The sequence below is a fragment of the Sciurus carolinensis genome, chromosome 1 (genome assembly GCF_902686445.1).
Source record: "Sciurus carolinensis chromosome 1, mSciCar1.2, whole genome shotgun sequence".
Classification (NCBI taxonomy): Eukaryota; Metazoa; Chordata; class Mammalia; order Rodentia; family Sciuridae; genus Sciurus; species Sciurus carolinensis.
This window is the reverse complement of record NC_062213.1, coordinates 137,547,172-137,691,350: the sequence shown is the minus strand read 5'-3', so window position 1 is coordinate 137,691,350 and position 144,179 is coordinate 137,547,172. Positions and strand designations below refer to the sequence as shown.

General features: G+C 36.6%; 3 protein-coding genes across 12 annotated transcripts in view; 1 reads left to right on the top strand and 2 right to left on the bottom strand.

Annotated features, from left to right (window-relative positions):
- The window catches only part of Dnai3 (dynein axonemal intermediate chain 3), a 61,894-nt gene extending 13,016 nt beyond the window's left edge, over positions 1-48,878 (top strand). For 2 of the 3 annotated variants that reach the window (XM_047532262.1, XM_047532189.1), the window contains exons 4-23: positions 1,589-1,770; positions 2,376-2,480; positions 4,310-4,462; positions 5,549-5,748; positions 9,636-9,752; positions 15,805-15,995; positions 16,959-17,083; positions 19,280-19,369; positions 21,150-21,233; positions 22,100-22,228; positions 24,910-24,983; positions 25,986-26,130; positions 28,679-28,766; positions 33,646-33,776; positions 35,965-36,028; positions 41,667-41,797; positions 43,441-43,645; positions 45,083-45,174; positions 46,373-46,495; positions 48,568-48,878. In XM_047532262.1, the coding sequence (XP_047388218.1) occupies positions 1,589-1,770; positions 2,376-2,480; positions 4,310-4,462; positions 5,549-5,748; positions 9,636-9,752; positions 15,805-15,995; positions 16,959-17,083; positions 19,280-19,369; positions 21,150-21,233; positions 22,100-22,228; positions 24,910-24,983; positions 25,986-26,130; positions 28,679-28,766; positions 33,646-33,776; positions 35,965-36,028; positions 41,667-41,797; positions 43,441-43,645; positions 45,083-45,174; positions 46,373-46,495; positions 48,568-48,711 (2,573 nt within the window). In that variant the 3' untranslated portion in view covers positions 48,712-48,878. The remainder of the gene's footprint in view (positions 1-1,588; positions 1,771-2,375; positions 2,481-4,309; positions 4,463-5,548; positions 5,749-9,635; positions 9,753-15,804; positions 15,996-16,958; positions 17,084-19,279; positions 19,370-21,149; positions 21,234-22,099; positions 22,229-24,909; positions 24,984-25,985; positions 26,131-28,678; positions 28,767-33,645; positions 33,777-35,964; positions 36,029-41,666; positions 41,798-43,440; positions 43,646-45,082; positions 45,175-46,372; positions 46,496-48,567) is intronic. The other variant, XM_047532329.1, reaches the window with a different exon arrangement.
- A 23,272-nt stretch (positions 48,879-72,150) lies between these two features.
- Syde2 (synapse defective Rho GTPase homolog 2) lies at positions 72,151-115,307 on the bottom strand. 3 transcript variants are annotated; one of them, XM_047527326.1, is made up of 8 exons: positions 113,843-115,307; positions 105,500-106,192; positions 98,979-100,081; positions 95,273-95,399; positions 81,740-81,921; positions 79,791-80,022; positions 75,641-75,688; positions 74,941-75,078 (listed from the first exon to the last, which is right to left on the bottom strand). In XM_047527326.1, exons 1-7 carry the CDS (start codon positions 115,161-115,163, stop codon positions 75,651-75,653), a joined length of 3,696 nt encoding a protein of 1,231 aa, XP_047383282.1. In that variant the 5' UTR covers positions 115,164-115,307; the 3' UTR covers positions 74,941-75,078; positions 75,641-75,650. The 3 variants fall into 3 exon arrangements, with proteins under 3 accessions (XP_047383267.1, XP_047383275.1, XP_047383282.1); XM_047527311.1 differs by lacking the exon at positions 75,641-75,688 and having other exon boundaries at positions 72,151-75,078; XM_047527319.1 differs by lacking the exon at positions 75,641-75,688 and having other exon boundaries at positions 72,152-75,078; positions 105,506-106,192.
- Positions 115,308-120,682: 5,375 nt separating this feature from the next.
- LOC124972265 (gamma-aminobutyric acid receptor-associated protein-like) lies at positions 120,683-143,891 on the bottom strand. 6 transcript variants are annotated; one of them, XM_047536643.1, is made up of 3 exons: positions 143,536-143,891; positions 130,978-131,097; positions 120,683-122,703 (listed from the first exon to the last, which is right to left on the bottom strand). In XM_047536643.1, exons 1-2 carry the CDS (start codon positions 143,870-143,872, stop codon positions 131,003-131,005), a joined length of 432 nt encoding a protein of 143 aa, XP_047392599.1. In that variant the 5' UTR covers positions 143,873-143,891; the 3' UTR covers positions 120,683-122,703; positions 130,978-131,002. The 6 variants fall into 6 exon arrangements, 5 of the variants coding, with proteins under 5 accessions (XP_047392599.1, XP_047392868.1, XP_047392684.1 ...); XR_007106458.1 differs by lacking the exon at positions 120,683-122,703 and adding an exon at positions 133,604-133,697 and having other exon boundaries at positions 131,072-131,097; positions 143,472-143,891; XM_047536912.1 differs by lacking the exon at positions 130,978-131,097 and having other exon boundaries at positions 143,503-143,891.
- Between the last annotated feature and the right edge of the window lie 288 nt (positions 143,892-144,179).

Below are 144,179 nucleotides of genomic sequence, written 5' to 3'. Positions count from 1 at the left end.
GATTGCAATTAGAATATATTCCCATATAGAATCAGGGTTATGTGTACATTTATTCAAAACCCCATATTTACCTGAAAAATCGTATCCTAGAACCACTGGGGTTGAGGGAAATGTTTCTACAGGAAAACAAGCTCAGAATTCCAAGGTGAGGACACATACGCTCTTCCCCTTATGAGTGCCTTTGTTGAGCAGCTAGAAGGAGGATGGCGAGATATCCAGGTGTGTGGGAGTTGGAGAAGATGGAAGTGGGCCCTGGGACCTCAGGAGTGCAGATACGGAAGAGAAAGTTCTGGGGGCAGATGCAGAGGTGAGACTGGCTTGGCAGAAGCTGACAGTGAGATGAAGGATAAGAAAATGAGAAGAAAGTTTAAGTGAGCAGATGGCAGCAGGCAAAATTCTCCCTTGTCCTCTTACATCCTCTGTCCCAGGGCACACTGCTGCTGAGGACAGGTCTGGGGTGGGAGGGAGGCACCAGAAGCCCAAGAATGGAAGCTTCTTCGTCCTCCTTCCTCCTCTTCTGAGGGCAATCCTGGGACTGGTGAACCAGAGGGGAGGCAGGGATTCCCTATCCAATACAACCTGAGAAGTCAGCAATTGGAAAACATGAAAAGGTCTGACTGCAAAGGAGGAGCCCTAAAGAGCAGAGTACTATATTGGGGCAAAGGAAGGGATATTTTGTTTTGTTTTTTTGTTTTTTGTTTTTGTTGTTGTTTTGGTTTTGTTTTTAAAGGAGACTGTCATTGAGCAAATAAGTGAATAAGTGTGCTGGGGGGAAACAGCATAGATGTGGAGAAGTTGAAGGGAGAGGAACAGTTGATGGGGCCATGGCTGAGGATGGAGGGAGCGGGCAGGTCCTCTGCATTGGGGAAAGGGTGGGATGGGGCACCTGTGCTGATTAGCGGGTGAGCACGATTCTGTGCTATACAGACCCTGTCTTCTGGGTGAAAGGGAAAGCCATCACCTAGTGAGAGAGCTGCAGCCAAGGCGAGTGCCTGGGGGTATTTTAGGAAGGAAATAGAGGCTTGGAAGAGCCTGAAAAAGTGATCAGATCTGTCGACCAATACTTTCACTTTCAAAACCTATCCCAAGAAAATATTTGAAAACGCAATAAAATTTATAAACTAGATGTTTATTTATAGGATTATTTATAATATTTGGAAACAAATGAGAAAATTTTAGAATGTTTACCAATGAAAGAAGGGTTTAAAATTATACTACAGAATTAAATTAATTTAAAATTATGTTATTTGAAGGATTATTTAATGCCAGTAAAATACTTGTGATATAATAGTATTAAAAGCAGAATTTAGGATTTCATATAAGGTATATGTGGGGTGACTAAAAGAAGTATTAATAGAAGTTCTTTCTTGAAAGGTATAATTATGGGCCATTGCTGTTTCTTCATTTTCGTTTTGCTCAACATCTTTTTTTAAAATGAATGAATTTATTTTAAATATAATATCAATAACTTTGAAGTTATTAAATTTTTAACCAAGAGAATTATTAAAAGCAAACAATTGCATATTTCCCATTGCTAATATTTGAAGTGGTTATAGGTAATATCCAAATTCCACTCTATTTTTCCTAGGTCATCCTGAAATTTATCCTTTAGTATTAACTACCAAGACTCAGGAAATATTCAACTGCCGAATAGATGAAGATGTCACAGATGAAGTACCTTATAAGCTTATCAAAAAAGAAGATATTTTTGAAGACTTGCAAAACAGAGCTGCAGTATCCGATTTCCACCCAGTCAAAAAAATTGTCCAGGTAAGTACAATATCCTTCTTTGTTTTCCATCCTACCTCATTATGTACTTGGTGCATAATGTGTTATGTACCAGGAACATAACAACATAAGTTGGAGAGGTTGCTAATTTCAAATCTGGCATCCCCCTTACTCTGAACAAATACTAGCCTGCCCACATCTCCTTGGAAATCCTGCTTGATTGTCCTCTGTGAAAAGTAAAACTCCAGCAGTGCGGGTTAGTTGGTTTATCCTGCACCCAGAAAAACTCATCCTTGCCCAGTTTTACCTTGAATACGAATTGACCCCTTATTTTCTCATCTTGCTTTAATTGTCTAATTCATAATTCGCTCATGATTTGTCTCCACTTATGCTACAGAGCACACCAAATAAAAGTAATGCTCCTCTCTTCCTGTTAGGAATAAAATTATATTGGTAAGTATGCCTGGATCTTTTGTGTTTCTGAGAGCTTTAAGTTAAGCAAATAATTTTGTAGTTTGGGGTTATCAATCACAGACTAGTACTATGGTTCTCTTTTATGACTGGTTGATTAAAGAAAAATCAATATTGTGTCAGCAACTGAATAAACCATTGAACATTAATCTTCTCTTTTGATTCTATTCTTACAGGAATATCCTGGAGATGAGCTTCTGCTTGTTTATGACAAAGATTTCAAATATGGACTCAACTTTTATCTTATTGCCACTGAAGAGGGCAAGGAAAACTATTTAAATGTAAGCAGATCCCAAGCCCATGTGATTTGTTGGTTGTTGGAAGGAAGCTGTACCTCTGGGCAGTCCCAATACATGGTCTGATTATTCCTATTCAGCTCAATTTCCCTGGGGCCCAGATCAGATTCAGGTGCCTAGAACAGGTAAGCAGTAAATGTGGGGTGAACAGAATCAGATATCTCTGGGTGGCAGTCACTAATCTCATTTGCCTTTTATTAACCCAGTGAGAGAGAAAACAGAGTATCTGGAGCACCCCGGGTCCCCTGGGAGTACTGCTCCCTGCTCCACAATCCTTTTTTCCAGTCACACCCATCTTTATGACCTTAGGTAAGTTACTAACCTCTTGTCTATAACAGTGGCACCAATAGTACCCATTTGGATCAAACGGGTTAATACAAGTAAAACCCTTTTCTCAAGGTAGGCAAGAAAGGTAACAGATTTTTGAGATTCATAAATTGAGTGGAATGATTTGGAAAGTTTGGTCAAATTGTTTGAGGGAGACAGATAGGTTTGCATGGTTGTCCAATAAGAAGGAAAAATAAAGGAAAGTCACAGAATTTTAAAATACCTAAGAGTTTCTAATTTAAAACTAATTTTTCATTTTGCCTTAATACTTTAAATCTTATTTTTATCATTGCTTTTCTCTTCTTTTATATTATTATTGTGAAATATTTGAAATGTATAGAAAAGTAAAGAGAGTGGTATAACAAATATCTGCAAAATCACCACCCCAAGTGAATATTTTATCATATTCACTTCAAAAAAGTTTTTTTAAATGAAATAAAATAATGTCCCACTCCCTTTGGTATCCTCCCAATTTCATTTTCCTCACTCCTCCCTCTAAGGAACCATTGTTCTAAGGTTGTATAACCTTCCTGCCCACGATTTTATACCTTTATCATATATGTATGCTCTGCAAATAATGTGTTTTGTTGTTTAATTAATTTAAAATTTATCATGGAAATTATGTCATTTTATATAAAGCATTCTGCAGCTTTTTTCACTGAATAGGAAAATTCTAGAATATATAAATATTGATACATTTTTGGATGTTCTATATATGTTGATTGAGTTTGTTCATTATAATTGCTTTATGGGATTTTATTTTATGATGATACCACACTGTATCCATCCATTTCCCTAGTGATATTTGTTTGATTGCTAGTTTCTCCAATTTACAAATAAAACAGCAGTGAATGTCTTGGTTTTTAAAAACATTCATTGCTAATATTCAAGGAATATCATCTTTATTCATACTTACATTCCTCTTAATCAAAGAGGAACCTTTCATTAAATCAGATAAAATTAGTTTTGTATTTTATCACCAAATTAGCATTATGCAGTCATACAGATGTACAATAAATGACTTTTTCTTACCATGCTTCCTTTTTTTCTTATCTTATCTCTTCCCCTTCTTTCTACCTTTTTTGGGGGTACCAGCGATTAAAACCAGGGACGCTTAACCACTGAGCTACATCCCCAGCCCTTTTCATATTTTATTTAGAGACAGGGTCTCCCTGAGTTTGCTTAGGGTCTTGCTAAGTTGCTGAGGCTGGCTTTGAACTTGTGATCTTCGTGCCTCAGCCTCCTGAGCCACTGGGATTACAGGTGTACACCACCGTACATTCTTAATGTGTCTTTTTCATTCTTTTATTCTCCCCTTTTTTGACTTAATTTACTTCTCATCATTCAAAAGCATGAGCCTACAAAGAAAACAAGCAGGAAGTACTTAATGAATTTATATAAAAGTAAATTTTATAGCAAAATATATACATGTGGTTGTAAACCTAAATTTGGCCATGTATTTTAAAATGCTATTTATTTTACTCCAGCCCCCAGAATTACCACCAGAAGAACAGGAAGAAAATAAAGAACTTATTCCTGAAGACATATATGTTTACCACCCACCTCTCTCTAAACCATGGGTTTCTTTAGGCAGTGAAAAAGAAATTGAGGAAGAATCAGTGAAGGAATCTACAAAGCAGGTCAGAGGCTTAAATATGATTTCCAGTCCTTACCTCCCTATAGCTGAACAACATTTATTCCTGAGGGATCTATTAAATTTTTAATATGTACTATGGGGATATGTCTTTTTTCAATATTTTATAGATGAATGACCTTTTTCTTAGGTGTGTTACGGGTTGAATCTGTCCCCCAAAAAGGATACAATTGAAGTTGTAACCCCAGTTATCTCAGAATTTGACCCTATTTGGAAATAGGGTCATTGTAGATATAATTAGTTAAGTTGAGGTCACATTGGAGTAGGCTAGACCCCTAATCCAAGTTGATTGGCACCCTTATAAGAAGATTTCTACATGTAGAAACAGACACACAAGAAGAACACCATGTGGAAAAGGTGATAGAGATTAGAAGAATCTTAACTACTATCCAAGAAACACCAAGGATTGCTGGCCAACACCAGAAGTTAGGTCACATTCTCCATCAGCTCTCACAAAGAACCAGCCCTCCCAACACCCTGATTTCACACTTCCAGCTTCTACAACTTGAGAAAACAAAACCTGTGTTTTAAGCCACCTGGTTTGTGATACTTGCTTATAAACCCTGGGGAATGCATATGATGGTATTCCTTCCCAGAATAACTCCTGAGAGGAGAATTTGTGTGTAAGTGACTTGATATGAAAGTGCCCCCTAAGATAAGATGAAAAGCAGCAGGACAGGGGCATGGAGGAAGCTCTGTAAGGTAGCAATCTCAGGCAAAAGTCCCCCAGAGGAAAGACTTCATCCTGAACCTGTCAAGGAGCTCTGCAGTCTAAACTATACCTCAGAGTTGTCCCAAACAGAAACCAAGAGACTGGGCTTCCATATACCCTCTACCAGTCCACCATTGGTCAAGATGCAAACTGCCAGTCATTTCCTGTTCCTGTGGTCTCAATGGTGCTAGAGTAGTTCTACAAAGTGGGTGCAGCCTGTGAGGATGGAAAACTGAAGGGACACACAGAAATTGTACAAAGGGAGCTGAGAGAATCTAGGAAGAATGCCAACACTGTCTACCGGTCCATGTTTCTCCTAGGACTTCATTATGTTACCTTTGCTGCTTACATGTGTTGCAGATTACATATATGATTTCTCGAAAACGAAATCAATTTGGTGCACCAGTTACATTCAGTGACCAGAATGCTTCCAGTGCAAAAGATGCCTATATTGAATGTACAGCCTACCCAGATAAAAACTTCACCCTTAAAAAACTCGAGAAAGATATCGGCATGCAAGTAATCCCCCATATCAAGAACATAAGCACTCAGACAAGATGGTAGGTATGAAATAGGCTTATGTATTTTTATAGACAATTACCATAAAATTTAGCAACTTCCATGATATTTTGAGAGATCTTTTTAATTAACAGAAATGGACTGACAATGATCACATAGAGTAATTCAATTCAAGATCTAATTATGCTCAAAAATGCCTTTAAAAATCTTAAGAAAGTGAGATACAACTGTAAAAGACTGTAAAGAATATGAAGTGGGAAAATGAGCAATGTTAATAATTGCAATGCTGGTCATCCCTCAGCTGGAATATTACTGTTTTCCCTTAACAGCTTCATGATACCACCAAAGTGATCATTTTTACACCTTGAGTCAAATTATCTTGCTTCATTAGCTAGATTTCTTATTTGGTTCACCATTACTTATAGAAATACATTCATTCAGAGCCCTTGGGATGGCATCAAAGGTTCTGTTTTCCTCCATGATGAGGTAGACAGAATGACAGTAGGAAAGTTTGGCAAGTTCTGAAGCAAAGGAGAGACAGAATGTAAAGCTATTAAGATAAGACATCCAGGCACTATGGATTGGAGGGCAGAGAAGAAAAAGGCTGGAGTTGAGGAGATTGACCAACTAGGAGCCAGTTGTAATTAAACCAGGAAAAATGTGACCAGTGTTTAAATTTAGGTGGTAGCTGTAAACAGGAAGGGCTGGAAAGGAGTCACGTACATACAAAATGCTATGAGCCCATCATCAGAGCAAACAGCTTGCCTCCTGCAGCTATTACCTAATGCCTCTGCTTTTCTTTGCAATAAAACTCTTCATGGCAGTTGTCCATATTCTGTAGTTCCACTTTCTCTTCCAGTTTTCTGTCTAGAGCCCACTCTAAAGCAGTCTTTAACAAGATCTCTTGACAGTTTCATCCGTCGATCCATTTTCAGACCTTAGTTCACTCAGCAGTATTTAACAGGATTGACTCTTTGTCCTTCTTGAAACACTTTTTCTGTTGGACTCGTGGACAACTCCTATTATTCTAACTTCCTAACTCACTGGCAGCTCTTCTTCTCTTTTACTGGATCTTCCTCTGCCAACTTTCTAAACATTTGAGGGCCCTGAGGCTATCTCCTTTTGATCTTCTTTCTAAGGAGACTTAATCCTGCGATTGCTTCATTCTGCTCCTGTGGTGTTTTCCAATCATCTCTTTGCTGATGTCTCCCAAATCTATACATCCAACCTCCATCTCTCTCCTGAACCCTACGCTCATTTACTCATCTGCCATCTGCCTACTTGAATGTCTAATAGGTATCTCAAATTTAAATGCCCCAAAACAAAGTTTTGATTTTGTATCCCCAGTCCTGAAACATCCTGAATCCTTCTCCTCTCCATAAATGGCAATAATACACTCCTAATTACTCAGACCAAAATCCTTAGATATTCTTGGGTCTATTTTCCAAATATATCTCCTGCTATCACCTTGGACAAAGTCATCATCATTTCTTGCCTGGATTATTGTAGCTCCTCCTTACTAGGCTTCTGCTATCTATCCTCTTCCTCCTACATTCTGTTCTCCATAGAAGAGTCAGATAAATCCCGTTAAAATGTAAGTTAGATCATGTCACTGATCAAAGCCCTCCACTGGTTTCCATCCTAAGGGGACTATAAGGCTTCACCTGATCTGGATCCCCTTTTCCCCTCTGCCCTCATTTCTCATAATTCTCCTTTCTCATCTATCCAGCCACATTGGTTTTCTTGTTCCTTGGCTTCTCCAAGTGCTCGCATGCCTGGTATGCTTATGCAGTTCCTTTACTTGGAATGCTCTTCCCCCCAGGTATCTTTTTTTGCTCCTTCCCTCCTCTGCTCAAATGAGGCATTTCCTGACATTCCTACATAAAAGCTGCCACTCCCATTACTACCTAACTCCTTACTCTGTTTTTCTTCATGGTGCTGGCATTGCTTAATAAATATTTTTCATTATCTCTTTTCCCCTCCCTATTTAGAATTTAAGCTCCACAAGAGAAGAGCTTTGTCTCTTTCTCTTTCTCTCTCCCTCTCACTCTCTCTCTCTCTCACTCTCCCTCTCTCTCTTCCTCTCTGTCTCTCTGCTCTATCTCTAGCTCCTAGAACAGTTCTGAACATGTACTCACTAAATGGGGAGGAAAAAAGGAATAGAACAAGAGGGAGGAGAGAGGATGGAGTTAAGGAAAAATATGCAGCTTGATCATGCAGTTGTATTCAATGTTGAGGGAAAAACTAAGAAACACAGTGAGAGTTCAAGACCAGAAGAACCAGGGGTCCAAAACATGAAGCACAACACACAGGTGCTTTTCAGATCTATTTAAACCAAAAATCAGAAGAAAGTGCAATGTTCAATCAGGGCACATAAACATAAACACCAAATACTGGGCCAAGAAATGAATCAGAAACCAGGGAAGCAGATAAATTGACAGGCTAGAACCAGAGAAAGTGGTCAGAAAGACAAGGTTTGGTAGTAAAGTCCCTGCAGGGAATGGCATCAGAGATCCATAAACTTCAAGAAGTGAGAGTGAGACAAAAAGGAGAGAGGTGATACATAAGTACCAAAGGACCTTGGATTTTGAGATAACTTTCTAGCCAAGCCAGTCAGAATTCCTCTGGGTCCCTATCTAGGTGCAGACAAGTCCCAAGACTGAGCCAGCCAGGGTAGGCTCAGTAGGTAGACTCAGAAGGGACAGTAAACCCCCAACAACAGAGCCCCCAACCACACAACTCTGGATGTGGTTTGCTCTCAATGAATGTTGTCTGGGAGTAATAGTAACAGCTTTAGAGGAAGGAAGTAGATGAGAAGTAAGGTCAGGAGATCTAAATTAAGGAGCGAGTGGTAGAACAGGCTTCAAAGCCAGGAAGCTCTCCTCAGAGCCCACACTCCTGACCACGTGCATCTTCTGCTTCTCAGCGCCACCTGCTAAGACCAAGATCAGCCAGTCTAGTGAGTGGGGTTGTCAATGAAGCCCAGAGGTAAAAGGCCATGTGACATGTTCGTGGTGGAGGAGAGCTGGGGAGCAGACTGGATGAAGCAGATTCCTTTCAGAGATCATCCTGCCATCGCTGCCTACATATAACTTCTTCCTAGTTTTGCAGACTTAGAGCAGAGTTTCTCACTTCAACACAAGTGACGAGTTGGCCCGAATGATCCTCTGTGGTGGGGGATCTTGCCTGTGTTTTGTAGGATGTGCAACCGCATCTCTGGGGTCTATCTGCTAGACACCAGCAGTGCTTCCCAGCGAGACAACCAAAACTGTTTCCAGACATTGCCAAATGTTCCCCAGGCACACAGATGTATTTACATTAGTCAGGAAACATTAATTAATGACATGAAGAGAGCCAAAGACAAAGTAAATCTGGAAAATGTTAATGATTGAATCTGGGCAAAAGGTGTATGAGAATTCTTTATATCCTTATAACTTTTCTATAAATTAAAAATGATTTCTAAATTCAAAATTATACAAAATAAACCTTTTAATTATGTCAGAGATAAGTTCATTTAGACTTTGAATGGTAGTCAATATCAACTGCTAAGACAAAGAAAAAATTCAAACTTTAGAATTTAAATGTAAATTAATAGCCTAATATCACTGTTACAGAGACAAATATTTTTGTTTCTTTGTTTTTTGTTTTGTTTTGTTTTGTTTTGGTACTGGGGATTTAACCCAGAATACTTCACCACTGAGTTTTCATTTTAAGACAGGATCTCACTGAGTTGTCTAGCTGAGGGTCTTGCTAAGTTGCTGAGGCTGGCCTTGAACTTGCAATCCTCCTGTCTCAGCCTCCTGAGTCACTGGGATTACAGGTTCCACTACCTCACCCAGCTACAGAGACAAACTTTTGACTATCATGACCTATATTTGCTTTTCTTTTACCTAATTTTTTTTAATTCTACTTTCTTTGAATATATTAGGACATATCCCAAAAATGCTACTACACAATATCATGCAAGAGAATTCTCCGAAGAGGAAAGAGAAAAACTTGGAAAATCAAAGTCTTTGACTGATTTTCTTAAGAAGGTGTCCACAAGGTAAAAAATAAAAAAAACAACAACTTTTATGTTAAAATTTAGAAATAAAACATAAAATGTGCATGTTTACTTATAATAGTTCTAATAATTCTATATATGGTATCTAGATTGAAAGTACAAAAATATCAGATGTGCATGAGAACATGACACATTCTACAGATTCCCAACATTTCTTGCCCTTCTATTGCTAAGCAATATCTTATGCCAGAACCATACCAAACACACTGAGCAACTGAATGTGTGAGAATGTTTTCCTAATTGCAAATTAACAACAGCAGGCTGAGAATCCCACATCCAAATTGCTTGGGACCAGAAGTGTCTCCAATTTCAGTTTTTCTGATTTTGGAATAAATAATAGTAATGAGATGTCTTGGAAGGGACCCATAACTAAACATTAAGTTAATTTGTTTCACCATTACCTTACACACATAGCCTGAAGGTGATTTTAATTTTGTGCATGAAACAAAGTTTCATGGTATGGAATTTTCCACTTGTGATGTCATGTCGTTGTTCAAACCATTTCAGATTTTCAACAATGTCAGGTTTCAAATTTTTGGACTAAGGATGTTCAACCTTAGTCAAAGTATATTTGTATATACTATGGTTTCTTTTCTTTACCCCCTACTCCCCTTCTTAGTTTCATTGACTTTTATAGGATAATGAGGTTGAAGATGCTATGGATGTTGATGATCATTATTATGATGAAAGTATTTGCAAAAATATCTTTGTAAATGAGAAACCAAATTCAATTCAAATATGCTTTTTGGACATCTCACTGTTATCACAAATTTCTGTGTCGCTGCTACCCTAACTGGTTCTGAAAGAAAGATGTCTTCAAAACAACCCCTATGCTCATGCTTGGCCTCAGGGCAGAGCTCTGGGGGTTCTAAACTAGAGAAAGAGCTTGGCTAAATCTCATCAAGCTGTCATCAGAGTTTGAAGTGACCAATTGTGAACAAGTCTTGCAGTTATACCGAATGGGCTGGTTCCCATTTCTTTCCAAAATTAAAAAAATATGATGGACAAATTCATACATAGGCCAAGTTAAGCTTTTTTATTTTTATTTTTAAGAAAACATTCATTAATTCTTTCAGGTTGAATTAAATTTCCTGAAAATTCCAGCAATTCTCAGAAGTTATTACCTATGTCTAGAGAGAATCTGATGCAAAAATTCCTTTAATGATTCAGATTACATTAACTCTTTGCCACTCTCTCACAGGAAGCATGATGCAATGAAAAAAACAAAAAGAAGAAGAAGAAAAATTTAAGATTTCTTTCCACTTGTTGCACTGGACCAAGAAGGATAGTCAGGTTTCTCAATACCTGGTGACAATTTTAATCTCAAGGGTTGTAATTCTTCCAAGAGAGCAGGTTCCTTTTTCTTTTTCCCCTAATCAAATGACAAGTAAAGATAGCTCCCAAATTAATCAGTCCATTATATATGCACAAAAAAGCAAAATAAACAAAGGGAATATATGAACATATAGGCAGAAATGGGTAAAAAAAAAAATTACTCTGGTGCAAAGTGTTAGTTACAAACTAAACACTGTGCATCCATGGAGAAAAGTGTCCTAATGGACTGGGAGACCAGTCCCCTCAAAATGATACTTTGAACAAGTGTGAAAAGCCAAGTCATCCAACCATGAAACAAAGGACTACTCACCTCTGGTGTCCAGTGCCACCTCAGAATGAATGTTCAGAGTGCAGTCACAGCAAGATGAGTCTCAAATGGCAGCTTAAGGCACTGTTACTTATGAACTCCGAAGATATGTGAAGTTTCCAACTAAGTAACTTTGGAGGGAAAAGTCCTGATACTATGGAATCTCAGTTGTCAATGTGTCAGTCAGCAACTCAGCTCAGTTAAGGTCTGTGTTACAAGAAAAAGCTCAAAATGGATCTAGTGCTGCAGAGCATAACCACACGGATCATAACTAAAATACCAATTTACTTAGGTTCACAAGAATCAAAACATGGCAAAACATGTAACACCTCACTGCAACAGTCATTAGCATTTTTCTTGATAAGAAGATTAAAAATGAAAGGTCTACTTGCAAATGATCATATCTAGGGAGAGCTAGACCTTGGGGAAGTAAAAATGTTCAAAATAAAGGACCTCTCATCAATTCATAATTATTCTAAAGATAATCTGGTCATTATTTTTCAACTTGGGATTTTGTATTTTCCTTTCAATTGCCATACTTATAAAGAAAGGAATGATGATCAGCTTTTTAATTTGCTCCCTGAGTTGTAAAAAGCAGAAGCAAGAACTGTGAAAAAGGAAAACTGGCACAGGAATTACAATAGCAGTGGCCAAAATAAATAAGAAACCCATGTTTCTATCACTGCTGTACTTCCAACTTTAAATCAATTTAAGATTTATCTAATTTTTTTAAAATTAATATAAGCCTGATTTTGTTCTGGAAGAATGTCCTTTTAGAAATGAGTTCTTTCTTTCTCATACAGTTTCATTCAAAACAAACCTAAGAGAAGCATTATTTGCAAAAGTAGGAAATGATAGGAGAGAAACCTCAAAGGGATTCACAGAGCAGCCAACGTGGGGTTAAAAAAACAGTGATCCTCATGGGCTTTACCTGGGTCAACAGTTTTGCCAGCCTCTAGTTCATTCCTCTCAGGAACCACAAGGTTCCTAGAAATGGAGCGACTAGAAACCAGAGGAAAGTGCTGTCTTCACTTCCCCTTTGTGAATCACTTCCCCACTGGGGCCATGAGAACAGACCACAAGCCCTGTCTCTGAGACTGCCTTTCTCATTCAGACTGAAACAGACATACCCTTTCAAAAATGCTAATGCTGCTTCTTGAAACAGTGAATACTCCGAAGCCCCAGGGTGTGAACATCCTCTACCCAGGGTCGTTCAAAGCTTAATGTGGAGTGAACCACCTGGGAACCTTGTTAAACTTCAGGGACTGACTCCCGGGATGAAGCTGGTAGATGGGGACTGAGGCCTGTGACTGTGCGGCTAACAAGCTCCTGGCCCCCTGTTGCTGCTGGCCCATGGTCCACACTTGAAGCACAAGGACTTAGAAAATGCCTCTGTTCAAAAAGATGAAGCACGAGAACTTAACCAAGAGAGAATTCAATTAAGCAGTGACCACTAGTGCTAAGGATCAGTACGGAGGTATCAAATGGGACCCTGATTTACATTTTAGGAATGTCTATTATGAAATTTAGTGTTTACATTTAATTGTCTAAATACAGGGCTTCATAATTGGAAATGACTCAGTTTACCACACCTATTTAAACACACACACACACACACAAAAAAAAAAAAAAATTTGGATTTTCAATCATTGAAGCGGCATTCTAATTGTAGGAAAGCTCCAAGAAGCCAGGTGAGCTATTTTCACACTTAAGTCTATAAAGGAATAATAAACATCATAGTAACTATTTAAAGACAGGAACCTGTCAAACCAGAATCCCTAACCTCCTAAGAAATTGTACAAGCACTCAGACTATTCCTTAAAGAAGCAATGTTATCATTTTTACTGGCATAATTCTTCATTTTAGGGACTGTTTCACATATTGCAAGGTGGTTGGTAATGGAATTGAAGATAGTAACACCTCCCAGGCTTTGTGGCATTGTAACAACTAAAACCACCAGTACACACATACAAACTTCTAAACTCCAAATCTCCCCTTGTTGAGAATCAATTATTTTTTGTTTTGAATTTATACATACATATATGTATATGTATCTATGTAATACACATATACATATATTACATGCACATATTTGAGCTGTCTTCATTTGGTATAAGTGATCATTTAATACTGAAAATGCCTTAGAAATTTCCTTTTGTGAAAGAAATTGAAGAAAACCTTAGAAGATGGAAAGATATCCCATGTTCTTGGATAGGCAGAATTAACATTGTCAAAATGGCCATTCTACCAAAGGCGCTATACAGATTCAATGCAATTCCAATTAAAATCCCAATGACATTCCTCATAGAAATAGAGAAATCAATCATGAACTTCATCTGGAAGAACATGAGACCTTGAATAGCCAAAACAATCCTGAGTAGAAAAAGTGAAATAGGAAGTTTCACAATACCAGACATTAAACTATACTACAGAGCAATAGTAACAAAAATGGCATGGTATTGGTACCAAAATAGACAGGTAGACCAATGATACACAATAGAAGACACAGAGACAAAACCACATAAATATAGTCACCTCATACCAGACAAAGGAGCCAAAAACATACAATGGAGAAAAGATAGCCTGTTCAACAAATGGTGCTGGCAAAACTGGAAATACATATACAGTAAAATGAAATTAAACCCCTATCTCTCACCCTGCACAAAACTCAACTCAAAATGGATCAAGGACAAAGGAATTGCACCAGAGACCCTGCACCTAATAGAAGACAAAGTAGGCCCAAATCTTCATCATGTTAGGATCAGACTTCCTTAACAAGACTCCCAAAGCACAAGAAATCAAAGCAAGAATCAATAAATGGGATGGACTCAAACTAAAAAGCTTTTTATCAGTAAAGGATACAATCAAGAATGTGAAGAGAAAGACTACAGAGTGGGAGAAAATCTTTTCCACATGCACTTCAGATAGAGCACTTATCTCCAAAATTTATAAAGAACTTACAAAACTTTACACCAAAAATACAAAGAACCCAATCAATAAATGGGCCAAGGAACTGGACAGACACTTTACAGAAGAAGACATACAGTTGGTTAAAAAATATATGAAAAAGTGTTCAACATCTCTAGAGAAATGCAAATTAAAACGACTCTAAGATTTCATCTTAACTCCAATTAGAATGGCTATTTTCAAGAACACAAACAATAATAGATGTTGGCGTGGATGTGGGGGAAAAGGCACACTTTTACATTGCTGGTGGAGTTGCAAATTGGTGAAATCACTCTGGAAAGTAGTGTGGAGAATCCTCAGAACACTTGGAATGGACCCACCTTTTGACCCAGTTATCCTACTCCTTGGTTTATACCCAAAGGACTTAAAATCAGCATACTACAGTAACACAGTCACATCATGTTTATAGAAGCTCAGTTCACAATAGCTAGATTGTGGAATCAGCCTAGATGCCCTTCAACAGATGAATGGATAAAGAAACTGTGGTATATATACACAATGGAATATTATTCAGCCATAAAAAAGAATAATATTATGGCATTTGCAAATAAATGAATGGAATTGGAGAATATCATGCTAAGTGAAACAAGCCAATCCCAAAAAACCAAAGGCCAAACCAAATGTTCTCCCTGATAAGTGGAGAATGATATATAATGCGGGTGGGGGTGTGGGGAGTGAAAGAAGAATGGAGGAACTTTAGATTATGTATAATGAAATGAGAGGGAGGGGAGGTATGAAAAATGGTGGAATTAGACAGACATCATTACCCTATGTACAAATATGATTACATGAATGGTATGAATCTACATCATGCACAACCATAGAAACTAAATGATGTACCCCATATGTGTACAATGAATCAAAATGCAGTCTGTAAAAAATTTAAAAATAAATAAATAATTAAAAAAAAAAAAAGAAATTTCCTTTTGTGTCAATTTTGCTTTCCAGGAAGCAACTGAGGCCAAATTAGCAGTAGAGGTTTCCTGAGTATATACTGTGAAATATAGGGGGAAAAGCAGGATTGTGCAGGTGGAGTTTCAGACTAATTCTCAGCCAACCCAGCAGTCTTCAGAGCAGAACTGGCCAGGCCCTGGCAGCCTGCAGCAGACATGCTCAGTTGCTGACCTGAACAGAGGGCAGCCTTGCCTTGGAACAACAGACCTGCAGTTGCTAAAGGCTGTCAGCTAATGGCCCTCCTGGCTGCTGAACAGCAAATTCATGAAAGAAGCTCTAAGTAGCAAATTCCAATGAAGGTTTTTTCTCTTAAGTTATTTATTTCATGTGGGGTTAATCAGTATTACCAAATATAATTGAGAATCTAATAATTCTCAAGTTTTTGTTCAATATGAATGAAGAACCTACTAAAATAGCCAAATCTTTGAATACTAAAATCCAACATCTTAATTGCTTTCTTAAATAAAATAGTGTTGAAATAGCCCTGCAGCAAAATGAAATCATGAACACGTTCATCGAGGACTGGAGGTGCCTGGCGGAAGAAGAAGGCGCCTTTGGGGATAAAACTGACACTCACCTGAAAGAGTACCAGTCCTTTACTGACCTTCATAACACCACAGAAAAAAAGATTACCTGCATCTCATGGCACCCTGCTATCTATGGTGAGATGGAAATGACGGATGCCCTTTTGTGCTGATATCAAATAGTTTTGCTTTTATATGTAAAATTTCAAACTAGATCAATTTCAAAACCACTTCCATTTGCTGAGTGCCAAGTACCTGCCACGCACTTTCCACACCTTTCCTGCCACAATGCTGTGGGACACACACATATTACTACCTCTGTTTTACAAGAGGACCAAATCTCAACTCTGGGAAGTGACTTGCTTAGGTCACCCAGCTGGTACAGTGCAGGGGGACTCCCAGACTGAAGTCATTCCTCCTGACACTCTCCCTCCAGGATTGCTGGACAAAACAGGACACTTACCTGTTTAGAGAGCTTGGCAGCTGAGGGGCGGAGGAACATGCGAAGGCAGAACCATGAAGGGAGAGAGGTCCCGCCTCTCTCTTTCTCCCCACACTCCCCATGGGCCCTTTTTCCACACACACATACAAAAAGAAACATTTTCTTTTTTTTCTGGGATTGAACCCAGGGTAGCTTAACCAATGAGCCACACTCCCAGCTCTTTTATTTTATTTATTTATTTATTTATTTATTTATTTATTTATTTGGACAGGGTCTCAGTTACTTAGGACCTCAGTAAGTTGCTGAGGCTGGCTTTGAACTTGCAATCCTCCTGCCTCAGCCTCCTGAATCACAGGGATTACAGGCATGCACCACTGTGCCTGGCAACATTTTCTTTTCTTACCAAATCTTCAAAGTTCACTGCTTATTTTATTCTCACAGTACATCTCAATTTGAAATAGTTAACAAGTGGCATGTGGCTAGTGGCTACCATGTTAAACAACAGAGCTCTAAGAAAACTCTCACTCTCCTGTGGAAGATTTCTACTTAAATTTCATCAGAATGTAAATGAATAGTTGCTACACAGAAGAATACAAGCTGGAAGCTCTTCTCCATGCACCGCTGCCGCCAATCCTCATGTCTCCTTATGTTTCACTCAGGGCTAATAGCTGTGTCAGTGGCTGTGCGTCTCTCCTTTGAAGAGAGAGTCCACTTATCTGGTAAATTATTGCTGCAACCATCCTTGATTTTATTCTGGAGTTTCTCTGATCCCATACATCCTCAGGTAATTAACAAGTTACCCACATAAATGAAAAATTTCAAGTACTAATTTGTCATATAAATTTAGCAGTTTTTTTTTTTATTGCAAAGTACTTTGTTACTATTTAATTAATGTCGTAAAGCCTTATCAAATTAAGATTTCCTCAATGCATAGCATGTCATCATCCAATTTGAGTAAAATTAAAGTTTATGGTGAGTTTATTGAAATAGTGTGTTGAGCAATGTATTTTTTAAATTGTTATAAGAGGTATTTTAAACCTATTTTTACAAACAACCTCTTCTGTATTTATTTAAATATTGATTGTTTAAATACAAATTGATTTTCGATTGTATTTCATTTTCAATTGTTTCACAAGAATTTCCTCAATTCCAAGGAACACCAATAGGTGGCGAAAATGAATAAAGATGATTGTGTGGGTGAGCGAGGGGTAGGGATAGGACTGTGGCCTCGGAGTGCAGGGCCCATCTACCCGGAGAGCTACCTGGAGCTGAATACTCTTCAGCTCTCTTGTTGCCAGGGTGTCCCTTTGTCAAGAGAACCAGTAATTTGAGATTTTGTGTGAAATTTCCCAATTTTTAATAGCCTACCTAAAACTGAACCAACCAACCAACACACACACACACACACACACACACACACACACACACACACATCATTCAAATCAAACCAAAACACAAAGCAATCTGCCTAATATGAGACTGAAGTCTGGGTTTGTTTCATGTGGTTCTAGTTTCCAGTATCTGCTCAATAAGAGTTTTGTTAAGTGGGAGGTGCTTTTTTTGTGTTAGCTTAAGTTTTTGTAATGTTCTTAAATATAATAATGTGTTGTTAAAAAGTTTTTCCCTAATAAACCCTAGCCCCCCCTTGTGGCTTCTTCCCAAATTCATCTGAATTATGACAATTTTACTGTCAGAGATTCTAGAAATTTTATTATGGACCCAGAGATCAGAGTGACAGATCTCTAATTCTTCTTTGTCAACCTAATTATCACAAAAATAGTGCCGTTCTCCCACTGAGGATTTCTAACATAGCTGCTTTGTAGAGCTACTCTCCACTCCTTGCCATCAAAGTGTGGCAATAAGAAAGAAGAAAGAAAGACTCTCCTTTCCTGTTTGGAAGAATAGCTTTAAAAAGACAAGCACATAATCTTTTAAGAAAGAATGCAAATTGTTTACTTTGCCTTTGTTTTAATCAAAACTATAAGACAGTATTTAACAATTTTATTTTCAAAAGTAGAAGTTTAATCCAGGCATTGGTGGCACATGCCTATAATCCCATCTGCTTGGGAGACTGAATCAGGAGGATTCCAAGTTCAAGGTTAGCCTGAGCAACTTAGCAAGACCCTGTCTCAAAATAAAATTTAAAAGGCTGGGGATGTAGCTGAGTGCTTGTTTAGCATATCCCGTACCCTGGGTTCAATCCCCAGTACTGGAAGGAAAAAAAAAAAAAAGGAAAGAAAGGAAGAAAAAAGAAAAGTAAAGATTTCTCTAGAATCCACAAAATACAGAATAAATCAAAATAATTCACTCCAATCCCAACTGGCCTATGGGACTTTATTTATTTATTTATTTATTTATTTATTTATTTATTTTTGCTATTATGATTAAAGAAGAGTAACCATATAAGTATTTTGCTTACAGTAAGCATTCTGCAACACAGTAGTAGCACTGGTGCTAAATATTGTTAACATAACTATTCCTTCCACTTACTTTTCACCTTCTGGGTTTTGTGTTATTATAAAAGTTAAAATATCACTGGCAATAGGTCCATATTCTGTTTTTCAGTGAATTTTATTTTTGAGTGTCCACTCTGTGCCAGGCTAGGTATACTTCAGGGAACAAAAGATAACATCCTGCCGTCATAAAACTTACTTCCACACTTCACAAAAACACTAATTTCATAGTCCTTTTGTTTAGAAAAACTCTAACATGCCCCAACTGTTACATGCCCTTCAAGTAGGCAAGGGGGACACCTGGGTCCCCTTGAGCACATTGCCAATCTCATAGGTATGGCCAGTGTCCATGATAACATTCAACAAAATCTCCTTCCAATCAGAGATAGACTTCTGAGAATGAACTCTAATGCACATTGCTTATAGACAGCTATAAAATTGGACTTTGAGCTGCCTGAATGTTATTTACTAGTCATGCTCTTAATAAGTTTTCTCACTCTTTCTTGAATTTGTGGGGTTTGCCTTAGCTAATGCTGGAGAGCCCCGAAGATATCTTCTGCTTCCAATTCTGTCCGACTGACCCTAACATCATTGCTGGAGGCTGTATAAATGGACAGGTATTTATGGATTATTTTAGTAATTTGTTAATGTAGATAACATTCTGTAGGTTTTGATTTGGTAGTTTTTTGAACTTGAGTATTAAGTTCAGCAAAGGAAAGCATCATTGCCAGTAGTGTGTCAGTCACCATGCCAGGAACCAGGGGATGAAAGATGTGAGAGACATGGTAACAATACATGAGGTGCTCACAGGGTAACCCAATTACAATGACTGACAAAAATTGGGTTAACTGTATTGGAGTTGCTGGGATATAGCCACACATTCTCTAAGAATCCATGGAAGAACAATAGCTACAAGCATTACCACCTCACAAAAAAGAGGCCTCTTCTGAAATTTTCCTGTGGGTAGTTACTAGGGGATGATACAGAATTTAAATAGAAATTCACCAGAAAAAAATGTATATGTAATTGAATTTATGTACATATGACATCATATGTATTTTTAAGTTATCTCATTTATATTAAATTTTAATCCCATTTTCCAATTTCCTATTTTACTACTAACACAAAATAAAAATCTTAAGCACATTTTATAATTTAAGTTTAAAGTCATTCTTATCCAGCGGGTTTGATGATTAGAAGGGCATATGATTTTTGGGGGGGGGTCTGATTAGGAAAACTTCCTGTGTTTAAATATCAGCAGTTTCCATGCCCATTTACCCAAATCTCTCCCCCCGCACCCCCATACACCAAAACAAAACAAACAAACAAACAGGAAAACATATCCCTTCCTAGAGTTTTGTTCAACATTAACTGAGGGTCATAATGATGACACAGAGTTCATCTTCCAAGTCTTGCAAATCCTGAAATGCCTTTTATATTCATGACAAAAAATAATGACTTTGTTTTAGAATATTTTAGAAAAGCATATGAGGAAAATAAATTCACTTATAATTCTCTAATAGTGACATTCTGTAATATTTTTTGTGCTCTGAAATGCACAAAAAAGTTGAAACTTTTAGTCATTGAAACTAATTTAATATTGTATATTCTATTTTATTCTGGTTTTTCAAGAAAATTACTATCCAGGTATATGCAAAATTGGAGTTGACTATAATATTCAATTAAGTAAAAATCACAAAGTTGGGTGAAGTAGCACATGCCTATAATCCCAGTGACTCCAGTAGGTTTGTAAGTTTCAGGCCAGCCTCAGCAACTTAGTGAGACCCTGTCTCAAAATAAAAAATAAAAAATAAAAAGGGCTGGGGATGTAGCTCAGTGGTAAAGTACGCCTGTACTTCCTCTCCCACCAAAAAAAAAAAAAAAAAAAAAAAAAACAGAATTCATCAACTACCAACTGTGTACTTAATTCTGGAGAATTTAATCCTGGAGAATTTTGGAAAATTCTCTTTTCCCCTGGGTCTATAGCAGTTGTACATTCACAAGGACAGAGGAAGAATTCTTCCCAAAGATAGCTCAGTTGGTAAAGTACCTTGCACAGGGCCCTGGGTCGGATCCCCAGCACTGCAAAAAAAGAAAAAAAAAAAAAAAAAGAGCAAAGCAAAGTACATGATACTCATCTGGATTTTTAAAAATATTGTCATTTGTTATCACAAGCAGAAAAAACTCCAAGGGCTGAAGAACTTTTAGAAAGAAGAAAATATTCCTTTTTATATTCACTTAAAAAGTTGCTTATTTACTTAAGATATAAGCTAACTTTGATTATCACCTAAGGAGATTGATTTATCAGGCTGCATACCAAGAGTTTTCTAAAGAAATCTTTAAGATCCAATTAGCTGTTCTCTGAAAGTGCTAAAATAACATTTATTTCTGTTTTAGATTGTCTTGTGGGACATCACCGCACACGCGGATCGCATAGAAAACATTAAGGCGAGTGGCAGAAGTAAAAAGGTGGCACTCAAGGTTGGCTTTCTAAAACTTTTTACTTGCAAAGTTTGTTTATTTGTTTGTTTTTCATTCAGGAATTCATGGAAAAGTTGCCAAGTTTAACAGACTCAGCAGAGAAAAGAAAAACAGATGTTATTTCCTAAGCCTTTGCATCTTCTCGTGAATGGGTTCTGAATTGCTTTCGTGTGGACCCTTCATTAAAAATACAACAAAACAAGTTGCATCGTCTATCCCACCGATGTTAGGCAGTTTTGTTGTTGTTATTGTTAAGTAAAACAAAGGGACCAAGTGATCTATATTATGTGATGTGGTTGAGAGAGCCCTGGTCAGAGGGCCAGGTATCCAGGCTCTGCCTCACAGTGGATGAGTTTAGACATGTCACCTCACTTCATCAAGAATTAGTCTTCACATACAAACAAAAGGATTTCAAATCCTTTTCTAGTCAAAATATGTTGTAATAATCTTTCGAGGCTGTGGATTCTTTTAAGAGCACTGGAAAAGCATTTCTTGCTCCCAGTTCCGTACTGTCCCACTATGCTGCCCATCCCCACAAGTCCCATTTCTTCAGTCTTAATATCAACATGCCTCTTACCAAGGAATGGTAGATGTGCACTTCTGTGCACACATGGAAGTTCTCCTTCAGTTCTGGGATACACAATAATGCTTTCAGGAGTGTGCCAACAATACTTAAGTTTAAGTATTAAACTAAACTAAACTTAAGGGGAAGGTCAGGAATTCTGTTACATGAATACTTGGTATAGAGAACACTATGTTTTCCCTTGAACTGGCATATCTTCAAGCTATTAATTTTAATTGAAACATTGAGTAGAGTCTCAGTTCACTCATCAGCTCTCTGAAATGTGATTTTAACATTTCTTCAGCCTATGTTTCTCCTTGAACCGGAAAGTAATAAAGAATCCATCTTTATCAGACACTGTGCTGTCTCTTCAATAGAAAGTGGACATAAGAAAATAATTACAGACATACAATGGCTGCCTGACACATTCGAGGTGAGTCTTGATGGCTTTATACTTTTCTCCTTGCTGGAATGTAAATTTTCAGGTTTTGTCCCAAGTAGGTGTTTCAAGTCAATAATTTATTTATATTTAAATTGTAAAAAAGAAACAGGAGCCAAGCATTAAAAAATGGGTCAGCATTTCCAGATAAATATCACAACTTGGAGATGAGAATAAGGCAATCTTCCAGTTAGGGGTAGTTTATAACCACCAAAAATGTAGGTAGTGTCAACATTGATACAAGTACAATAGTGGAGATGATCTGGGATTGATATACAAAACTCACGTGCAAATATTATACTCCCTTACCATTTGTGGACTCAGAATTTATGATCTCAGGTCTTTATGGGCAGTCAACCCTTACCATTTGTGACACACTGTAAGGGGCTTTGCCAAGACGTTTCGAGTTGAGTGTGTCAAAGGGCCCCTAGTGAAGACTAGCCACACAGCAGCATGCCTGGCTGACGACCCCAACTGAGGTTCTACACTTGACTCCAGCCTCACAAAGTGTGGTTTTATGAATTTGGAAACAGGTAAGCTCCCCGAATGTTTTCCCTCGAGGACACTAGCGTTTGCTGTGTACTTTAAAGAATTAACAAGTGCAAACATCAAAGAACATTCTGAGAAATTAAGTTTTGAGAGTTACTAGCTCAACCAGGATTGAGTGGATTATGTAAAGCAAAACTACTGTTAAAAGTCATAATAGACCAAAATAAACAACTCAGATACAGTTTCTATTACTTTGAAAAATTTTACATGCGATAATGGAAGTTAAGACACAGAAAAAACAACTCCCTTTTAACTCACATCACACACACACAAATTAATTCCAATGATACATTTAAATAGAAATAGATTATATAAAAAAAACAGAATAGAATGTCAGATTTCTGGAATGGGAATAGCTTTTTAAGCTTTTTAATAATGAAAGAAATGATAAAGGAAAAAATTGACAGATTCAAAGCATACACTTTTAAATTTCTAAATTAAAAATAAAAGGCAAGGTTGGAGGTATATAGCTCAGTGGTTAAGTGCATTGGCCAGCATGCATGAGGTCCTGAGTTCAATTTCTGGCACCACAAAATACATTAAAAAAACAAGCAAATAATGAAATGGAGGAAAATATTTGTACTAAATGTTATTGTTATCATAAAATTTTCCCATAAATAAGCAAAAAACATACACTAAACAAATCAGTGAGTCAACATGAAAATCTTCCAGCCTTTCTAATATCAAATTAATAAAGCAATGATAGCTTACTATTTCACATCTATTTCATTTTTAAATAAAAATTTAAAGAATGAAATCTTTTTAATACAGAGTATGATTTGAAAGGTTAAACTGTTGTACATTCCCAGTGCTGACTGTAATATGAAAATTTCTAGAATGCAATTAGTCGATGTAGTTCTTAAGTCACCCAAATTTTCAAACTTTTTGATCAGTAATTCCAATTTGGGGAATTCAACTTAAGAAATGATCCAGTTTGTGTCTCAAGATACAAAAGTACATGCACACCTTAGAAGATCATGTCAAAGTGTATCCATGAAAGAAGACGAAAAGAAGATAAAGTAGCATTCTGTTTGATTTAAAGGCTTTCTGTTGTCCAAGCTTCTATAATATTACGGTTTAGGGATTTTTAGTTATTAAAATATAAAACCCCAGAACAATCACATTTTGAGGGCCCTGATTTCATGCAACAGGGAGCCTCAGCAGAGGGAGAGGTCACATGATGTGGGTGCATAGACTATCAGATTCAAGGGAAAGTTGGCCGCAGCTCCACAAGCTGCAGGCATTCAGACCACAGTGGTATCAGCCCAGTTTGTGGTTGCCCAGGTCCGTGCTGCCCGACCAGAGTCCCCTCCTGACCCTTCCTCCCCTGCTCTCAGCGCTGATTTGCTGCTGGAAATCCCACCTTTGTTCACTATTTTGCTCATCAGGAGGGACGGGAATTGGGGAAATCATGTCTCCCTATTAATTCAAGAGTGGCATCTTCACAAGCTGCCTCCAATGCCTTTTGCCTTGACGGCTAGTTAATTGAGAATTAGGAGTTTCTAGGACCAGGAGGGGTCATCAACTCACCTGCAGGTTCCTCTGTGTTGTGCCAGTAATTACGGACGCTGGACACCGTTGGTCTCTTAATTAACGCTCAGCCTTCGTTTGTTTGTTTGTGTGTTTGTTTGTGACAGGGGCTCACTAACTCACTGAGGCTGGTCCGGAAGTGGCGATCCTCCTGTCCTAGCAACCCCTCCTTCCTTCCCACCCCTGTGACTGGATTAGCCTCTTTTCTTGATCTTGCCTGCTCTACAATTAATAATAAAAAAAAACTAAAAGGGCCTACTTTCCAATAATAATGAATAATGAAGTTATAATACATCATCCACACGTTATGAAACTATTAATCTACTACATACCTAGGTAAATGTTCAAATTATGTGCAGTGAAAATTCTGAGGATAAAAATTTACGTGTTTCTAATTAAAACTATGTTAAAAATGTTTCTGTGACTGGGGCAAGAATATATGGCAAAATCGTATTTGATTTTAAGACTGTTTTCCAAAGCTTTTGTAGTAGTGTTATGCTCTTTTATTAAAATCTAAAATAAAATAGGAGAATTAAAAACGTAAATAACAATGAAAACAAATCAGAATTAACTTTTCTTGCATTTAAAAAAAATAGATTAACAGAATGGGCTTTGTCTACGAGAATCGAAATGGAATATGCTGTCAGCTTGCCACATGCTCAGCAGATTGGTATGTCTCATTTTAAATGTTACCTAAAATCTTTTCATCCAATGTATTGTTTTTTCTTAGATGTTCCTAAAATCATTGTCATCTGTTCCTCAAATTAGTTATTAAATCATAAAACCCTAGGTTTATTATAGCAATTAACCCTAATATAACTCAAGGGCAGACTGGTATAGATTATTGGTAGTGTAAAAAATATATTTTTATAGTAATGAATATGTTGTTTAAAAAAAGGGAATTAACAAATCTTCGTGGTTGATAATGGTGTATAGCATTATCCATAGTTATTGTGCTTCTTCACATTTTCATATTTATAAATTTGCAGTATGTGATATTTACATTCAATTTTATCCCACAATTAGGAAGATTGTAACATTTTATTGGGAAAGCTTTTAAAAAGTAGAAGTTTTTACATTTTCATTGTATATTTGTAAAAAGTGTTTTTATAAGCAACTTGGTAGCTATGAAGAATAATCATTTAAATTAAATTATGTTCCCTTATTTATAGGACCAAGAATTCATAACCATGTAGGAAATATGTACAGTAATATTATTTATCTAGCCCTCATATACTAGAAAAACTGTACTATGAAAAACAGCAGAAGCATCTGCAAACTGGCAGGAGAATTAAGTGTCCTGAGCAGCAGCCATGGGCAGGGGAGACCTGAAGAATCTATTAAATCATATGCTTTAAATGGGGTGGATTTTTAAGCATATGAGACATATCTTAATTTCATATTTAAAAGACTGCATCAGTTTCTAAACTCTCTTCTCAAGATATGGCAATACTAATCTCTAGACAAGGGAGGTCATTAAGAAACCCTACATGTGGTATAATCCTCTAAACTATTAAATAAAAACCCGTCCCATTCTTTTATAAAATTTTAGTTTCAAAGACCTTAGAACACAGTCACAGTCACATTGCTAGTGTGTATCAGCACTGATGGTGGTGCTGAGACTAACCCTCTTACTTGTATTTAATAAAAATGCCTGTGAACTTTCTTTTAGCACAATTTGTTTCTGGGATATTAGACCACAGAAACCTTTAACTCCTCAGCCAACAGAAAAAAAGAAAGAAGAAAGTATTGAAATTCCTTTTGATGTACCATCTACTTTTTTGCATCTAGATCTCTCCTGGAAACCTCTCGCTAAGGTGAGAACCATGAGGTTAGAACCATCCTGCTCACTTACATACACTATATATTTTGCATAAATACACATACATATGCACACCCTCTAAAACAGCTCAAATTAACACAGGACTTTACAATTCATGTACTCATTCAACCAATGAATTCCTTGATTGAGGGTTATTTTGATGCCTACCTAGAGCAAACCAGAAAATCAAAATCATTGTGAACTTGAGATTGATATTTCATGTATAAGCAAGCCACAAACCACGGCTTACAAATGGTTTGTGTAAGAATTATTCAATTGCATATCCATTATTCAAAAATGGGTAATTGCTCAGGTTAGCCCAGAAAAGCTAATTTTTCCCCAACACTGTCAAAATTCTGCTTCATTTGCATATCACTAGTAAGAAATAATATTGTTGTACTGTCTTTGCCCAAACAGAACTGGAAAGATATTTGTATACATCTTGAATCGTAGAGTTTGAAGAAAAGCAATTTACCTTGAGAACAATATGGCCAAGGATGTATATGGAAAGTGTGGATAGGCTTTTTCTTTGGAATGTCTAATTTTAATTCCAAACTTAATACTTTTCTTTTCTTTTGATTTATACGTATCACAAGAACTATATTATTAAGTATTTACCTCTAGTGGATGAGAAAGCATGAAGGGATTCCGGAAGTAACTAGGAAAGAATTGGAAAGAGAGTATTAGAAATTTTCAGGGGTAGAATTTACTGAGTGGTAAATGATTAAAACAAACAAACAACAACGCTTAAGAATAAAAGTCGAAATGGAGAAAAGATAGCCTCTTCAACAAATGGTGCTGGGAGAATTGAAAATCCGTATGCAACAGAATGAAACTAAACCCATATCTCTCACCATGCACGAAACTAAACTCAAAATGGATTAAGGACCTCGGAATCAGACCAGAGACCTTGCATCTTACAGAAGAAAAAGTAGGTCCAGAGCTTCAACATGTCGGCTTAGGACCAGACTTCCTCAACAGGACTCTCATAGCACAAGAAATAAAAGCAAGAATTAATAACTGGGATAGATTCAAACTAAAAAGTTTTCTCTCAGCAAAGGAAACTATCAACAATGCGAAGAAAGAGCCTACAGAGTGGGAGAAAATCTTTGCCAATCATACTTCAGATAGAGCACTAATCTCCAGAATCTATAAAGAACTCAAAAAACTCTACCCCAAGAATGCAAATAATCCAATCGACAAATGGGCTAAGGAAATGAATAGACACTTCACAGAAGAAGATCTACAAGCAATCAACAAACATATGGAAAAATGTTCAACATCTCTAGTAATAAGAGAAATGCAAATCAAAACCACCCTAAGATTCCATCTCACCCCAATTAAAATGGCAATTATCAAGAATACAAGCAACAACAGGTATTGGCGAAGATGTGGGGAGAAAGGTACACTCATACATTGCTGGTGGGGCTGCAAATTAGTGCAGCCACTCTGGAAAGCAGTATGGAGACTCCTTAGAAAACTTGGAATGGAACCACCATTTGACTCAGCTATCCCACTCCTTGGCCTATACCCAAAGGACTTAAAATCAGCATATTACAGAGATACAGCCACATCAATGTTCATAGCTGCTCAGTTCACAATAGCCAGATTGTGGAACCAACCTAGATGTCCTTCAATTGATGAATGGATAAAGAAAATGTGGTATATATATACAATGGAATATTACTCAGCCATAAAGAATGATAAAATTATGGCATTTGCAGGCAAATGGATGAAACTGGAGAATATCATGCTAAGTGAGATAAGCCAATCTCAAAAAACCAAAGGAAGAATGATATCGCTAATAAGTGGATGATGACACATAATGGGGGGTGGGAGGGGTTAGTGTTGGGGTTGGAGTTGGGTTTAGGGAGGGGGGCAGGAATGGAGGAAGGAAGGACTGTATAGAGGGAGGGGAGGGGTGGAAGGGGTGGGGGAGAAGGGAAAAAAATGGCAGAATGAATCAAATGACATTACCCTATGTAAATTTATGATTACACAAATGGTATGCCTTTACGCCATGTACAAACAGAGAAACAACATGTATCCCATTTGTTTACAATTAAAAAAAAAAAGAATAAAAGTTGAAAAATAGGGAGGAAGCCAGGAAGGAAAAATCTAAAGTTAGACAATTTACCATTCTGGCCACATGTGTCCCTGAGAGGACCTGGAGGAGGTCAGATAGATACAAGGCCCTTTTTCAACTTCCTGGAGTCTCATTTAATTGAACAATTTAGGGAACAGGAGTATGAATCATCATTTTATAGTAAAACTAACAAGGATTCTTATGGAGTAGGATATAAGACATTTTCAAAAAGGAAACAACACATGAAACTTTGGGATTTGGAAATGTGCCTCCAGACAAGCTCCCCTTTGCAGCAAGTTTTTTAGAAATGTAATTTAGGTTTTTTCCATGGTAAATAGCAACTGGGAGGAAGGAGAGTAGGTGGGTTTTCCACAATCTGAGGTCAGAAGGAACAGGCAAAATTAAATCTTCCAAGGATAACTTAAGTATATATCTTTCCTTCATGTTCTCCCAAAAGATAAAGCTGTCTAAGGGCGAAACAAGTTTAGACCACTGCCCAACCAAGATAAGCCTGATTGAAGACCATCTTCTTTACAAAACACAAGGTAACTGCCTTTTGCCTATTAAAAAGGCATTTAACAGTTTGGGCATCTGTATCTGATTATATCTAAGGTGAGTTACTTGCTGAAACAGTCTATTGTGAAAATAATTCAGAAAATCAAATGCTTCAAGATGGAACTATATACTAGAATCAAAGTTTACATAAGCTCCTGAAATATCTTACTGTGTTTTTCACATTTTCACTAAAAAGAAGCACTTCTTGGCTTCTCTTTGGAATACTTGAACTGCCAGCATCACTCCTCTCACACTTTGCAGCCATTAGTAAGTAAAATAAGGGTTACCTGAACACAGCACTGCAGTACCACCACAGTGCCTGGTAATCAAGATGGCTACCAAGCAACTAATGGGCAGGTACCCACCGGCAGGTGGAAGATCCACATCCTAGGCAGGATGGAGTGGGATGGTGTGAAATTTCATGATGCTACTCAGAATGACATGCAGTTTAAAACTTAGGAATTGTTTATTTCTGGAAATTTTCATTTGATATATTCTGACCACAGTTAGCCACAGATAATAGAAACGACAGAAAGCAAAACCACAGATAAAGGGAGGCTACTGTACTATTTAAGTATTCTATCCTTTCCGATTTTCAGTCTCCTTGTTCTCTCAGGGAGAGAGAACAGCACTGAAACTTTCCACTGTAAGTGTGGATTTTTCTACTTCTCACAGTTCTATCAGTTTTATTTTAATTGTTTTGAAGCTGTTATTAGATACATAAATCCTAAGATTAATGTCTTCTGGATTAATTGGTAATAGTTTTTACTTCAAAATCTACTTTGTCTACTATTGCTAGGGTCATTCCAGTTTTCTTTTAGCAAAAAATATGCTATACCTTTTTTAGCCTTTTACATTTAGCCTATTTGTGTCTTTGTCTTTAACATTTCTTTTGGGTCATGCTTTTTTTTTTTTGTCTAACCTGATCATCTCTGTATATTAATTATGTTAATTGGGATATTTAGAGCATTTATATTTAATGTGAACGTTGATATGATTAGATTCAAAATTATCATTTTTTTAACCTTAATTTTCGGGGACCACTGTCCTTTGTTGTCTGAGGTCAAGTGTCTTAAACATTATTGTTTCATATATTTGTCTGTGTTTTGTGGTTTTTTTTTTAAGTGAGATAGTTCAGTCCCAGTTGCTCCATCCTTAAAGCAGATATCTCTCAATAGTGTGTTTTTTTAAATGCACTGAGAAATGATAACATGGTTTTTAAACAAATTAATCTAAATTTTAACATTCATTAAATGAGGATAATTTCTCTTTCCATCTTATCTTTATAAATATTAGACCTCTAGGCTATCTCTTTCTGAAGGCTGCCTAAATATGGTACCACTCAGGTTATAGAAGCCTTTTTTATTCCTAGAAGAAAGCTTATACTTCATTTTACTGTTAGCACAGCCAACACTCAGGAATAAGTGCATAAAACTAAATGTGGGGCTGTGGCTGTAGCTCAGAGACAGAGCACTTGCCTAGCCTGTATGAAGCACTGGGTCTTATCCTTAGCACCACATAAAAATAACAGTTACCAAAAAAATGTTTTAAGCCTAAATGTGGCCAGAAGTATTATATAAAAATATTGTGCTCTTTACTTTTTTTTTTTTTGGGGGGGGGTGCTGGGGATCGAACCCAGGGCCTTGTGCTTACAAGGCAAGCACTCTACCGACTGAGCTATCTCCCCAGCCCCCTCTTTACATTTCTAAAGAATAATTTTTAATTATCTCCAATTTGATGTCTGAGTTCATTCAACAAATATTCATCAAACTCCGGGAAAGTCTCAGACTCTAAGGGTACAACTGTGAAACAGATAAATCCCTGTTTTTTATGGAGCTAATATTCTGGTGGGATAGACACTAAAATAAGTAACATACATATTGACATCCAATTAAGAAAGGGCCTATTTAAAATAAGAAGCTTGCTATAATGCACCAATAAAAAAAAATCAAAATACATAAAATAAGAAGCTTACAGCATGCCCCATATGCCATCAAACAGAAGTATATGCCATCGAATGAATGTTCTCTTTCCATACAACATGATTTTATAGATGTTTCTTAGAGGAAGGCATTTTGGCTAAATCAGTTCATAACAGTAATGGACACATGTTTTTAGATTCCCCGCTGAGTTTCTAGTTGGTTATGTCCCGTATGCATGCCCAGCGTCATGTTTCAGGCAATTCTATAGTGCCTAAAAGAAGTAAATTTCACTTGGTAATCCCAGGACTATTGCTAACACATTTTTTTTTTTAATTTTTAAAGGCAATCAGTCATTATATGTTCATTTCCTGCCTCCTGTGTAAGCAGTCAGCTTTAAGGACTTTAATTATTAGAGATCAATTATGGTATTTTGGATCTTCTTTGGACAGACTGCCAGTTATCCAACTCTTCTATTCAGACTTGGACCCTTTAACTCGAATAGACTTATCAACCGTTGATCACATTTTGCTATTGACCCAGTACTGGTCCTCATTTCCACTGTGGATCACCAGTCCTGGATATTCCTTTTTCTTTGAGACCTACTTGGTCTCAGAGTCAGTGTCTCGTACTCTGTCGCCATCTAGGGGCCAGAGACCACTCACCTTTTGCCTGCCATTTTAGGTCCATAACAAAGCCCTTTGAAGAACTGTAATGATTTTAAGAAATCCTACATTTCATTTTAATGAGGAAGTCTTTGCTCTAAATGACTATGGAATTCTTCTTTTGCAATAACCTTCAGGGCCTGCCATGTATTCTTCTAAGCAATGTGCCATAGTGGTAAGAGTGTGGACTGTGAAGTTGGTGGTCTAGGTTTGAATCTCAAAGTCACTGTTCATTATTTGACCAGATCATATTACTTTACCTCTCTGTGTCTTACTCTTTTAACCTGCTTGAAAACAGAGTGAGAAGATAAAGGGAATAAATAATAAAGGAACTATCTCATAGGATCTTGTGAAGAAAACATGAGTGAATACATATGAAGCTCTAAGCACAGCACAAGAAATGTTAATCACCATCTTTGAGACCTTGGGCAAATACTCAATCTCTCTAAACCTCGGTTTACTTATCCTTGAAGGAGACACACATTCATGCCTTGGAAGCTATTGCAAGGATTGAATGAAATGGTTTATATAACAGCTCAGATCCTGACTTATAGTAAGCATTTGATAAATGTGAGCTACTAGTATTACTAACCCCAAGGATGGAAAATCCATGACCTCTTAGAATGACTTTGAATTTACTAAATATCCAAAGATGTCCCACTCAGATCTGAGTGTTATTGATGGTAACATTTTTCTCTGGCTTTATCCTCTGACTCTTCCACAATAAACACTATTTTCCTGGAGCTCGCACATTCCTTAGCACTGGTGATTTTCCTATCCTGCTCCTTCTTTAGTTCCTTCTCCATTTCCTGGCTTCATTTTGCCTTGCTGCTCTCTAGTCATGAATGTACCTCAAACTTTAACTTCAGTTATACTCTTGTTGGTATCATAGTCTACCCACATGGTTCCCACTTTCTGGCAGAGAATTCTCCACTAGACCTCTCACAGGTTTGAACCCAATCCACCCACTCAAAGTCAATGTGTCCAGAACAGAATTCATGACTCCAGCCACCTGGTTTCTGTTCTCTTATACAATATCACCTCACATTTGCTTCTTGTTTTTCATTACCCTTGTTAGACCAGAGGCCTCCAAACTTTTTGATCTTGTACCGTCTCAGTAAACATTTTTGAGTACAGATCTCAAATGTACATATAATTACTTATATACATGCACTGTTCTACTAATATATTTATGTACATTATTTAAAAAGAAAGCAGACATTAAAATGAGAGTGAAGAATCTGAAATACTTTAATGATTTTAATTTTATATATTAAACAAATAGAAAATTCCTCTTTGCTTTCCCTAAATGTGTTATAAATAGTCTCTTTTCAGGAGAATAATGTCACTGAATGTGCCTAGTTATTTATTGAAACATTGATTTGCACTTTGTAAACAACTCGTAAATGTCTAGTTTCTTTAATCCCTATTTTTGGCTTATTTCAATACTTGCTTTTAATGTCTTACCCAATAGGAAAAGGGACCTCTCAAAACACGTAGGTCCCAAAACAAAAAAAGTGTTGGCTGATGATGTCATTTTTTACTTTTGTCCAGAATTATGCTAAAGATTCTTTAATGCGACACAATTTTTTAGTATAGCTGAAGTGTTGTTGTCCTACTTTAGCTTTTGTCTGTTTGTTGGCTGGTTTTTGTTTGCTGGTGTTTTCCTGGAGAACATAACCAGAGAACATACTGAGGAGGTGTGATGAGAAGTTTTATGAACATATAGTTTTGTACCATCTTTCCCGGAAATTCACTGCCACATTTTTAAAAACTAACAAGTGATCTGCAAAGACACTTAAGACATATCTTTAAGACAGAAAAGTAGAATAAAAAGGTAAAATAAAAATAGTCCAATGTTTTAAAGAATCTGTTCATATATACTCACAGAAAAGTCACTAGAAGGAAAAATACCAGTATTTTGATAGTGATTATCTCTGGGAGACCTGATAATGGATGACTTTTGTTCTTTGACCCATACTTGTTTTCCAAAGATCCAGTAAGCATTTGATAAATGTGATATTTATTAATTTTAGATCATAAACTTTGTTTTAAGACAAGGTGGCATCAAATATTTTTTTAAAGAAGCATATTCCCAATGGCGTCTGCATTTCAGCCCCTGGACTGTTTATGCTATTATGCAGCTTGCATGTTTATTTATAATACATTATACACTACAGAACAGAATGGGACAGATATGTGTGGCAAGGGACAGAGAACATAAACTATATTTTTAAAGATCTTTCATGTAAATATGTGTTCTTCCATTTATTTTCCTCTGAAAGACAAAATATTAGCCCAGACCAAATCATTGAAGGCAGGAGAAACTAGCCCGTACCACAATCTGGAAGGTGGGATGACAGATCATCTCAAGCCGCTGGAAGACTTCTGCACAAAGTTCTTCGTGGGGACAGAGGTAAATAAGAATCCCCTGCTTTTAAAATTGATACCTAATTACACCAAAATATGTGATTATAGCCCCTGCTTTGCATGTTTCCTGTACTAAGACTTATGGTATTCAGATATTTTCCATGTTTAATGTGCTTATTTGCATTTGAGATTTTTAACCTTGTGGCCTCATACATTCATATTTGAAAGTTCCTTCACAAATCTGAAAAAAAAATCTATAAAATTAGGGACACTTTTTACTACTAATTTATTGATCAGCCTGCAAATATTCACTGAATACTTCACTGTATGGAAAAATAAACATGCTAAATATTAGAGATTTACTAAGAAAACGCACTGCTTTCTTACTCTAACACAAGCTAGTGGGAAAGACAGTGAAAAATCCAATTCAGAAGATAAATAACAATTGGGTATAATAATCATGACTACCATTTTCGGCACCTACTATAATAACCAAAGCAAGCCCACATTTATTGAACATTGCTATGTATCAGGATGTGTGCCAGGTGATCTTCCAAAGTATGACTCATTTAATCCCAAAAATAAAGGCCAATATTGTTAGTCCCATTTTACAGATGAAGAAGTGAGGCTCGGAACTTTGTCTATAGTCAGGTGGCAATGCTCCTTTCACTCACAACTCTCTTCCCAGATCAACCCACCAGGGGAAGAAGCCATAGCTCAGTCTTACCAGTGCATTCACACTCTGGTGTTCCAAGATTAATCCCCAGTCACAAGCTCTGGGGAGCATGGTACCTGCCAAGCAGTGCTAAACACTGGCCAGAGATGAAGTGTACAATCTCTGTCCTCAAGGCACTTTCTGCCTAGGGACGGAGCAGACACATTGACAGTGCAACGCCAGTCCAGAAACTGCGAAGACAGGGAGCAGGAGGGTGGGTGAGACACAAGCAGTTGAGAAGAAACCAGAAGGCCTAGGGTGAAAATACAGTTTTAAGAAGAAGTAATAGTCTGAGCAATATATTGGAGTCATAAAAGTGCAGGATTTGTCAGCAGATGGTGGAAGAGTACGGTACAGGAGGGAAAGTTGTGCCTGGAATGGGGGATTGGAGTCCAATACCTAAGATGGCCTTTTTTCGCCACCTTAGGTAATTTGAATTTCATTTAGTAAGCAATGGGACACTACCAATAGATGTATGATTTATGACTTGGGTATCACAGCAAGGTTTTTAAAAAAATTTATTTCTAATTATGGCAAAATATACATAACAAAATTGTCCATCTTGACCATTGTAAGTGTACAATTCAGTGGTATTAAGTCCATTTCTATTGTCACCATCCATCTCCTGAATTTTTCATCATCCCAAACTTGAACTCTATACCCACTAAACAATAACTCCTCATTTTCTCCTTTCTTCAGCTCCTGGCAACCACCTCTGAACTCATCCTTGCTTTGCATGACTCCCCTCCCTGGACTACACATCCTAATCTATCCCCTCCAGGTCCTTCCAACTCCTCTTTTTAAATACCCTTCTCCATATTTTCCTCCTCTCAGCCAGCAGGGTCAGGGATGGTGATTAGAATTAGAAGTCTACATCTGGATGACCTTGACTAAGTCATTTAACCTCTCCGTCTCCATTTTCCCATCCATAAGATGACAGTGGGCGCTACTGCCTCTCCACCTCTGTCATTCATTGGTTCTGTGTGTTTCCCCCTCATGTGGCTGTTTCTTCCTTTTCTTTACACTGGGACCTTCTGCCTTCCCTTCTTAAAATGGTAACAAGGTAGTAGTAGAATATGAATTACTTGTTATTTTATTTGGATTGAACTTTACGTTTCCTGTTCTCAACTTTAAAAGGTAATTGAAGGTAATTTTTCTCTCATTCCATAAGTCTTTGTTACATGCTAGGAACAGATTACTGAATGAGTTGAACCTGATCCCTCACCCCATGGATCAGCAAAAACTCTGGCACTCCAGAGGTCGGGACTCTTGTGCACAGCATATCTCCATAGCCACCCATGTTCTGTATGTCATCGCATATAGATAAAAAACCAACTCACTTTTTGTAAAATCAAGTACAGTAATGATTTTGATAACCCCCTCCCACATCACATCTAATTATCATCTGATTAAATTGTGGACTCATATTTGTCTTGGTTGCAGTTAGTCTGAACGCACGAACTTAGGGTTTGTCCCTGAAATTGACATGGTATTCATCAGGAACCTGTGCTATTTTTAGGAAGGTGAAGTGATATACACAGATTGGAAGCTTGAAAGAGATCCCGACACTGGACGATTTATGAGTAAGTTTTGTGGATTACTCTGTTATTAATAAGATCCTCCTTCTAAATTAAACCAACCAAAGAAATATTGTGAAGTCCTGAGAGGTCTGGACCTGGTCCAGCTGGTGGAAGGGAGAGCAACTGCTCTAACCCGCATGTTACTCAAAATGAGGGCCTCGACTAAGGGACATAGTTGTCACCAGGGAGCTCACAAGAAGAACAAAAAATCTTGGATCCTACCCTGGGGTCTATTGAACCTAAATCTGGATTTTAATAAGATTTTCTTGGTGATTTGCTCCCCAAATTTAAGGAGCACTAACTTATGCTTACATCACTGAGACACTTGAACAACTTAAACAGTAACCCCCGGCTCCTGCACCCATGATTTGGGCAACTGAGCAGAGCTGTGTGGATCACACCCAGGAGAACAGGCACCCCAAGAAGCAAAGCTACCTGTCTTTGTTAGGCTCAGAGCCTTGGGATTCACTGCAATTGCAGCTGCTTACTTTAAAGCTTTAATTTTCATCCCGCCATGAAAATGTATTTGAATTACATTTTCTTCTTTTTTTTTTTCTTTAATATATTTTAGTTGTAGATGGCTACGATATCTTTTCATCTTATTTATTTTTAATGTGTGTGCTGAGGCTCAAACCCAGTGCCTCGCACATGGGAGGCAAGCACTCTACCGCTGAGCTACAGCCCCAGCCCTTGAACTACATTTTCAAGTTTGAAATAAGCATAAGCAAAGGAAGAGGTGGCTCCTGGAACTGCTAGGCAGACAAGGCAGTGAGAAGGCTCTAGAATACCACGTGGGGGCAGCCTGGTGGAACAGCTGGCTCAGTTTGCAGAGGAGATCTGGCCAGTTCTGTGGGTGTCTGGAAAAGTAGCAAGTGAGTGAACCACAGAGGTCAGGGGTCAAAGCCACAGCCTGCATGGGACAACTGTTTGGCTGGCATCTTTAACCTCAAACCTTGCCCCCAGTCAGTACTACTGTTTCCAGAGACCAGAGTCTGCCATCGACCTGAGAAAGCAAAAGCACTTACTTTATTCTTCTATAGTATCCCCTGTCCAAAAACTCAAATGTGTGTTGTTGACAAGAGTCGGGCATCAAGAGAGGATCAGAGGTGACCCATAGGAGGGTCAAGTGCATACAGAACTGAGACTGATTTTTTGCTTTCCATTCATTCCCAATTCTATGACTTAAAATTTAACTCAAAATTAGATATTGAATATAATTAATTACTTTCAACTTCTTTTATGCTTCTTCATATAATTCATTTATTCAATAATTCATGTCTATTAATTGTGTATGTATTACATGCTAGACACTGTATAACACGGCAATGGGTGTCACCACACTATTGGGACACTGTCCGAGGACCAAATGCCATGACTTGGTTGGGTACAGGTAGGCACCAATTTCTCCTGATGTCAGAGATCCTCTTGGGGCTCCGTCTCCTCCTACGCCAGCGTCCTAAACTGCTTTCTAGAAGACCTATGACAAACAGGTTTATTCATGTATTTTAAAAGGATTTTATTTCATTTTTAAGATAACAAACATCAGCAAACTTAAAAAACAAGAAACTTTAGGTTTGAAACTTACTATTATTGGTCTGTTCTTTCCTTCTTACTTTTATCCACTTACCAAATCATTATTGAGAGCCTACTATGTGCCAGGCACTGGAGATATCAAGATGACCAGGATATTATTCTACATCAATAGATTTTCATAATCTATTGGAAATATCAGACAAACAAATCAGACATCACAGTCATTAGATCTATGGTTATAAGAAAACGCAAAGTGATGTGGGAGCCCAAGGAAGAACTGACTCTATGGGGCTATTAAGAAAAGGTCCCTTGGGGCTGAGGAGATAGCTCAGCTGGTAGAGTGCTTGCCTCGCAAGCACAAGGCCCTGAGTTTGATCCCCGATACCGCAAAAAAAAAAAAAAAAAAAAAGAAAGAAAAGGTCCCACTGAAGAGAGACATGGGTTGAGCTAGGTCTTGGAGGATAGATTAGAAGTTTCCATTTGGATAAGATAGGGAAAGACTCCAGGCACAAAAAGTAACGAGGGCAAAAACACAGAAGCCTGAAGAGCAGTGGATAGTTAGGAAAAAGGGAAAGTTCATGGCCAAAGCATAGCCATAGAGACAGCAACAGGGGAGGTGACAGGAAGGACACTTGGTCCAGGTGGCAAAGACCCTTGAGTGCCCCTGTAAGAGCTTTGAGCTTTATCCCAGTGTCATGCAAATAATCAGAAAAAATCTCCTGGAAGGAGAGCAGAGAGAGTTTGGTTTGTTAGTAGCCCTCATAATGGAAACAAGATGCTCAGTTGCAACAGACCAGATGAGAAATGGTGAGTACTGAAATCCAAGCATGGTAACAGGGAAGGGTAGTGGGGAAATGTGGGACAGAGAGACTAAGGGGTCAACATGCCAGGACTCTGTGGCCAAGGGGATGTGGGTAGTCAGGACAAGAGGAGCTGCTTTTAATTTCTTGCATTTAGTTGATTTTAAAAATGGGAATAGCTTTAACTGCTGATTCTAAAAGATTACAGTTAATATTTTAAATCATAAGTCAAGTATTCTATAACATGAAAAACTGAACAACCCCATTATTCTCACTGAATAATGTCTGAAGTTCAGGGAAAGTCAATGTGTAGAAGCCCTGCACTGTAAATTATGTCCCCTATTTGCCTTCTGTGAACTGGAGGGATTTTCCCTGGGACCTCCCATTCCAGTGTCTTTCTGAAACAGCATGGAGTTTCCTGAGTAAAGATGAGGCACCTACTGTGGCCCAACCCCTCTGGGTCTGCTTATCTCAAATACACAGGCAGGAAGGAAAATTTCTTCTTCTTAGGAGACATTTCTGGAAGACAGAGTATGCCCAATGAGATGTGTGTGATAAAGAGGACGGAGTCAAATGTTTCCAAATGATCTAAGCGACAAGCCAAGAAATGCAGATTCAGAATGGTGGCAGTTGACATGTTGTTTCCTTGAGTCTACTCTCAGATGGTCAGATGGGCATATGCTGTGTGCCAGGCACTCTTCCAAGCATTTTCTGTGAGTCAGCCCAAGTGATCCTCATAGCAGCCCCATGGGGTAGCTGCCATAGGTGGCAATGCTGGCACCTGAAGCCAGCATTTGGTCACAGCCTGCCACCAGTCCATGTTCCTAACCACATTACCCTACTGAATACCACAAGAGATAATGACTTAGGAAAACTGCTTTTTTGCACCTGCCACCCTACTTAAAAATTTAAGGACAGCTTCATTCATTGCTGAATGGCCCATGGGTCTTTCCAAGAACAAAAGGAAAAAAAGTTATTATGGGCTGTTATTGGTCTGGTTTTTCCTTCTTACTTTTAAAGAACAAACCTGGGCTTGGGGTTTAACTCCTTGGTAGAACCCTTGTCTGGTGCACAGGGGGCCCTGGATTTGGCCCCCAGCACTGAAAAAAAAATTCCAAAAACCCTTATTATTATGGATATTGCTATCCCTGGCAACAATGTAATTTGAAGAGGGGTTCAGACTACAGAAGGGCCTGCTTACCAGGGTGAGGTGGGCTCTAGGGAGGCCTAACTAGCCCTGAGGGCAACACAAGACCCTGAGACACAGGGGCAGTAGCAAGAAGGCAGCCACTGGTTTCTGGGGTCTCCTGTCTTACCAGGAATCTACTAGGTCACTTCAAGGTGGCCTTTCAAAGCATGTCTTCTGTCTTCAAGGTGGGGCTCCAGATAGAGGAAAATTGGCTTTTTTAAAATCCAGAAGTGCTATGTTTACGTTTTTACTTATTTATTTTTACCTAGTAAGTTTTTTTTTTTCAAAAAAATAATTTTTAAATTGTGGCAAAATACACAGAAACTTACCATCTTAATCATTTTTAAGTGTACATTTCAGTAGTGTTAAGGACATGCATATTGTTCTGTAACCAATCTCAAGAATTCTTTTCTTCTTGCAAAATTAAAACTCCATACCAATTAAACACTAACTCCTTATCCCTCTTTTCTCTGGTTCCTGGTGACCACCATTCTGCTTTCTGTCTCTAGGAACTTGTCTACTCTAGGTACTTCATATAAGTGGAACCATAAAGTATTTACTCTTCTGTTATTTCATTTAGCATAATATCCTTAAGATCTATCCACATTGTAGCATGTATCAGAATTTCCTTTTTTTTTTTTTTTTAGGACTGAATAATATTCCACTGTCTGTCTACACCACACTTTGTTTATTCATTTGGCCATCAATGAACACTTGGGTTGCTTCTACCTTTTGACTATTGTAAATAATGCTGCTATTAATGCTGATAGAAAACCCTTCTTCATAGGTCTTATAAGATGTAGTTTGTCTTTTTCTACTTCATGTTCCAACAATGTTCTGGAGACTGGAAAAGAACAACCCAGCATCTACATTACAATTACTACAATGAGATTCAGAACAAGTGTGTGATTTTAGTATAAGGCAACTAGACATATTGGTTTGGACTTATCAGGCAGATCCTTTTAGGCCATCCCTGGGGCTTGTGGGTGTGCAAAATGAGGAATGAGGAGCATCTAGCTCTGCAGACAGGCCTGGCAGAGAATAAACCCAAGCAGAACCTTCCTGTGCACGGGGTGAAGATTCCAGAAGAGCAGGAAGACCCTGTGGCCTGGGGCAAAGACTAACATTAACTCTGATCTTACATCCAAAGTGTTCCTGCTTTAGTGCACCCTTTTGCCACCAGTGCTCTCATCAGAAATCTGGCTTTCGTCCTCAGCACTTCATCTCTTCACTCTCCTTAGTCAAGTTGTCTCCACATCCCAGTTCACAAATGTTTCTTGATTACCCTCTCTTCTCCACTGCACCTTCATCCAAGCCACCTCTCTCTCTCTCACTAGAACAACTGCAACAGCCTCCCATGGTGTTCCCTTTTCTCCTCTACCTGCCTCTAATCCATTCCCCCACAACAATCAGAGGCCCTTTAGAACTACCAATCAGATTGTCTCACTTCTAGGCCTCAAGAACTCATTAAAGCATACTTCACTTAGACTATAATCTAAAAGTCCTGCAAGGCCCTGCAGGGTCCGGACCTTCCTAGACCCCATTTATTTCATGGTTCACGTTATGATCACTAGACTCTGGTGCTGGTTTCCTCAGGTGTACAAAGTCACCAAACACTTTCCTCCTTGGGACATTGGTGTGTGCTGTTCCCTCTTTCTGGAATCCTCCTCCATACCAAAGTCTTCCTGTGCCCACGACTCATCGCCAGAGAAGGCTTTCTGATCATCAGTCTAAATTATTAATGTCCCTCTTTACTCTTTCTTGTAATATTTTTTCTTTTGTAACTCCTTTGACCATATTTTAATTCTGTACTTTAGGGTTTGTTTATTGAGTATTTGTCTTTCCTGCTAGATTTTAAGCTCTGTGGGGGCAGGATCACATTGTTTACTAGCCATTGTTTATGCATTCAACTACTGACTTGGCACATGTAGGCCATCTACAGATATTTATTGATTCACTGAATGAATTAATGAATGAGTAAATGAATAAGAATACCAAGTAGTCCTCTGAGCCTGAAAAGTGGCCCTGGTGGGAAATTCCCCAGACTTTCCATAAAAAGATGAGGTGCTATCCCTTGATAGATTCATTCACCCCAAAATGATCTTTTCTACTCCAACAGCAAAAAAGCCAGTGAACCTCTACACTGTCCACGATGGATTTGTCCACACCGTCCAACGATCACCTTTTTACAATGACATTGTCCTCACCATTGGTGGGTGGAACATGGCCATCTGGAAAGAAGGTGTTATGGTAAGTTGCCTGTGAAATGGAGGAGTGGGGTTGTGGTCCTTTGTTCTTGAGAAAGACAATAGGAACAATGGCCTGTTCTGACACAACTGCCTTTGGGTACTTTTTTAGAAAAATTAGAACAGATGGCCTGCGCTCCAGCTCCTCAGCAGAACCACTCACTATAACCTTTTGAAAACAACCATTTGCTTTTCTTTCCTGCGGGCAGTAAATAGCAAAGCAAGTTCCTTGTTCTCTGAAACCTAACAGGCTTTTCTTGGAAATACATACTGTGGGCGGTTGACTTGACTTGGGTTTTTGTCTCCCTTTAAAATACAACATGGGATAATGATTCCTGGATGGAGTCCAAGGAGAAACACTGGGTCTGTCATCTTCTGCTCCAACTTTTCTTCTGGAAGCTTCAGAAAGTGGAAATAAGTAGGCTCAGTAGTCCGTCACCAGGCAGATGATAGCCTGCCAGAGACACGCATGGGTCACAGTGAAGCAGGAGGTAGAGTCTGGTCAGGATTAGGAAAGGGGCTGGATCCAGGTAGAATATATATATATTTCTTGACCTAATCGTTCTCCCTTTTGGAACTCTAACTTACATAAATAACAGAGAAATGTATGTGAACATTTGTACAAGTTTGTCACTGAAAAAAATTGGAAACTACCTAAATATGCATCAACAAATGTCTTCTACTTTATACCAATGTACTTCTGTATTTTACATTTCTTTTTACAATGAACTAGCTTTATAGGTAAAGAAATAAAAAAGAAAATTCAGGCAGTATTGTCCAAAGACCACACAGAGGCCTAGTTACTCATAGCAACTAAAGGAGCTGGGAGACGTGGGCAGGAAGAGGTTTGAAGTTTCACCTTTAGAAGTCCAGGAATTCACGACACCTTCTTTTTTCATGGGAAAGTTTCCTACACATGTATTGGAGGGTGGGAGGCAGATGGTTTAGCTTAGTCGCTGTGCCCATGGACAACCTGGTTGGCTGATGGACCCTGGAGGTGGGTAAAAGATGTATTCCAATCATCTCTGTGAAAAGTTCCCCAACAGAAAATTATTCCATGGTAGAGAAAAGAGATGATCTCAAGATGCACTGGTAATCTAAAATCTCTTCCAAATACTTTTGTAAACCATCAGATGCTCTCATCTGAAGTTAATTAATTAGAATTTGCCAGCTCAGCTCTTTATTTTCAACATGCATCTCACAGTTGGAATTGACAGGCTGTTCACTTGCCTTTTCTGACTGCCAGCACTGTTCTCATGGGAAGCAGATATCTGACAGCAAAATAAAGGTATAAACAAAGTGTCCTTATAAACTTCTTTTATCTGGAGTCCACCAATCTTACGAGGTATCAATGGATTTAGAAGCCTTTGGGTTATTAGGACCATCCACAGCTCAATTAGAAGGTTTGATCTCATCTAAGAGCAACTAAAACAAGAAAGAAAAATGACCTATGAAAACAAATAAGAAAGAAAAGTAGCTTGCTTTGTGTAAAACCCTTACAACAAAAAGAAGTAAGACTTTCTAGTGGGATAATTTTGCTGTTAAATGATCATGGCCAGCTGAGTTATACTTTAAGAAAATCATTGTTAGTTTCTCTCAGGTAATAACAAATGATTTTAATTTGTCTTTCTAAAATTTTGTTTGAAGACCGGACCCCTCGTTCAATCATGCTGTGCACCAAAAATGTACACCTCAGGACACTGGTCCCTGACAAGACCCGGAGTTTTCTATATTGGCCGAGAAGACGGATACATTGATATCTGGGACCTGCTGGAGAAAACCCATGAACCAGCTCTGTCACAAAATATTTGCATAACTATGATCACCTATATCAAGCCCTGGACCTTTTCTCGTAGGTTAATTCTAATCAAATGAGCTAAGTCCTTTTGGGTAATGGGGAAGCATTTTGACATTCACTTGGAAAGTATTCAGTGTTTTTTCTCAGGTTTTTGTTTTTCTTTCCACCCCATTCTGTCTCATCTTGTCCTTTCTCATCCTTCCCTTCTTTCCTGCCATCTTCCCTTCCTTTCCCCCTCCTTCCTCTTCCTTCCTGTTCTCTCCTGCTCTCAAACCTTGGAGACACCAAGAGCTTCCTGTACTATTTGGCCTCATTGACAATGATTTCTGATACACGTTTACCATGTCAAGCATGGTGGGAAGCATTCCTCTTGTCCTCTCAGGGTCAGACAGGACGATCCCTGAAGTTTTGCCACTTTGTGCTGTTTCTTTTTCTTATAAAATAATTCCTATTTTTCAAACATTATATTACTTTTGTGGTTCTCCCGTGGGTCATGGCAAGCAGTTCCCTTCATGAGATCAAATGATTTTCTAGGGTTATATACCTATTTAAACTTTAATCTTTGGATTAAGGATGAGGAATATGCAACAAAACAAGCATACATTCAGACCTGTGTCTACGAACAAAACAATTTATTTCCTTTGTCCCAATTTTTCTATTTCACTTAAATAGTACTTTCTGTGTAAATCTGGCATATTTGCCTTTCCTAAAAGAAATTCCCTTTTGTTTCTGAAAGTGTACAGGCAAGAAGTTGACCATCCATTTCTCTCTCAGAAACATTAGATTCGGAAACGCTAGCTTCAGAAACTGCCGAGTATCAGTCTGGGTGCTGCATAGCCCTGTGTCACCAATGTATGTTTCCCCATCTTTGGTACAAAACATTGTCTTTGTACCTGCAGGGATCATGAGTCTAGGATTCAACCATGTGAACCAGAAAATGAGAAGAAAAAAGCATACCCACATATCTAATGAGAAAGAAAATTTAAATTCTCAAACAGTGTATTTTGCCCACTTTAAGTGCTTCAAGTAAGCAATTTGCTTTTATAATGAAGACTGTGGTTCTGGCTATGTCTTTGAAATTCATCCGGATGGCAGTATTCTTTTAGCTCTCACTGTATTTGGTGAAAATGTGTCTCATGACTTTTCTCTGAAAATCTTTCCATGCGCCCTCCTTGCTTTCTTCTCAACTCTGACAACAGGCCCTGCCACAGAGAGGCCAGCTATTGACCACGCTCCTCACATGGACGCCAGGAATGCAAGGTTTGAGGTGACAGGGAGGCTGAGGAAGACTCAAAGTCTTAACTTTCATTTCATCAACTGGAAAAAATGACTTTTATATGTTTATATGTTCCAGTCATAAGCATCTGATGAAGCTGCCAAGATCACTATAACCACAGCACGTCCCTTGGGAAACCACAAAACAAAACACATTGCATGTTCAGCCTCTGAAGCTGAATTTGCTAAATTTTCTCTCTCTTTTAAATCTTTCAGCTAAGCAACAATTTATAGCCATAGCTGATTATTATGGAACACTGCATATATTAGAAATTCCGTGGACATTAAGTCACCCTTCCGTCAATGAGGTTAGTGACATTTAGCTTTGAGGATTTATGTGACTAGACATTGCTGAGGCATATCTTAAAGTTGTGTTAAAAGTGGCAGCATGTTTGTTTTATGAGAGAACAAAAGACGAATGCCGTTAAAAAAAAAAAAGCAGATATATTTCTGTTAATATGTGTTAGGTAGTTTGAAGCTAGTAAAAAGACCTAACCTGAGATGTGGGAGAGAAGGCAATTAGATGAAGCCCAGACTCGTAAAAGAATCAGTTTGGGAATTCATAATCATAAATTGTTATTTTTCAGGTTGTAACTAAATTTTAGCCTCCCAATTTCAGTGAAGTTCTTCCCTTAGGGCCCAGTTAACATTTTCAATCACCTTTCCATCCCCCTCCTCCCATCTCAGAATATTGCAGGCAGCATATCTGAACTGACAATATTATGCACCTCTCCCCTACAACTCAGGCCTAAATACCCAAGTATTTCAAGCAATGCTAATAATGAGGTTATCAATGCTAATAATGAGGTTATTAAAAGAAAAATCAATGAATAGAGAGACGTAAGTATATATATATATAAAACCAACTAAACACACAGATTGTAACGTACTGCATAGCCCAAGCAGTAACCTGCTTACTGGCAGGTGACAAACTTTTCTGCCCCATACTCAGGTTGCCTTCCCCAAGATCTCTGCTGACTTTTTAGCTTCTGTTCTTATGCTCACATTAAGCCCTCCAGGGAACCTGGGGTTCAGCTTTTCTTCCAGTCCCTTCAGGGTCTCCACTGATATCCTCCTCTGGGTTTTCTAAGTTCAGCTGATAACATGAAACATCCCTCAGATCAAGGAAGAAAAAGGGGGAAATATTCCTACTGTGCAATGGTAGTTATTTGCAGCCTTCTCCTTCCAACCCTACCTCTTTCCTAGAAACCTCCAAGTCACAGAGACCTAAATCTAAGCACAGTTACTCCCAAATTGAGCTAGCTTCTCTAGTAGTTGGCCTGTGGGTATAATTTTCAAATTACATTCACGTTAAGGGTTAGAAGTATCCCAAAGTAGATATCTCCCTCATGATTAGGTAGATGGTCATTAGGTAATGACAGGATGGATAGGTAGGTCTGTCAGTAGGTAATCTGCCTCATTATAAGCAGCAGGAATTCTAAGATCCTGGGACAGACCAGGGAGCTTCTCTGTGGGTTACTGTCTCACAAGCTTTGTCTCTAATAGATAGCAAGCGTTAACTACTACTTCGAAAGAGAGGTCAAGCATCTGGAATATGTAGAACAGCGCAAAATTATTCGTGACCAAGAAAAGAAGGAAATGGACATGGAAATGGAGAAGAAAAAAGTTGTAAGTTAAATTGCAGAAATGAAAGTGGTTTTCCCCTCACACCCGCAGAAATATGTGCATCTGGCTTCTTCCACCATTTCCACAGGAATGGTATGCCTTCTCACAGCCTTCTCTTGCTATGAGAGTCAAGAGGGCATTATTTTGATTTGCTGAGCTTCAGTTGACTTGTGTAGAAAATAGAAATATTAGTAACTACCTTTGATGATTACTATAGGGCTTTCAGTTAAATAATCTGACAAATAGTAAACTGTCTTCAAATGAGAGCTATTGTAACTATAACAGCAGATGAAAGAGAAATGAATTTTCCTATAATATACTGGAGCTGTATATGACACTTAAAATAGAGAAGAATTTGGTATGGGGCACATCCATATTTAACTCCACCAAAAAGGAACCTAGAGCTCTAACTAGAGCTCCCACTCTCCTCTTTCTCAGTCTTTCTTTGTTTTACATGAATTCTGTAATTCTGCTGATCTTCCCCTACCACTGGAATTTGGGGCTTTCCAGTGGTCTGTGAATTAAGTTATTCTCTCCTTTTCACTGGAGGTCATTTCAGTACATATTTCTACTTCTCTTTTGTTCATTCCCTCCCTTGCCCTTGGTCACCAATAATTTTATCTTTGGTCCCAGCTGTAGTCTCCTCATAGCCAAATGCATCACATCCTCCAACTTAATTATTCAGTTGAGACCCGAGTTCTCTGTTAAAAGCACAACTGTGGAAATATTGTAACATACTGCACTAGCCAGTAGACTAATAATATCACTTATCAATAGATAACTATTTAGTTCAATAGAAGAAGGACTCACCTCAAAAACATTGCTTACTTTTACAACGTATGAAATAATGCCAGTTAATTTATTTTTCATTGCATTCCACTGCTACAAAAAAAAAATGCTTTTGGGTTTGTTCTTTTCTATACTTATATTCAATAAAATTCTGTGGTGGGATATAATCTGCCACCCTTGCCCTACCCCAGCAATTATCCAAAATTTTTATGAGTGTTTATATATCATAGCAACAACTTCAAATTACCTACATCAGTGAAAACAAGAATGATCCTGGAAATTCCAAAAAATAACTTGAATGTGGAATTCTTTTTAAATGAGTGAATATCTTAAAATTGTGTAGCTTTATAGTTTCCAGAACCTTCCCAACTACTTCTTGTAGCATCACTTCCATTTGACACAATATCTTCTTTTCAGTAGAGCTGCCACTTCTCAGATTTTCCCTGGAACTAGATCATGGATGAGTGAATGAATTTCAAAAGGTTCTTATGTTACATTCGGAAGATGAAAAAAGTCACTAAGGAAAAACGATGTTAGTCAGAAATGTCCCCTTAGAAAGGGGAAAATGAGAACAATAGCAATTTGAACCTCAGAGGGTTGCAGTGGGGATTAAATGAATTAAAATATTTCGGGCACTTAGGCAGTGATTGGCATCTAGAAAGTGCCTAGTCGGTGTTCACTATAAGTTAGTACAGAGGTCAGGGGAGGATCCCACTTCCCCAGCTGGACTTGACCAGTGCCCTCCGTGCCGGGGATGAGGCTTCAACCCACAGACCCCAGGGTAATAATACAGCGATCTCTTTGCCACCACCAAGTCTGGACACAGCTCACTTCTCAAAGGATAATAATGATGACAGCTCTAACAGCATATGAAACGGGAATCTTTCTAATTGAAATTGCAGCTGGAGAACCAAAGCTGGGGAAAGTAGTAGTTGCCATGTGATCCACAAGCTGTGCCTTTTGTATGGGATTTAGAAGAGGGAGGACTTTAATTCTGCGGTCTCTAGTCAGTTACTCTCCCTCCAAGCCACATGAGCAAGGAGAGTCATGGGGAAGACCACTAACCGAGGGCTCTCTTTTACTTTCGGAGCGAGGCACTAGAGAAGCAGGCCTTCACGCCTCCCGCTTCCCCAGCGCATCCGACAGCCCTCGTGTGCTCCCGCCCTACCCCCCTCCCCTTCCGGAGAGCCCAGTAGCGCCAGCTATTCAAAAACAGCCTCTTCTCATTCTTTGACATTTTTATCTATCAGCAATTTCTAGAGATGTCTTGCTTTTTACCCCCCTAGAAAACATATCAGAAGTCAAAAGAACAAGCAGAAGCTGAATTGAAAATGGAATACGAGAGCTATTTGGAGCTAGAAAAGGCCACGCTCATCAATCTTGGCCTCATCAAAGAGACCGAGAAGGTGTCATACATGGACTTGATATAGGAGAGCACCTCAAGGGGTACTTGGAGGACTCTGTGGGTCTTCCTTTTATTTGTTATTTTGTGTAAGATGAACTTGCAAACTGAACATATGTAGGTTTACTTATATAGACGTTTGTTTCATTTCTATTAAAATACTTGGATTATAACAATAAAATGTATTTGACTTTTGTACTGAGTATGCACTGAATTTTGTAACAATATAAAAGTTTTCAACAACAACAACAAAAATTGTCATTTTCCTGCCAGGAGACCCTCCCCACTATAATCCATTCTTTATTTTCCTAAAAATAAAGTTGACTGGCACCTTCCTGCTTAGCCCTTTTATTAATTCCCCACAAACTATAATCCACTTCCCTGGCCTGTTTGTGGGCACCTTCACAGTCCAGCTTCACACTCTGTGGCAGCTCAGTTTCACATGCTGTCATTTCCTCCCTGTGCCTACTCTGGCTAAACCCCCAGCACCACACTAATGGGGCCACCCTATGGGTAGGCACTGGCTCTTGATTACGACTCAGAGGAAAGCTTTTAACTTTTCAGAAGTGTGATGCTGGGTGTAGGATTATTTTAGATGCCCTTGGTTGGATAAAAGAAATTATCTTCTTTCTCTGCCCCCTAAGTTCTTTTTGTTTATCATGAATGGATATCAAATCAAAGTTTTTTTTTAATATTTTCTTGGCATCATACTTTCTTTGCATCAACCATCGATCTAATATGGTTAAATTAACCTTATATTTCTTGGATAAACCCAACTCAGCCTCCATGTATTATTCTTTTTAAAATATGTTTATTTCTAGATTTTTATTTGCTAGAACTTTGTTTAGCACCTGGTCCTATAATTTGTGCTGTGATACAGGGGAAGCTCTTTTTGGAGAGATGAACAAAAGCAATGTGATCAGTAAGAACTAAGTTTGATTTCCACTTCTATTAGAATAGATTCTATTAGGATTGTCTTACTTTTTTCTGCACTCGTGTCTAAGGTGAATTCACCAAGTCTCATGGCTTTAAATACTAGCTACATCCCTACATCTCAAACTTAAACATGCTCAAAACTGAGTGCCTGATCTTCCCTCCAAAACCCATTCCTGACAATCCCCTCAGCTACCATGCTTCTGGCTGCTAAAAGCAAAAATCTTGGAGTCATCCTTCACCCTCTTTCTCTAACAGTCCACATCCAATCTGTCCACAAATCCTATTAAGTACACCTTCAAATACAGTCAGGACCTGATCATGTTCCTCCCCCATCAATGCTTCACCATGGTCCAAGCAACCATAATCACGTGATTAGAGTTTGCAGTCACCCTGGGTTCTCTCTGCTTCTGTGTCCTCCACCTCTCTTCTCTACGACAGCTGAGCTACTAGTTTTAAATGAAGGTCAGATGCAGTCATTCTTCCCACAACTCTTCCTTAGTTCCCTAGCTCACTCAGAATATGAGCCGAAGTTTTTTACTGAGTCCTGCAAGCCCCATGTGCTCAAGTTCTTCATTTGTTACCTGGTCTCATCACTCATTCTCTCCATGACACCCACCCCAGTCATGCCGACCTTCTATTCACTAAATGTGCGAGGCATGTTCCAACCTCAGGGCATTTGTACTGCACCTTCTCCAGAGGTTGTCCTTGTTTTATTTTCATGCATCACTCAAAAAAAATGTAGTAAGTTTTAATTGGGGTGACCAGGGAAGCTGACATTTGAGCAAAGACCTGAAGGGAGTGAGGAATTTCACCTATAGTTTTCTGGAATGTGTTCCATAATCCAAACCTCCATCCCTCAGTGAAAAAAAAATGCTTAGACTACAGAGAACAGGAGTGTCATGAGTGTGTGACATAAACCATTATCAAACAAAAGCAGGGTTTCATTAGCATAGAAGATGGGGTAAATAATGGATATTGAATAAGTGTCTGCCTTGGGTTATCAAAAAAAGAACTTTGTATAGTGACTGCAAATAGTACGCTGCAAAAACATCTTGCTATTATTTTCCCTAATTTACAAATACAAAATGATTATAGCATTCTTGCTATAGACACTAAACATGGGTTCATCATGTTTATGATTGCAACTACTATTAGTTTAATATATTTTCATTCTGTGTTTGGAAACTCAGTTTTTCCAGGTCCCATCACGACCTTATCCTGTTGCCATCAATGGGTTCTCATTAGTCGCCAGAACCCAAGATTTGTGAGATCTTGTCCCAACTGCTTATCAGATATTTCAACCTTCTGTAAAGAGCCCCTAGGTGTGTCCAGTACCACTTGGGATAAAGGTAGAGTCACATGATATTCAAAAACAAGCTGAAGACCACCAGGCACTCAAAGCTCCCCTCTCCCAAAATGCTAGAGTGCCTAGTGACCCATGACATGGCAAGGAGCTGGGTCAATGCTCCTGTGAGTTGAAGTCTAACAAGAGGAAAAAACCAAGCAGAACTAGATGCACAAGGAATATGCTGGGGGGGAAAGCAGGAGAAACAAGGGAGAGACTTCAACACTCAGGGCAGATCTCTATTTACAGAAGGAGAGAGGAAAGGACAGAGGATGAGTAGGATGTGTCTCAGAGAGCCACCAGATGTGGTTTAATGATTCTTTGTTCTTCCCTTTGACTCCAAGGCTTTGGAACTTGAACAAACTCACAGAGCTGCCTCTTTCTCCCATGGGATTAGTTCTTTGTAAGGTTTTTCTGTCCCTCAAATTGATGTCCTTTTCTCTGGCCCATGCCTTCTATCTGGCAGACATGCTGCATCCCAGCAAAGAGCATGGTTGAGGCTCAAGCTAAGAAGCAAATCACCGAAAATGCAAGACGCAGGAATACCGGGTGTGAATGAAAAGAGTTAACTGGTGTACTTCCTTCCTATCCCCATGGCTCTGCCCTGTCCCCTGTTGCCCATTCCAATATGTAGTTTGGGACAATCTGATCTTCTTTTTCTGCCCATAGGTCCTTTGTTCTGGCCTAGAGGGTAGTAAAAAGAAGGGGAGCTTTAGATCCTAGCAGGCTAAAGATCACAGCCTGGCTTCACATCCTAGGCAAGCTGCACTATCTCCTAAGTCTTGGCTACCTCATCTGGAAAATGGGAGTGGTGATTATACCTACCCCACCTCACAAAAACAATGTGAAGTACTTGAGCATCGTTGGCACTTCATGAATGTTGCCTCCTTTGCTTGGTCTCCGGCACAAGCACCCATCCACCAGAGAAACCAGTGTTTCCTCTGCCCTGTGTAATAGCATCTGATTTTAACATTATTGTTACTATTAATGATAATGGAAATATCTCCCCCTCTTAAATGTGGCTTAAGCAGCAACTGTGCACATCTGGCTTAATACTAGCCTCCAATCATCCTGAGACCACAAATGTTGGACACAGTATTTAAAATCTGAAGAGTAGCTTTCTGTTTTGCAGAAATTAAGATGATATTTAAAAAATGAATCATTCTAATAATACTTGACTTATTTAGATCAAATTGGATTATTCCTCCTTAAAAATCCTTCTTATTCACCAAGAAATGTGTAATTAAACCAGCCTATTTCAGGTCCTCAGCACACACCCATCATCTGTGTGTACTTCAGATGGAAAAGCAATTAACTCCAGTAGACAGTGGCCCATGAGCTCCTCTGCAGCTTTGCTAATCCACCACTGTAAATAATTAACATCACTCTGTACCCTAGTGCCCCAGAGCTCTGCCCAGGGTAGGCGGCATTCTACCCCGTTGCTAGGCTGCCATTGCCAGGACAGATACTATTTAACCAAGCTAGGTCCCCACTATAGAAATTAAATATCTCAGTGAAGGACAGATTAAATCCAGTGTGATGAATCCACTCCTTTCGTGGCCAGTGGCTGTTTGAGGATCACAGGTTCATGTAAAACAAATACACACCATCAGGGCAAAATCCCACACACCCACAAAACCAACTTGGAAGTTTATTGAGGAAATGGTTAAAAAGAAAACGTGTAATTACTTTCCTGTTAACAAATATGACTCAAACTATATACATGGTGAATATGGCAAATAATTTAGGTTGTATTTCCTTGCAACAACGCCAGTGCTCAGACAGAAAGGAAAGTTTCTCTAACTAACCTATACCTGTGACATTCTGGTATGTTTTTATTCTCTTTTCTTACAGAGGAGAATTAGAAAGATGTAAAATAGAAGATGTTACATTCTTCCCTGTCAACTAGAGACACATATTTTCCAGCACTTTTTAGGGGCCATATTTTTTAATAATAATAATTCTCTTTGGAAAAAAAATAAGTTAAAACGATACAGAATCAAATCTAAAATGCTGATTGTCAGCTTTATTTCAGCCTTAGTACACAAGCTAAATTATAAACTGAAATTGATACCAGCTTGTCATTTTTAAAGAAGTTTCTAGGTTGTATGACTCTTGCTGCAATAATAAAAAAATGAATGAATGCCCAATTATCCAGAATAATAACCAGTAACTAGAACCTGATTATTTTCTAGTTTCTGCAATGAGCAACAAAACACAAAGAGGCAACTATTTAAGAATTTATTATTTTTATAACCCAAATTCAAGGTTCATCCAAGTGTTAGCACGATTCAGCCAAGAGTCATGTCTGCAGGACTGGGGAATAGGTATTGTATGTCGTCAGAACAGAGAGAGCTCAGTGCAGCACAGTCACTCTCAAGCTTTGCAAAATGCTGGGCAAATCACCTTCATTTTCTTCATCCAAAAAATGGAATGATAATTCCCATGGCACAGAATTATAAAGATTAAATAAATCATATGAAAGTAATTTATAAAGTCTAAGTGCTATACAATATATATCAAATAATAATAATAATGCTGAACTACTTTGGGATTCTGAGGTGACTTGAAGTATCAAAGGGAGTTTACTTACCTTTTTTGTAGTATACTTTTATTACAATGTAATTCCCAAGAGTCAATGTTTAATTAACATTCAATTTACCAATATGTTTCACAGTTTTACCCCATTGGATAAATAATTTACATGTATTAGTAGCCAATTAATTTAGTTTAACAATTATATAGGACCTAAAGTCTTAAGTCTTATACTTAGAAAAAGGAAAAAAGGAAACATTATTGTATAAAGAAGAGAGCCACTTGTTTAAAAAGTAGAAAGGCATTTTATGTGTCTCTCTCAACCCAATCCATGTCAACCAGAGATCCATGTAACCACCACTAGATTGCATTTTATTTTTCAAGAAAATGGAATTTTCTTTCTTTGAATTTCTCCAACAGGTCATCCGCATAGCACTAGGAAAGCAAACTCCCCACTTGGGCTCTACCAGGGTGAGGAGTTTAGTCCTCAGAGATGATATGCTGTAAATACAGCTGGAAACAAAAAGACTTGGTATCCATTTATTCTGAGAATCTTACTTTTAGTTGATTGAGAGTAGAAAATCTGGGCGGAGGGTGGTGTCAGAAACCACTGTTCTTGTCAAATACCCTTCTGTGCCTCCGCAATTGCCAGCCCCCTCTGCAGTTAGATTAGAACCTCGTGATTGACTTCTAGCCAACAGGATGTGGGTGGAAGTGACAGAAGCCACTCCAGCCCTGACTTCAAATCATTTCATGAAATTCTCCAATTTTAACTTCTCCTACTTCCAGATGCCAATAATTTATAAAACAGAAAAGTTTCTCAATACATATCAGACTTTTTGCAAGTGGAAAATTACCCATGTTCAACTATGAAGACTTCTGGGTTTATTTATTTCATGGCCTATCCTATCCTAATATACTCAAGTAGATTAGAGAAATTCCATCTCATTAGAACAGATGTGCTGAACTGTCAGCTAAAAATCAGGTATCAGACTTAAACCTATACACAATTAATAAAACACTAGGGGAAAGGGGCATAGCCAAAGATGTTCAGCCGGGGGATGGGGAGACCAACCCTTTCCTAAATTGAAAATTTTTTGTATCTACAGATTGAAAAAGTATGCAATATTCTAAGCAAACTACAAATTATGCAATAAGTGAGAAATTACCACCCCAAATCTCCTGTTTTTAACACTGAAACTGAAGTGGTCATTTAAAATTCAAATCTGAACTTCATCACTCCCCTACTTAAAATTTTCCAGTGGTCCTTCCTTGCCTAGGGCATTGGGTCTCAGCTCTTTTCCTGCTATGACACAGACCTTCTAACTTGTTAAGCTCATCTCCTACTGGTTCTTTCTCCACTACTTCTGCTCGAGCCATTGTACTCCATGCAATTCTCCACACAAGCTCTGCTCTCTGTCCTCGCTGCTTCTGCAAAAATGCTATTCCCTTTCCATGGATAAAAAACAGCCAAGAATTAAACAATGCTCTAACACAAATTAGTACCTTATGCAGCACAAAAGTATCTATATACATTTGGAAAATAATATTTCATAGGTAATCCTATGGAAAATGAATAGTCCATAAAAATTTGTTTATAAAATATAAAAGGAATTGAAAATATTATGTCAATGACCTTTAAAGTCAGAGTTAGAGAAATATCTAGATCATAGGCATGGCTTTAGAGTCAGAATTCCATACACTAAGTTACTTATAAGCTTTAGTAAATTAATCATGATGAGTTTCTGCTGTGGTCAAAGGAACTCTCAGTGATGGCCAGAGCAGCATTTCTCATCCCATGTGCTCCTGCCACACCCCAAACTCCATTTCCCCTTCCCTGGAAATTAATCAGGGTGTTGTGCTTTCCTTCAAGAATAGAATGTAGTGTGAATGACACTGTGTCACCTTTGAGGTCAGCTAATAAAGGGCAACACAGTTTCCTCCTGGCTCTCTCACTGGGCACTTGCCCTTGGAACCCAGTCACTGTTGTGAGGTAGTCCAAGCTACGTACATGCAGGTGTTCCAATCAACAGCCCAGCTAAGACTTCAGCCAAAAGACTGCATCGACCCCAGTCATTTACATGCATGTGGCATCAGATGATGCCAACCCTGAACCTTCAAACTACTTAGCAGATGCTGAGAACAGAAACTTTCTGCCTCTGCCTAAGTATGCCCACATTTGAATTTGTTAGCAAAGTGAATGCATTGTTTTAAGCCTCTAACTTTGGGGATGGTTTGCTGTTAAGCAATAGACCACTTTGTATGGCTCTTGTGAAGAACAAATATAATTCCTAGTACAGTGTCTGAAACATAGATTCTCAATTAATGGCAGTTACCTATAACAAAATAACTGGAAATTACCCCCAAATAGTGTATTATTTATTTCTCTTTCATTTGTTCCTGGAATGGTTATAAAGAAGTATACTCTGTAATAAATCCCTGAATTTTAATACACATTATCCAGTAGAGATGATAAGCCATGTACTCAAATAACTGTATTAGAAAACAGAATGAAGTAAATACCATGTCTTAAAAATGGATAAAGGTATTATAAACAGTACAAATCTCTGGCAAGTGAAATGCAATATAAACTTTTCTATTTTGTTGGAATTACTATGAAAAATATAAATTTCTTTATTTTTTACTTAAGTATTACTTGTCCACAGTAAAATGTACAAACCCTAGTTGACTTAATTTTTACTTATGTACACACCCTTGTAACCAGGTAATCTTCACTCAGGCATTTACTAATTCAATAAAAATTATTTAATTTGGAAAAATTACTTGCAATATAAAACAGACAGTGGATCAATGCCTCTAAATACAAAGAACTCAAATTAACAAGAAAGCAATTATTTCAGTAGAAATTAGGTGTTATAGTTTAGATGTGGTGCCCCCCAAAATTCAAGTGAGACAATGCAAAAATGTTTGAAGGAGAAATGATTGGGTTGTGAGAGTCTTAACCCAATCAGTGAGTTAATCCCCTGATAAGGATTAACTGAGTGGTAACTGAAGTGGTAGGGTGTGGCCGGAGGAGGTACAAAACAGGGTGACTTTGGGGTGTATATTTTGTATCTGGAGAGTGGAGTCACTCTCTCTTCTTCCTAGTGATGCAAGCTGCTTCCCTCTGCCACACTCTTCCACCATGATATTCTGCCTGACCTCAAGCCCTGAGGAATGGGAACCGGCTTTCTATGGACTAAGACCTCTGAAACCATGAGCTCTCAAATAAACATTTCCTCCTCTATAGTGTGCTGGTCAGATCATTTAGTCACAGCAGTGAAAAAACTGACTAAAACATTAGGCAATTAATGAATGTAAACATACAAATGGTCAAAAAACGAATAGATGTTCAACTTTGCTGGGATATCAAAGAAAAATACTATTATTCTTTGCCTGTATGTCAATAAAGAAGATGAATAATTCCAAATATTGATGAAGTCTTAAAAGAGCAAAAATGAAATTTATAAATTTAAAACATACAGATCTTAATACTGAAAATTACAAAGTACTGATGAAAGAAAACAAATAAGTACAGACTCCATTTTTGGATTGGAAGACTCAGCATGGTAAAGATGCTAATTCTCCCCCAAATGGTATTTTAACACAACTTCATATTCCTCTCTCCCACAAACCCCTGGCAACTGCCACTCTACTCTCTGTTTCTATGAAATTGACTGTTCTAAGTACTTTCATATGAATGGAATCATAATGGGCAGGTGCCCTTTGTGCCTGAATTACTTGATCTAGCAGAATGTCTTCATTTGCATTGTCACATGTATCAATTTCCTTTCCTTTGTTAAGGCTAAATAATGCCTCACTGAATGTTTATATCACATTTTGTTTATTCCTTCATCCATTATCTGTTAATGGATGCTCAGGTTGCCTCTATGGTTTAGTTATTGTGAAAAATGCTGCTATGAATATGAGTGTGACAGCTTTATATGTCTTAACACAAAATGGATTATGGACTTAAATGAAAAACTATAAAACTTTTAGAAACATCAGAGAAAATCTTTAGCACCCAGGACTAGGGGAAAAGTTCTTAAACTTGACATTGAAAGTACAATCCATGAAACTGGATCTCAATACCTTTATGTGCAAAAGTCCCTGTTAAGAAGATGAACAGCTACAGATAAGGAGAAAAATACTTGCAAATCACATATCTGACAAATGAAAAGACATTAGAATAATATATAACTTTTATGAGATTCTATGTGCTAATATATGTCGTAAATACTATTACATATATTAACCTGCCTAATCCTCACAGTTGTCTTATCAAATATTAGGTATCATAATATTTCCATTTTATTAATGGAAAAACTGAGGAACAAATTTAGTAACTCATCTGAAGTTACATAGCAGAGTCAAGAGTTGTACGGTATCACAAACCTGCCTTCAGGTCATGCTATTGCACAAGCTTGTTCATATCAGCACTGTGTATGATAGTGAATAATTAGAAACCATTTAAATGTCCATCACTGGTAACTGATTATGTTAATCATTGAAGAGCTACAAAGGGTAGTACTAGAAATTCATTAAAATTATGATGTAGATATATATGTATTGGCCAGGAAAAATACCCAGGACACAGTTTGTTACAAAAAAAAAAAAAGTAAATTTTAGACCAGTACATATATGACCCCATTTTTGTAACATGTCATACACACAAACATATACACATTTTATGGACTATGAAATGTCTGAAAGGATATTCAACAATATGTAACCTAACCATTTATCTGCATGTTCAGTGATCTGATGGTTTTACTTTTGTCTTTGTACTGTTCCAAAGGAAGTCATTTTTATAAAAAGAAATACAGCCAGATTTTTTATGTTTAAGTTTTGGTACCAGGGATTAACCCTGTGCATGCTTGGCAAGCATTCTACCACTGAGTTACCTCCCTGGCCCCTTTTATTTTTTATTTTAATACAGGGGTTTGCTGAATTGTCCAGATTGGGCCTTGAATTTACAATCCTCTTGCCTCCATCTCCCAAGTAGGGGGAACTACAGGTATGTACCACTGTACCCACTATGAGATTTTTTCTTAAAGCCATTAGCAACAGCTAAACGAAAGTCAGGCAAGTGAAAAATAAAGGTTATTAGAGAATTGTTTCTGATGGATTTGAATATTTCTAACATTAAAACTCTTTTTAAAGCATGTCCATTGGCAAGGAATGAAAAGCTGCAAGAATTTGCAAAATGGTATTCTGAACTTGAAAATACTTAAGTTGCTTTATCTAAGCCACTAACTACCCCAAAGAATGCACATGTGGGGAAGGGATTCTTTCTGATCTTCACTACATGTGAAAGTGACCTGTAGTGACTGGAAACAGACAGACACAGTACAGATTAGAAATCATTAGTCATAAGAGGGAGACAAGGAGAACAAGCAATTCCAAGAAAGCTGTCTAACTGAATTGCTTCTGAGTAAGAGCCTTCTGAATGCAGGCAAGTGGAGCTGGGGTGCAGGGACTAAATGGGGTTTCTCAACCTTGGCACAGGTGATCTCTGAGCTGCAAAATTCTTCATTGTGGGACTATCCTCCCTATTGTAGGATGTTTAACTACATCCTGATCTCTACCTACTACATGCCAGGAGTAGCCTTTCCTCAGTTATGACAACAAAAAATGTCTTCAGACATTTCCAAATGTTCCCAGAGCAGGGAAGTATTCATTCTTTTCTCCCCAAGAACTACTGGGATAGGGGGAAAGTGGGGAGTTCCATGGAGGGGAAGACACACTGTGAAGACATAGGACCAAATCCAAGCAAGGCAGAGGAGTTGGTTACAGCTAGAGTGGGATGGGGAAGGCAAGAAACAGATAAGTTTAGGAGGTAGCAAGCCCCTCTTTACAATACAAAAGGCCCTGATGAACTCATTAACTACTAATTGTAAATACACTACTTTGTTCCGTTGTGTACCAAACACTCATAGAGAGAGATTCAAGCCAGCAGGTTAGAGGAAGGTTGTATCTCCAGTTGCTCCACAGTTCAGGATTCAAGCAGCAGAAGTACTGCTTCTCAGTGAGGAAGGTGAAAGAGGGAATTCACTAAAATTCAACATTGGACAGTGTCTTAGAGACTCAGAAATTCAGGTACACTGAACAATGAACAAGAAAGAGTACAGAGGAGCCAAATCAGTTGTGGCAGCAGTTCTGGTTCACCACAGAGGAGAGGGTTGAGAGAAACACAAAGGACAGATTTTGCACAGAAAAACCTATAGACCAGTAAAGCAGCCTAAACTTAGTTGATCCAGAGACTGCACAACAAACTGGTATTTGAAAAGTGTTCTGTATTTCTCAACTAGGAAGTAGAGAGCTAAGGTGTTTACAAGTCAGAAAAACAAAGAGGAGTGAAATTCACTTTCCTTTGAGTCTGATAGCTCAGAAGACCAGTTGAAAAGGTTTGGGAAACTGAATAGGCAATGTGAATACATCCAGGAACTAAGGCCATATTCATGGGAGCAGTGTGTAGAGGATAGGCTCCCCTGCTCTGTAAGTAAAATTCTTGGGAAGCTCCTAAGATCCAGACTCCAAGTAGTGATCAGTATCTGCCAGGTCATAGGGGTGTGATAATCTAATCTTCCCAGAGCAGATACCACCCAATAAAGGCCCCAAGGCTAGATTAGACCCAAGCCCTCGCCACTGGAACTCCCCTCACAGAACTCTGCAGCAGTCCCACCCTGGGAGTGCACTGATCCAGGTCTGTGTGGACAAAACTTCAATCAACAGTACCTCTCATTCCATCCTACTTTATACTGGTGAGAAGGGAAGCTGAGAGCTATTTCAGTCAGTTTCAGATTTTGTCTACTCCAGTTGGCAGCTCAGTGAGCAACACAAAAAGAGGAAAGGGCTTAAACTCCTAAAACTTTGTGCATGCTATTTCTCTCTCTCTCTCTCTCTCTCTCTCTCTCTCTCTCTCTCTCTCTCTCTCTGTCTCTGAACATAGCCCAAGAAGAAATGGAAAGAAAAACAGCTGGGCACAGGCAGTGACCATCCATTCTCAATAACTGCTTTGAACACCTCAGTGGAGACAATTATTTCATTTTCCATTAACTTGTTCTTTTTTTTTTTTTTTTTTTTTTTTGCATTTGTTTTATGTTCTTGTGCTGATTGGTTCATGGGTATATATATTTCCTTTTTTTTTTTTTTTTTTAAGTTTCAGCATTTTCTTACAATAGTTATTTTTAAAGTTAGCCACACTCAAACTTTAGCTGCACTTCAATACAAAGAAGAGAAGAGGCAAAAACCCAAACTAATGATGAGGACCCAAATGAGAATGACTAGGGATGGGCCCTTGGATCCCACTCACAGACATCTTCTCCTGCAGCAACAACAGAATTAACACAAAGTCTGTGGATCTCACACCTATAAATGTGGCAGTGGGGAGCCTCAATCTAGATCATCCTAGGATAATTTGAGAAGGTCATGCCATAAAAAGGCCCACACATAAGAGTGGAAGAAATCTCCACCCCAAAAGATGCATAAAAAATCAACAGAGGAATACAAGAAATATGAAAAAAAAAAACAAGGTAACACAATGCTTCCAAAAGTTCATAATTCTCCAACTCACTGCAAAGATATTGAAGTGGATAAAATATCAGATTAAGAATTCAAAAGTGATTATTAAAATGGTCAATGAATTCCAAGAGAACACAGAAAAACTGAATGAATTAAGGAAGTCAGTACAGATGTGGATGAAGAATTTGATAATGAGATAGAGATACTGAAAAAAGAAACAAACAGAAATCTTGGAAATACAAGACAATAAAGAGAGACAATAAAATCTCTCTAATAGAATAGACCCTCCTGAAGACAGAATCTCAGAACTGGATGCAAAAATCCTTAATATCAGTAAATCATATTCAACAACATATGAGAAGAAGATTGCACATCATGACCGTTGGTTTTATCCCAGGGATGCAAGGATAGCTTAACATACACAAATCAATAAATATAATTCATCACATAAATAAAATTAAGGACAAAAATCACTTAGTCATCTCAATAGATAAAGAGAAAGCCTTCAGTGAAATTCAGCACCCATTCATAAGAACACTGAAGAAACAAGGGACAGAAAAAACCCACCTCAACATCATATAGGTTAAATATGACAAAATATGACAAAACTAAAGCCAACATCATAGTTTGGGGGAAAACTGAAAGCATTTCCTCTAAAATCTGGTACAAGACAAGGATATCCACTCTCACCCTCCTATTCCATACAGTACTAGAAATTCTAGCAATTAGGCAAGAGAAGGAAATAAGAGAGAGAGATAAAAATAGGAAAGAAGAATAATTATTAGTTTGCAGATGATATGAGTCTATACTTACAAGATCCAAAATAACTCCACCAAAAAACTGTTGGCAATAAGAAACAAATTCAGCAATGTAGCAGTTACAAAACCAATGTACAAAAATCAATAGATTCCCTATACACAAATGATGAATCTGCTGAGAAATAAATCAGGAAAATATCTTGTTCACAATAGCCTTTAAAAAAAATCCAGGAATAAATCTAACCAAGAAGGTGAAAGATCTCTACAATGAAAACTACAGAACATTGAAGAAAAAAAATTAAAGAAGACACAAGAAGATGGAAAGACCTTCCATGTTCATAGATAGGCAGAATTAATATTGTTAAATGGCCATACTAACAAAAGCAATATACAGATTCAATGCAATTCCCATTAAAATGTCCAATGACATTCTTCACAGAACTAGAAGAAACAGTCCTAAAATTCATTTGGAAGAATTAAATACCTAGAATAATCAAAGCATTTCAAAGCCAAAAGAGTAATGCTGGGGGCATTATAATACTTGACTTCAAATTATACTACAGAGCCATAGTACCAAAAACCCTACTGGCATAAAAACAGACAAACAGACCAATGGTAGAGAATAGAAGACACAGAGACAGACACACACAGATACAATCATCTGATTCTTGACAAATGCCAAAAACATTCACTATAAAAAAGACAGCCTTTAAAACAAATGGTGCTCTGTAGAAGGAGGAAACTAAACCCTTATATCTCACCCTACACAAAAGTCAACTTGAAATAGATCATAGACCTAGGAATTAGGTCAGAAACTATGCAACTCCTAGTAGAAAACATAGGGTCAAACTCCAACAGATAAGCCCAGGACAGGCAGTGCCTTTCTCAACAGCTCAAAAGCTCAGGAAATAATGCCAAGAATTAATAAATGGGATGGCATCAAATTGAAAAGCTTTGCGCACCATAAAGGAACAAGTATGTGAAGAGAGAACCTAGAGAATGGGAGAAAACCTTTGTTAGGTACTCTTCTGACAGAGGATTAATATCCAGAATATATAAAGAATTCAAAAAAACTTCATACACACACACACACACACACACACACACACACCTCAGTTAATAAATGGGCAAATGAACTAAACAGACACTTCTCAAAAAAAATACAAATAGCCAAATATATGAAAGAATTTTCAACATCATTAGCAATTAGAGAAATGCAAATAGAAACTACACTGAGATTTCATCTCACTTTAGTCAGAATGGCAGTCAGCAAAAATATACACAAAAATAAATGCTAGAGAGGATGTGGAGAAAAAAACAACACTTTTACAATATTGGTGGAATTGTAAATTAGTACAACCACTATGGAAATCAGTATGAAGTTTCCTCATAGCCACCATATGAATCCAGTTGTACCACTCTTTGATATTCATCCTAAAGAATTAAAGTCTTCATACTATGGTGACACATGTATACCCACGTTTTTAGCAGCACAATTCACAATTGGACACCAGTCTAGGTGTCCATCAACAGATGAATAAATAAAGAAAATGTGGTATACATACAATGAAGTTTATTCAGCCATAAGGAAAAATGCAATCATGTCATTTACAGAAAAATGGGTGAGACTTGTGAACATCATGTTAAGTGAAGGAAGCCAAACTCAGGTCAAGGGTCAAATGTTCTCTCTCATATGTGGAAGCTAGAGAGAAAAAAGGAAAAGAAAGGTGGTGGTGGGGTCTCATGAAAATCGAGGAGAAAGCAGTAGAGGAAAGGAACCAGCAGGAGGGAGGAGAGGAAGGAAAGGGGAAATATCCGGTAATAATACTGACCAAATATATTGTTATATTGTATGCATGTATGAATATGTAACAACAAATTCCACCATTATGTACAATTATAACACACCAATAAAAAATATGGGAAAAAGTACTCATTGAAAGAAAGCAACTAACAAGATTAATAAGTAACAAATTGAAAAAAATAGGAAAAATTAATTACACAACATTGTAAACAGAGCTCAGTATTAGTTCCTTTTATTTTATTTTATTTTTTATTTTGAGACAGGGTCTTAAGTTGCTTAGGGCCTAAGTTGTTGAGGCTGATCTTGAACTTGCCATCCTCCTGCCTCAGCCTCCCGAGTTGCTAGGATTAGAGGCATACACCTGGGTACCTCAGTATTAGTTTCTTAATAAATTATTATGAACTCAGCTTAAAACAATGGGAAATTTGTTCTCTTTCTGTCCAGAAGACTGAACTGAGTCTTGCAGGGCTAAAGTCAAGGTGACAGCAGGGCTAGCTCCTTATGGAGGCTCTGGTGAGAATCCATTCTGTGCCTCTGCCACCTTCCAGTGGTAACTGGTATTCCTTGGCTCCCAGCTGCACCACTAGAATCTGTCCATCTTCACATTATCTTCTCCCTTCTATAGTCAAATCTCTCTCTGCCTCCCTTTAATAAGGACACTTGTTATTACCATTAGGGCCCATCTGGGAGAATCTTTCCATCTTTAAGTCCTTAATAATATCTGTTAAATAATTTTTGCTACATAAAGTAACATTCAGAGGCTCCAGGGATTAGGGCATGGATATCTTTAGGGTCATTATTCAGCCTACCATAAACTCATAAAGATTCCAAAGTTGGAATGAAATTCCAATGAAAGATTTTACTTATTTGTTGACTACTTTCTCTATATGGAAAGAAAGGATAAAACACAAAGGGTCACATAGGAGTTTGTACCTCCAAAGAAAGAATAAAAAAATGTTATACTATGTAACTCAGTGGTACAGCACTTGCCTGGTATGTGTAAAGCCCTGGGTTTGATCCTCAGCATCACATAAAAAATAAATAAATAAAGCTATTGTGTCCATCTATAACTAAAAATATTTTTAAATGTGACTTAGAAATTAGAAAATAAAAATAAATTCTTCACTTTGTAGACTAAAGAGTCAACTTGAAAATGAATTTTTTAAACATACTTTCTCAGAAAAGCAAAAGAATTTGCATAGTGACTTAAACATAGCACTAGTAGAAAGCTATTTTTTATTTCTGTCTCTATTTTTCCCTCCCTGTACTTGTGAAGGTCAGGCTCCTCACAAATTTAAGGAATGCATAGGACTTCAGAGGATTCAAGGAAACTGTGGGTGGAGAGTGTTACTGGAAAGGCTGACAGAGTCAAAGTGTAGACTTTTGTTACTGAAGAGAGGATATATTAGCCAGGACAAAACTAATGTGTAGAAGGAAGTTACATAACCATCGATAGAAAATAGCAAAATACATTATGTTCATCCAAAAAAAGGATTACTCTTCAGTGTGATGAGCAGTGATTACAGGTTTGTTCATTCTTACAAGGAAGGAAGTCCACAAATTAGCAAGAGGAAGGTCAAGTTGTACAAGTAAAATATGACCCCAGTTGTGTAAAAAAAAATCTGTGTATTTACACCAAGGTGTAGTCATGTTTCTCTGTATATGAAAATCTGAAAGTAAGTCATCAAAATGGTAGTTACTCTATTTCTAAGAAATGGAAAAGAAGAAGGGAAGAGTGGAAATTTAAGCAAAGATGAGAACTTTGCCATTCTCAATTTAACAAAGAAAGTAGGTAGCTAATTGTTAATCTGTATCTCTCACTCCAGATTATTTTGAAGCAAAGGTAATACTTGTAATAGGTCTGTAGTACTTGAATTTTTTATAACAGGCCTTTACAATTTGACAGTGGTTATTTACTGCTGAAATTTGTTAACAGATACCACATTACTGATTACAGTGCAATAAAGTGACAGAGCAAGATGCAAGTTCTATCTCTGGAGTCCATGCTCTCACCTGCAATATTGTGTTCCTACACAAATCTCATATTTACAATACATACATTTTTCATAGTATTACTATAAATATTCTCTGTGTAAAGTACAAAACTAGATATGTTTGGACATAAGTGTACTAACAGAACCAAGAGAAACTAAGGGGTTCCTCTGATGCTTTCTTAGGGTTAGTCTTGAAAATGGGTTTAATAAGCCCCCATTTAAAAATAAAGTACAAATAACACCTATCCATCATTAACATCTTAGTATTTTAATCAGATAATAAGATTCCAGATGAGACTGCAGAAGGCAAATTTTCCCTAGAGGTAGAGGAGGAGGAGGAGGAAGTGAATTCTATTGGGAATGGGGAGGAAAGGCCAGTTGGGATGTCTTAGGCTCAAGGCAGCTAGAGTTGACAAATTGCCATGGACCTGAGAAGGAAAGAATTTATCAATAAAGGTGAATATGCCCAATTTTTTATCATTTGGCAAATAACTGGGGTGTGCCATAGAAGTAACTGTCTAGCAATTACCCAGAGGATCTTTATGTATTGTTTTTGGCTACCAATACACAGTGCATCACTTCCATTTCCTGCTCCAGTTGAAGGGTCCTGAAGTTTATATTGTGACCTTGTTCACTATAAGAGGAAGCAATAGGAGGCAATTATTAGGGGATAACATCCTGAACTTTTCCCGTTTCCAAAAAAAGGAAGAAATTATTCTCCAACTCTCAAGAGATAAAAGGAATGAGAGGGTCAACTACAACTTCACTCTGGTGCCCTCATTTACTGCTGAGTCACAAAAAAAAATGGCTCATCTGAGTGAACTGAGGATTTGAGCATGCTTGGCTGAGCACCTTCTGAGTTCTAACCACTGCCTATCTCCTGATATCCCTCTCCTCCCCGCCCCACACCCAACGCAGATTCTTAAAAAAATAGTGTTGACAGGTTCCACCCCCTGCCAGGAGAGGCCTATTTTCCAGTAACTCTGCCAATGGCCAGGTGACGTAGCTCATTTGGCTATAGATTCAAGTCATATTCTACAGCTTACCTTTATCAGTAGTAAATATGGCATTTTGATTTCCACATGTCCAGCTTCTATGTCTTGGTTCTAATTTTAGGAGGGAAAAATAGGTCTGTTATTGGTCTAAGTTAAGAGTTAGTTCAGGGAAAGATATGCCGATAGGAGAGGGTTACACGTGTGAGGACAAAAACAAATGAAAAAGAAAACGTGGTCAGGGCCACAGTGGAGAAGTCCCTAAGGCAGAAATTCAGGCTGCAAGGACTTGGTTTTAGCTCTGTTCCTACCAGTGTGGGGGTCTAGAAAGCTCATGAAAAACAAGTCTTACTAGGTGTACAATCTCAGAGTTCTGACTAGAGAGGTGGCAGCCAGACCTTCCCTAGCTCTGTTGCAGATTTCCAATCCAGCTGTGACTTTTTTTGTTTTCATATTTGTGTAAGGAAAAGGGAGGATGGAGACTATAACTCAGTATTTTCTGGAGTATTGTATGCATTCTAAGTTGTACAGAACACATACTTTAATTATCTTAATAACTATGGATTTATTTTGGTATATAAGGAAAGAATATGCTGGTTTATGACAAGTGATACTGAATTTCTGCTTATGGGGCAATATGGAAATTTACCCTAAAAATAAATTAAATTTTAAAAATATTTTTTAGAGAGCCAAGCATGGTTGCACATGCCTATAATCCCAGCAACTTGAGAGACTAAGGCAGAAGGACTCCAAGTTTGGCAAGAGGACTGAAAGTTCCAGGTCAGCTGGGCAACTTTAGAGAGACCCTGTCTCAAAATAAAAAATAAAAAAGGGTTGGGGATGAAGTTCAGTGGTAGAGCACCCATAGATCCAATTCCCAGTACTGGGGGAAAAAAATTGAGCTATAAAACAATAGTATTTCTGGTGGTTCTTGAATATGGTAGAAATTGCAAAGATTGCAAATGGTGGAGGTCTAGGATGGCTAACAGTAATGTGGAAAAAACCACAAGACACCCAAAATACTTAATACTTTTTAGACTATAACACAATTGGATCTTTCAAATAGTGATAAATTCTAACACTGTGGTGAATTAACATTATGTGACACTTTTAGAGGTTAGTGATAGTTTACCACTAATTCAATTTTGAAATGCACCAAAAGTTAAGATAATGGATAGATAAGTGATTAAGCAAATAAATGCTTACACTTACGTAAACAATATTCAACTTTTCTTTATATCTGAAATTTTTCATAATAAAATGAAGGAAAAAAACACTACTGCAGTTGCTTGTATGTACAGTTTGCTTGGTTTTACAGGTGTTTTGATACAAAACAGATCAAACACAGATTCATAATCTTGGACAGACAGCACTTTATACACTGACATTTCTTATCTACCAGTTCAGACAAGCAGTTTTCACTTACCTAATGATTCAAGTTTCCTCTTAGGTTCAAGACTGAGTTTTATAGTGGCTACTGAGAAAAGAATGTTAGGCAAGAACAGACACAAACATGCTGGCAACTTGCATCTTATTTCTTGAGCAAAGGTCAAGAACAAGGGGTCACTGTTCAATACCTACAGTGTGAAAAAAATGTGAGCTGCAGGCACGCTGTTCCATAACTTTCACAACACATCTTGAATGCAAAGGACTTTCCCCTCTTTTGATTTAACATTCACTGTACTTTCCTAAAGTTAGAATTTTAAACTCCCTAGGGAGGAGTTTATTTTGAAGAATGGAATTTCCAAAGTAATATGTAGAATACTGAAGGAAATACCAAACTTTCACTACATCTGTATTTCCTTTAAGCAAAAAAGATTAATCAAAAAGACTTAAAAGCATGCAAATGGCCTTATCAAAAAAAAATAAGGATAAACTCAACCCAACCCAAGGACAATATTGAGGGATTTTTCTAACTTGCTTAAAATAAACATTTGACATTGAGAAAAAAGAAAAACATTCAATATAATACTGGTTCCCAAAAGTGGTTTTTCTGCTATTCTAATAAAGAATTCTATGTATAGGGTTCATTCAAGCTTATAAAAAGGTCTTAATAAAATGAAAAACAGGTTTTTCCACTTTTAGAAAAAGTGTGTACTCAAGTAAATGAGACCAAAATTAATTAAGAGGACATATTTTGCTAACAAATTTCTTTAAAGAAACAAATGATGAATTTTAATAAGCTATTTCTTAGAAATTTTCCTTTCTTATGAAAAGATGTACCTTTTCATATACATATCACTTAAAAACTGCTTCTACTCAAGGGCATGGTGGACCATGCCCATAATCCCAGTGGCTCAGGAGGCTGAGGTAGGAGGATCGAGAGTTCAAAGCCAGCCTCAGAAAAAACGAGGCACTAAGAAACTTAGTGAGACCTGACTCTAAATAAAATACAAAATAGGGCTGGGGATGTGGCTCAGTGGTCGAGTGCTCCTGAGTTCAATCACTGGTAGCTCCCCTCCAAATAAAAACTGCTTCTACTCTACTCTGTACCAAAAATTTACAAAATTATCCCAAATTTACCAACCAACTTTTAAAATCACTAATTTTCCTTAGACCACTCTAATTCCAAAAATAAATAAATAAATAAAGTCACTAAGGGGGAAACAGAAAGAGAAAACACATTACTTTCTAACCACAAATAATTATTCAAGAGTGATTTTTTTTAATTATATGAACATTGCATCTTATAGTTCCTTATAGTTGCATCCTTAGCCTTTCCCTAATAAAATTATTCTCCAAGTGTCCCTTTGTAGTCATTCATTTATTAATAATTAATTTAACATCTTCTGTGCTATAGTCCCTAGTCATATAGCAATAAACTACAAGTCCTTGCTGCTGTGAGGTTTACATTCCAAAACAGGGGATATAAATGAAGAAAAACAAGGTAACTTCAGAAGTAAACATTTTGATAAAAATAAGCCAAGGTGATATGACAAACAGTGAGAAAAGGTGTGTATGATTTTTGTCTTTTTAAATTTGGTTTAAATGTAAATATTTGTGAAGTATATAAATGCCTGCAATTTAATCAAATAGTATGGTTAGTACTTGTTATAACAAACAGAAATCTCTATCTACTTCTTTCCCCCAAATCTCAGTACCAATAAGCTTTTCAAAGGCAGCCTCTTTGAGATGACATGTAAGCAGAGAAGTAAATGATGAAAAGGAACTATCTAAGATGTGGATAAAGAGCCTTCCAGACAGAAGGAATGGCAAAGATTCTCAAAGATGACGTCCTCAGGGTTGCTAGAGCAGAGGGAGCAAAGTAGAAGGTCTAAGGAATGATGTGATCCATTTTTTTAGATCACCTTAGCTTCTATGAATAGGATGGATTGTGGACATGGAGAAGGGAGATATCTCTGATTGCAAAGACGAAATAGAAGAAATTGGCATAATGGCAGTTTGAAGTAACATAGCAAACTGAAGTGTAGCGTCAGGACATATAGTACTCAGACCTTTGATGGGTTAGGGTTCAATATAGGCTACAGGCAAAGATGAAGATCAGGAAAGTATTGTGGGCATTTGGCACTTCTGTCTCTCAGAAAATTCCTTTCTTCTAGTCATAGAATTTATCACTAACTATAAATTTTAGGAAAAGGATGAAAGCCAATTACTAACTACTAGAAGTTGGTACCATCTACAGCTTTCTGTCAAGGACCCGATTATGCTGAGAACAAGATATTTTATAATTTATTCCAATGGTGATCAAGAGGCTGTGTGGGGGTGACAAAAATGGCAGTACCACAACCAGGCATGGCCTCAATTGCTATTATTTTGACCACTTAACTTCTTTTAGTTGCCTATCTTCCAAGTTCATTTCTTTGGCTTACCAATTTTTTAAAAATGTACTTTAAAAAAAATGATATCACTTATAAAAGTCACAAATCTTAAGTATGCAACCTGATACATAGTCACCTGTGATTAAGATATAATCACCTAGATCAAGATATAAAATATTATGGCCAGTTGTGGTGGCACATGCCTGTAATTCCTGCAGCTCAGGAGACTGAGGCAGGAGGATCCAGAGTTCAAAGCCAGCCTCAGTAAAAGCGAGGGTCTAGACAACTCAAATGAGACCCTGTCTCTAAATAAAAAACAAAATAGGGCTGGAAATGTGGCTCAGTGGTTGAGTGCCCCTGAGTTCAATCCCCAGTACCCCCCCTAAAAAAAGATAAAATATTGTCAGATAGTTAATATGTGGTTTATGGTATTACTTAGATATGCAAGGAAGTCTTTCTCCTTTCTGGTGTAGCCATGACTTTACAAGCATCATCACCAGAAACAGAAGCACTAGTATTATTAGTTAACAGAACATCATGAGGCATTTTGATAACTACTGTATAAAACATCTAATACAAGGAACTCATTTTAAAAATATGAGTTAGTCATTTCAATCTCATTTGATGGCAACTTCTTCAGCTGCTTAGGAATTACTCCTTACATGATTCACTGGCAGATTCTTTTGACTCCTCTATGTCAAAATATATCCATTATCCAACTATTCCTCACTACCTCTATTGATGCTTCTTTGATCTGAATGACCATCTTTCTATCCTAGATTACTGCAAAACCAGATGCTTGAAGATAATAGTGAAATGCCTTCAGAGTTCTAAACAACAATGAATTTCAACATAGGATTACCAATCCAATCAAAATGAAACATGTAAAACAAAGGCCTCGTCGGACATAAAATGACTCAAAGTTTATCTTCTTTGTAGTCTTATTTGGGGGGATAAAAAAGGGCACCTGCAAATATACTTCAGGAAACAGACACAACAAACATCAACAGCAAAACAAATTCAAGAAGAAGTGGGATTCAAGAAAATACATTCCAAAATGGTAGTTAAAAGTAACTTTGTCCAAATTTGATAAAGTTGATTAAGAAGCATAAAATTATCTGTTATAAAAAATATACTGAGTTAAATGATAAACCAAGGAATAGGCATTTTTATTCTGTCAAAGAAAAATATAGACAAGACTATACTTCAGGAATCCCAGGATGAAAACTAAAAACACTGAACAAACTTGGTAATTCATAGTACAATTAATATAGTTAGAGTAAAATTTTTTTTATTCTGTTGAAAATTAAATAAATATTCCAGGAAAAATGAAAATCTGCAAAAGTCATGGACTAATTAATTATGAAGAGAATAACATATGGCATGATTTGGAGTATTAGGGCTACAAGAGAAAAGAATCCATCCCTTTATGCTTGGAGTATTTTACTTAAATCAACACAGACTTAAACATATGAAATTAGATAGGAGGTAAATCACCTGGTTTGCCTGAGAATACCTTTACATACTCTGACACAACTACTCGTTATTGATTTGTAGTTTTTAGAGTCAATATATAAAGGAAAGCTGTGCTTGCTTAGCATGTGTAATGCACTGGGTTCAATCCTCAGCATCACATAAAACTTACTCAATAAATAAAGGTATTATGTCCATCTACAACTAAAACTATTTTAAATATATATATATATATATATAAAATATATGTATGTATTTAAGGGAAATATATATATATATAAATATACATATAAAGGAAAAACACAGGTCAAATGTAGATCTCCAAAATAATAAACATCTATTAATATTGATTATATCAACTAACAGTAATAATGAGTTAGAAAGAACGCCACAGTTGACCATTTCCTCAATCGGTAGGGAGTCATAAGACCGTATAAAATTGATGGATGGAGAAATAAAGATTACTAAAGTTATAAAGGAAACGAAAAAAGAACCAAAAACATAACTAATAATAAGAAGGAATAAAGATAAACTGCTTATCATCACAGCAGACAATCAACAGACAACTGTTAAATGATAAATCAAGGAACAGTGGCAACAAACATGCTGTTAGCTCTGAGAAAGGGACTGGTGAGAATAGTAGGGAGGAACACTTCTATACTTTTTATTTTCTATCTGTCTGAATTGTTTAAAATTTTTACTCAGGTACATGCACTAAAGTTAAAATTGTTTTTAATCCTCAAAAATATTGGAGCCAGTAGGCTCAGAAAGGAATGATGGTCAACAGTATGTATAGGCAGATTCCAGGAAATTACAAAAAGCAAATATAAACACATAAAAAAGATTTAAAGTAAAGGCATGTAAGCTTATTTGGCACTTCTACAAGCAAAAGAGACAACAAAATAAGTTTATAGTCATGACTCAGAGACTTAGACAACAAAAAAAGTTGAGAATTCTCCATTTAAGGTGACAGATTAACTTTAAAACTATTCTCATCCAAAATGAAATAATACCTTAAAGTATTTCAGGTTCTAGAAAATTCAATTTTAGACAAATAAATGTCATTATATATACTTATGGATAATGCCTTTAAGAATAATATTAAAATAGGTCATCATTAAAATCATTATGATAATTAAAAGAATGACACTAGGGTTATAATATTTTAATAAAATTTTTACATTTCTAAAACTTATTCAGTTCATACAATAGACCAATTTATAAATATACATGATATAGCAAACAAAAGGAAGAAAACAGAGCCTCCCTGCAAAACATTTCGAAGTATTTTCTTCTGTTTATTCATGACATATACCTGTCGCATATTCTTTTGGTATTTAAAACTGCTATACAAAGCTTTAAAAAAATGAAAATTTCATAAAAAAATAGTTATCTTTTTTAGTGGAATTTCAAAGTAAACAACAAAGTGTTCACTTACCAATGTACATTGCATAGGGATAGTTAAATACTTTAATATTTAAAAAAACATTAGGAAGCCAGTTTTTAATGGCTATTAAATCTTAAAGCTGAAAATTAAAATTTTATTTATAAATCTAAAATTATACATTCTGTAGGTATAAAAGTTTAAAAAATACATTCCAATTTAATTTTTAAAAGCCTTCTAAATCAGCATTTCAAACACTACTATGATTACTATAAAACTGGTTTATAGACACACTTAACTAAAATAAGTTAACTTCTAAAAATCAATAACATAGTATGGTAGCAAGATAGTTTCATTAGAAACAAATGGGGATAATTAGAAAGTCAACATTATAAGAGTATTATTACAAATAAATACTTAAAACATTATAGAATACAAAAATGCACAGAATAAGTGAAGATTTTTCTTAATTTGTCACTAATGCAGAAATCTGAGCACTTAATCCCTCAAGAAGCTGAAGGATTTCAATTTAAAACATGACTTTTCACAAAGGATATTGTGACTGTCTATGAATCAAAAAAGGAAAGTCTATTATTCCTATTTCAGGTGCTTCTAGAGTGTTTTAATTCAAGTGTTTTTATGTAACACCTCCTTTAAGAACTTAAATGTCCTTTCCCTGAAAGACATTTTTTAGCTAATAATTTTGGCCTCACAACATATGTATCTTAAAAAATATATGTGATTCTACAGTCAACCACTTCTCCCAATCTAATACCTACACATATAAGTTCTTATAGATATATACATATTTTCAGGATTATAAAAATATTTTTATAAACTTAAATAATTACTGAATGTTAATACAGATACATTAATATTTGTATAATTTTACTTTTATTTATAAAGGTTTTCTTATAGCAGCATTTGCATTGCAAATGAAATGTGAATAGATGATGTTGCAGTGTACAAGGATTCTTACTGCAAATCAGACTGAGCAGCTGCAATGTTCCTCTAAAAGGAACATCTGCCAACTACAGAGGAGTAATTCCTATACAATACAAAAACCTTGAAGAGCTAATAACCTACGTGAATTTTATAAGTGCATTTGAAAGTTACCTCTGTATAACTGACAAGGTTTATTAAAAATCCAAAAAAATCCAAATTATCTTTATCTCCAGAAAAATGTTCTAAAGAGATAAGCAAAAATTATATTAATTGTATTTAATTGACTCACATGAACTTATTAGATATTATTCAAAGGTTTTAGGAGTAAAAAAAAATTTAAAAACAACACTGTGAGGTATAAGAACATGAAAAGAACTGATCTGAAACTTTAAGATATTATTAAAAACTGAACCAAACCTTTTAATCTTAAACACTCATATTAAGCTTGTTTTTGTTGAGCTCACGTTCCAGATTGCCAATCAGAGTATCAATGCTTTCTTGTAGATCTTTGAGATTAACTTTTCGATCCACTGTAGACTCAATTGTCTGCATTGTCAAGTATGTCTGGAATGTGCACTCTTTGGACATAGGAATTGGTTGTTCAATCATTATTTCTGGTCCATCCATTTTGCTATAATCTTCTCCATTTTCTCTATCTTCTGAAGGTACATCATCATAATCCACATCATTTAAATTTTCTTTTATATTTAAAAAGTAGTTTTCTCCACAACTGCTCCAGTCTCCTGCATAACGATTGCTAAGTGGACTGTCTAATCTGGTCTGCCTTGGTCTAAGTACTCCTGATGAATCAATACTATTCAAATTTAACATGTGAGGTCGTTCTTTCTTCCGCCTCAAATAATTCAGAGAAGAGAACTGCTCTGGGAACAAATTGTCTGTTGATTCTTTGACAGCTAAACGTTGCACTAGAAATGAACAATAAATTTGTTTTAGTGACAGTAATCCAACTGGTCTTAAAAAAAAACAGTTAAAGATAAGCCACTTAATTAATCAACTAAAAACATGCATTTAAACAAAAACATGCACACTATCAAAAGTAAGCATTCCATAATTATTTTTTCTATCATCTGACATCATCAAGATTAGGAATAGAAGCTAACAGAATGTTCAGTGGTTCTAATTCATGCTACATCATTATGTCCCCAAATAAATTAAATTTCCAATGTTGATTAACTTTTGGTGTAAGTTAATTATTATCTAGCTCTAACTCAAACAGTTGCTAAGCTTGTAGCTTCTAAATTAAAGGCTACAGCAACAAGCAGGCAAGGCATGTGGGTGTTCAAACAAAAACAAAACAAAGAAGTTCTTTGCAAACATCTAAATGAGGCAAGGCATCTAAAGTGATTACTCTAAAAGTTCTGACTTTAGTGGGCTGTTCTGCAATTAGCAACAGTGTCATAATTTACTAAGCAGTTCAAACTTCGATTTGATAAAATGCAAGAATACTAGGCTTGGCCATTTTGTTACCTGAGTTCGATTATACAGCATTATCTACTAACAGTCTTCCTTTATTGCCTGGAAATAGTACAAATATTTTACTTTTCCCATTCTGGTTAGATATTTCGCAATCCCAAATAACATTCCTCTTGTTAGGATTATTTTCTTTTGAGATAGCCATATCATATCTTCTGGCATTGCATTGGCCATACAGAAGATTACTATAGAGACACACATTATTTCATAACAAATCAGGGTTTTACTGCTTACTCAATTATATTAAACCATATATTTGTCTAAAGCTCTTCTGTATAAAATTGACAATTTAAAACTGAGACAGAGCTACTGAAGAATAACCATACTCTCCTCTTTCTTCTTGTTTATTCTATAACTATCTGCCTCTCCTTTTATACTTCCTTAAGATAAAGAAAATATAAATCAGGAATAACATACTAATCTTACAACACATAAAGAATGTTTTTTGCTATTGTATAAAATAAGAAAAACCATACAAACATACATGGTTCTACTTTTCCAGACTTACAGTGATGTAACATTTTTCAGACACCACGTAATATTTTACTTTAATCTATTAGAATACTTAATTGTGCATCACATATTTTTAACATTACTATCTATTGTACTTTTTTTTTTTGGCAGTACTGGGCACTGAACCCAGGGACTTGCACATGCTAAACAAGTACTTTACCACTGAGCTATAACCCCAGTCCTATCACACTTTTATGAAAATTATTATTACATATCATTTAAAGATAACTAAGTTCTTGATAAAAATTTTCTAGAAAATAAAGGTCAGATATTTACTTTAAGTGCCTTTTTGTGTCAGTAGCAATATAAAATGTTCCATGCCATTAACTGATGCAAATGCAGAATGGATATCTAAAAAATTTTTCCACTGTTTAATTATTCATATTCCTTTCTCTCCTCTAGCTGCTTATCTCCACTGTCTCCTTGCTTTTTTCCCTTTGTTCTCTGTGCTATTCCTGTTCTTAAAGTTGAACTGCCATGTCTGTTGTTTTTGCCAACCAATTAACAGAACACTGCTAACCCTGGGGTCATTTGGTCTGATCTCACCAAACATCTTTTGACTCTGATGTCTTAAGCTTTTATTAGGCCTGCATTTTCTGACATTCACCTGCAAAATCCAAATTTCTTTTGTTGCCAGTTTCTTGAAGCTATTTTTAGCCAAAACTCTATTCCAACATTATTTTTGTATACTAAATAGTATTTAGGAAACCAATTAAATCAATACTTTATATCTTTGAGACAAAAAATTCAATTCTGAAAAATCAATGGCACTACCTTTTAAAATGGTAATGCTAGAATGTTTTCTTTGGTGATACAAAGAAAATGGCTAATTTTAACCCCAAAAGAAAAGTTCTTATTTTCCTATTACTGTTGACTACTCACTCATTTTTAATGGAATGAAATAAGAAATGCAGTCCAATAAGGTTGCTGAAAAAACTTCCACACATAATAACTAAGTACTTAAGAAACAATTTTTCCTTATCTTATTTTCTACCAGGTTTGTTTTTTTCACCATGTTATTAGCTTTTTATCTATAGTACAACTGCTTTACTTAATAGAAATATACTGAGTATCTAGTTAGTCAAGTATTTTCCTAGGACTGGGAAATAAAAGAGTGAGCAAAATAGAATCCTTGACCACGTAAAACTTAAAATCTAATGAGAAAAATGAAATTAAAAGGATTAGGAAAAAATTTATTCTGTTCCTAAAAAAACTGCCCCATGTCTACTCATCATAGAAAATTTGATATACTAAAATCAAGAAGCATACTCTCTAAATCCATCTGCCCTCTGTAAAGTGAAAGGGGAGCCTCTTAGTAATTCTCAGTATTCTTCAAACAGCAAACCCACTTTTAAAAGAAAAATTTCTGTGAAAACCCAATATATAAAATACACAATAAGACTGTTTGAATCAAAAGGGAGTGTTTCCATTGTTCCCTGACCCCTTGCCAATCTGGCCTCAGAACCACTTGCAAAGAACTTCAGAACTTAGTTGGAAGATAATCTGAATAACTGTTAGCAGAATGATTTTTACCTACTAGTGCTGATATACTAGGGCTCTAACTAATTAGTTTAAAGACATGATTTTTCAAGTAAATTTCTCTAAGTAAATTATTACTTCTTGCCCAAAATGTAAAAACAAGAATAAAACAAAATATTTAGAAATTAAAAAGAAAGATGGGTAGATAACTCTTTATAACTCCAGAATGGAGGAAATGCCAAAAAGAAAAATAAGATATGCAGCAAGGAAATCTACTGAACACGTGGGGATGAGCATTCATTGAATTAATAGGCTATGGCCCAATCTTACCACATTCTCTATGTCATGATCAGGCCCAGTAACTGAACCACATTTACTTGATCTCTGTCTCCTCTTAAATCTAAGAGCAAGTGATTTAGAAGATAAAAAATATACAAAATTTTTTCCTCTCATCCTTATACCCTGTTTTGTCCTTGAGGTACTTTAAAGAAAAATAACAGGTTATTTAGGAAAATGAGCAACAGTTCATTTTTAAAACCAACAACATGAATCTTTAGAATAAGGTGCTGTATACTAGGAGACAGCTGTTTATCATTAAAATATAGTCTATAGGAAATCTGAATCTGCTTTTTCTAAAACACAGAATTATATTAAGTTTTTGCTCCCAATCCCAAAACTAAGATGAATATTAAAAAATAATGAAATGGCATCAATCTCTGATACATAGTTAAGGATAAAGAGCTCAAGAACTAATAGTAAACTTAATGATCTGGCATGGGGTAAGGGGAGAGCTTCATTTGTTCATTCCTCTTTCAAGTACTGATGTTTAACAGAATTAAAGCAGTTCTAGAAAAAGTTAGGAAACACATATTTAAAACTTTAACCGAGAAATCCTTTATTTGGGCCTCAAATGCAGAAATTAACCCAATTATCCAGATTCTTAATTCAAGATTTTAAAATAAGTAATAATATATTCTAATTCAGGTAAATTAGAAATTAAAAATAACTTCAAGCATAAGTAAAAATTTCAACTTTCCAAATTTAAAACCTGAAAAATTTTAACTTAATTTTTAATGTATATTAATAAAAGAGTAACACTGACATTTACTGGGGACTCACTTTGTGTTAACACTTTGCTCACTGCCTTAAATTGTTTATCTCAATCTTTACAACAATCCTGAAGTCAGTGCTATTTACAAGAAGCAAGCTGAGGCTTAGAAAAGTTACTTGCCTGATTCCACCCTGTTGGCAAGTGCCACAGTCCAGATCTAAACAAAGGTTGACTCTAAGGTCCAAGCATTTTTACTACTGTGCACTGAAGTACTTGGACATTTGGGCAAGGTGAGGAGAGAGAAGCCAAGGGAACTTTATAAGAAAATTTTGGAACTCAAAGACAATCTTTTTTTTTTTTTTTTTTTTTTTCTTTTTGGAGTGCTGGGGATTGAACTGTGCTTGCAAGGCAAGCACTCTACCAACTGAGCTACATACCCAGCCCTCAAAGACAGAACCCTATACAGAACAACTAATTAAATACATATTTCTTACGTCTCTGAAACTATGAGAGAGATATTAGGAAAATAAGAATCAGACTTTGTTTATTGATTAGAATAATGGATGAATCAAAAAGATCAAAGATAAATGCCATGTCAATCTGGAATAAACTGAAGAACAATTGTGAATACAGTAGAGATGTCAGGAAGAAGAATGAATTTAAGAAGAAAAATGAATTCTGCTTCATACCAGTTGAACTTAAAATGAAAAAAAAAATTAACATTAACTGAGTATTATGTGCCAAAAGCTGTCCTGTATTTAATCCTCATATAAATTCTATAAACATATTAAATCCATATGACAAAAGACAAACCAAGGCTCCATAGTTAGCGTCAAAGTGCTAATAAGTGGCACAATAGAATTCAGATCTAGATCTGACCAAATCCAAAATGTGTATACTGACCCAAATGTTTATAGTATTATCAGCAAAGGCAGAAAATATACGTGGAAAAATCTGAAGAAGAGGTATCAATTCATACGTTTTTGAAAAAGCAAATCTAAAAAAAAAGACATTCTTCAATCACACATGGGCATATTTAATGATTAAGTAATTCAGACATCCTATCATTGAAAATAAGACTATTTACATAGACTCATTTACCTGGCCAGAGTTGGAGTAAGTAATGAAGAACTTCAATATGTTTTTTAAAATTCAAAGCACTTGCAAGTTCTTCTGAGTCAGTAAAGACTCTGTTGTTATGGGTGGAAGTCTCTTGCCTCTGACTTAATAATACTGGTCCAAAGCACACAGCCAAATTCTGGCAGGTCATCTTATTCACTTCATGATGAGAAGCCACCAATTTCAAATGATCCAACAACATCTTTAGGGTTGCCTAAATTAAATCAAATGAAATTTCACTTACTCTATTCATGCAGACATAATCCAAGGATACAATTTATGGCAAAATATACGTATGCATCTTATCACTTTTAAAAGGTTTTAAGTTGGATTTACTTGTAAGTTGGATGTCTGGAACCTGAATATATTTTCTAACTGGAACATTACAAAGGACCTAAATTTTAATAACATAATTTAATCCATTAAATTATAAATGTATTCCATTGAACGTATTCCAAATTTCAACTGGAGACCCTGGAAAAATGCATCATCAACTCTTTCCTCTCTACCCTCTGTAAAAGACAATAGCAAAGCTAAAATAGAAAGGCAAATTCATTTTAAGTACAGATAAATCCTATAGTTATAAGTAGGGGACTACCATACTCAGGAAGCTTTACTATTTCAGACCATGGCCAAGTTCTATTATGATCGAGATTTTTTTAAAGATCAATGTGTTTCTTAACTAATAAATGTTAAACAGATAAAATATGGAAAGGGGAAAGTTAGAAGTGAAAGAAAAATTTACTGAAAAAGTATATTTTTAATCCTTAAGGAAATTAATAAGGAGAACTGGCTCAAGAAGTGGAATATTCTTAGGAAAAGGAATGATGTTTTTTGAAGAATTACAAGATCAGCTGTAATTTCTTATATATTGAAAAAATGACTAGGTTCAAAATACAAATATATAAAATGAAATAGTGATGAATTAGGTCACATCCACTCAATGGGATAGTATGCAGCCTCTTTAAAAAGGACGTTAATAGCATGGGTAAATTCACACAACAGACTAAAACACAAAAGTTATATGATTTTAAACATGTGATTTAAATTTCTGACACTCATTTCTTCACTTAAAAGTGGTATTTATAATTTTACCTAGTGTTGGGGAGGGATTATTTCCACCTCATCAACTGTCCCCTCCTGCTTTACTTCACCCTCAGCTTCTACACTCCTTAGATGTTCCCCTCCCTCATCCAAAGGAGGAGTCTACTGAAGACAGCACTGGACATTTCTGGGACAAATATCTAGTGTATAAAATTACTGGGCTCAAAGGTTCTACCCACTCATTCTTGTACTTGCTACACCTATATAATAAGAAATGATGCAAAGTTGGCCTCCTCTGGTCAAGCCCAACCACATCTTTCTCTTATTTTCCCTCTCTTCTAAGTAACAGCCTCTAAAGTCAGGCTAAGGCTGGTTCTGCAGACCAGTCATCCTCTATCCCTCCTGCAAGTAAACCTGAGGATGCAGGTGTTGAGATTAGATTTCAGGGAGGGGAAAATGGGAAGAGGTGAGAACGAAAGAAGCAGAGGTATGGGTGTGGGGCCTAAGATTAAGCAATATACATGAAAACTGTTGTCAAATTTTAAAAATACTAAAAGAAAACACATCAAAATATCAATTATATTTGCCTTTGGATATTGGTAATTATGATTTTCCTTTAAATTGTCAATTTTCTATGATATACATATTATTTTAATAATAAAATAATACATTTTTAAAACTTAAAAGGTATATTCATGTCTAGGCTAAAGTCAAATATAGAAGTTATAAGACTGATTTCTAGACTTAAGCTGCTTAAGAAGCAACGAAGACAGAGCTTCAACTCTAAATGCCACAAATGTCAAAGACTTAAAAAATTGTAGCTCTAGAGCTAAGCACATAATTCATTAGCTAGATTTGGGGGAAAAAATGCATGCCAATTACATTACCTTCTCAACACCTGGCAGACAATTCAACAGGTCAACAGTGAACTTAGAATCACCTGGGTCATTTTCACAACCACTTGATGACATTTTCAAAGGACTTTTTACCATTGCATCTAATACAGCCTCATAAAGCTGCTTTGTTATCAAAGGAGAAGGAAGTTCTCTTAAATAATCCTTAAGAACACCTTTGAAAAACAAATCAGAGAAAATTGTGATTGGTCTTCAGATAAAATAAAGAACTATGTTTTTTTTTTTAAATATAAATATTGCCATAGCCAACTTTTAATATTCTAAATAAAAGCAACAACAAAAGTACTATAACAAAACTCTAGAAATTTGTATTTTTTAAAGCTATCTTAGTAATTTACTTAATTTTAAAAATATACTAGACACACACAAATTTCCAATTACCATCCATATTAGGTTATGAATCATATAACAAGCTACTTGATACACATGTCCTATTGATTCTGTCCCTCTATAAAAGCTCCTTTAAATGCATGCAAAACAAAAGAAAAGCATATTAATTAATGTTAGTTGTAAATAATTTTCCAACTATGTAAATTTTGAGTTTCCAGACTTTTATTAATAGTGAAAGACTACACACAGTCCAAAGTCTTCACAAATAAATGAGTTATATAAATGCATTTCCTGATACTGGAAATGGGCTTTAAACAGATACACTAGATGGTTGGATAATCTATAATGTTACACTATCATATGAAAGAAAAAATCTTTCCTGAAACCAAACAAGTGAAACCAAAAGCCAAGAAAAGAAAATATCAGACATCACTATAGGAGTAAGGGACGTCAATTTTAAACACATATCAAGTGGTTTTGAACTGAGATATTACCTATATTAGGGGAAACAGTAGAGAGTCATAGTTGTTACACCTAAGCACAGAAGGTAAGATGCTAGATAAGGCTGAAATGTCATCAAAAGGGAAAATGAGATTTTTCTGATTGCCAAAACCTAAATATATATAATACTGATTTAGAACATGCTCTCAAATTAGCTGAAAACTTAGTCTAAAAGCTTAGCTTAGGGGGGTGGGAGGAGTTAGTGTTAGGGTTAGGGTTAGGTTTAGGGTTAGGGTTAGGGTTAAGGAGGGTGGCAAGAATGGAGGAAGGAAGGACTGTATAGAGGGAAAAGAGAAGTGGGAGGGATGGGGGGGAAGGAAAAAAATAAAAGAATGAATCAAACAACATTACCCTATGTAAATTTATGATTACACAAATGGTATGCCTTGACTCCATGTACAAACAGAGAAACAACATGTATCCCATTTGTTTACAATAAAAAAAAAAAACAAATTTCCACAATAAATTAAGGAAAATTAAAAAAAAAAAGCTTAGGTTGAATTTAAACAGCATCATATAGAAAGCTTCTATTTGATAATTTAAAAAATTTTAATAGTGACAAGGTTCATACATTTCTTATGCATCATTCTAATATTTGTTTATGCAAATATAAATATTATTTCTCTCCCTTTATTACATAAAAGATAACATATATCTCTCATTCTGTTTCTTACTTTTTCATTTAATACCATAACCTTGAGATCTTAGTACATAGACAGCTTTCTCAATCATTTTTATAGTCACATCATAGCACTCCAGTGGATGGGTATACCAGTTTTATTGGCTCACTCCCCTATAGATAGGCATTTTGATTCTTCCTAATCTTTTGTTATTTCAACATATGCTGCAATGAAAAACCTTTCATATCATCACTTTGTATGAATGCAGATATGTCTATAGCATAAATATGTTTTAGCAGATAGAAGAATTTCATTTTGAACATATTGAGCTTAAATTATCTATGGAACATCTGAAGTTGCTGGATATAAAAATGTAAGGCTCAGAAAAGAGATGACATAGATCCAAGAATGATCAATTTAAAGATGATAATGACTGAGATTATCAAAGAGGCATGGATGATAAGAGATAGTGCAGAAAATAACCCTGAAGAACATCAATTTTTCAGGAAAGAAGATTTTCCAATGATAACTAAGGAAGAATGGAAAAGAAGCATGTGTGGTGAGAAGAGGCAGTGATGGGGATGGAGAAGAATGGCAAATATGTTGCCAAGGAAGTCAAGAAAAAAAATATTTCAAGAAAGAGTTTAAGGTATCAAACGATACCCAACAATAATTAGGTTAGATAAAGAATCATATTAAATTCTGTGAGATAGAGTATTTCTTAACCCTACTAAATCACAATCTCCAGGGACCAGAACTCAAGCCCCTGTATTTTTAACAAATTCATCTTACAATTCTATGCAGTCAATTTTTTTTTTTAACTAGCTACAGAAAACAATGATCTAGAGATAATTTTGAGAAGAGCAAAACAAGAAAGTCAGCAACCGTGGCAAACAGTTTCAGGAGAATAAAGGACTCTGGAGTCAGGCAGTTGGTGAGAAAATAAATGAGCATAAAAGAAACATACAGATTACCAGTTTACTAAGTCTAGCTTTGAGAGAAGGTGATAACCACACAGGAGAGGAAAGGACAGGGCAGGATCAAAATAGTGATTTTCCTTTAAAAATTAAAGACATTTGAATATTTCAACACTAATTGTACAGAAGATATTACAAAAGGGTTTCAAAGCCAGGCTCGGTGGCGGTGGCGGCAAATGCCTGTTCAAAATTAGCCTCAGCAAAAGCAAGGTGCTAAGCAATTCAGTGAGACCTGTCTCTAAATAAAATACAAAATAAGGCTGGGGATGTAGTTCAATCTCCGGTACCAAAAAACAAAAAATGGGTTTCAAGACTCAGGAGAGGGAGAATGAAATTAACTGAGCAAAGTTCCTAGAGAGGAAAGAAAAGATTACTGAGGATAGATGTAGGAATTAAAATTAGTCCAAGATGTAAGGAAACTCATCTCACCTTTACACTACTACAAAAAGGAAACTGGGAAGTAGAAAGCACATATGCCAAAGAATGCTCACTGATAGACTGGTTCACAAGAAGTAGATGAAGTTCCCAGCTGATGACTTCATATTTTTTCTGTGAAGTTAGTAGGCAAGATCATCAACTAAGTGACACATGGGTGAATGAGGTTTAAGGACAGTGAGAAGATATCAAACATAGAGTCTAGAGACAAAGAGAGAAAGAGAAAAAGCTGATAAGAAAACACAATTACTAGCAAATACCACTAAGAACCTGGTTAATTTTGAAATCTATGAATTTATACAAGCACTAAAATACACTCTTGTGTAATTCTTTTCTCATAACAATCAGAAACCCAGACATAGGCTAGAAAAGCAGACCAGTGCTTCTAGTTGGAACTAGATTTGTCTTCCTGTATGCCATGACTGAAAACACCAGACAAATATATGGAAGGGAAAAACTATGTCCAAAACATTGAACATGAGGTGAATAGTGATCCCTGAACAATGCAAACTAAATGAGATAAGCCCCTAACTTCCCTAATTTACTGCCTGAAGGGACTTTCCAGGTTCAGCAAGGGAAAAGAAACCTGGGCAAAAGTTCAACAGTGTAGCTAAGCTGAGATGGAGCTAGAAATCCAAGGGGGCCAACATAGCTAGAGCTTTCAGGACAGAGTATTAGAGGTTTGGAGGCTGTCCAGAAAGAACTCTGGAAATTTGCAAGAATCCTTGTGAATCTTCATCTGAGTACTGCTCAGCACATACACGTGAGGCAACTATGCAAGGATGGGGGAGAAAACCAGCCAAAAGAATTAGAACAATTAGGGATTCTCACACAGGCAGGCAACAGCTCCTGTTCTGAGGTGCCAAAGTGGAAAACTTCATAATTCATTGAATTTGGATATAGTACTGTTTGGGACTGAATAGGTATATTGAAATCTGAACACCTAAGTACCTCAGAATGTGACCTTATTTAGAATAAAGTATTTATAGAATAAAGACAAATGAGTTCATTAGGATAGGCCCTAATCCAATATGATATGTCCTTGTAAAAAGGGAGACAGACACACAGAAAAGGAAGATGAAGTGAAGAAATACAGGAAGAATACCATGCAAAGATGGAATATTGGATTCATGCATCGACATGAGAAACAATGCCAAAGATTGCCAGCAAACCACTAGAAACTAAAAAGAAACAAGGAAAAATTCCCTTACAGGTGTCAGAGAGAGCAGGGTCCTACTGATGCTTTGATTTTGGATTTCTAACATCCAAAACTGTGAGAAAATAAATTCCTGTTTTTTTATTTTGTCATCATCACCACCACCACCACCATCACCATTTTTTTGCACTACTAGGTACTAAACTCAGAGGTGCTCTACCACGGAGCCACAACCCCAGTTCTTTTTATTTTATTTATTTTTAAAAATTTATTTGAGAAAGGGTCTTTAGAAGTGGCCAAGGCTGGCCTCAAATTTGTAATCCTCCTGTCTCAGCCTCCTAAATAGCTGAAGTTATAGGTGTGTGCTACCATGCCTGGCAAGTTTCTATTGTTTTAGTCACCTCTGTTATAGTAACCCACAGGAAACTAATACAAGCACATAGAAGATTTTTAATTTAGTAGTGAATCAAAGAAATAGACAAAAAGGAGACTTATTTAGAGGATGCTCTTACTCTACCTAGGACAGCTGAGAAGATAAAAACCCTTTGTGAATAAATTAGTTGCATACCAGAACTCAGCTTGAGTATTTATAGGAATAAAAAAAAAAAAAAAAATCCAGCACCCAAGAAGGTAAAATTCACATCTGGTATCCAATAAAAAATCACCAAGCATAGAAAAAGGAGCAAATATGACTTATAATAGGGATAAAAATCAACTTAAACCAAACCAGAAAATATATAGCTGAAAGATTTAGCAGATAAGGATATTAAAAAGTTATTACAACTATATTCCATATGTTCAAGAAGCTAGAATAAAAACTGAACATGTTAAGTGGAGACTTGGAAAGTTATACACACACACACACACACACACACACACACACACCAGACTTTCAGTAGTGAAAACTAGGATATCTGAGATTTAAAATGCAATGAATGAGATTAACATAATGCAATGAATGAGATTAATCACTTGAAAATATAGCAACATAAACAATCCAAATTAAAATGGGGGGACATGAAAAAATAAACATCCGTGAGCTGTGGAATAATTTCAAGTAGCCTTACATATATATGTAATTGGTATCTTTAAAGAAAAGGCAGTAGCAGGGAGTGGTAGATAGGAAGGAAAAAATAATTTGAATAAGAAACAGATAAAAACACAATTATAGCTGGAGATTTCAGTACTACTATTAGCAATAGAAAGAAACAAAGATGTAGAAGGTTGGGACAAGATTATTAGTCAACTTGACTTTACTGGTAATTACAGCACTCCCAAACCCAGAATACACATTCTTCAGATGAACTCAAAAAGGAACACTTACCACCAGAAAAAAAAAAAAAAAAAAAAAAACCCAAAGCTAAAAACAAACAAAAAACTATGCTGGACTCAATAAATATAAAAGCATTTGAGCCCATGAAGCATATTCTATGATCATATGAAATTAAATGAGAAATCAATAACAGAAAAATATCTGGAAAATCCCCCAAATATTTGGAAACAAACGAACATATTTCTAAATAAATAACATACTTCTAAATAATAATTCGTGGGGGGGGGAAGCATTTTGAACTGAATGCAAATGAAAACAACTCTGTGGGAGACAGCTAAAGAAGTGTTTAGGGGGAAATCGATAGATGTTATATTAGAAAAGAAGAGTCAAAATAGTGGCCTTAACTATCTTCAGAAACTAGAAAAAGAGAAACATGTTATGCCCAGAGTAAGCAGAAGAAAGAAAAATACAAAGATCAGAGTAGACATTAATGAAACAGAGACTAAGAAAACAGAAAAATCAATGCCACCAAAAGCTGGTTCTCTGAAAACATCACCAAATTGACAAACCTTTCAGTAGATTAATCAAGTAGAAAAAGACTCAAATTACTAAAATCAAGAATAAAGGAGGGGATATCACTACTAACCTTACAGAAATGAAAAGGATTATAAGAACATACTATGAACAACTATATCTAATAAATTAGATAGCTCATACACAAGTTAGAATGTGCAGAATGATAGAAACTATTAATAGTTCAAGAAGGAATAGAAAATCTGATTAGACTTATATTAAGAGATTGAATTAGCCATTTTAAAACTTCCCACAAAGAAAATCCAGGCCTAGAGGGCTTCACCGGGTAAAACTATCAAATATTTAAAGAATACCAATTCTTTGCAGACTCTTCCCAAAAACAGCAAAGAGAACACTTTCCACTTTAATTTTATAAAGCCAATATTAACAAAGTACCAAACCAGATAGAGATATCACAAAAAAACTATAAATCAGTATCTCTTAGAAATATAGAAGGAAAATTGCTTAATAAAATATTAACACATGAAATCCAGCAAAATATGTATATATACATATATGTGTGTGTATATATATGTGTATGTATGTATATAAAAGATGTGTGTGTGTGTGTGTGTGTGTGTATTTTTTTTCTAAGTAGAGTATATACCATAACCAAGTGAGAACTGTCACAGGGATATAAGGTTGGTTTGACATCTGAAAACCAATTAATGTAATATATCAATCAAATAAAGGACAAAAACCCACATAATCTTCTCAATAGACTCAGAAAAGTCCAACAAAATCCAATATATTTCATGATAAAATATAATCAACAAACTTGGAATAGAAGGGAACTTCCTCAACTTGATAAAAGGAATCTATGAAAAATCTAAAAATAACATTATACCTAGCAGTCAAAAGCTAAATGCTTTGCTCCTAAAACCAAGATTGAGATAAAGATGCCCATTCTTGACACTTTCATTCAACATCATATTGGAGGTTCTAGTCAGAGCAATTAGGTAAGAAAAAGAAGTTAAAAAAAAAAGAGTCAGATTGGAGAGAGAAAAGTAGAAATATCTCTATTAATCTTGTATATAAAAATCCAAAGGAATGCATTAAAAACTACTAAACTAATAAATGAGATTAGCATGATACAAGATCAATATACAAAAACCAACTGTACCTCCATACATTAAAATGAACAGTCCAACAAGGAAACTATGAAAACAAATCCATTATAATAGAATCAAAAAGAATTAAACGCTTAGGAAAAACAGTGCAAATTTTTACTCTGAAAACAAAAATTATTTTTGAAAAAGATTAAAGGAGATCTAAAATGGAATTTAACTCATTTTGTGGATTAGAAGACTTAATACTGTGAAGAGGTCAATACTCACCAAATTGATTACAGATTCAATGTAAATTCTATCAAAATCCCAGCTAGCTTTTTCACAGAAATTTATTTATTTTAGTTGACCCTAAAGTTCACATGTACATGCAAGAGACCCAGAACAGTCTAAAAATCTTGACGAGAAAGAACAGGGAAGAACTAACACTTCCCAATTTTAAAACTTACTACAAAGCTTCAGTAATCAAAACAGTGGTACTAGCATCAGGACGAATATATAGAGCAATGAATGAGTATTGAAAAGCCAGAAAAAAGCCCTCACATTTATGGTCAATTGACTCTTGAAAAGGTGAAAGACAAGTCAATGAGAAAAGAATAGTCTTTCAATAGTGGTGCCAGGACAAGTTAAAGTCCACTTATTAGAGATTAATAAAGTTGGAGCCTCTTCCTCATACAATGTACAAAAAATTAATTGCAACTGGAAAACAGACCTAAAGGCAAGAACTAGAACTATGAAATGCTCAGGAGAAAACACTGTAAATCTTTATGATCATGGCTTAAGCAAAGCCTTAGATATGATACCAAAATTGCAAGTGAAAAATATATTAGAATCATCAAAATCAAAGAATACCATCAAGAAAATAAGTAGGGAAAAATGGCAAATTATATATCAGATCAGGGACTTGTTCCAGAATACATAAAGAACTCATAAATAATCTGACTTGAAACAACTGTAATCAATTTGAGTATTGACCTCTTCACAGATTTCTCTGAAGAAAATATACAAGTGGCTAATAAGAATGTCAGTATTTAGGGATAAATCTGATAACAAATGTAAGAACTACACATTATCAATTAAAAGATAATGCTAACAAACACATCATGTTCTAATATTTCCATTCAATATTGTTAACATGTTAATTTGTCTCATATTCATGTATAAATTTAATGCAATAATCAAGATAAGATAATGTGATTTAGGCATAAAAGAGATATTTACCCAAAAGAACTGAAAGCATATAATAGGGTTAGGGGTATAGATCAGTGGTCAAGCATCTGCCTAATGAGGCCATGGGTTCAATCACCAGTATTACTTAAAAAGCAAGCAAGAAAGAGAAATAAAGGAAGAAATGAAAGCATATGCCCACTCAACAACTTATACATGAAAGTTCAAAGCAACTTTATTTATAATAGTCCCAAACTGGAAAAGATGCAATTGTCTGTCAACAGATGAATGGATCACAAGTGACAATATATACCTACAATGGAATGCTATTTGGCAATAAAAAGGAAATGGATCTCATTACAAACCAATTGGTCAGGAATTCTCTTTGTGTGTGGAAAACATGCCTACCAATGCCTTCCTAGCAGTTAGGCAGGAACTTGTACACTAGTCTATGTTATTCCCCTGGCAGACATTGCCCTGGAGTTCAATCTCTCTTAATACCAGTAGAAGCTCACGGTAGAGTCAAAGGGGCTATATCAATTATGCCCCTGTTAATTGGCTTAGGAATTACAGCCAGGATAAGAGCGAGAATTGGGGTTAGAGGGAAAAGAGGGGTGGGAGGGGAGGGGGGAAGGGAAAAAATAACAGAATGAATCAAACAACATTACCCTATGTAAATTTATGATTACACAAATGGTACGCCTTTAGTCCATGTACAAACAGAGAAACAACAAGTATCCCATTTGTTTAAAATTAAAAAATTAAAAAATTGAAAAAAAAAAAAAAAAAAGAATTGGGGGAATAGCATCTTCTGAGGCCCACTAAAACCAACTGTCAACACAGTTTATGGATGACATGCAGTGAATTCCAGAAATACTTAAGACCTTACAAGACCAGGTAGGTTCCCTTGCAGAGGCTGTCCTATAAAACAGAAGAGGTTTAAACCTGCTGACCACTGAATAAGGAGGACTTTCTGCATTCCTGGATGAGAAATGCTGTTTTTATACAAACAAATCTGGAATAAAGACATGATCAAGTAACAAAGAGAAAACATAGCAAAGAAGAAAGAGCAATTAGCAAACTCCGGGTCAATTTGGGAAAACTACTGGAATTCAAGAGCCTGGCTCCTGCCTTTAGCAGGACCCTTCACAATGATACTCCTGGGTCTGAAGTTCAGGTCATGAACTTTGAGCTCCCTAGTTGGATTTTATTTTATTTTATTTATTTATTTATTTTTTTGCTGGGTATTGAACCCAGGGCCTTGGGCTTGCAAGGCAAGGCAAGCACTCTACCAACTGAGCTATCTCCCCAGCCCCTCGTACCATGTTTTGAGGCAATAAAATTGCAGGTCTTGACTTCTGGACCTAACTATCATGCAGTAAGACAAGAAGACCCTAAATATCCAATCCCATGTAAGACACATTTGTGAAGATTAATGTCTTCTATAAAAATAAACATACATCAAAAGGGGGGAAAGAAGGAGAAAATGGCACTTTGTAACTTTCTGCAGAAATGTAGCTGTATCACTTAATTGTTAGTATGAGTTTTAGGTTACTATGCCAATTAACTGCTGCCCAAACTATAACCTTGTAGGCATGTGGGTTTTTTTTTTTTTTTTAATATAGTTCTTAGGGATGTAAGCTTACAGTTATCTTGAAAAACTGCTGCCAGTGGTGAAGGCCAATTTGAGACATCACTCACAGGTGTTTGACTGCCTTTGTTCTGCATCTGTGAGCTGCTTATAGCAAGAATTCCTGTGTATGGTCTTAGGTCACATGGACCAAGAATTCTAACATACTAATGTTGTAATTTCCTATAAAGCTTTGGGTGACCTCAGTTCGAGGCCCAGAATTTCAGAGCAATAGTCATCTGAGTCTGCTGGCATGATAAACTTGAGTTCTCCCCTCCAAAAAAAAGACATGTACCATGAACACTTGCAGTAACAGGGCTAAATCTCAAAATAATTTGGCTAGTAAAAGAGGCCAAATTCCCCTGCCTCTACAAAAAACCAAAACACCACACAAGAGTTCCCACTGTGCAATTCCATTACATAAATGCTAGAAAATTAATATAGCAAAAGAAAAAATATCAGTGGTTGCCTCAGGACAGCGAATAAAGAGGGGAAAGGCTGCGTTACTATAGTATGCTAATTTTAAGTCCTTTGGGTATAAACCAAGAAGAGGGATAACTGGGTCAAAAGGTGGGTCCATTCCAAGTTTTCTGAGGAATCTCCACACTGCTTTCCAGAATATCTGCACCAATTTGCAACTCCACCAGCAATGTAAAAGTGTGCCTTTTTCCCCTACATCCACACCAACATCTATTATTGTTTGTGTTCTCAATAATAGTCATTCTAATTGGAGTAAAATGAAATCTTAAGAGACAAAAGGGGTACAACATTTCATTTCTATAGTTGTTCAGGATGTAGACTCATACCATTCCGTGTAATCATACATGTACACAGGGTAATGATGTCTGTCTCATTCCAACATTTTTCATACCCCCAGCTCCTCCTCTCTCTCATTTTCCTCTATGTAATCTAAAGTTCCTCCATTCTTCTCTCACTCCCCCACCCCTCACCCCCATTATATATCATTATCCACTTATTAGGGAAAACATTTGGCATTTTGTTTGGGGGGATTGGATTATTTCACTTAGCATGATATTCTCCAATCTCATCCATTTATCTGCAAATGCCATAATATTATTCTTTATGGCTGAATAATATTCCATTGTGTATATATACCACAATTTCTTTATCCATTCATCTGTTGAAGGGCAACTAGGTTGTGAATTGAGCTGCTAGTTATTGTGAATTGAGCTGTCTGTAAAAAATTAAAAAAATAATAACAACAACAAAAAAAAGGGAAAGGCACTGGAAAGAAGAATTACACAGAAACATCAGGGATCTTTTGGAGATGGTACTTATATTCATTACATTTGCTGTGGTTATGGTACATGAATATATGTGAAAACATTCAATTATATACCTTAAATACATGCTTTTTATCATATGGCAATTATATCTCAATAAAGGTTAAATAAGACTCAAATGACATTGCAGATTGGAGGTTTGTCAGATGAGTGGATCAAAGGAACAATGAGGCAACAGCATTTAAGCATTTGTATGAAAGTGGCTAAAAATGATGAAACATGAAATCTAATATGACTAGAGTGGGAAATTACACAAAAAGAGAAATGACTGAGCAAAAATATTAAAGGATAACTAATGAAGTAAAAAATGGGCAGGAATATAACTGAGTAAGGAAATTTGAAACTAGGAAACATTAGCTCTAAAATGAAATGAATTCAAAGTTTCAGAGGCAAATTCTAGATGGCAAGAACCATGATCTTAGGAGTAGGTCATAAAGTAGAGTTGTAGGTCATGTTGGATGACAGAAAATCTAGGGTTCTGAATCCTACATGGCAGGTCTTGGATTGAACATATAACCCTGAAGTCCTCAGGGAATGAACAGAGTTTCATATCTTAAATTTTGTATTTGCTGTAAAAAAAAAAAAAAAAACAGTTTGCCTGAAGCATTTCATTTTGTGCTCCAGACAAACCAAACTCTAAAAATGCATTAAACTGTGAACAACTCCATCACTTACTTCATTAATTTCTTATTTTCTAGACTTACTTATTAATTATATTTGAAAGTTTATTCAGAAATGTGAGTTCATGTGGAACAAATATTTGAGGCAACATTATTATTAGCCAATTTCCCAAATCAACAACATCCTTAGTTTTGAGCCACAATGACTAATTTATTGTAATTCTAATGATATTTATCAAACAAATCTTAAATCATTTTTTGACTTTATGAAGAAAGAAAATAGTTCTAAATTCTTTTGAAAATAGCCTTACTACCAAGAAATAGTCAATTCATGAAATTAGAAACTCTCAATTTTGGAAAAGAATACCATAATCCCTATATTCATCAGCCTATTATCTTCTGGATATGATACAAATATCCCAACCTAAAATCCCTTCTTACACTATTAATTGATTAAAATGACTCTATTTCAACTTTTAAATCATACATGCTTAACATAATTTTTATTTCTAAAACAAGGCTTCACCAAAACAAATGTCCACTTTCTTTCTTTTTTTTCAGTGGTGGGGATCAATCCCACAACCTTATATATGCCAGTCAAGGGCTCTACCACTGAGCACTTGCCAAAGACCCACTTTTATTTATAGAGTACACTTTCCTAAAAATTAGTATTTATAAAAATTTTCTCTAATGAATTTATAAAGTGGATATTTTACTTGTTTTGTTAATCACATATTAACAAGGGAAGAACATTCCGTATTTTTAAAATTACCTCATTTTTATAGAGATAAGCCTCTTACTTCATAAAAAATAAGTAACCATTATTTCTGATTTGTTAAAATTTCTAAGAAATTTATAAGAAAGAAAAGGGTGCCTTGGCTTGTTTTCCCTTTTCAGAGGTACAAGAAGTATATCCTTCTCAATACTATACAATGGTTATATTGACCACTTGAACAGACAGTTCAAATTCTACTATATCCTATTTTTAGTGGTAAGTGAACTTCACTTAATATATCCATTTATATCTCTCACTACTACTTCAAATCTAATATATCCAAACAAATTCATAATCGTTCTCAGTATTTCCCCACCAAAAGCAGATCTTCTTGTAGCTCTTTTTTCTGCTATAATGGTTAGTCACCAAATCAAAAGGTTCCAAAATCATATTTGTTTTGGGCCCTCTCTTGTTACACATCCTTTCAATTCTATGCTTTTCTATTTGTACTGCTACAATCACTCATCACCTCATTGCTGGACCTATTGCAAAGGCTTCCTGATTTTCCTTCCTCTGGCCTCTTCAATTTTAATCACATACAGACTTTCCAGATCAATATTCCCAAAAACAATCTTTAATGACTCTACTTCCCTACTCGAAAGATCCCCTTTGCCTAGCAAATACGTAATTTTCAAACCAAATAAGCAATGTTCTTTATATCCACTAAGCTTCAGTCAAACTCCTATGGCATTTTATTTATCTCTCTATGAAGAGATATCTGCTAGCTACTCCAGCTAATTTGATGTAGTTCTTACTTCCCCCTCATCATCTGTTGGCTATTTAAGGGCAGGAACCATATCTTAATATCTTCCCACAAAAATAACACAGTAATGATTGCTGGGGTTATGGCTCAGTGGTAGAGCACTCACCTGGCATGTGAGGCACTGGGTTCAATTCTCGGCACCACATATAAATAAAAAAATAAAGGTCCACTGACAACTAAAACACAATAAATAAATAAGTAGCATTTATGAAGGAAGGAAACCAAGACTTAAAAAAAAAAAGAACTCAAATTAAATTTAGGCTACATTAGTGTTTCAATTCTTGTTGAGTACATAAAATAAAATCTATTTATTACCTGTTATTACATTTATATCTGGGTACTCGTTTTCACACAGACCAACAGCTTTGCTATCCCGCTCAAAAGCCTCTCGAAGTTCTTTCTTGACTGCTGCTGAACCACATAATCGATACAGGCCCACTACCTAGAAATAAAATTATGGCCACATTATGTTGTATTTGATAAAGAAACAATATGATAGTACACACAGATCACACGAACTTGGCAATCACATATGTTCTGATGGCATTATAATACTTCAAAGACAGCTACTGAAGTCTCACCACAGACAATGTTGTTTAGTTTAAAAACATCCTATTATTTCATTTCAAACAATATACTATGATTTCTACAGTCCTGGCAATCTTAAGAAAAAGGTACAATCCTTTCTTTTCATATGCTCAACCAATATCTCAATACCGAGCATGTACCATTTCATATCTTTTGCCCTAGACTGACAAAAGGCAACACCATAATTAAACCATCATTTTAGAGTTATAAAGCCCCACGCTGTCACTCTTTACTGATGAACTTGGGCAGGTTATTTAATTTCTTTAAAACTCACTTTCTTTATTCATAAATTATAATTATACAGTTCAAACAAGGTGCCAGTATGCTATTTGTGTAAAGTTTTTTTTAGGAAAAAAACAAAAGATTCTCAGGAAGAAGTAAAAGCCAAACCTAAAGGGAATTTTACTTGTGAAATTGATTATAAAGTAACCAAAGAAAATTAATCAATATAGTAAATATAAAACCTCTAGTTTAAAATTTATACAAGTTGCATAGATACTACTCACTCCAATAACCTACAATGAAAAGATTAAAAAAAATAAAAAAAAAAACCTTAGTTCACACAGGTTCTGAAATATTAAGTCTTAAGTTCACTATAAATTCACTGAGAGGAAACCAGTAAGGTTGCTCTAAGGAAAAAACATGCCTAACTGACCTGCAAGAGTTCTCTGAAAGAGTATTAAGGAAAATAAGTGGTTGCCACCTATATACTTTCACATCAAAGACTATTTAGAAATCCCAGTCATCTTGAATTGAAGGCAGAGTTACAGAGAAAGAAATTATTTCAAGACAGAAATAAAGCAAAGCCTCAAAAATTTAAAATATAAAATGTTATAAACAATCTACAAGGTGTACTCAAATGAAATTTTGGGGTTTACTTATGACTTAACCTCTTAAGTCATTAAAAAACTGATAGCACTAACAAAAGCAAAAGACAAAAGACAAAAACAAACACACAAACAAAAATCCTGATAGAATATACCAGAGAAGATGGGTCTTAATGTAAGAAAGTGTCAATAATGGATACAAGGAAATGCTGTCCATAATGTTTGAAAGCTCTAAGTATTAATTGAAAGATAGTTAAAAAAAAACTAAAACTATTTCTAAGATAGTAATGCAAAGTGCTGTTACATTCGAAAGGATTAACATGATATGGGAAACTAAGAAATGTGTACTAGGAAAATAACTGAGGTTTCTATTCTTAACCATATTCCTGATGCATTTATGTTGAGAATAGCATTTGTTAGGCTGGCTGCATCATCTCAAGAAAGACAAGGTAAAAATGTAGATAACCTAGAAAATAAGACTAAAATACTAAATAGGCTCAAAGAAAATCCTTCCACAACAGAAGAAACTAACTTGATTATAGCACTTGTGATGTGTGCATATTTAAGTGTCATAAAGACCTATAATAAGGACATGTCTCCTTGAACTTGAGAAGGAAATGAAACTAGAACAAATTAAAGGAAGTACTATTTAAATAGTAGACAATAAATTAACATAACATTTTACCCCCAAAGCTGAAATTACAACATGGCTTTTAAATGGATGAATATAAAGAAATTAAGATCTAAAATAGGTATTTCAATATTTTAGGATATATTCCTAAATTTAGAACGCTAACTTCTTGAATCAAACTCATGAAGTCCATACTGGATTCCTCTATCAGTACCAGAATCTGTATTGGATGGAGCATGAGTATCTACTGGAATCAGAAGACAGGTGGTAGCTGCATTCAAGGTATGTAGCCCAGGCCACAAACTATTTTCATGTAAATGTAAAAACTTGATTTTCACAGTGAAAAAACAAGATAATAACTGACAAAAAGATAAACAAAATTTAAGAAGCATGGTAGCCTGTAAAATGTGGACATGTTAAGCCTACATGTGTAGGTATGCATGTTTGTGTGCACGCGCAAGTGAGCATGCACACATAGGTGGAGAAGCAGCAAGGAAAAGAAAAAAAAAAAAGATTTTTAAAAAGCATAGTTTCAAATGCCCAACTAGAAAATTTTTTAAAATTTGCAGGAAATCTTTAAAACAAATCTTTCTAATCTTTAAGTACAGAAATAAAAAGCATTGCTAAAACTGTTTTCTTAGCCCTCAAAAAAGTGATTAGCAATCTTTATATACCTGCTCTTTATATATATTTCAAAAAATAAACTGTACAGTGCCACTTGAATTACTTATTATAATATTCAACTGTAAGTTTCTGCTTAATAATTAGCTTTAAAGTCTGCCTCATCTCTGAACTTTCTACACACTACCTGAAAGAAAAAAATGGAGGAAAAAAAACAGAGAAACTTAAGAAAGTAATTGAGAGAAAAAACTGGACTGGAAAGTAAAGTCCTCACTCTCACAGACCACCCAAACTGGAGACAGAATCATGTGCAAAGTTCAAGAAATGACTGCATACATTTTTATAAATATAAGCAAATAAAACCCATAAGGATTAAGCGATTTGCCCACCATCACAGTTAAGTAGTAGGAGTGGAGAAACCAGAATCCAGGTCCTCTGGATCTTAAGACAATATTCCATGAATGTTTGCTGTTTCTATAGCTTCCACATTAAGTTCAAGGTGAGATATTTTAAATGAAGAAATCATATTTCAGATTTTGTGGTATTTATCTTCATTGTTTTTTATCTTTTTAGTCTATGTAAATTTGAATAGGACTAAAACAGAATTATCTCAGAACCTAATGATTCTTATGATATCACAGGAATTCTGTGAGTCAAGAATGAATATAAATAATTTTTTATATCTCAATAATATCCTCGGTGATAAACTGTTTCTCATTGTCACAGTTCACATGTATTAATGTATAAAAAAGACAAGGTGTGTTAACTGGCTAACCTTGTTACATACCTTGTTACAATTAATGCCAGGTTTTTTGTTTGTTTCTTTTAATGGGATGCCTTTAAAAGAAATGAAAGGTATTCTTTTAAGGAGGACCACTCCTCATCCTACATGCTATCTGACTTCCTAAAAGTGCGAGTGAGAGGGTAGGAAAATAGGGGAGGGAGTTAGGCATGAACAAGTTTATAGGATTCAGTATTAGAACTCTCTGTCATAGAAGGTCAAAGCATGCAGAAACATTTTTTAAATGAATTAGTCCTTGCTTATGTTATCAGCTCTTGCTTTTCCTAGAACTACACTTGTAAAGCAATCTTGATGTCTAGTTATAAAACCCATGCAGCTCTGTAACACAACATAAACTGTGATCTAGTAGGCTCTCAAATCACTGATAACATAGGTTAAGGTATAAATTATACACTAAACAGTGATGTAATAAAAATAAACAATAGGAATGGGGTAATGTCTAAATTTTTTTTTTACTTTACCTTGAATTCCTTCCCCCAAGACTTACAATCAGACTTAGAATCAATTCAACAATCAATAAAGGAGGTAGTAGAAAAATACAGTGAAATATACCTGACAGCCTCTCTTTTCAATTTCCATAATACATTTCTGTATCAGGAGTGGCACCATCAATCCTACATTTTCTTTTTCTACAACTTTTTGAATGTCAACACCAAATATTACTGATTCTCGATTTTTATCTAGTCCGTGAAGAGAATTTTCCCACTGTTCCATAAGAGTCACTTTCACATATATAAGACCTCTAGGTTCAAGTTTGACAGCCAACTGATGTGTCTTTGTCACTCTGAATAAGGTGGGGAGAACAACAGTTCCATGACAACACACTTTATTTTTTCTTGGAGTGGGCTCCCAACTAAATACTACTAGTTTTAAATGTTGTGCATTTTCAATTTCTATGTTGAAAGTGTGATCCATGTCTAAAAATGTTGTCCGACACGTGAGCAAAGCTGTTCTTGCTTTGTTCACTGAATCTACCTGAATTGCACAAAAGACATCTTTTGAATCTATCCGTGGTGGTTTTAAATCCTCAGCACCATAGAAATGCACACTCATGAGCCCAGATATATACTGTGAACATTTGGGTTGATCAGAAAAATTATAATGCCTAAAAGCATCTATGTCTATTTCATTTTTACTACAACTGTTTGGAATTATTTCTTTTCCTTTTCCAAATTTGCTTTCAGATCCATGTTTGCTAGATTTAGTTATAAGTTCAGGTGAGTCTCCATCACTGAGGTAGCCACCTTTGCAGGAATACTTCAAACTCTTGGAAGTTTTCTTCTGGTAGCTGTGCTGAGAAGATACAGTGGTATCAAGATGGTACCGGCTTATGACATTCCTCTTAGCAGCTGTGGTAGTGTTTCCAGAAGGTAAAATAACTGTATGATGAATTTCTCGACAGTTATATTTAGACAAGGAAGGAGTATTATCTGAACTGTTTACATAATTCAGAGTTCCCTTAACACCTAGCTTTCGGCTAAATTCTGGCAATCTTTTCATTTTCATGGAAAGTTTCCTCACAGTTCGTGGAGATTTTATTTTATCTGGCAAGGACCAATTAATTGAACTTCCTTTTTTCACAGGGCTAGGGCTTGGAGAGGATGGTTCCATAAATCCCAATTCAGTCCTACTAGTAGCAGCTAAGATTCCAGGACCTTTAAAAAAGAATGAAAGAAAGAAAAATATTATAAAGAGATACATTTTGATTTCTCTTATTCCTATTTTATAAACCATTAACTAAACAAGGTCTCACATGGATAGGAATACTTCCCTTGTTTCATCTCAATGGGGAGATTTAGTCTGAAGTTCAGTTCAGTCTTCATCTTCATGTTCAAGCAGAATATCAAGATCTCCAGATGGTATACAATACAAAGAAACATGCCCCTCTCCAACTGCTATTCTGAAGGTTTGGAGGAAGGGTAATGCAGATTCTTTTTAACATTTCCCACTGCAATATACTCCATTGAGCATATTATATATTAGAAACTAGGAAAGTATCTTATTTTAAAATCTAGAAATGCTATACTAATAAAAGAATATTTTTTCTATATTTATAATCTTATAAAGTTAAATGTTACCACTCAGCAGAGCTAGTTTTAAAAAAAGCTAAAAATCAAACAAATTTATAATTTTGATAGCTGAGACCCTCCTTGTTCTAAAATTTTATTAAAATATATCACCAAAGATTCTGTAGGGCTATCTAGTCATGATAGCTGAGACCCTCCTTGTTCTAAAATTCTATTAAAATATATCATCAAAGATTCTGTAGGGCTATCTAGTCAATTAAGAATAACAGAATATTGAATATCATAAATGTAACTGAATAATTTTAAAAACTGTTAAGAAATGTTCCTTATTGTGCTATTTATATGCGATAATTCCACGCAACTTCAAATGTTAGTTATGGCCTTTACATGCAACAGAGATATAAGTTTTCTTGTAATTTTCTGTTTTTGTAGAGAGTAAAACAATGAAATGTTTTTGAATTTTTATCCATACAAAAAATGGCTTTATTCTTCTTTGTATGTCAACATTATTCAGGTTTATGGTTAAAAGTTCTAAAAATACTAAGAAGTATTTTACAAGTACAAATAAAGTAACAGCCTAAACCACATATCTGGAGATTAGCCACTATAAATATTTTGGTGAAAATAATAGTAAAACTAGTTTAATATTAATGAATTAATAATATTTCATTATGATAAGCACTACCAACTGACATTTATTTAGCTACTTAGTATGTGTAGTCACTTATTTAATTCTCATAATAACCCTACAAGTTAAAACCATTAGCACCCCATTTTCTAGATGAGGAGTCTGAGGCACAGAGTTGAGTTAATTGAAGATTACAAAGTTGGTAGGCGGCAGAACTAGGATCCAAACCAAAACACTGGTTTTCAGAGTCTATGCTTTTAACTACTACACCTTTTGGCTCCTTCATCCTTCTACACTCTTTTATCCAGCCATACATACTAAGCCAATTTTAAACACTTTTTCTCACCTATTATTAAAATATTCCATTTAAACATAAACTTCCCCAATTTAAAAAAAGGACAGAAAATAAATTTAACTTTTAAATTTATACTTGTTCCTAGTAAATTTTCAAACTACTAATACAAATTAAAAATACATTCTAAGGTTGGGGTTGTGGCTCAGTGACACAGTGCTTACCCAGCATGTGTGAGGTACTGGGTTCAATTCTCAGCATCACATATAAATAAATAAATAAAATAAAGGTCCATCAACAACTAAAAAAAATTGTTTTAAATCTTCTAAAACCAGTGTAGGAGAGAGGCAAGAATGGAGGAAGGATGGATTGTATAGAGGAAAAAGAGGGGTGGGGGTGGAGGGAAGGAAAAATAACAGAATGAGACAAACATATTAACCTATGTACATGTATGATTACACAAATGGTGCGACTCTACTTGGTGTACAACCAGAGAAACAATAGTTGTACCCCATTTGTATACAATGAATCAAAATAAATAAATAAATAAATAAATAAATATTCTAATACCAATAGTATATGAATTTTAACTTTTCCTGTGAAGAAACAATCTAATCCCAATTATTTAAAATTTAATTTTTCATACTTTATCTAACCATTCTTATAAAGGACAATCTAATAACTTTAATATCGGAAGTAATCTATTTTTTAAATTCAACAAATTAATGATCTTTCTTTAAAGTATTAATATGACATTCTCCCTCCAGTCCCCTCCATGTGTCCTAATGACACACACAGAATTAGTTTCTTTATAGAGAGGGTAATATTTTAAGTATGCCTCCCAGGACTTTCTGGTAAACAGCTAGTAAGAAATAAAGTGTGTGATACACTGGACAAAGCATCCCCTATGTTGCAAATCACAGCACAATTCTCCTAGCTTACTTGTCTAAAACATTCTACAGTAATCAGGGTCCTGCTTTACAAACATTAATCTATTTTGTCGCAGCCTAGAAAAACTACCCAGTGTATTAAATTGTTCCAGATTTATTAAATTGCTAAGGAATTTAACAAACTGACTTTTTACACATTGTAAGTAAATAATTTCAACTGAAGTCTCAATTGTTAAAATGAAATACTGTACGTTAGCAACTTCTACTACAGACAAGAGTGTATTTATTAAAACAAAGGCTTTTTGTTTTAATAAAATCCAAGAGCTGAAATATTACCAAATTCCACAATCCCTTAAAATTAAACTAGAACTATACTAATCAAATTACAGAACAACTACTCGCAGCAAGCACAAAATAAAAACCCTTAAATAGAAATTTATGTACCAGACTAGAGTCAAGAGAAAATGATACACTCCTTCAGCACCTGGAACAGTAACTGGAACAAAGCAAGAACCCAAACATTTGTTGAATAAATAAAGGTATCAACCAACCAATTATAAGTTGCACTATATATCTGTAAACTTTTTGGGAAATACAATACAGAAATTAACAACAGCAAATACCAGTCATAAAAACCCAGTAATGATACTAGTAAACAGATCCTAAAGAAGCAAAAAAGATCATAATGAAAGATTACTGCAATACCTGTGGGCACAATCTATTAACACCAAATGCCAGGAAAACAGTGGATGAATTAGGGCACATCAACCCAATTAAACTATATAAAGCTTGAGAAACAATGTTAATCTACGTGTAACAATGTAAAACGAAGGTATCAAGAGAAAAGCACAAAATCAATCAATCCATCCATCCCAATCTGATTGCAACTAGATAAAATACATATTGACCAGGAATTTAATAAGCACAAAACAAGTCACAGTCATTAGGATAATTTTTTTAAAAAACTGCTGTTCAGATTTAAAATATTTACAAATTTGTTTTCCTATTCTCTGATCCAAAAATTATGTTGAAATTCAACACTCTCTTTGCCAATTTCTCAACAACATTCTGCCAATATTGCTAAGGAAAACAGATCACTTTATTTTTTTTAATCTGTTATTTTTTAGTTATACATCACAGTAGAATGCATTTTTTAAATACCTTTATTTTTATTTACTTATTTTTCATGTGGTGCTGAGGATTGAACCCAGTGCCTCACACATTAGAGGCAAGTGTTCTACCACTGAGCTACAGCCCTAGCCCAGAATGTATTTATTTTAATTTTTGTTGTTGTTGTAGGTGAACACAATACTTTTTATTTTATTATGTGGTACCAAGGATAGAACCCAGTGCCTCACATGTGCCAGGCAAGCACTCCACCACTGAGTCACAATCCCAGCCTGAAGCAGATCACTTTAAGTAACTTTTCTACCAAACTAAAACAAATTAAAAAATGACATACACTAAACTGTATCTCCTTTGGTCAATTTAGGATTGTGCTTATTAGATGTGAATTATATGTTGAAAAGAATGCTGGTAAGAGGAGACATAAATAGTAGTCATTCCATACCTTAAAAAAAAATTTTTTAATGTCTGTTAGTCTAAGTTCATAGTATGCCACAAACATTTTTAAAAATTAGTTTTGTGGGAATAATACATATTAAAATATGTATCACTTTATAGATGATAGCTTTCTAACTGAGCTCTTGTCCTTATTACCCTCTTGCCTTCTCAATCCACACCCATCCCTATCTGTGTGAGCCTTCTGACACTCCACCCTTATCACAATCTGCATTCCAAATTACTATTTTAAATAATATTTATTTCTCTTTCCATCCAGATTACAAAAGAAATACATATTTACTCTGGAAAATGAGTCTACAATTAGAAATGCACAAAGAAGAAAGTTTTTAATTATCTTCAATCCCAACACCCAGAAAATAAAAACAATAAAAAAATTAACATTTTTCAATATGGCTTTCAGTGTTTCTTTCAAAATTGCCATCATATAGTACACAGTTTCATAATTCACTTTTTCTCTTAATATAACATTTTACCGGACCTCCCCAAGTCCCTGAGAAAAGGAGTCAAATGCAAATACTTTATTTGCAAAGTACAAAGTGAGAATATTCGGGGGAAAATTCAAGATGAACATCAAGCTTGCTATCACTATAAGCAACTGTAGCTTAACTTCAAGAGAAAACTCTGGGAAGATTAATCTGCTCATCATTACCCACACGAGAGGTAATGGAACTGGCATAGTCCTACACCAACTTGTCAGTAATTGGTTGAGGGATACTCAGGCAGCCCTGCAGAAAGCTTCCCTGACTTCAGACAAAGTCCTCAGGCAGAGATGCAAATACTGGGGAGGGTAGAAAAGGCTTCCCTATTCAAGGAGTAAGTAATAAAATCCAGTACATATGGAGTAAGGCACTGACAGCATCTGATACACCACACTTCTTTGAATACTGTGCATCATTTGAAATTGTATAAATTAAACGACAATATAAAACATAACTAAATTCTATCCTACACTTGATATTTGCAATCAAATATAACTTATGCTGTTTCCTGGGGAGTATGTCTAGAACTAAAAGAAGCACATCATAAAACAGAAGGCAATCAGCAAGAGCAAAACCATTAAGTTCAAAACTATATAAATGCTTTTTTTAATAGAACAAAAACTGCTGAATATCAGTAATTTCTTATGGTTCAGCCTAATATATATTAAACTTCAATTATTTCCTTTTGGGGTTCTATAACTATTATAGCACCTTTTTGAAAGGTCTTTGCTTCTACCTTTTCTATTTTTCTCTTCTTCCTTTCCTTTGCTCATAAGAAAACTCAGGCATAAGAACAAACTAATGACTACTGGTACACAGAAAAGACAACTTTTCAGCTTTGGCTAGGCCAAGTATGGGTGAATAAATGAATGAAGCAAAAAATAAGACCTACATAAAGAATTTATCTTTTTCTTCTATCCCCCATGACTCCACTCTTTTCAACCAAGAGAAAAGCAATCATAGGTCTCTAAGGATCAATATACTAAATCATACCACATACCAGATTACAAAACCAAGTCTGTGATAAAAATAATTAAAATACCATGTATATAAAAATACTTAGAAACCTTTGTTTAACTATATTTACACAGAAAAATACATAAATATAATAGATGATATTTAGAAATTGTCAAAGATTAAAAAAGAAGAAAGAAAAAACAGATCTATGATCACCTTTACCTGCAGAAGGAGATTTCAATATGGGACTATCCTCCACCATTAAACCTTCTTGTGTCTTAGGTCCTAGCCTTTGCTTGTACTGCTGCATACATTCTGTGGAATGGATGTAATCTATAGGATTAATTTCATTTGACTGAGATGTCTCAGTATCACCTTTGTGTTCAGAAGAGCACAACAGATCTTCAGTAGGCTGCTCTATTTTCATTGGGTCACTCCCAGACAATATGCTCAAACTGACAGCAGGTAACTTCAGAAGAGCAGGGTTTGACTCACGGAAACTCAAGGCACCTGATATCTCAAGGTCATCATCCTCAGGAATGGGATTGTACCATATTTCTCCTTCATCATCTGCATCATTTTCCTCGTTAAAGTCTGAAGAGCAGTTTCTTGATAATGAGTTTGTAGCATTACACACCATGTATGTACAGTATTCTTCTTTGAGGAAAGGATGTGACAGCTGATGTTTAGGAAGAGACACAGGTGAGAGAGATAAATGACTCCTATCTTGGCATTTCCTATTTTCTTCTTCCAGATTAAGAGATCTCAGAGGACTCTGATATAACCAATTACGTTTCTTTGAAACAGTAATACTGTTAAGTGGCTTTTGACCTCTGAATTCAATATTATCCTTCAGATCCTCAGATTCTCTTCTCTTCACTGAAGACCCATAGACATTTTCAAATAAATCTGTGTCAAAGAAGAAAAAGAGATGGAATATAATGCCTGATATACCAGGAAAGATATGTTACTTCAAATCAACAGTTAAAATTTTTGAAAAGAGGAAAAGTAATATTAATCACAAAAAACAAAATCAAACCAGAAAAATTTTGGATTTTCCACCTAAATATAACTCCCATTATTTAGAAATCAGACTACTAGTATAGACGTCATAAAATTCTAGGAAGTAGAAATTGCAAACTCTGATACCACCTTTATTAAAAAACTAAGTACCAACAAAGCCTTACCCTAAGCAAAACAAACTATAAAAAGCTTACATAGAATGCTTTGTACACAGTATGACTAGTCAATATTTGAAAATTTTCCAACTCACTAGTACAAGGACCAGAAATCATTGGAAAGCATAAGCAATATTCCCATTTTTTTCATAGAGATTAACTTTCAATAACCTTAATAAAAAGTATGCCTTACTTACTAAAATCTCAACACGTATGGTCCCTAACCATACAACTCAGTAGTATCTTATGCAAAGTCTGAGTTCTATATAGCTAGAGCAAAAATTAAAATTAAAATCCCTTAGGGAGACCCCAGATTAGAACAAAGCATGCTGTCTCACAGTAAGCACAACGGCTATTATTATTACTGGCCAGGAGCAAATACAGGCAGGAGATAAATAATGAACAAAATAATCCCTGCCCTATAAATTTTATAGTCCACTGGGAAACCTCAGATACTCAAGACACACACACAGGTTAAATTTAATGCAATAAGACCCTAAAAATGTACATATAACATTACTTTCATCTAAAAAGGAAAATTTTGTGTTTCCAAAGAGTTGTGTAAAGCAACTTCATTGACACTGATAGTTAATAAGCTAAAATATATCTATTACAATAATAATCTACTACATATACAAAATAAAAATAAAACCATATTTGAATAAATCTAAGACCATGTAAGGTTTTTAAATTACAAAATTATGGTTTTATGCTATTCTGGGTGTGTATATTGTTGATTCACTGTGCTGTTACTGCAAATTTTAAAAAAATGGTGTAATAATAGTGATAAACACATTAGGCTATGAGAATCTTAGTAACAAAATTGGTTTAACGCACAAGATGTTTAGTAACCTCTCTTCTACTAAAAGAAAAATCTTTTAAAAAAGTAAGATTGTCTTTTTTAAAATCCTAAACATCTACCCAACCACACAGATTAATTAAAACATTACAACTTTAAACACTAATTGGGGTTCAAGTTCAATTAGTTATAGATGCAGAAATTAAACTAAAAATCAGAAGGGAAGGAAGATCCCATGAACTCCTACTATGCCAGCAATTTACCTACTCAACAAGTAAGTGACTATTATGGTCCAGGCATGAGAAATAAAGTAATAAGGAAGCCCCTAACTTCATTTTATCTCTACAACAATCTAACAAGAAGAGTATAATTAACATCATATCACTGAAGAATATGAGGAATATGTCCCTACTATTCAAAATTAAGCTTAACCCAAAACCCACATGTTTACCCCTCTCCCCATACCATGCTACCCATTAAGAACAGGAAAGCAGGTAACCCTCTCGGAACATGGGATAGCATTTCATTTACGATACAAAATGGCTGCTGATAAAGATTGAGATTACATTTTAAATACACTGAAATCTATAAAATACTAGGGGGAAAAAAGAAGTCAAGTAACTTGCCCAAGACCACCAAGTTGGTAAAAGGAGGGGGAAGTACTCAAACTCTTCTGACTTCGAACTTCATGGATTAATACCTGTGGGCTGCTATCACTAAGGGAATTTAATTAATGAAAAGCTCAAGATTTTCTAGAACCTTTCTTTGGTTCTATCTCCTTTACACTTTATACCTAACAACTAAAAATCAAACACATGCTCAGGAATCACTGAAACTTCTGGATTCTCAGTGATTACATGCTTTTGCCAAGTGCAAGGAAATCTAGATCAAGTTTACATTTAAGTCCAAATCTCACATTATTTAATAGCTTTCAGACCTATACAGGACATTATTTATAAATAAATGTATATATAGTTCTGATACTATTATAAATTTGAAGAAATATAAAATTACATAACTCACAATGACTGAAAAATAGCTTATTTCATCTTATTCTCAGACATCTCTTCAGCACTGAAAATTTTATAGAACTAGACACATTACTTTGAGTCACAGCAGAGTTTTTTTGACATATTATACACTATAAATGACACCTTAAACACATGTATACTTGTACTACACTTCAAGGAATTGCAATAAGAAAATAAAGCTACTAACATCCCATATTCAAATAAGGTGATACTCTATTGAAACAAGTATTTAACTGAAGTATAATACTAAAAGTAATAATTACAAGCCAGATATGTGGGTACATACACGACAGTGATTCAAGAGGTGAAGCAGTAGGATTCCAAGTTGAAAGTTAGCCTCAGAAACTTAGTGAGATTCTGTCTCAAAATAAAAAATAAAAAGGGACAGTGTTGCATCTCAGTGGCATATATTCCTGGGTTCAAACCCCGTACAAGAATAAATAAATGAGTAAAAATTACATTGTGAAACATACTATAACTATCTTTAATGAAGCTTCAAATAAAAATTTGAAATCATACAGTCTGACTGCCATTGTAATATTTATTTCAAAATACAGTTTTAAATTTATAAATAGCTATATTATGATTTACGGTAAAGAAAGACCAAATGTATTTAGTTATTAAAACTGAATTAAGAAACATGTTATTCAAGGCAGTAAACTTTACTTAAATAATTATAAATTATTTAAAACATTTCATCTTTATTTCAATTAATAAAATGGATGCATATGTAAATTCTGTGAATGTAAATTTACATAAATGAAAGCTATCTGCAATCCTCCCTTTCCTTTTGTATGCTAAATTAATATTTAATACCATATATTTAAGAGTTATCTTTTGTTTCTGTATATAGATATACATATATATAAGTATGCAAGTCACAAGGCAAAAGTCTTTATTCTCTTGTAACTCTACATGCTATAGTACAATATTCAGATTCTAATTAAAGCCATTTTATTTTGCAAATCTATAAGAAAATGCAGAAACGGCAATTTCCACAGTTTTTCATTAAGAAAAATATTCTACACAATGAACTATGAGACAGTTTTCTTTTCTCAGTCATTATTTCATAGTAAATCTAGACAACTTGATGATTTTACTAAAGCCCCAGTTCAAATGCATCAGCAAACTAAGAAATTGTATATTTCAACTCTTATTGAAAATGTGCAGCATCTACAGACATCTTTTCATCATTTAAAAATTTCTACTGCAGAAACAGTAAGGAAAATGTTTTTCCTTACTTTTCTTCAAAAATTCTAAATAAAAGTATTCTTATGAACATTGTATTAGATATTTAAATCTATGCTTAAAATTCTGTCTTCCAAGATAAATCTAAAAGGAGGTAAGAGGTAGAATGAAAAGGAAAGAAGCACTTTTTTTCTTTTTCTTCCCTTGTGACTAGCAATAAAAACCCTTAAGCAAGTTGGGTTGCTTGCCTTTGAGACAGCAAAGTAGAGAAGAGAACTATGAGACTATTTTCAGTTCCACTAAAGTAACTGAGAGAAGCAAGAGAAAGAAGCACAAAAGAAAAAATGAGCAGAATAAATAAGTACCCCTAAAGGGAACACTCTAGCTCAATTCCCAATGCTAAAGGCAGTCCTCCTCAACTTCCATTCTCACTCTCTATCCAGAATCCTAATGATCTGGGGCAAGACAATATTTCACAAAGTCTGCTAGCTAGCTTCCTCTTGACAATAACAGCTAAATTCCAGGGGCAATACCAAATGGAGTATCTTTATTCATCCCCTCAACATGAAGACTGAGGCCACAAAAGGTTAAATAACTCACCCAAGGTCACAAGACTATAAAGGTGGTAAATAAGAGCCTGACCAGAAACCCAGAATTTCTATTCTTGTTAACCCTCTACTATATGGCCTTCTCTCTTGCAGATTCCAAAATCTTGCTAATATTTACTGGTGTAAAATGAGACCAATATGAAGGGAACTGCTCAAACTCATCACATACTGTAAGCAGTAAGTATTAATTCAAACATGTAAGACTGAAGCAGAAAGAACTCAAATGCTTTGGTCTAACAGGGGTTGGTTTAAGTACTAGAATAAGGTAGAATGCTTTTTCAAAACTCTGAGGGACATGAGAACTCTAGAATCTAGAAAGTGGCATCTGCCTAACAGCAGCATCTATCTAAGCTGGAAGTTTGTTAAAATGCAAAGTATCAAGTCCCAGACCACGCTTATTCAATCTGCATCTTAACAAGAAAGGGAATCCATACGCACTTTAAGTCTGAAAAGCACTGTTCTAAAATAGTGAACTATACTTTGAACATCAAGGGTCTAGAAAATAGTTTTGGTGGTTCTCAAAAAATAAACAGACATCTCTGGGGAATCATGGATCTAGAAATGCAGGACTTTCAAATCAACACAACACTTTCTGCTGAATTCGTAATTCTAAAAGTTTTCCAGCTACCAGCAACTCCAACGTTCCATGGCACACTTCCAAAAAAAGGCAACTTGCCTCCAGAGTCACAATGGCAGACTCAGAGAGATTTAAAGCTAGAAGACAGTCAAATATTACGTGTCTTTCAGAGATCACATAGCAGGAAAAGTAGAATCAATGTAGGCTAATTATTTTTTAAAGCAAAAAAGAGCTGAAAAAACTCAACCTGAGGCTTCTGAATATTTCTGTGAACTATATGCTAATTAAAACTTATTTATAAAGGCTTATAATAAAGTACTGTTGGCAAATAAAATTAAGATTCCTTCATAATCTTAAGGCTTGCAGAAACTTGACAATATTTACTATGTGTAATGACTTTAGATTTCTTAAATAATCATCTCAATTAAGAACAAATTGGCCAATCTGTGAACACAACATACTTAACTGCATCAAATCATTGGCATTATAATACCATCAAAAGTTTTAATTGTTCTTAGTAGGAGACAAATTAAAATAGAACATCATTTTTTACTTCTGTTTGTCATATGGTCTCAAAAATTTCAAAATACCTAAATGGATATCTCTATCCCATTATATACTGTTATAATTTCCAAATATATTTACTTTGGGAGAAAAATATCCTCATGAATATTGCATAAAAAATATGATACAAACCTTTTAGAATACTTAACATCTTTTATCAACCAAGAATGTACTGTCTCATCTGGACTGTCCAAATAATTTTTTTAAAAACATGATTTTTATTTTATTTTATTTTTTTGTGATGGTGCTGGAGATGGAACCCAGGACTTTGAGCATACTAAGCACATGCTCTACAACTGAACTACATCACCAGTTCAAAAACAGGATTCAAAACAGAATTTAAGCAATATCATTTTGAAGTAAACATTTGAACATGAAGGTTTAAAATGAATACAGTAATTATTTTTTTAAGAAGTCTCAAAACCTATTCTAGGATTCCCCCATCTTTGCAACTTTGAAGAAGTTATTTCTCTATATCTTGTTGAAATTCCATCCATCTCCTCAATCCAAGCAACTTAATGGAAATAGAACAAACCTCTAAAGAACTTCGGAGTCTCTCTCACCTAACATAAATAGGGGTTGTTGAGTCATGAGACCTGAGTTTTAATTCACATAACAGTCTGAATCCATATAGCAGCAGACACCTTTGACAAACTACTTAACCTTTAGTTCCTTTTTGTTGATCTTAAATGACAGTTGTCATATCTCCATATTTGAGGGTAGAAGGTTTAAAAATTATATAAGAACCATATAAAGTACCCAGAATGGCTATAGTAAAACCACCTAACCTTCATTTAAAAAAATTTTTTATAAATACTCTCACTCTCCAAATCTACACTAGATAAGTAAACCCTACACAGATTATTTTCATGTTTCCTAAAAGATGAATTCATGATGTGAAAGGAAGTTGTTTAAATCAGAGATTATGGTAGCTTTTGCTTAGAATTCTTATAAAATAAAAACTATTACAAAGAAATTTCAATATTTCATTTTCATTTCTTTTAAAGTTTTTAGCAATTTCATAATTACAGTCTTAGTAGAAAATTCACTGCATTCATTCTTAGAAGAAATATTTTTATTTGTTAACTCTTTTATTACTGAAGGCATTAAAAGCCAAAAAGGTGGTAAATGTTTTACCTCTGCAACAAAAAGGTAAAACTATTTGACTAAAGTTTTATACAGATTTTTGGTTATGACTGAAATTCACCCGGTATACAGAAAATTAATGAACCAAGATCAAAGGAGGTAAAACTAATGTGGCAATAAAGTATAATAAATTATTACAAATGCTTTACTCCTGGAAATGCATATTTTAATGTGGACACAGTATAAAGTAAACCTGTTTACACAGACATTCTACTTTCCTTTTATTCAAGTGAGACAGAATATTTAAACTTGAGGATAAAGTTTGACAGGTATTAGAGATTTAAAGATCAAAAACACTTTTCAACTCTGCATACACTTTAAGCCAATCATTTGATTTATCATCGTTGTTTGATTAGAAGTTTTTAAATTTTTGTTTCTTCTGAGTGTTGTTTGTATATTGGATAATGTGTATTAACCCAATCCTGGGAAATCTGTAATTCTTACCAGAGAATCACCAAATATTATGAATACTTTTTACATTTCATTACTTAATATTTTTTTTAAATATTACTAATTTGTAGGTCTTTATGGTCACTGAGATTTTTATATTTTAAATATAGTTCAAAAAGCCAATGTTATTTTCATATGGTTTCAGAAAGAATGTTTGTTATTTACAACATAATTAAGAGATTCCTAGAATTGATAACCTAAACCTTCAGATAAGTGAAAACTATGCTCATACAAAATAGGGAGCATAATGCTATAAGAACAAGTATACTTAAAAAAAAACTAATTTACTTCTAATATGAATAGTTTCTTTAAGTTTACAAATGCTTTTAGGTGCCTGCACTTTTTAAAAAAGTACCTCAAGGACATTTTTCTTTTGATTGAAACACCACTATCCTTGATTTTCCAAAACAAACATCACTTACCTTGTTGGGAGTTTGTTGGGGTGAGGAGGAAGATGTGAAATGCTGCCTGACTAAAAAGAAACCTTACTTACACCTTCAGTTTGTTTTGGTTGTGGTTGTGTGTGTGCGCACGTGTGAGCGCCTGAGAGAAGAAAAAAGGGAGTAACGAGTAAAATGACAGTTTATGAAGCCTGTAAAATCTATCTTGGATCAAATTCAAATTCACAAACTCCACAAAAGTCTCCGGATTTGCCTGGAGCTACAGAGAAAAATCAAGGCAGCGCCGCCCTTCTCTAAACCTACTAAAAGCATGTCGTGAACTTAACCTTTACTCATTGTTATAGTAAGGGAGTAGGCACAGGGATCCTGGAGAAGAAATTTTTTTAAAAAAATTATTCATGCCATCATCGCAAAAAAAGATAGGAAAAGAGTGACAGTGACTGCATCACACTTAGTAACCTCGAAATCACTTCAAACTGCCACTTATATGACACTTATTTTGGCACAGTCACGTATCTGTCTGCAAAAACACACCTTTATTCTTGGCTCTAAAGACGGGCACGGCGGGTAAACACTAAGGCTTGAGGTGTTAGCATACAGACTGCAAAGTATCCTACCTGTCAGTGTAATTCTCCTATCTGGAGGCACCGAGAGGATGGGGTTCTCACGCACTTTCAAAGAGCCCAGGTCAGGAGATGCAGCCTGCACTCCCGAGACTTTAGGGGGTGTCCCACGGACGCGACCCTTCATTCCCAGGGACAGCAAGCGACCTTTGTACATCCACTTCTGCAGCTTCTTGACTGTGACTGTGGGCGGTTTGAGGGTTGGGGGGCCTTCCTGGCGGTCTTCTTGGCTACTGCGGATCATAGAAGGCCCCGCAGGATCCCTGAAAGGACTTTCCGAGGAGCTGCCGGGGTCCTTAGTGCCTGGAGGCAAGGGTCCAGCGGACGCTGCCGCCCCGGCGCTGCCCCCGCTCCAGCCGTCCATCCCGCCTCCACGTGGCGGGGACTCGTCCAGGTCCCCGAGCGTGCCGCACCTGATCCAGCTGTCGCTCGGCCACCGCCGGAAGGGAGGAGGCTTGGAGACCACTCGGAGGCTCTCAAGGCTTCTGCTGCAGGGCAGTCTCATTCGAGGAGTCCGAGGCCGGCCTCCCTCCGACTCCCTTGGAGGCGACCAGGGCGGGGACACCTGTTGCCGAGAGCAGTCGCCACCTCCCCGCTCCCAGTCTCCGAGGCAGACTCCGCTTTCCGCAGTGCCGCGGGGCAAGAGTAGCTGGCCAGGAGCCCCGGCTCCCGCGAGGCAGCCGCGATCCGCCAAGCCCCTGCCGCCCCGCCGCGTGCCTGAGTCAGGGGGCAGGTCGTGCATGGCCTGGATCAGCAGATAATAGGCCTCTCGCAACTGGGTCTGCAGCCTGCCCGTCTCCAGGCTGCCGCCCTCCGCCCCCGAGGAGGAGCCCGCCGCCGGGGGAGGCGGGGGCCGCCGCTCCGCCTCCGCCCCCTCAGGCGCTGGCGCGGCCGCGGGTTGCGAGCCGCCGGGCAGGTTCTCGTAGTAGTCGGCGTTGTAGTCGGCGTCGTCATCCTCCTCCTCTCCGCTGCCTTCGGAGCTCAGTGCTCCTTGCAGAGAGGCGGGAGCGAGCCCGCGACCCGGGAGAGAGACCGCCTGCCCGCCGCGCGGCCGAGGCCCAAGCGCCCGCGACTGCTCCGGGCACCCTCCGGGGCCGCGCGCCTCAGGTGACGGCGGGGGCTGCTCCAGGCTTGGCCCCGCCGCGCCGGCGTGCTCGCGTGAGGGGCAGTCTCGGGCACGCCAGGTGTCTCCCCGGGTTGCGGAGGAGGCCGCCACCGCAGCTGCAGCGGCTACTCGGAACCCGTGCCCCCCGGCGCTACGGGGACCCCTCCTCTCCCGGAGCCTGGACAGCGTCCTCCTCAGAGGGTCCGCCATCCTCTTCGCCTCAGCAACTGGGCTCGCCCCCTTCGCAGGGAGAGGTCGCAGCCCTGCTGTGGAGAAAGCAGCGTTTGCGGAGGCGGCGGCAGCAGCGGCAGCTCCCCATGACCGGCCCTGGCCCTCGCCGGCTCCTCACATACTTGGCATAACTCTGCCGCGGGAAGGCGTGGGGGAGGGCGGTGGCGCTGCAGCGCGCATGCCCCAGAGCGACCGTCCGCGACGGGGCGCGGGCCCGGGGCGGCAGAGCTGCGTTCCCGAGGTGGGCGCGCGGCAGGTAGACGCCGGGGGCGCGCGGAGGGCAGTGGGTCGGGGCTGAGTTTAAGACCGCGGAGGCAAGCGGAGGTTAGCGCACGGGTCGCCAAGGGTGCTGTGAGACTTGAGGTTGGGGTAAAAAGTTCCAGCGGGAAGGTGAGTCTGGGCTTGGCAGCAGCAAAGTTTTAACCAGAGAAAGGGAAAGTGCTCTCCCAGCTGCCACCCGCCACCTTCACCAGCCCCTCCCCATTGCCACCACTGCTCCAGGGTTGTCTTAGATACTGCAAGTCCTAGCTTGAGGGAAAACAAAGATTGTTTTGACGGACAAAGTATGAGTACAGGTGTATCTCAATGCAGCGTGTTCTAGAAATGTTCCTATCATTTTAACTGCACAGAGGGCTTGATAGTGAAAGGAAATTTGCCGCGATTCCTTTTCAATAAGAATCCTTTTGTCTTGGGACACGGTGGCGCACACCTGTAATCACGGCAACTTGGGAGGCTGGGGCAGGAGGATCGCAAGTTCTAGGTCAACTTCTGCAACTTAGCGAGGCCCTAAGCAATAGCAAAACCCAGTCTCAAAATATTTTTAAAAGTTTTAAAGGGCTGGGGATGTAGCTTAGTGGTAGGGCACCGCTGGGTTTAATCCCCAGTACCCAAGAAGAATCCTTTGTCCAAAAAATCACCCATCTCTTATGTCTATTTTTCCTTTTTTAAAAATTAATGCATGCTACAACATTAATTACTACATAATCAAAACGTGCAAAATGGACCCACATATTTAATGATGTCCCCCATCAGCGCGCCTCCAAGTCTTCCAAATTAAAGTTTGCAGCTTTCAAATATAAAAAAAAAAAAAAAAATTGCCTTCATTTTAATTCATATGGTGGGTTGAAAAAAATGTAATTTGGAAATACCAGCACCCCAAAATATCAAATCCCATGTTCAGCATAGCACTATTAAACTGAAGTAGTTCTTGTTGCCATATATTAATTATTATTTGATTGATCAGTGACAGAAAAATCAGTCACCACTAAATCAGATTTCAGACTTTTTATTTTTTATGTATTGGAAAGGACTCTTGTCTAAACTACTCATAAGTGTACGAACACCTAGCACAACACCTGCACTTAGTAGGTACTCAAGAATAAATAAATATACATGTTGTTGAATAAAAGAAAATATCTTGGCCCTAATTTACCTTACTTCATGACTATATTTCCCTGTGTAAGCTGTGTTACTGTTTGCACCAGAGGCTCTGGTCTCTAAATTTGTTTTGATTTATGCTATCTGTAATACCAACTCTCTGCCACCTGGAATAATTTTACCTGCATCTGTACTTGCAGAAATCTTACCCATCTTTTACATTCAGCTGCTGTCATTGTGAGGTCATCTGATCTCCCAGATAGACATGATCCCGAGTTCTTCCAAACTCCAATAGTACTAATTCCTACCCAGCACCACAACCCTCATAGTATATTTATTCTGGGAGGTGGGAGGAATGTTGCTTTATATAATTTGTGTGCATTCCCTATCACCTTACAAGGAAATTCATAAATTCCCTAAGGGCAGAGACTATAGTTGACCAATGTATTCTTCACAAACTACAACATTTTAAATACTGTATGCAATGATCAAAGTTTTGTTTTTCCTCTGGTGCTCGGGATCATACCCAGGGCCTGGAGCTGACTGGGCAAACACTGTGCCCCTGAGCTGCATCCACATCCCTACCATATGTAATGAATAAATATTTTTGAATTAGTATCAATTTTAATTTAAAGAAAACAAATGACTTTAGTTTCCAGTCTATTGCCTAACTCTCCACTAGACCATACTTCATTGGTGTTGTTTTAAAAATCAGTGATGGATAAGAAACATGGTTTTTTAAATAATCTTAATTCTTATCTAGGAAAATACTATGAAATGTTACAGTGTAATGTGCATACATTCATATTTATTATTCTACAATATTTTCATTCCATGGACCTTAGGCTATTTAATGAATACTCAAAGCATAAAATTATTTCCCAGTGAAATATTCCCACAGGAAATGACTGATAACAAAGCTGCCAGTAATAGTGTCTATAAACACAATTTGATCTCTATCTCAGAAATTGTTTCCATTCCAACTCTGTTGCAAAATCTTTTCATTCTTTGTAGTTAACAGAGTTTTTAAAAACATCATAAGCCACATATGCATATTATATATGAATAGGTCTAAGCTAAACGTCATCCTTAATTCAACTTTGTCAACTTGTTGAGTTATAAAACACGTTAGTCAGTATAAAATACTATGCATTTTTCTAGGTATTACTCAAAATCAAGTCTGTTGGAACAGACTAAACTCAATGTTACTTTAAAATTGAGAATGTTCTATCGCATGAATTTGCAATTTTAACATTTCAAACCACAACAAATTAATAAGGCACTTGTGGTAATGGGACACTAATTCTTTTTTTTTGGGGGGGGCAGGGGTGAACTCAGGGGCAGTCGACCACTGAGCCATATCCCCAGCCCTATTTTGTATTTTATTGAGAGACAAGGTCTCACTGAATTGCTTAGTGCCTTGCTTTTGCTGAGGCTGGCTTTGAACTCAAAATCCTCCTGCCCTTAGCCTCTGAAGCCGCTGGAATTACAGGAGTGCCCGGGACACTAATTTTAAAAATATAAATCCCACTTTTCTGTGTGTGCATTAATTTCAATAAAAAGTTTGTGAAAGTATAATTCGAAGGAAACAGTACCCACAGAACTTACATCATACATAATTCAGAAAAATAACAAAAAAAACATAAGCCATACTTTCAAAATCTTCTGTGTTTTAACATTTTATGCCCTGTTCCTTCACATATCAATCTTCATATCTTTCTAATAGTCAGATTATTGTGAAAATTAAGGGTAGCTATATATATATATCTTCCAGTGTTTATACTTGTTTTTCAGTGACTTGGAAATCATTTTGATGCCCCACAAATTAACAACTGTGTATTGGCACTGTCACAAAAGATATAACAACTCTGGGATAATAGGGATCCAGTAAGGCAGGGAGCCAAACTAGGGAAGTGGGTAGTACTGACTCAGTCTGGGAGAAGGGGAGAAAAGCAGGGCAGGTTGAGGCAGAAGGCTAAGTTTAACAGTAATAGAAGGGAAGTGTCTATGTATGTTACAGTTATTTTCTAGTCAATTTAGAGTATGTTAGTCTCACTGGTTCTCAGTCTTCCATTATACTCTTATTGAAACCCAAAGCAAGTTTCGTTCTGGCATTTGCCCAGTTCTCTCTCTCTTTAAACTATCTCACATGCAGTTCCATCAGTAAGAAGTAAAAGGCACCTCAACCTAAACCTGACTATGTTCAAATGCCCGGAGAGTCATATGCAGCATGTTGTCCATACAGCAATTTTTACTGTTTCATAACTAATAATATTTGGGAATTTAAAACTTTCCTAATTTCATCACTTCCTCCAAAGGGAGACTTTTGCGGTGTGTGTGTGTATATGTGTTCTAACATTTATAAATGTATGCTGTTTTAGAATATTCACAGATGTTTCAGATTCCTATCATATATGTGTGATATGTAGAGTAAATTGCTCAAGTTCATCATAATAAGAAAAGGAGAATTCAACCATATCTGTCTGATGCCAAAACTACAACACCCCTGCAGCATTTCCTTAAACATAAATAGAGACAGGGCACTTGCTATAATGGTACTTGCACTGACTTGAAACTTTGATTTTATAAATTATTTAGTTGATCAACTTTCAGAAGTTTAATATTTTATGAGTTTTTTGTCAAATGCATCTGAACATTGGAAAGCTGCTTGTTGAACATTTGAATTTTTTCTCAATGCAGTCCTCTTCAAGGCTCTTAGAACTAAATTCTTTATTTCCATTTAACTGTAAATCTATTTTCATTAAACCACAATATGGAATTGCATCCTGATTATAGGACAAGCTACAGTTAAATACTTCAAAGGGAGAATAAAGGTGTCCCTTACGACTTGAAGCTCTCAGATAAACCTTTTTCAAAAAAACTAATATATAGGTGGGTGCAATGGCGCACCCCTGTAATCTCAGTAATGTGGAAGGCTAAAACAGGAGGATGATTATACGTTCAAGGCCAGCCTCAGTAATTTAGTGAGACCCTGTCTCAAAAAATAAAAAGGACCAAGTGTGTATTTCAGTGGTAAAGCACCCCAGGTTCAATTGCCAGTATAAAAGAAAAGTAAGTAAGTAGAAGGAAATTCAGCTCATCCTTCACCTTACATGATTGAACCATCAGATAACCAAACAGTTGATGAAAGGAAGTTGTTCTGTTTCAAAGTTATCAATCTAATAAATAAAGATTTGGAATGTCACCATTTTTGTACCGTAATGAAGTAATGGCCCTAAGAATGAATCCAGACAAAAATCACCAGTGGCCAATATCAAAAGGAAAGGCAACCTGACATATGCCTCTAATCAATACCAGCTATGATTTTATTCTTTTTAATGTTCTTACCAAAAATGAAACTCTGTCTGATCTGCTTCAAGTTCTGAAGACCAGTTTCCAGGAATTACAGGGAACAGAAGGACAGGCTAACACTATGGGCATACAGTCAATAAAATCCAAACTGTAGGAAACTATATGAAAAATACTCATTTCTTCAACAAGTTAACCAGTTGCAATAGACTTTATTTGATCTGAACAAACATCTGTTAAAAAACAATTATCAGCCAATCAGGAAGATTTGAACACTATCTAGATATTTGATGATAATGAAAATTATTGTAATTTTAGATTTTTTTAAAAAATGTCTTTAGCATTTAGAGGTAACTATTTAATATTGATAAAAATAATATGAAGTCAAAGATTTATTTCAAAATAATTGAAGAGAAGGTAGACTGGTAATGTGGAAGAATGAAGATGGGCTTTAGGTGGGAAATTGTCAAAAGCAGGTAATGGGTACACAAGGTAGTTATAGTACCTGTACGTGTGTACATGTTTGAAATTTTCTATAATACATTTTCTTTATTTTTAAAATTTTTTTTCATACATGTATATGGTGTACTAATGTCTGTCACATTCTACCATCCTTCCCATCCCCACCGCCCTTCCCCTCCTCTCACTCCCCTCTGCATAATCCAAAGTTCCTTCATTCTTCCCTACTCACACCCCACTATGGATCAGCATCTGCTTATCAGAGAAAACATTTGACCTTTGGCTTTTTGGGATTGGTTTATTTCACTTAGCATAATATTCTCTAACTCCATCCATTTACCTACAAATGCCATAATTTCATTCTTCTTTAAGGCTGAGTAATATTCCATTGTTATAATACAATTTTTTAGTTTAAATGGGAATCAATTCTTTATAATAAATTCTAGGAATTGTTTAAGGCAACACAACTTTGAAGGAAACCAAATGCAGAGATGGTAAGAGTATATTGAAATGTAGGTCTAAGAATCATAATCCCAATCCAGATTTAACATGGTATAATGGAAAGGATGGTAATCCGATGGAAGTATTTAAACCCTAACTTTATTATATACCCCAAAACCACCTATCACAGAAGTGAACTCTTGCTCTTCTTTGCCAAATCCAAACCATTATTCTTCCCTCCTAAAAATCTGTGACTTTCCAAATTTATGACTTTGTACTATACCAGTGCTTTTTGTGGAGGGGAGGGGCACTGACACTGGGAATTGAACTCAGGGGCACTTGACCACTGAGCCACATCCCCAGCCCTATTTTGTATTTTTTATTTAGAGACAGGGTTTCACTGAGTTGCTTAGGGCCTCGATTTTGCTGAGGCTGGCTTTTGAACTCAAGATCCTTCTGCCTCAGCCTCCCAGGCTGCTGGAATTACAGGCATGTATCAGTGTGCCCACCTTATACCAAGGCTTTTTGAAGTTTGTATTCATTCTAGCATCAGCCTCATCCATTCCCTTCACCATTTTTCTTATCACCTTGGTGATTTCATTATTCACAGAAAGGCTCTATCCAATACACTGGCCTATCATTTTCTTGAACTTCTCTAATGACTGGACCCTCCAGTCACAGTGCCAGAGTCTTTTTCATAACCAATAACTACAAACTCTCCAAATACCACTGCCTATTTTATAGCTCACTCCCTGGTTCTCAGACTCCAGTAATACTTTGATCCCACCATCCCACTCTGTTGCTCCCCTTCTGTCCTTTCTCCCTGCTTTCCTAGTAGAGATTACATTGCCCTGGTACACTCATTCCCTTACATATATCCCCAACTCTCTTGTCTTTCTTTCCCACTGCCCTACCCACTTGGCAAAACCTCAGCCCTGATTAAAAATAATTTTCCTTTGTGCTTTGCATTTTCACTTGGAAGTCTTAAAATGGTTGGAGGAAAACATCTCAAGGGGTCTCCCAGGGCTGCCAGACAACTCCACTATCCTAATCCATTCATTCTCTCCTTTTCTCAACCTTGTGACACCACTATCCCCTCCTCACTCTCAGTTGTCACTTTTCTTCTCATGACGCTGGGATAATAGAAAAACTCAGGAGAGAACTTTCGCGCCCTCCATTACCTACTAACCATCATTAACTGTGCATTGACAATCCACTGTGACCTTCCTTCCCCATTGAAAGAGATGAACTAACCCTGCCCCTGAGGCCAGATGTCCTCTACCTCTCTCCATACCTGTCACCTCAAATTGCCATCCAATCCTACTGACTCCCTTGTTCCGCTAACACACCAAATGCATTCCTGCCTCACGGTCAATGCATTTGCTGTTCCATCTGCCTGAAATAATTTCCTCCTGACCATCCCTCCCTCTATCCAGGTCTCACCCCAAATGTTACCTTCTTAGAGAGCCCTTCCCTGATCACCCTCTCTAAAATAATACCCCTGACCCTTCCTATCCATGTATTTTTCTTTAATGAATTTATGTACATTATACATTTATACATTTATTTCCATAAATGTACTATTTAACATTACATTAGATGTCTGCTTACTTGTTTATGTGACACCATTGCCCTCAGCGTGTAGAACACTTCTCCTCATGTAGATGCTCCGTACACATTAATTGAATGAAAATGCGATTTTCATACCCAAGACAAGTTAACACATGCTTCCATTTCCTCCATGGTGAAATGGTTTGCCATTGTTTCACAGGGTGTTGTTCAGAGGATCAAAAGAGGTAACAGTCAATACAGTCAAACCTTGAAAACTTGCTAAAGTGAAAGAGGTCAGACACAAAAGACCACGCACTGTATGATTATGAAGCATCCAGTACCGCAAATCCACAGAGATAAGTTGATTAGTAGGTTCCAGGAGCTGTGGAAGGGGAAATGAAGAGTGATTGCTAAGGAGCATGTGACTTCTTTCTAGGGTGATAAAAATATTCTGGAGTTAGATTCAGGTGATGATTGTAAACATCCTAGAACCTACTGAGTTTTATAGTACATATATTATAACAATACAGAAAAACAACTATTTTCTTGCCCTTTTGTCTTTAGCTATACTAATATTAATGGAAAATCTTAATAAATAAAATGTTTTAAGGGAACCTTTAAGAGAGGATTGGCAATGCAATTAAGAACAGTTCAAAAGCAATTTCATTGGGCAGCTGCAGTCGGAAATGCTTTCACATCCTAAATCCATTTTTCCACAGAGCCTTCAATTCTATATATCCAGGAAATAAACACAAGTGGCTTCTTAAAGTTTACTTTTTTCTGTCAATTACCAAATGCTATGGTTTGGATCTAAAATGTCCCCTGAAAGCACATGTCTTAAAGGCTGGGTCCACTAGGCAAAAATGTTCAGAGAAGTGGCCTTTGGAAAGGGATTGGATCATAAGGGCTCTGACCTCATCGATGGAGTGGATCATTGATGGGTTTATAATTTAATGGGATATTAGGGAATGGTGGAAACTTAGGAGGTACAGTCAATTTGAAGGAAGTGAGTCCTTGGCAGGCGTGCTTTTTGAGACTACATCTTGAGCTGGGGTTGTAGCTCAGTGGTAGAGCGCTTGCCTGGCATGTGTGAGAAACTGGGTTTGATCCTCAATACCACATAAAAATAATTAAATAAAATAAAGGTATTGTGTGCATCGACAGCTAATAAATAAATAAAGACTGTATCTTGTCCCCTGGCGCTCTTTCATACTTTTTCTCTCTCCTCACAACTCCCTTTCCCCCTCTCCCCCATCCCAGCTTCCTGAGCAGCTACAGTCCCACTCACCCTCCCCACCATGACATTCTGCCTCAGCACAGGCGCATGCACAGTGGAAGCAGCTGACGTGGACTGAACAGTGAACCAAAATTAAATCTTTCCTCCTTTAAGTCATCTCAGGTATTTTGTCACAGGGCTGGAAAGCTGACTCACACACCAAAGATTTCAAATCTAGACTTACAAAATTAAATCAACACTAAGACTTCTCTGAACCTTCAATCTCTTGCTTCCAACCCCCCTCCAAAAAAAATGTTTTTCAGCATTTAAAAATATCAGTTTTTGTTTCCTGTTGGAAACTCATGGTTCTTTCATAAAAACAAAATGATTAAGTGATGAAGAACTTAGTTACCTTTGTAAGCAAGAAACTACTGAGAAAACCCATAATTATCTTGAAAGAGATATGTAAGCAAACACATTGTTAGTCTTTTGTATTCTTTTACTGGAGGATTTTCTCTAAAGTGGAGGGTAAGGAGCTACATATTAAATTACCTAACATTTTAGAATAGCAGAGTACCAATTTTGAGAGAAGACACAAACCAAAATCTACCTGACAACTTCTTTCCTGATTAGAATCATCTGGTTATTCAATTATATGAAAAGAGAGACCTATGGGTAAGCACTTATTTATTAATCATTTATTTTTTATTACACGAAATCAGTTTACTTTCTTCCCAAGCTTATTTTTGCAAGAGCACATATATCCATTAATGACTCTATTGTTTTACTATAGAAAATATCTCAATTTTATCTCAGTTTCTATTTTAAATTGTCCTTGCATGCAATTATGCACATACAAGAAAGTGGGACACAGTATATACAGGGCCAGAAATATCCATTCAGTGTAGAAATAGTAAATTCCAAGAAATATTTTTCAAGGGGATTCTTTCAAAAACAGAAGAGTTTCATAATAACATGTTTTTAAAGGGTTATAGATAAGTAAGTCAAAGTCAAAGCTTCAGCTTTGTATATTGGGGGTAAACACTGATAAGTTGGGTCAAGAAGATAGAGCAATTTCTTGGTTCTGAAAAGTTCTGCTTCTAGTTATTAATCATATGACAAGTCAGTCATCACCAATGAAATTCTTTCCTGGATTATGCATTTTTGAAGGCTGAGATCAGGTGTAATTGTTTGAATCATAGGGCCTAGTATTTCACTTTTCTACACATCCTTTTTTTTATTCATTGTACACAAATGGGGTACAACTATTGTTTCTCTGATTGTACACGAAGTAGAGACACACCATTTGCGTAATCATACATGTACATAGAGTAATGATGTTTGTCTCATTCTATTATTTTTCCTTCCCTCACCCAATCCCCACTCCTCATTTTCCTCTATACAATCCATCCTTCCTCCATTCTTATCTCCCTCCCACCCCACCCCCCATTATCAGAGAAATCATTCAGGCGTTGGTTTTTTGGGACTGGCTTAGTTCACTTAGCATGATATTCTCCGACTCCATCCATTTACCTTCAAATGCCATAATTTTATTCTTTATGGCTGAATAATATTCCATTGTGTATATATACCACAGTTTCTTTATCCGTTCATTTATTGAAGGGCATCTAGGTTGGTTCCACAATCTAGCTATTGTGAATTGAGCTGCTATAAACATTGATGTAGCTGCGTCACTATACCACCCTGAATACGCCCGATCTCATCTACCCATCTTTTTAACTATGAATACCAGTTTCAATTCTCATTCAGAAAATACACCATCATTTTTACCATTTTAGGAACTAATGAAATTCTTTTACACATTATTAGTGAATCTGAGATGAAGAATGGAACCATCTATTTTGTCATCAAGATAAACAATATCACCATCTCTATTGACTCTTCTAAGATGAAGCATGATGACAGTTTTCCAAGATGTACATAGAGATGCAGATAAGAATAACTTAAAAGCTGTTGCGGGCTGGGGATATAGCTCAGTTGGTAGAGTGCTTGCCTCGTAGGCACAAAGCCCTGGGTTCAATCCCCAGTACTGCAAAAAAAGAAAGAAAGAAAGAAAGAAAGAAAGAAAGAAAGAAAGAAAGAAAGAAAGAAAGCAAGCAAGCTGTTGCATTGGGCAATCACTGTCAGACTTACTTGCACATACTATATCCTAGTTTTTCAGTGGAGTTCTTTATTCTACTTACTTGTTGAATTCTACATCTTCAACAAATAAATGCAAGACTCAACAGATGACCCATGGAGAGGCCACAACCCATGTGAAAACTCCACGATTGCTCTGAAAAAGCTAAAGCTGTCCTGCAAAGACAACTTGACCTTCCATGTCTACAACAGGTTTCCAAACTCAGAACCTACTCTGGCCAGAAGAGTCCTGCCAATGAATGAACAAGTTCAGGTACAGCAACCAGAGGGCTTAGTAACAGGGAACAGCTACTTCCTCAACTTGAGGAATGGAGTTCTACAAAGAACCATCCCCTCATCCTTGTCCTATATTTGTTTTTTACCCTTTGGAGGAGGAAATATGTTTCACATTCTCAAAAATGCTCTATAGGCTACCAATGGGTGCATCAACCCAGCTTATCTGCTGGTTGCCAGTTTTTGATCTCTGATCTTCAGAGACTAACACATAAGAGTTGTTTCCAAACAAAGGAACACTAAATACCACAATTTAAAATAATCTGTCAGTCTTATGACCCAAAGAGCTAATATCTATAGTGATGATCAAATTTCTTTATCTTGTCTTATTTTTCCTCACTATAATAATCTCAATATCAGCATTAGGCTTATGTGTGCAGAGATTTTGTAAATAAGAAAGTGTTCTTATTTTCCTCTTAGTCTGATTCTCACCAAAACATTTTGGGAGTAATAAGAAGAACAAATATGATTAAAACCACATTAAAATGAAATAGTTGAGACCCAGGAGGGGGAAACCATTAAATAATGGTTGTTTAGTCCTGAGGAGGATTCAATCTCAGTTTCCCAAGTTTCTAGGACAAATTCCATCATTTTTTAAAGCACAGCTTATCTGATAAAAGTGATGCTCTCTTTAAAGTCATGATAACTTGGAAGTATAAAAAAATGAAATTTTAAAAATCTCACCTCCCCATATACAAGAATTAAAATGAATTAATTCAGTTTTCAACTTCTCATTAAAAGCAGTTGCCGCTGAGAAACCATGTTTTTCAGTATTTCAACAACATCATTAGTAGCACTAAAATAATATTCTGGTAACACAGAACAATTATCTTAGAGTGCAACGTTTTATTATAAACATCAGCATTGGTACTTGCTAGTTATTGAATCTAACATGTCTGAGGAAGGAAAAAGTAAAAAGAACTTATTTTACAACAAGAATTTCAAATAACCCAATAGGAATGCCATTTCTACCAGGATCTCTCTGTGGAATTACATTGGGAAATAAAAGTGTGTCTCTTTAAATGCAGAAGTTCATGAATCTGGGAACCTTTTTTTTAAAACTATGCACAACAGTCGGCAGCCTCATAATTACATACCCGAAGATTGTTCAAATAAAAAGGGAACAAAGCGCCTAACAAAGTTCAATGCATAAGTCAGGATTGCCTGGAGGTATGAGAAGTTTTATGTCTCTGTTTACTCTAGGAGCAAATTAAATGAATGCGTATTTAATGCATGAATCACAGATATATTTAGTCCACATACTACAGACAGGGAGAAGCAGACGATTCTTTTTTTAGATAAAATGTATTAATGAAAACTGAACATATACCCACAGGTCTGGATACATGCCCCTCCCCCAGAATGCAGTCATGACAAGTATAATATTAAATAATTGTAGCCGGTCGCTCAGTGGCGCATGCCTATAATCCCAGTAGCTCAGGAGGTTGAGGCAGGAGGATGGTGAGTTCAAAGCCAGGCTCACGATAGTGAAGTTCTAAGCAACTAAATGAGACTGTCTCTAAATAAAATACAAAAAGGGCTGGGGATGTAGCTCAGTGGTTGAGTGCTCTGGAGTTCAATCCCCAGTTACCCCCCACCCCCAAATTGTGAAGCAAAAAGGCAAGTTAGGTTTGGGGGTTCTGATTCTGGATAAAAGGCACACGCTATCTCTCAATTATGAAACATGGACACACTTATAAAGCACGTATTTGAGGAAATCTGAAACAAAAAGAACAATAGGTGAATTGGGGAAGACTAGAGTTCAAAGGACTAATAAAAGTAGCACTTTCTTTAAGGTCATAGGTTACTTGGAAATAGAAAAAAATCAAAGATAATTTTTCAAAAATCTCAATGTAACCCTCCCCAGAATACACAAGTATTAAAGTAGATTCAGTTTTCGACTTCTATGAAGCAGTTACTACTGGGAAACTATATTCTTAAATATTTCAATAGTATCACTGGTGGCACTAAAATAATATTCTGGTAATATCTTAGAGCACAATCTAAGATAAGTTTATATCTTATTATGAACAACAGCATGGTACTTGTTAGTGTATTTGATCTAACATATCTGAAGAAGTTAAAAAACAAAATGATGACAAACTGGGCACAGTGGCAGAGCCTGTACTCCAAGTGACTTGGGAGGCTGAGGCAGGAGAATTCCAAGCTTAAAGACAACTTGGCTATCTGAGTAAGACCCCATCTTGAATAAATAAAAAAGGGCTGGGGATATAGCTCAGGGGTGAAATACTCCTGGGTTCTATCCTCTGTACTGTGGAGGAAAATGAAAGGGAAACACACACGCACCCCTTTTTTCTTCTTCTTCTAGTAATCTTTCTTCTATTCTAGTAATCTTTATTCTATTCAGGTTCTTCTAGTAACCTGAATACAATATTACCTCAAATCTGGAAATGGGCACTGGGGCCCAAAAAGAAAAAGCTCTCAGGGAAGCTCTTTGGTTTTCTTTTACAGAACTGGATGCAGGCATCTAAGGCTGAGAGAAAGTACAGAAATTCACCAGAATTTTCTTCTTCTCACTGTTCTTTTGTATTCTTGCTTCCAACGGTCCTGTGATGATAGTGAAGGCCACAGGGGGAGAATACAGGAGGCAACACTCTTAGAGGGGAGAACCTTTCTCGCTGAAAGGTAGAGCTGGGGCACCAAGAGAGTGGTCCAAGGCCTCACTGCCTCTTCCTCTGCATCCTATTGCTGCTTGGCATTGAATGCAACACAGAGAAATGTGCAGCACAGCCAGGTAACTAAAACCTCAGCTTGGTGGCCAGAGGGCCAAAAATGGGAGCATCAGGGACTTGGAAAAGACTAGAGTGGGCTCTCCACTAAGCTATGCATAAATAGAGCTGATCTGAATCAGCATACCAAAGACTCTGAAAACCAAACTAACAGTTATAACATTCCCCTCCACCCTGTCCTAAACTGACCACCAGATGACCCATATGTGGTCAGTTCTGAATAGAGCAGCAGAGGTTTGAAATACTGAGCTGATGTTAGAAACACAGCTTGCATTGAATTTTGCAGCCTTAACCTAACCAGGTGGATTGTCTACTAAAACAAACAAACATGGGGCTGGGGATGTGGCTTAGTGGTTCAGAGGTAGAGTGCTTGCCTAACATGCATGAGGCCTGGATTTGATCCCCTGCACCACACACACAAAAAATAAGAATAAAAATAAATCAGCATTCTCTGCAGTATTCAAACAAGATCCAGAATTTCACAACATATTGTCTAATATGTCCAGAAGACAATGCAAAATTACTCAGGTTACAAAGAATCAAGAAAATCTTAACTTGCATGGTAAAAGATAACCAGACACTAGTACCAACATAACACAGATGTTGAAATGATCTCACAAACTTTAAAACAGCTATTGCACAAATGCCTCAGCAAAATTGTAAATACTCTTAAAACAAGTAGGAAAATAAAAAGTTTAAGCAACAAAGTAAAGATTTTAAAAAGAGGAAATTTTAGAATTGAAAAATACAGCCTCCTGAATAAAGAAAAAAATCCTCAGTCAATGGACTCAAAAGAAGAAAGGAGATGACAGAAGAAAATCAGTAAACTTGAAGATAAGTCAATAGATATTTTCTAATCTGAACAACAGAGAAAGGTGTTTGTTGTTTGTTTGTTTGTTTTAATGAACAAAACCTCAGGAACATTTTTGTTAAAGGTTTAACAGTCATGTCATCAGAGTTCCAGAAAGAGAAGAATAAGGTGCTGAAAAAGTATTTGAAGACATAATGACTGGAACTTTCTGATTTTGGCTAAAGACATAAACATAGATTTTTTTTTTTAATTCAGTGAATTCAAATAAGATAAAGCCAAAGAAATTCATGCCCAGATATCATAATTAACCTACTGAAAACTAGAGGCTGAAAAAAAAAATCTTAAAAGTAAGGGAAAATGATGCACTATCTACAAGGGAGAAGATGATTCAAATAACTGCAAATTTCTCATCAGGCCATGGAGATCAGGAGGAAGTGCACATTTGTCAAGCCTCAAAAGAAAAGAACTGTCAACTTGAAATTGTATACCCACCTAACAATACTTCATGAATAAAGTGAAATAAAAATATTCTCAGATGTAGGAAAATAAGATAATTCATTACCAGTAGACCTTCTCTGAAAGAATCATTAAATAAAGTTCTTCAGATAGAAATGGTACCAGAAAGAAATTTAACTGGAGTGTTCAATCCACTTGCATTTATTTATAGGTGTGAATGTAGGGCTATCATTTTATTATTTGCTTTCTATATGATCTCCCTGTCATTGTTTTCCATTTTTTATCTTCTTTGAGGTTTTTAAATATTTTTATATTACATTTTAGTTCATCTATGTTGATATTGACTCTTTATCTTTGTACAGTTTTTTTATTGTTGTTGTTGTTTGTTTGTTTAGTATGAGGGATTAAACCCAGGCCCTTGCAAATGCTGGACAAGTGATCTACCACTGAGCCACATACCTCCAGCCCATTTTATATATTATTTTGAGACAAGGTCTTATTAAGCTGCCCAGGATGGACTCAGACTGGGGAGTCACACCCACAGTGACCTATTCCTTCCAACCACACCCTATCTTCCTACAACTACCACCCAGAACAGTAGTCTTTTCAAATTATTAATCCATCAAATGTATTTATCCACTGATTATATTATACTTCTCATGATCTTATCTTTTCACCTCTGAACATTTTTTCATTGTCTCACACATGAGCTTTAAGGGAACACCTTACATCCAAACATGAACACGTTCCCTCCCCACTTTGTAATTATCTTATCTCTTTTATTAACATACATCGAAACCTTACAAGACAATTTAAAAAATTTTGCTTTCAACTGTTAAATATATTTGAAAAAACTGATGAATAAAATGGAATAGTCTATTATGTTTACCTACATATTTACCATTGCTATTGCTCCTCCTTCGTTCTTTTGATGAAATTATTTGGTAAAACAAAGTGCATGCTTCCCCCCCTCAGGGCTGATCTGCTCACCAACTGCTGGGCCTCTGATCTGCCATCAACGTAGTCCATGCTGAGTCAATAGTACAGCAACATTCTTATAGGTGAAATGTGTAGTACCTTGGTAGCAGGTTGTGTTGAGCCTGTTCCTCCCTGTAACAGAACCATCTTCAGTCTTAGTTCATTTTCTATTGCTATAATATTTGAGTCTGGGTAACTTATCTTAAAAAGGGTTTATTTTGGCTCATGGTCCTGGAAGTCCTAGAGTATGACACTATCATAAGTGGAAGGGCAAGTGAAAGAGAAGAAAGAGAAAGCCAAGGAAGCTGAACTTTATAACAATCTACTCTTTTGGGAATTAATCCAGACCCATGAAAGCAAGAATTCATTCATTCCTGCAAGATGGCATTCATCTGTTCAAGACTCAATGACTCAAACACCTCTCAATATGTCCCATCTCCCAACATGGCTGTATTGAGGAATTAAGCCTTAACATGGATTTGCATGGACAAACTATGGAAATAGTCCCCTCTTTTCCTCCTTGTCTTCCTCCTCCTTCTCCCTCTTCTCCTTCATCTTATTGTGGTTTTGTTTTGTTTTGGTTTTGGTTTTGCAGTTCTAGGGATTGAACCCAGAGCCTTATGCATGCTAAGCAAATACTTTTTACCACTAAACTATATCCTAAGACCTATTTTATTTTATTTTATTTTATTTTATTTCTGTACAGGGTCTTTCTAATTGCCCAGACTGTCCTCAAACCTGTGTTCCTGCTACCTAAACTTCACAAGTAGCTAGAATTGTAAGTGAGCACCACTAGGTTCAGCATGGCGATATTCTTTATATGAATTTGTCTTCCCTCCCTACAGCACGTCTTCCAGTGGCATCTTCCATGGACTTGCAGAATGCTTTATCCTTGATCATAACTTTGGTTCTATGCAAAGAATTCATTTTACAACAAAAGACATGTGTTGTAGGATATGTGCTCTGATTTCATCAGCTCTATACTTATCCCATCACTCGGAATCAATTACCTGCTAGAATGGTAGAGAGACCACCTAAAGGCCAAATTGTGGTGCCACTGAGAGACAACCCCCTGTGCAAAGACGATGTACTGTCACAGGACACAGTATGTGCTCTGTATCAGCAATCAATATATGATATTGTTTATATAATAGCAAGATACAGAAGTCACAGAATAAAGGGGTATAATTATGGGGGAAGAGCTTTCCTCTCACTATGATAACTCACAACTCTCTCACAGAATTTTTGCTTCTTACTCTGAAACTTTGAACTTGATTGACTCAGAGCTTTTAGCTCAAATGAGAAGAATGCATTAACCAAGGGACACAAAAATATCTCTATTGAATTGTAATCTGAAAAAACCACCTGACAGTTTTTTGGCTTCTCAAGCCACAGAACTAACAGACAAGAAGAGAAGTATATCAGGCAGTTATTGCTGCAATAATACTGCATAACAAACAACCACAAAAATCTCAGGGACATGCAATAATGACTACTCTCTATCACAGGTCTGCAGATCAGTTGCAGCAGCTATGCCACTAGGCTACAAGTCAATTTGCTATACATGTCTCATTTTGCTGCCTGGAAGAAGGAGCAGTGGCTGCCTACAGCATGCCTCTTCAGGTCTAGACTTGAAGCTAGTGTGTTATCTCTGCTCAGGTTCCACTGGCCAAAGGAAATCATGAGGCCAAAGCCAAGGATACATATATTCAACGTTTCTAATTTTTGTGCTTCGAATTTCTTATTGGTTCCTACAGGCTATCTTGGTTTTAACTTCTTCAATCTCTGCTGTTCATATTTGATATTTCCCTTGGACAACTGCTGACACACTTTCCTTCCTGATCTATAAGTTGCAAGTATTCTCACCCTTCTCTAATCTACTGATCTACCTTGTTCCCAACCTTACACACACTGGAATCTTGCCTGAGTTTCTATGTTCCTGTAGGAAATTTAGACCAAACCCTTGCTTCTTTTCCAATTTAAAATATAATGGAAGAGGACTAACCTTTTTGGAGATCCTGCTATGTGCCAAGCACTAACTCATATACCATCTCATTCATCTTCATAACTCTAAGAAACAGGACTTGCAAACCCCACAACACAGATGAGAAACCTGAGCCTAGAAAGGGAAAGTAACTCACCAATTACAGAACTGGTAAGTGATTTTTAGAATTCACACCAAAAAATACAACTGATGACAAAACTTAAGCTTTCTCTCTTTATCCCACTCCTCCCCCAAACACCTGACTTTTTTCAGTCACAGGCTTAACCCTTTTAATCAAATCTGGGTTCTAGCTGTTGTCTTTGGGAAATCTGAACAAGTGACTTCATTGTCTTAGGGAAAATGCCCCAAAAGAAGTCAAAGCCTGCTGAGTGCAGTGGCACATGCTTGTAATCCCAGCAGCTAGGGAGGCTGAAGCAGGAGGATTGTAAGTTCAAAGCCAGCCTCAGCAATTTAGGGAGGCCCTAAGCAACTTGGTGAGATCCTGTCTTAAAATTTAAAAAAATATACATTAAAAAGGGCTGGAGATATGGCTCGTGGCTTGGTAGTTAAGCACCCTGGGGTTCAACCCTCAGTACCCAAAAAAAAAAAAAAAAAAAAAAAGTCAAAGACTTAGGATTAAAGGAAATTACTTACTCTGTGCCAAGACTATGGAAAAAACTTGGTGAAGAAGGCAGAAACAAAATGTTGGCTGGGTGGAGATGAAGGCGGATGTACAGAGCGGGTGAGCCTAAGTGACAGGGGTGATAAAACACAGAACTGTGCTTGGAAATAGGGAGAGGTCTGCTTCTATAAGAATGGGGGACAACTGCTGCCCAGGAAGAGAAAAGAGGCTTAACATCCAGTTGGGAGGAATATCTGAGGCAAGGCTGTGTATAGAAAGAGGAGTGAGTGCTTTTTCCTCGAATGGAAATCACAGTGAAGTAAGTAGCAATTACTGCCAAGACCTGTCAAGGCTGAAGGGAAACAAGGATTTCATCCCGTCCTTTTATATTAACAAAAGAATGAACCAAACTATAAACTAATTCTCTGTGTAAACATTCCAAAACTGTAACTGGAGAAACAAAGAGAGCTTGGTATGCTTAAGGACCCAAGAATATGTGTGAATGAGGTCAATTACAGGCCACGGACAGAGAAAGGCAAAGAGGAATTAGGAAGGTGAGTTATTACTAGAAAGGCTACCAAAGGAAGTCTCCCTTTGGGAAGAAGTAGAGCAGATATTCACCAGTATCACCAGCAAGATGATTAACACCTACAGCAATTGAAATTAAAACCATAATTTAATGAAAGTTTTCAGGAATGTATAATGGATTTCTCTCTAAATACTTTAAAATCCTAGAAATACAAAATTGCACCCTGTAGATGTAATTTTCTTACATGGAAATTAACACTTTCACTATAAATTGTCTTCCTGCATTTCTGAACCCATAAACATAAGAATTACTGATGAATTCCAGTTACCTGTGGCTAAGAAAAGGAAGGGAATGATACTTTTTGTGTCCTTTGAAAAACAAGCAATGGATCAAAGTTACTCGCTTGGTTCATTTAATATGTCCTCAAAGTGTGACAAATCCATTTTGAAAATATGTGTTTGCTTTCACTGGCATAGTATAATATTTCAAAACTTTGGACTCAAAGGGCTGTCATTTAATTTTTGATTAGTGACAGAATTTTGGTGTGAAAAAACTGCTTGGGTTGTCATCACGTCCATTTGCATACAAGATTCTAAATGTGGGGCTCTTCTTGAATTTTAACAATTTTACCACACTATTATATATACAACTTTGTATGTGGCATCACTTGATCCTGAACATCTCTCCCCTCCAAGTGCCCCTCCCCTCTCCTGCTCAAGTCCTTCAGGGTCTTATTGTTTGTAAGAATACATTCTGCCTGTCATTCCACCCTCACTGCTTTAATCTGTGCTGGTGCTGTAACAAAATGCTATAAACTGGTGGCTTATAAACAACAGAAATTTCTTTGTGGCAGTTCTCGAGGCTGGGAAGTCCAAGATCAAGGTGGCAGCAGACTTGGTGGCTGGTAAGAGCCTGCTTTCTGACTCACAGGTGGTGCCTTTGTCCTGTATCCTCTCATCCTCACTCTCCAACCACGCTGGCCACATTTCCGTTTCACAAGCCTGCCCAAACTTTTACAGATAGGGGACTTCACACAAAAATTTCTCTTTGCAGAGCATTCAGGGTCAGCTCTTTTTCATCCTTCAGGTTGCAACTCCAAACTTACTGCAACAAAGGGTTTCTGATCATAACATATGTCACAAACTGTAATTAATTCTTTACTGATATATATTTACTTGTTTACTGTCTCCCCCACTAAGATGTAAGCTCCAAGGCAGAAAGAACCAAGCACAGGTAGAACTCAACTTATCTTTCAAGTTTCAGTTCAACTATTGTTCTTTGTATCCTTAGCACATAGTCAACAGCTGATGAATGAATGAATGAATGAATGGAAAAGGAGTGAGGCAAAAGACAGTGGCCTTAATACAGAAACATGAATCATTCTAAGACTGTGAGAAAAAGAGAATCTTATTTTCCAATGCTAGGGATGGAACTCAAGGCCTTGCATGTGCTAAAAAATATTCTCTACTGCTGAACTACTTCTCCAGAACCCTCCAAAGAGATTTCTGAAATGGAAGTACTCAACAAAATCCATGGTGTTGATAATATATTATTATCTATAAACTTCATAATTATTCGCACTAGGATAAAGGTGTCAATTGACTCAGGTGGTGACAAAATTGACTGATTCAAAGTCGTTCCATTAATATTAAAATTATAGCAATTTTTTTAATCTGATAAGTTGACAATACCTGTTACCACCCTCCATCACAGAGCTAATGAGAAGAGCAAATAAGTTCTTCCAACTTGAATACATGCCACTAAAAAATGTCTTCAGACATTATTTATAATTATCTGGCTTAACAAAAGGAGAGGTAAGTTATTGTTTAAAATTGGACATTTTCTATCATCCACTATAATAGATACATTTCTATTAAAGTGTAACATTTAAGAGGAATGTAGCTTGACATATATATTAAATGCTAGATATGTTTTAAATAACTGATATTTATAACTTCTGTTTTGCTTTGTAGAATATTAACATTAATGCATTAACTATTGAAATGCCATTAAGGAAGACAATATTTTAATGGTTCATATCATTCATAGTTATAAGCTGTGACTTGTTACTAATAAACAGAATGACCAATTGTTATTCTCCTTTTCAAAAGAAGAATGCTATTTGGATAAGGATTTGTATTATTAGAAAATGTGAATTGTAGGAGATAATATTTACATTATTTGTTGAGTAGAAGTCCTAATCTCTCTTCTAATTACTTTTCCCCCAAAACAAGCTGCCAAATTGTCCTCATAATAATAACTTACATTTAAATGGCACTTTTCATTTTTACTCAATCTGTCTCTATTTTAGGAATAAAATAGGGCAAGCCTTGCCTAGGAATTCACTTTCCAACTGTGAATGTCAAAGACCATTCCAATTTTAGGGAGTTTTTTTTTTTTTTTTTTTTTTTTAACATTTCACAAATTGGAAACAGTTCTCTGAACTATCAACAACAAACTAGAAACTGAAATTCATTTTTTAATGGAAGCATTGAGATCATAAATCATGATAGGCAGAGAGGAGAAATGTCATCTCAAATGAGTAAAACAATCCTCCAAGAACCAGAACTCTTGAGCACAGACCAAAAGGGTATCGTCAAATGCACGTGTTTGTTATTTTAGGGTTGCTCTTGAGAGCTGGGGCTAGTGGAAGAGCCTCATTTCTATTGGCTGCTATAAATAAAGTTTGAATCATTATATCATGTTTTAAAAGGGTTTATAGAAATACCAGGCATAGCTTTTAGTATAGCAATTTATACAACTACCTCTCTAAATACATGTCTTGGAATCCTTGTTAAGCCAAGTAATAAGGGGCATTACCACTTCTACTGAGGCATATTTGTGTGACAGATTAGACCCTGTTTAGGCACTTATTTACAGGTCAAAGCCTGCAGGCCTTGAAAGGAGAAAGCAGGGAGTTCACCGCCTGGCCTCCAGCTCTCAGGCAGCTGTGTAATCCCACGGAACCTGTCTGGCAGCTCAGAATAACTGCTGCCGTTTGCAGATAAGACCCTCTTGGAAAGCCTGATAGCCCTTGTCAATAAGGAAACTGCAGAGAGCAGCTGGAATTTTCCAAAGCATCAAAACAAATTCTCCAATTTGAAAACGTGTTCATACCAGGCATTAAGAGAGACAGCTGTTGAATATGATTTTTGTTAAGATAAATGGCAAATCTTTGCTTCTCAAAGATCAGTCATAGACAAATCTGTAATCTTATCTTGATCATAAACAACCATTGTTTGGTAATCTGTTGCATCACTGAAGCAAAATAAACCACCATAGCCATAGAAACAGGCTAACATTGGATTTCCACAGCTCTTTCAGCAAGAGTTGGAAAGTGCTATCAAAACATGATGAATGTTTCATGATTTCCCCAGTGGAGAAGTATAGCTGATCCAATTTTTAATTAGCCTGAATTTTCTTGTTTCTAGAAAAGGAGAATTGGCCTAGGTCAGAGAGCAAATGAGTGTCCAAACCATAGCCCATGACAGAGTGAGGCCCAGCCAGAGCAGGACTGAGGCTGCCTAGCACTCTGCAGCCCTCACACAGGTCAGCTGACCTGATCCACAGCTCCACCCTGACACCACTCAGGAACCAGAGAAAGTTCCTGAAATGCTGCTCAGTCTATACCTTTTGCTTTTCAAAAATTCTGGTCACTAAAGAGAGCATTTATTAATGAAATCCAGATACCAATAAGCTTCTCTTTGTGAAAGAAAAGTTACCAGAACATAATTCACAAAAAGACCGTGAAGATGTTTTAGTCAGAGAAGGAAGGAAAAGACTGTGGGTAGACAGCAGTGAGAGGGCTGGAAGGTAAAAGCCCTGTGTGCATCGTGTGGTTGAGCTGTTTGAGCAGTGCCCTCTCTCTCTAGGTATCATCAGCCACTGGTTATTCTGACCCTGTCCCTAATTGTCCTCTCCTTTTAATACATCACTGTTTAGTATAAAAGGCAAGAGTTTTTGCCAGGATTATGACTTCACATTCCCTTGAAATAAAAAACAAACAAACAAACCCGTCACCTGTTGGCTTACAAGGCTAAGACAGGAGGATTGTGGGTTCAAAGCCAACCTCATCAATTTAGCGAGGCCCTAAGCAACTCAGTGAGACCCTGTCTCTAAATAAAATACATGAAAGGCTGGGCATGTGGCTCAATGGTTAAACACCCTGTGTTCAAACCCTGGTACCAAAAAAAGAAAGAATAAAAAAGAAAAGAAAAAGAAAGAAACCAAAACCCCTCTTCACTTGTTTAAAACAATTATTTGTTCATATGAATGGGTTTACCATGAGATAATCACCTAAAACTGTATATTCTGTGTTTAGGCCACAAAGTGCTCTAATGTATTCATTTTAGCATGTTGATAACCGTAGATGTCATTTAAGTTTAAGGAAGCAGAGTGAAGAAATGAAACTATTAAATAGCAGTTCTCCAGATAATGTGAGTCATGGAACAAAGAAAATTAAAGATTTTATTGAAAGAATGAAGAGAAATGAATCTTTTAACAAATGTTGTTCTTTTGAATCACAATGAAAAGTTTCTTTTTTTAAAATATTTTTTTCATTGTTGAAGAACTTTTATTTTATTTATTTACTTACATGTGGTGAGAATTGAGAATGAGAATTGAACCCAGTGCCTCACACATGCTAGGCAAGAGCTCTGCCACTAAGCTACAACCCCAGTCCTGAAATGTTTCTTAACAAAAACTCAGGTCAAATGAATTGAGGTTTTTACTACATTTTATTATCTAAAGTGGAATACTGGATAAAACAAAATTGCTTGTTTTTTTCCTCTTATAAGGAAGGGTTTGAAACCAGGACCTCTTGCAAGTTAGGCAAGAACACTACTATTGAGCTACACCCCAGCCCTTCTTATTTTTATTTTGAGACAGGGTCTTTGCTAAGTTGCCCAGACTGCCCTGGAACTTGCAATGCCTTAGCCTCTCCAGTAGCAGGGAGTAAGGTGTGCATTATCACGCCTGGGGACAAAAGCAAATTTTAAAAACCTTAAATATTTTTATTGTTTTAAATTAAATTTAAATAAGTTAGATTATTCAATATTATATTTTAAGTATTTTCATGACAACATTTCAAGTTTCTCCCTAAATTAAAATCAACTTCACTAGAAGTTTATTGAGGATTTTTATTTGTTTCCCCCAGAATGAAAATAGTTTTGTGTTTTTCTGATTATGTAAATAAAGCTCTTTTAAAAATTTGAAACTAATTTTACATATGTATTATATATATATATATATATATATATATATTTATTTATAGGTATGTATGTGTGCTTATATATATATGAAAATAAAAGTGACCTGATACCTCCTCATCCTGAAAGGCATCACCCTACACTATAAACATTTTGGTGATTGCTTTCATGCATCTCATATGTCTACATTCAAATTTATACAGCTAGAATAACATACACACTGTTTTTATTATGGCACTTAATTTTTTAATGATATTGCTTGGTTGGATGTTTTCCTTATCCCAGAGAATTAATAGCAAAGTTCATACCATCTCGTGGTATGAATATGTCCTTTTTTTTTCATGGTGCTGGGGATCAAACCCAGAGTCTTGTGCACACTAAGCAAGTGCTCTACCAATGAGCTACATTCCCAGTCCAAATACGTCCTTTCCTTTTCCCATGCTCATATAGTTAGATACATACACTCTCTGTACACGCACATACGTGTATGTGTGTGATCGGCACTTTTGTGTGTTTTGCATGTCTCATCTAAACTAAGAAAACATCCAAAAAACTGGATAATTCTAACTCATTCTTTTTAAAGGCTGCATAATTTTTCCATTGGTCCACAAGATGAACCATAATTTAATCATTTTGTACCTAATGTCTAATTTTTAAATTTTTTCCAATGGCAAACAAAGATGCAACAAACATCTTTATATGTAGATCCTTTCATACTATTTCTTTTATTTTATTTAAGTAGTAAAATGCCTACAAATAGGATTGCTGAGAAGATATATACACTTAACATATACATATATAATTTTAAGTTTACTTTCCAGAGAATTATAACACTTCACATTCCCACTAGCATTGTGTGAGGATGCCCTTTTCCATACATTCCTGAAAGTGGTAGCTGTTTTGTCCCAGTTTTATTTTTGCCAATCTGATATCTATAAAGGAATATTTTGTTTGTCACTTTAATTTTCAATTCCCTGATACCTCATGAAGTTAGCCATTTGGCATCTTTTCCTTTTTTCTGGTCATCTTGGATTTGCTCTTACATGACTTGTCTATTTACATCCTTTTTTCTGTTTTCTATTGTTACCATTTCCTTAGTTTTCTTGTATTGGAAAATTCTTAACCCTTTATTTCTCATATGTGCTAGGAATATTAACTAATTTATCTTTTGTCTATTGAATTTGCTTGGGGTATTTTTTCCTCACTAATATTTTTATCTTTGAATAGTTATTTACATGTGTTTACAGTTCCTGCTTAAAAATCCCTTCCATATCTGGGACTAAACTTCTTTTTATTTTATCTTATTAATTAAAAAAATTTTGCTGGGTATAATATAGTGTTTTGAATTATGTTTACATTGTAGAGTGGCTTGATTGAGCTAACAAATGAGAAATCTCACATGCTCCTTTTTGTGGTAAGAATGCATAAAACCCATCTTAATGATTTTGAAGGATACAATGTATTATTAGTATAACCACCACCTTGTACAATAGATCTCTTAAATTTGTTTTTCTTTATTTAAATTTTTTTAGATGTTGATAGACCTTTATTTTATTCATTTATTTACACATGGTGCTGAGGATTGAACCCAGTGCCTCACACATGCTAGGCGAGCATTCTACCACTGAGCCACAACCCCAGCACCTGTTTTTTCTAACTGAAATTTTGTAGGCCTAAATTTCCATTGTTACACTTTTTTACATTTCTATCTCAAAACGATCAGAAATTTGTTTATATAAGGTCAACGGTCTCACTTTCACTCTACCACTTGTATAATGAGGTATTTATCAGTGAACTATGTGAACTCAGTCATCTTTAACCACTAAATTGACACAATTTGCACATACTAAATTACCATATCTCTTAGGATCAGGGGTGTGTTTAAAATATGTACAATTAAAACAGCATGGGCACAGACCAGCAAGAACACATTCAGTCTGTAACCACTGCTATAGGGATACTGTGCAAAACAAGTGGATAGCAGCAGTTCTGCCTTGAAGTTATTTCCAGGTTTTCTATTCTGTTTCAATAACTTGTTTGTCTATTCCTATGCCAGGATCATATTGTTCTAATTTGGAGTATTTTAATATGTGAACAAGCATGTCCTTCACATTATTTTTTTTTTTAAATAACTTTCTTGGTTCTTCTTGGATATTTATTCTTACATAGAAACTTTTAAGTTCTGTTTATCCAGCCCTCAGTCATAAGTTATTTTCCTATAAATAAATTGTGATAAAGTTACATCAGTTTTGAGACATATTAAAGAAACTACTATTTCTCTTTTATTATTTATTCTCCCCTTCTTTAGTAATAAGTTTTGACTGGGCACATAGTTCTTCAGAACAAACACTTTATTGCCCAGCCTGCTTTGCAGCTGTGGCCATGTGACTAAGTTTTAGCCAATAAGATGTTAGTAAAAGTGATATCCGCAACTTCCAGGTCTTACTCTGCAGTAACCCTATCTAGGACTCTGCCCAGATTCCCCTTAAGAACTGCAGAACTGATCCCCAGCACCACAAAAAAAAAAAAAAAAAAAAAAAAAAAAAAAAAAAAGAAAGAAAGAAAGAAAAGAAAAGAAAAAGAGAAGAACTGCAGAACTCTCCCTCAGCTGTTGGCTCTCAGCTGCATGCTGCTCCAAGAACTGCCATCAGCTGTAGAGAGCCACCTCACCTATGATTGTTTCTTCTTTCCAAGGGCAGCTCATATGCAATCACTAGTTGGTCCAGTCCTCTTGTTTAAGAGGAACTCTATAGGGTCATTATAGCTCCAGAAATTTTTGTAGAGTTGGCTGGACTTTTGTTATAATCAAATCACACTTCCCTCTTTGCCTGATACCTCCTCCTCCAGATACTGATCTCAAGCCCATTCCCAATACGTTTCCTGCTGTCGATATCTATCTTAGAGACTGTATCCCTGGGAACTGACCTCGGACAAGTCCTTAAAGGAAAGAGCTGGAAGCAGATATGGCAGAGGATCAAGGGAAAAGAAACCTGGGTCTCTCTTTAGAAAACTTGGAATGGAACCACCATTTGACCCAGCTATCCCACTCCTTGGCCTATAACCAAAGGACTTAAAATCAGCATATTACAGAGATACAGCCACATCAATGTTCATAGCTGCTCAGTTCACAATAGCCAGATTGTGGAACCAACCTAGATGCCCTTCAGTTGATGAATGGATAAAGAAACTGTGGTGTATATATACAATGGAATATTACTCAGCCATAAAGAATGATAAAATTATGGCATTTGCAGGCAAATGGATGAAATTGGAGAATATCATGCTAAGTGAGATAAGCCAATCTCAAAAAACCAAAAAACGAATGATCTCGCTAATAAGTGGATGATGACACATAATGGGGGGTGGGAGGGGTTAGTGTTAGGGTTAGAGTTAGGGTTAGGGAGGGGGGCAAGAATGGAGGAAGGAAGGACTGTATGGAGGGAAAAGAGGGGTGGGAGGGGTGGGGGGAAGGGAAAAAATAACAGAATGAATCAAACAACATTACCCTATGTAAATTTATGATTACACAAATGGTATGCCTTTACTCCATGTACAAACAGAGAAACAACATGTATCCCATTTGTTTACAATAAAAAAAGAAAAGAAAAAAATTTTAAAAAAATTAAAAAAAAAATAAAAAAAGAAACCTGGGTCTCTGGTTTTGTGGAGTACTTTACCATTCCTGAAAAGCCCACCCAGACTTTCACATAGGGAAAAATAGCTTCTAGATTGTTTACACCACTGTTAGTATTGATGTGTTCGAATACCAAATTACTAACTTTTTTCCCACCCAGCTTGGTGGTTTCCTCTTTATTGATGTGTCTCCTACCTTCCCCCAACAATTTCAGGCCCTTCCATCTACCCCGCAAAAAGGTAATAAAAGGAAGGGATCATTGGAGTTCTGAGCTCCCTGGGCAGTTAGAAAGGAACAGAAACCAGAACAATCACTGGAGGTGACAGAGATCCATACTCAGTAAGTCTAAAATGGAGTCGGGATGGAGGACAAAGAAAGGTGGGAGAAAGGAAAGGTACAAGAGGCCACCATTACCCCTCCTGCAAAGAGGGACTGGAGAGAAAGTCTCAACATTAAGAAGCGCAGGTCCGAAGAAGGAAGGTAGTGTCTGAGCCTGAAAGAGAAGGTGGAGGTCAAGAAAAGGGTGCCACCTCTCTCTCTCTGTGGAACGGGACCCCCCACCTCAGGGGCAGCGGCGTCACAGACCGCAGACACTTTCATCACCGTAGGCAAAGCACAGAAAGGAGTCTTCCTCGAGGTGTTCCTGGTGTAGCTGACCTACAGTGGCACTCGTGGGTCGGACGACGTTCTCCACGAAGAAAACCAAGGCACCCTCAGCTCGGAGGTGAATTCGCTTCCGGATCAAGAAGTAGAACTGACCGACTGTGAGATCAGAAGGCACCGAGTACTTCTTTTTGTCCAGATCTCCCATCCGAGCTTTAGGAGCCTTTTCTACTATTCCTGGGATCCTGTCCGGATAGCTCTTTCGGATCTTCTCGTCCTCGGAGCGGCGCTTTCCCAACGAATGAGCCTCTTTGTACACAAACTTCATCCTCCCGGAACCCGGCTGGACAGAGCTGGGCAGCGGGAACCCGGGGAGGGGGAGGGCCGGGAGGGGGCGGGAGTGGGAGTGAGAGAGGGAGAGGAAGGGGGAGGGGGGAGGGGGAGGGGGAGGGGGAGGAGGAGGGAGTAGAAGGGGGAGGGGGAGGAGGAGGGGAGGGGAGGGGGAGGGGGGGAGGGGGAGGGGGAGGGAGTAGAAGGGGGAGGGGGAGGAGGAGGGGAGGGGAGGGGAGGGCCGGGAGGGGGAGGGGGAGGGGAAGGGGGAGGATGGGGGGTTGGCGGCGACCAGCGGGCGGACT

Excerpts from the sequence above, each read along its gene's own strand:
- Syde2 (XM_047527311.1), bottom strand. The coding sequence starts at position 115,163 with ATGGCGGACCCTCTGAGGAGGACGCTGTCCAGGCTCCGGGAGAGGAGG. Across the intron at positions 80,023-81,739 it reads GTCTGCCAGGTGTTGAGAAG|GCAACCCTAAAGATGTTGTT; the intron begins GTAATGTAATTG and ends GATTTAATTTAG. Across the intron at positions 75,079-79,790 it reads CTTACTCCAACTCTGGCCAG|TGCAACGTTTAGCTGTCAAA; the intron begins GTAAATGAGTCT and ends GTTCATTTCTAG.
- LOC124972265 (XM_047536643.1), bottom strand. The coding sequence starts at position 143,872 with ATGAAGTTTGTGTACAAAGAGGCTCATTCGTTGGGAAAGCGCCGCTCC. Across the intron at positions 131,098-143,535 it reads CTTTGCCTACGGTGATGAAA|GGAGGAACAGGCTCAACACA; the intron begins GTGTCTGCGGTC and ends GTTCTGTTACAG.